At 41.5% G+C, this 144,179-nt stretch overlaps 1 long non-coding RNA gene across 11 annotated transcripts; it reads right to left on the bottom strand.

Annotated features, from left to right (window-relative positions):
• Positions 1–52,243: 52,243 nt before the first annotated feature.
• On the bottom strand, positions 52,244–132,644 carry LOC106019940 (uncharacterized). 11 transcript variants are annotated; one of them, XR_011810857.1, is made up of 7 exons: positions 132,192–132,441; positions 126,978–127,326; positions 121,331–126,900; positions 118,323–120,814; positions 116,570–116,656; positions 100,175–100,348; positions 94,239–96,943 (listed from the first exon to the last, which is right to left on the bottom strand). It is a non-coding gene; the product is annotated as an uncharacterized lncRNA (long non-coding RNA). The 11 variants fall into 11 exon arrangements; XR_011810854.1 differs by lacking the exons at positions 121,331–126,900; positions 126,978–127,326 and adding an exon at positions 80,602–93,125 and having other exon boundaries at positions 94,120–96,943; XR_011810860.1 differs by lacking the exon at positions 121,331–126,900 and having other exon boundaries at positions 132,192–132,644.
• Between the last annotated feature and the right edge of the window lie 11,535 nt (positions 132,645–144,179).

The following is a 144,179-nucleotide window of genomic DNA, read 5'->3' as shown; positions in this document are numbered from 1 at the left end:
GAAGAAAATCAGACAAATTTCCCTGCCTTTTTATGTTCATGAGATTAAAGAGTTTTTGTTCTTATGAAAAGTTCTGTATAATATATCACAGAATCACAGAATCGTCTGGGTTGGAAGAGAACTCCAAGACCACCTAGTCCAACCTCTGGCCTAACACTAACAAGTCCTCCATTAAACTGTATCACTAAACTCTACATCTAAATGTCTTTTAAAGACCTCCAGGGATGGTGACTCAACCACATCCCTGGGCAGCCTATTCCAATGCCTAACAGCCCTTTCAGTAAAGAAGTTTTTTCTAACATCCAACCTAAACCTCCCCTGGCACAACTTTAGCCCATTCCCCCTCGGCCTATCACCAGGCATGTAGGAGAATAGACCAACCCCCACCTTGCAACAGCCTCCTTTAAGGTATCTGTAGAGAGCAGTAAGGTCGCCCCTGAGCCTCCTCTTCTCCAGTCTAAACAACCCCAGCTCCCTCAGCCACTCCTCATAAGACTTGTTCTCCAGACCCCTCACCGGCTTCGTTGCCCTTCTTTGGACTCGCTTGAGCACCTCAATGTCCTTCCTGTAGTGAGGGGCCCAAAACTCAACACAGTACTTGAAGTACAACCTCACCAGAGCCAAGTACAGGTGGACAATCACTTCCCTAGACCTGCTGACCACACTGTTTCTTATGCAAGCCAGGATGCTGTTGGCCTTCCTGGCCACCTGAGCACACTGCTGGCTCATATTTAACCAACTATCAACCAGTACTCCCAGGTCCTTCTCTTCGAGGCAGCTTTCTAACCAGTCATCTCCCTGCCTGTAGCTCTGCTTGGGGTTATTGCGCCCCAGGTGCAGGACCCGGCACTTGGCCTTATACAGTTGACCTTCATACAGTTGGCCTCAGCCCATCAGTCCAGCCTATCCAGATCCTCCTGCAGAGCCTTCCAACCCTCGTGCAGATCAACACACGCACCTAACTTGGTGCCATCTGCAAACTAACTGAGGGTGCACTCCATCCCTCATCCAGATCATCAATAAAGATATTAAAGAGGACTGGACCTAGTACTGAGCCCTGGGGGACGCCACTAGTGACCGGCCTCCAACTGGATTTAGCTCCATTCCCCACGACTCTTTGGGCTGGCTATCCAGCCAGTTTTTAACCCAACAAAGCGTACACCAGTCCAAGCCGTGAGCAGCCAGTTTCTTGAAGATAATGCTGTGGAAAACGGTGTCCAAAGCCTTACTGAAATCAAGGTAGACCATATCCACAGCCTTTCCCTCATCCAGTAAGCCCATCACTTTGTCATAGAAGGAGATCAGGTTCATCAAGCAGGATCTGCCTTTCATAAACCCATGCTGACTGGGCCTGATCGCCTGGTTGCCCTGCAAGTGTCGCGTGATGACACTCAAGATAATCTGCTCCATGAGCTTCCCTGGCACTGAGGTCAAACTAACAGGCCTATAGTTTCCCGGGTCTACCCTCTGGCCCTTCTTGTAGATGGGCATCACGTTTGCTAGCCGCCAGTCGACTGGGACCTCCCCTGATAGCCAGGATTGCTGATAAATGATGGATAGGGGCTTGGCCAGCTCCTCCGCCAGTTCTCTCTGTACCCTCGGGTGGATCCCATCTGACCCCATCGATTAGCTGTAGTAGGTTGCCAACCATTTCCTCGTGGATTATGAGGGCCACATTCTGCACCCCATCCCCTTCCACCAGTTCAGGGTACTGGGTATCCAGAGAGCAACTGGTTTTGCTGCTGGAGACAGAGGCAAAGAAGGCATTAAGCATCTCCGCCTTTTCCTCTTCTTTTGTAACTGTTTCCCCCCACATCCAGTAAAGGATGGAGATTCTCCTTAGTCCTCCTTTTTGTGATGATATATTTATAAAGACTTTTTTTGTTATCTTTAACAGCAGTAGCCAGTTCGAGTTCCAGATAAGCTTTGGCCTTTCTAATTTTGTCCCTGCACATCCTCGCAACATCCTTATTGTACTCCTAACCTCTTTTCCCAAGGTCATTAACCCTCTTTTTCTTCCTGAGCTCTAGCCACAACTCTCTGTTCAGCCAGGCCGGCCTTCTTCCCCACCGGCTCGTCTTTGGGCACATGGGGACAGACTGCTCCTGAGCCATTAAGATTTCCTTCCTGAAGAGTGCCCAGCCTTCCGGTCTCCTCTGCACTTCAGAACCACCTCCCAAGGGACTCTACCAGCCAGTGTCCTGAACAGCTCAAAGTCAGCCCTCCGGAAGTCTGAGACTGCGGTTTTACTGATCCCCTTCCTAACTTCATCAAGAATAGAGAACTTTACCATTTTGTGATCACTCTGCCCAAGACAGCTCCCAACCACCACATCTCCCACCAGTCCTTCTCTGTTTGTGAGCAGAAGGTCAAGCGGGACACCTCCCCCTGTAGGCTCACTAACCAGCTGCGTCAGGAAGCTATCTTCCAGGCTCTCCAGAAACCTCCTAGACTGCTTTCTCTGGGCTGTGTTGTGATTCCAGGATATGTCTGGGAAGTTGAAGTCCCCCACGAGAACAAGTGCTGATGATTTTGCAACTTCTGCCAGCTGCCTGTGGAACTCCTCATCCATCTCCTCATCCTGGTTTGGCGGTCTATAACAGACCCCCACTTAATGTTCAATAAAGATTTCCTACATGGCTAAAGATATGCAGGACAGTTTATTGGAAAGATTACTAGTTTATTTCATCCACATGCAAAAACGATAGGCTAACGCTAACATCTACACAGATACGGAAAATCTCTTCGAAAGCCTCAAATCATAAGCAACTGCTCTCAAATCATAAGTAACTCTTCCCTCCCCCCTTAGAGCTGACTTGCACATCTCAGATATTTACAGCTGCATTAAACAGGTGACTCCTACTGACCTTTCTTGGATTCCTCAGCAGAACCTTGGGGAGCACTACAGGGACTCATCCCTCCCCAGTGCAGCCACACACCCTGGTGCTGGCCAGCCCTGTCTGCCACTGACTCACAAGATGAGCAGGAGGAAAAACACTGTCAAAGCTGGCACAATTCAGTGCACTCAGCTGATATGGCAGAAAGCCGTGGAGAAGGGAATTGGTTTTGCTGGTGTCATTGTGATATTTCAACAAGCTTATTTGAACTGTTTAAGCATGTTACCTACTGAGAACAAGCACTAGAAGATTTTACTTTGCTTATCTAAAGAGGAAAGACACCTGCTGTTGAGGTGTTGAACTGTGACTGACTCAGAAGTTGTGGTTTACTGACTCTACAAGCTGCTTCAACAGCATTCTTTCTTACAGACCTCCAAGACGTCTAGGACAAGCAAGAGTTTCAGTTCCTCAGCTCTGCTACCTTCTCTCTACCTTTTCAGAAAGGTCTCCTAACCACTAACATACTTCAACCTTACCTCATGCCTTGCAATAAAACACCAACTAAAGGAGGAAATAATGTCTTTGTAGGAGGCAATATGGCATGCAGGTTTCATATTGAGCTGCTCCTTTACAGCTCATGGGGGCCACATGATTAATGCACCCCACATTTTGAACTGGCAGGAGACCAGATTCTAAAGATATTTTCATGGCTATACCCTAATTTTATACTCTGAAGTACTGAAAGCATAAATTCATGCTGTGAGCTGGTTTGCTAATGTACCTGTCAGAATGATTTTGTTCATTCATCTTAAGAGCTAGACAGTTCAAATCTAAGCTAAAAGAATCCACTTGCAATTGGTTCCAGGCATCATCAATTTAGGAAGAAGTCCAAAGAAAAAGGGTATCACATTTGCATCCTGGGAATAGAAACAACCCTGGATGTCCCAATAGTTTAACAATCTGGTCTTTCACAAAGGAATTTGGATCAAAATTAATCCTTTTGCTTTAAGTGTCCTTTATACAGATGAGGCAAAGAATCCGTTTAGAAATTTGCATTTGATTACATCCAACTATCATAGCATCAAGCCAGCTCCCAAAGCATTAAAGCAAATCTTTTCAGTCAAACAAGACAAAAATATAATTTATTAGAGTTACCACTTTACACAGTTCATCCAGAATATCTTTGGTATCTGTAAAGAGAACCCCCTTCAGAAACTGGGAAGCCTGAAGTGTCATTGATGGGATTTCAATGAAACACTGACATGGCTATTTCCCACTGCCCACGACTTGCCCACTCCCTTTTCAGCATGCTGACAGGAGGACAAGTCACCTTTTCCTGCCTGATACAACAGTATAAGTATCTAGAGACCGGAAGCATAAATCAAATTTGTCTAGGCAGTATTCACTTTGTTTTCATCCTAAATAATACTGTTTTACCAGGAGTTAGAGCTTCAGCAGCTCATATTTGGTATGATGAATATTCTTTTTATAAACTCTAACCTTCTAACAGCCAGTTTTTTCAGCTTGCAGATTTCTCACTTCACATATCATAATTTCAGTTGCTTTCTAAATAACACTTTTAAAAACAAGCTAGCAGTAGTTTCTTAATACATGTAGTATCATTGTGGATTAGAATGACATTACAGTAGAAATCCTAGGGAAACAGCACTTGCTGTTTTCAGAAAAAAAATCTGTCATTTGGGACCATGCAGATGGTTTCCTGACAGAGAAATCTAGATTAATTTGCTAGTCTGATTATAAAAATTAAATCTAACTTACACCAACAACTTCTCTGCATGTGTCTTACAAGTTTGATCTTTGGCATACATTTCAGCTTTCAGGAAAAGCTAGTAGGACTCAAAACCTATTTTGTTTTAATGCAGAATTCTGTCAAAAGGCTTCACTTTGGCAGTGAACATTAACTTGATCATTACACTTCAAGGAACTGCTGACAAATTGCAAGGGAAAAAGTGATGCCAATTTTTAAGAATTAGCATTATTAGTATCCCTAGACCCCTATTAATTATAGCCTCTTTTTTTTTTTTTTTTTTTTTATAGCTACAAGAAGGACTATAAATAACATTACCTGTTAGCAAGTCAGTTGTCACCACTGATGTGCCTGAGAAACAAATAATGGATTTCAAACTGGCTGCCTACTGATCAACTTATTCCAAGCTTCATGTACATTCAGATGAACTGCAGGTCTAAATGAAAAATCACTTCAAAGAGCAGATCCCCTTGGTAGCCAGTTCTGTAATATTTCAAAATAGAAGATGTCCTTCTCCGTCCTCCCCCTGCCAAAAGGGCAATGTCAGATGTCCTCTAAAGCCACCTGTCTCCAAGTTATCTAACGCATCACTCCAATTCACAAATAGATCAAGTCTTAAATGCAGGACAAATTGATATAAAGCATTTGGTAATGTGCCATCGGAATCGGTTCGTAGATTTCCTTTTTCTAACCATAAGCTCCCTGACTGTTTCTCTTCATACGTTGTCTGAAAAAGTTTATATTTAGCGCACAACCCCTCTCAACACAGGAATTACAGGAGAGATTTATGAAGATTTTAAAATTCAGAACATCAGCCTGTCAGTTTTTCTTCACACAGCTCTGAGCCCAGTTATGAATTCATGGAGGTGGATGTGTGGGGGAGTTGCAGGCTCTTTTCCTTCTTGCTGATGTGAAAAAATAGGCAGGAGAAAAGAAGTACCAGGTTCACAACATTAGGACAGAAAAGGCAACCCTAGCATGCATCTTACCACAGAGCACAGCAAGTAGAGGGTGGTTTCTAAGGGAGAGCATGTACGTCAGTGACATCACTCAACAACCCAAGGGTTGCCTAAAACTACATGCACTTTTGAACACCAGAGTTGATGAGTGTGAGATGTGCTTATTTTTTTAAACAAGAAATGTGCTCATCAGCTCATGGACATCATAATCCATCCAGTGAGGAATTCAGAGAACAGAAGAGCCTCTCCTGAGCGTACAGAGGAGCACTTTATGCTGCATAAACTCTAAAAATACTTTATGAAAAGCTGCACATAATGAATACAAGTATGTCAGAGACTAAAGAGAAAAAAGAGGTCTACTTTTTAAAAGCCCAAATAGGTTGTTCTGGTGTATGCTAGATTTGCATCCTACCTTCATATTGCAAGTTCACTCTGTACCTAGTTCACTCTGGTATTTTCAAGAGGACTACACCTAGTGTTTCACTGGATCAGAAAAGCTGCATCTGAGCTTTCAAGTAGAGAATCTCCCCTGTGCTTCTTTAACCTAGCAGACAAAGCTTTCCTCAGATTCAGTGAAAAAAGCTTAAGTTAGACATATTCAGATAATATAGTGTAGTTTAGCTTTAGCTACAGCAAGGAAAACTAACTACTGAACAATCTTACCAAGTATGTTCTTCATTACCCAACATCTTGAAGGCCAGAATGTCTTTCCACAGCATATGTTAAAGCTTTAAGTGCAAGAGAGAAAAGCCTGTTGGCCAAGTGCTGCTCTCCTTAAACATCAGCAGAATTTTGGCTTCTAAGACTAGACAGTGCTCTTTGGGTAACAAGGCTGGCTGGGGAGAGATGAGATCTACCTGATAAAGTAGAAAAGCATTTTCAACAGGTTTGCTAACTATGTGGAAGGTTTGAAACTAGGTTCACTGGTTCCAAGTCCGAAAAGAAGGGAAGGAGTAAGAAATGGAGACAGTGGTATATGCACCTAACAGCAAAACAGTAGAGGCATTCACTTTTCTTGAGAAAACACAATCAGGTACCCCAATGAAGTGCCTACACAGGAAAAGGATAATCAAAACTGCATAAGCCTGCAGAGCTGTGACAACCAGAATGGCATGACACATGGTGGGATGTTCACGCAGACCCCTATAATTGGTGGATACATGCTTTTTAGGAAAAAGCAGATTGGGAGGGCAAGATGGGGCTCTGCTCAGCACTGCATGCTGAGATCTCTACTATAGGATTACCAGCAGACGGTTGTGAGCTAACAGACCAGAATCAGAGAACACCAAAGCACAGGTAGCCACAGTGGAGGTCTCCTATAGACCCCCAGTCAAAACCTCATCTGAACAAAAGGAAGAAGACTTATGAGAATAGGCTTTTGTTTCTCACAAGAAATTTCAGCTACCCTAGTGTACAATGAAAGGGCAATATAGTGATATGCAAGCAATTCAGAGGATTTATGGAGCTTGTTTGAGGGTATTTTGATAAAAGTCCTGGACAGATGGCTAGAGGTGGTACTCTGCTGGACCTGTTACTCATGACTAAGGAAGAAGTTGCTGAGGATGTGATTGGTTTAGCCTTTACTACAGTGATCACAGCTTGCAGTTTAAGATCTTAAAGGAGTGAGGAAGACAAGGAGCAGAGCAAAGACCCTGGGCTTCACCTGAATTTTGTTTGTACAGGGGGGTGAGACCCTGTGAAACATTGTCTTGACAGGCAAAGAGGCCAGAAGAGCTGACTAAAAACTGACAACTCCCACAGCACAGAAGCAATCAAATCCAGCATGCCAGAAACTTAACAACTATACCAGGAGTCCAGCTTGACTTTGAGAGCTCCTGAGTAACTCAAACATAAAAGGGGAGTATATGGAAGTTGGAAGCTGAGGCAGGTATACAGAAACATTGCCTGGGCAACCAAAGAGACAGCTAGGGAAGAAAGCTGGACTGAAAATGAAATCCAGCAAGGGATGCAAAGTACAAAGGCTAGTGTTTGATAGTGAAGAGATCTACCTCATAGAAGAGAGGAGCCAAGTTAGACCATTTAAATCAGCTGGATGAACCCAGATCAATGGGACCAGAAGTGAAGTATCCAAAGCTGGCTAACATTCTTGTGAAACAGCTGTTGTTCTTATCTTGGAGCCCTTTTATATATATGTATATATGTACACACACACACACACACACACACACACACACACACACACACTTTCTTTTGGCAAGGCTAGCAATACCTGCATTTTTCTCCTGATTTAACAGGTTTTGCTTCATGAGAATTACCTGGCTTCCTGCGCAGGATCCTGCAGATTCAGAGGGGCATGTCTCCAAAAAATTATCCTTCACATTAAGAGATTGTTTGTTAGTATCTGTCAGAAAAAATATTGTTTCAAATGACATTTCCAAGCTTGAAGTCATATGACTGTACCTTACTTAAATTTAAGGCCATTGCCTTACCTATGTCTATATTCCATTATTCCCACTCTTATCTTTTCCTCACAACTCTAGCCCAGAGAGGAATTCCTACAGTCATGTCATTATTGGTAGTCTTCCATTTCCCATATCTTACCATGCATAGAAATCTGTCATTTTCAAGCCATTTAACTGTGTTACAGGGATTCAAAATACTGCATTAAAATCCTGCTAAAAGGATTATGCAAAAGGCTTTTGGCAGTGATATAAGGACAATACATTAGGCTGCAACATGAATGTCTATATATGCTGGCTGGGGGGGAGGAAGAGCAAAATGGGTGGTGGGGTAAGATTTTCTGAAGCTGGGATAAACTTGGAAGAGCAAAAGCTATGATTCTCAAAGCCAAAACAGAGTGTCAGTGTAAAATGAACACAAGTGCTCTCAACTGAAAGCAGAGGATTCCAGATGATCTTACGGATATGGGTGGTCCCATTAATTTCAGTAGTTCCTCCCACCTGCAAGCTGTATCACTTGCTGAGAAGTGATAGCCTTATTTTATCCTGGCAATGCTAGAATTGTTGAAGGTTGTTAAAATCTGATAAGAGATGCATTGACTGTTTTCAGCCCCACCACTCCACAGCTTACAGGTGGCCAAGGCATTTGAAGTAAACTACATGAGCTAAAGGGGCTTATGTTGGGGACAGAATTTGACAGAAAATTACTTTTAAGTGTAGGACTTTAAGGGAAAGTATCCATATAGCTCAGATCTAGTGAGTGAAACTTTGCTTGGAAGGTTGAACATTTATATCAAAACAGCATTACGACCTTCATCATCAAGAATATATTTTTCATGTTTTGGTTAGCAGAAGTTGCATGTTTGGGCATGATCTTTTACAGCCATAGCAAGGGCATACCTCAGTGCATTCTTCCTCTAGTATTTTCAACTGAGAAAATACTAACTAAGAAATACTGAAGAAACAGTTGTAAGCTATACCTCCAATCAACATTTTTACTATACAGGAAAATACATAATAGATCAATATCAAACTTTCTGCACATCTTTAGCTCTTTATAACCTACAAAGAACATGGCTCTTTTTCCCTTGCTATAAGATTTGAGCCAACTATTGCTTTTAGCTAAGTTTTTCCTATGAACCAGTAGTATGAATATCCAAGATAATGGAGCAGCAATTTTTGCTCCACCAACCATTTGGCTGCCGAGGAGGAGATGGGAACTCCAGCTCATGGGGAATGGCAGCCATGTCTGCTTGTGGGCAGCTGTCCTGCCTGCCCCAGCACACCAGGGCCAAGGCAGCCCAGGACCAGGCAGCTGTCGCCCAAGAGACACAGATGGCACCTGCATCAGGCTCCCTTGCCAGCTGTGCCGGGAAGGAGGGGGGTAGGTCCTGGTCTCCATGGAGCACATTCTGATCTCCAAAGACACCCACTAACAGTTGGGACTCCTCAGCTGGCTCCCACTTCCAGGCAGCACTGCAATGCCAGAGCTCCCTCAGGACCTTCTGGTCATTGCTGACATGCCTCCGTGCCCTCTTCTCCTCCTTCCGCTGCTCGGCTTGATTCACCAAGCAGCCACCACCTGCAGCCACCACCCCTGCTGCTCACCTTCCTGGACACTCCTGGAAATGTCTCACAACAGCACAATATCCAGGGCTGTGTCACATGCCGGGGGAGCGGCACCAGGATGATACACTACCAGCTGGGCCCAGGAGCAAGACTAGAGGCTGAGAGGAAAGAGATGCAGCCACCAGCTGCACCACTCTGCACCTGGTACCTGAACTCGGCCTGGGTGAGGAGCACCTCTCGCTGGGTAGGGCAGGGCATGCTGGCATGCTGCAGACAGTCCTCTCACCAACAAGCACTCCTCTGCCCCAGAGAACTAGTCTGGTGGCAAATATCGCCAGAGACGTCTGCAGGTTTGTCTCTCCAAGAGACTGGCAAAGGGAACAGTGCATCTGCAAGATGACAGAGAGTTGTGGAAGCCCATCAGTCCATGTGGCCTCAAATAAATCCACATTTGACATCAGGTTCCTGGCAGCCAAAGCAATAGTTATCCCCAACACGGTGGACCTGGAGAAAGCGCTGATAGCAGACATCCCTAAAAACCCTGTGACACTTTTAACGGTGCTCTTCATTCTTGCAGCCTACCTGCTCTTGTCCCTCTGGGCCATGCAAAAAGACAGGGCTGACAGGGCCAGCAAAGACATGATTATAGTTCTGCCTGACAACGACCCCTTGGACAAAGAGAGCTTTTTGGTTACCTTATACACAGGCAGTCGATGGGGAGCTGGAACCAAAGCTGACGTTTTTCTCCAGCTCATCGGTCAGAACGGCACAAGCGATGTCCACTGCTTACGACACCCCCAGGTTTCTTCTTTCCATCAAGGAAGCACTGACCGCTTTCTCTTGACTACTAGGGAAGAATTAGGAGACATCTGCACCTTCAGGGTCTGGCACAGTAACAGAGGCCCATCTCCTGGCTGGTTCTTAAGCAGAGACAAAGTTGAAAACATGTCCACTCAGAAGACCTGGATATTTATGTGCAGGAAGTGGCTTTCTCTCAACAGGGGAGATGGCTTACTGGAAAGGACATTTTCCATCACAAAATCCAAAGTTCCCTTACCCAGAAAGGACTACTTTTTGATCCACCTCTCCAGTCATCTGAGAGAGAGCCATCTGTGGACCTCGATTTTTGCTTGCTTTCCCACTGGCACTTTCACCGGGCTCCAAAGGTTATCTTGTTGGGTAGCAATGTTATTACTGAAGTTGCTCTTTAACATCATGTTCTTTAAAGTGGCTAACAATGAACAATATCCAATCCACTTGAGGTACCTGAGATCAATTATAAAAGGAACTGCCTGTTTTTTGGTGACCTGCCATCTTGAAAAGATTATAATTGCCTTACTTTAGTATTCCCAGAGGGAACCTCCTTGTGCCTTGGCTCAGAAGGACTCTGCAAAAGAAGGGGGCAACTTTCTGAAAGCAAGCAAGCCAGTAGGCCTCTCCTCCAGTCTCTTTCACAAGAGACCTCACATATATCTTTGTTGGTGGTGCGTCTACTTCTCGTGGGCATTACTTCTACCTGTAACTGGGGTATCATCATTTTTCATTGTCCTATATGGTCTGTTTTACGGACACCAGACTTCAGTTGAGTGACTGTCTGGATCGGCAACCTCCTTTTTTAAGAGAATGTTCTTCTTTCCAGTCCTAAAATCCCTTTCTGTCTCAGCTATGAGATCAACTTGTCCAAAGTGCTGTGTGAACATTACATGGTTAACTCAGGAATATTATTCCACAATTAAGCTGGATAAGGAATAGCCAAATGAAGACAAGATGAGGCAGAAGCACTCTAAACTTTCCCAAGTCAGAGACACCAAGCAGGGTAAGCCTTCAGAAGCTGTCAAGATTAGAAAGATGTTGGGAAGGGCAAAAAAGAAAACCAGGGCTTTTATTTTCAAAAGAAATTTCATTAGCCACCTCACCTTTTTTTGCTCTGCTATTAAATTTTGCCTATTCCGTTCAGAACACCAACAGTTTTCACTACAACCCACGTATTCTGAACCAGTTCCCTCCCAGACTCTCCCCTCTGAACAAGCTACTGGAACATCCTCACCCATGGGCAAATCTTGTCTTCTTGCCTTTCATCCACGACACTCACCCAGCCTTTCTTACCAAGACACACACACAGACACACAGAATTTCTAGGTTGGAAGAGACCTCAAGATCATCGAGTCCAACCTCTGACCTAACGCTAACAGTCCCCACTAAACCATATCCCTAAGCTCTACATCTAAACGTCTTTTAAAGACTTCCAGGGATGGTGACTCCACCACCTCCCTGGGCAGCCCGTTCCAGTGTCTAACAACCCTTTCAGTAAAGAAGTTCTTCATAACATCTAACCTGAAACTTCCCTGGCGCAACTTAAGCCCATTCCCCCTCGTCCTGTCACCAGTCACGTGGGAGAACAGGCCAACCCCCACCTCACTACAGCCTCCTTTAAGGTACCTGTAGAGAGCAATAAGGTCACCCCTGAGCCTCCTCTTCTCCAGGCTGAACAAGCCCAGCTCCTTCAGCCGCTCCTCATAAGACATGTTCTCCAGGCCCCTCACCAGCTTCGTCGCCCTTCTTTGGACCCGCTCAAGCACCTCGATGTCCTTCTTGTAGCGAGGGGCCCAAAACTGAACACAGTACTCGAGGTGCGGCCTCACCAGAGCCGAGTACAGGGGGACGATCACCTCCCTAGCCCTGCTGGTCACAGTGTTTCTGATACAAGCCAGGATGCCGTTGGCCTTCTTGGCCACCTGAGCACACTGCTGGCTCATATTCAGCCGACTGTCCACCATCACTCCCAGGTCCTTCTCTGCCTGGCAGCTCTCCAACCACTCATCTTCCAGCCTGTAGCTCTGCTTGGGGTTATTGCGCCCCAGGTGCAGGACCCGGCACTTGGCCTTGTTGAACTTCATGCAGTTGACCTCAGCCCATCGGTGTAGCCTATCCAGATCCTCCTGCAGAGCTTTCCTACCCTCAAGCAGATCGACACACGCACCTAACTTGGTGTCATCTGCAAACTTACTGAGGGTGCACTCAATGCCCTCGTCCAGATCATCGATGAAGATATTAAAGAGGACCGGCCCCAGCACCGAGCCCTGGGGGACGCCACTAGTGACCGGCCTCCAACTGGACTTGACTCCATTTACCACGACTCTTTGGGCCCGGCTATCCAGCCAGTTTCTAACCCAACAAAGCATGAGCCAGTCCAAGTCAAGAGCAGCCAGTTTCTTGAGGAGAATGCTGTGGGAGAAGGTGTCAAAAGCCTTGCTGAAGTCAAGGTAGACCACATCCACAGCCTTTCCCTCATCCACCCAGCGCATCACTTTGTCATAGAAGGAGATCAGGTTCGTCAAGCAGGATCTGCCTTCCATAAACCCATGCTGACTGGGCCTGATCGCCTGCTTGTCCTGCAAGTGCCGCATGATGACTCTCAAGAGGATCTGCTCCATGAGCTTCCCTGGTACTGAGGTCAAACTGAGAGGCCTGTAGTTTCCCGGGTCTGCCCTCCGGCCCTTCTTGTAGATGGGCGTCACGTTTGCTAGCCGCCAGTCAGCTGGGACCTCCCCCGATAGCCAGGACTGCTGATAAATGATGGATAGGGGCTTGGCCAGCTCCTCTGCCCGTTCTCTCAGTACCCTTGGGTGGATCCCATCCGGCCCCATCGATTTGTACACATCCAAGCGCTGTAGCAGGTCACCAACCAGTTCTTCGTGGATGGTGAGGGCCAAATCCTGCTCCCCATCCCCTTCCACCAGCTCAGGGTACTGGGTATCCAGAGAACAACCGGTATTGCCGCTAAAGACTGAGGCAAAGAAGGCATTGAGCACCTCCACCTTTTCCTCATCTCTTGTAACTAAGTTTCCCCCCGCATCCAGTAAAGGATGGAGATTCTCCTTAGTCCTCCTTTTTGTGTTGATGTATTTATAAAAACGTTTTTTGTTATCTTTAACGGCAGTAGCCAGATTGAGCTCCAGATGAGCTTTGGCCTTCCTAATTTTGTCCCTGCACAGCCTCGCTACATCCTTATAGTCCTCCCTAGTGGCCTGCCCACTTTTCCAAAGAATATAAACCCTCTTTTTTCTCCTAAGCTCAAGCCACAAGTCTCTGTTGAGCCAGGCTGGTCTTCTTCCCTCTTGATTTCCCTCTTGAAGAGGGCCCAGCCTTCCTGGACCCCTCTGCCCTTCAGAACCGCCTCCCAAGGAACTCCACCAACTAGTGTCCTGAGCAGCCCAAAGTCAGCCCTCCAAAAGTCCAATACAGCGGTTTTACTGGTCCCCTTCCTGGCCTTGCCAAGAATAGTGAACTCCACCATTTCGTGGTCACTCTGCCCTAGACAGCTCCCGACAATCACATCCTCCACCAGTCCTTCTCTGTTTGTGAAGAGAAGGTCTAGCGGGGCACCACCCCTGGTAGGTTCACTAATCAGCTGCGTCAGGAAGCTATCTTCCACGCTCTCCAGAAACCTCCTAGACTGCTTTCTCTGGGCTGTGTTGTGCTTCCAGGATATGTCAGGGAAGTTGAAGTCCCCCACGAGTACAAGCGCTGAAGATTTTGCAACTTCTGTCAGCTGCCTGTAGAACTCCTCATCCGTCTCCTCATCCTGTTTCGGTGGTCTATAACAGACCCCGACCAGGACACTAGCCTTGTTGTCCCTGCCGATCCTAACCCAAAGGGACTCGACCTTGTCATTCCTAGCCTCGAGTTCTACAACATCGAAAGACAATCTAATATAGAGAGCCACACCACCACCCCTTCTGTGCTGCCTGTCCCTTCTGAAGAGCTTATAGCCAGGCATTGCAGCACTCCAGTCATGAGACTGGTCCCACCACGTCTCCGTGATGGCAACCAAGTCGTAGCCTGCCTGCTGCACGATGGCTTCCAGCTCCTCCTGTTTGTTACCCATGCTGCGTGCATTGGTGTAGATGCTTATGCTTATCCCCCGGCCTTGCCATTGTTCCCCCTGGCACAGCTCCAACAATCCTTGCTTCAGCCCCATCCCCCTTCTTACCTAGTTTAAAGCCCTCTCAATGAGCCCTGCCAGCTCCTGGCCCAGGATCCTTTTTCCCCTAAAAGATAGGGACCTGTCTGCGGCCATCAGGCCAGGTGCTGAGTAAAGTGCCCCATGGTCAAAAAACCCAAGATTTCTGCATTGGCACCAGCCCCGCAGCCACGTGTTTAACAGGTGGGCTTTCCGTGTCCTCTCTGTACCCCTCCCTGCCACCGTAGGGATGGATGAAAACACCACCTGCACTCCCACTCCATCCACTAACCGTCCCAGCCCCCTCTTTTGATAGCCTTCAGGCTTCTCTCTTCAATGTCGTCACTGCCCAGGTGGACTATCAAAAGAGGATAATAATCAGAGGGGCGTACCAGGTTGGGAAGCTTCCTGGCAACGTCCCTGACCCTGGCCCCAGGGAGGCAGCAGACTTCCCTACGGGTAGGGTCAGGCCGACAAATAGGGCCCTCTGTTCCCCTAAGAATAGAGTCTCCCACAACAATAACCCTCCTGTCTTTCTTGATGGAGGCATTCCTGACGCGTGGAGTTGACCTCCTCGCCCTAGGCATCCTCCTGGGAATACTTGCTACCTCTTCCTCAGCTACTGGTCTGTCAAGCTCCAGGGCCTCAAACCTGTTGCGTAAATCACTGGTTGGCCTAGAATGGCAAGTATGGGTTGAAGGCACAGAGGAAACTTGTTTCCAACCTCATGGCTTTGTAAGCAGCCCTGTGGCCATTGGCTTCACAAGCACAGCAGCGGCATCCAAGCTGCTATCACGGCTACCTATAGAGACAGGAGAGAACCTGTTGGTGAAGAACCATCTGAGGAAGCTCAATACTAGAAAAATAAATACTTATAGTTTGATAGAAGAGTGAATTTTAAAATGTTATCTCCCTACTGGTTAACATGTTCCTTTCTTTAAGTGAAACCAATCCTAGGTCAAATAAATAATGTTTTCTTGGGAAAACATTGGTATGCTTCTCTTTCTGTCCACACAATCCATTTGCTTTACAAAACGCATCTACAACAAAGCACTTCACTCACTGGATAGTAACACACACATGGATAGTGACACACACATGATCCTTGCCCATACATTCTACTCTTATTATTAAAAAAAAAAAAAAGTCAGGCTTCTCTTTTGATAGAAAAAGTGAGGGCCGTATTGTAAAATAACACTGACATCACTACATACTCATGTAACTGATTGGGTTATGTGGCCAGGACTTGGGAGCAACAGGGTACAGGAATGGCCTCTTTGAGCAAAGCCCAGCAGCTGCCCCATGTCAGATCAGAGCCAGTTCCACACAGCTCCAAAGGGACTGCCACTGGCCAGAACCCAGCCAGTGAGCGATGCTGGCTGGGCCTCTGGGAGAGCAGATGGAAGAAAGGGAAAAAACTGCTGCAAAACAGCAGCTGGGAGAGAGGAATGAGACCCTCAGGCCCTGCAGAGCCCAAAGTCAGAGCACAAGGAGGGCAGGAGGTGCTCCAGGCATGCAGCAGCAGTCCCCCTGCGGCCTGTGGAGAGCCCCCTGGTGGAACAGGCTGTCCCCCTGCAGCCCATGGGTCCCACATGGAGCAGATCTCCATGCTGCAGCCCATGGAGGAGCCCTCAGTGGAGCAGGTGGATGTGGTCTGGAGGAGGCTGCGGCCTGTGGAGGGCCCCCACACAAGCAGGCCGCGGGCTGAAGCTGCAGCCCGTGGAGAGGAGCCCACGCAGGAGCCACCCATGGGGTACCCATGCTGGAGCAGTTTGCTCCTGACTTTGTGGTACGGAGCCATGTGGGAGCAGTTCTTGAAGAGCTGCTGCCTGTGGGAAGTCCCTACAGGACCAGTTTGGGAAGGACTGTATCCCATGCAAGGGACCTAACATGGAGCAGGGACAGAGAGTTACCACGAAGGAGCAGCAGAGATGAAGCACTGGGGACTGACCACAGCCCCCACTCCATGTTCCTCTGCACCACTCAGGGGGAGGAGGTAGAAGATGATAGATCAGGGGTAAGGTGCTTTTGGGTTGCTTTTAGTTTAGAGTTTAGTAATAGATAATAAGTTACAATAATAGATAATATATTAATCTCCCTATACTGAGTTTGTTTCACCTGTGACAGTAACTGGTGAGTGATCTCCCTGTCCTTATCTCAACCCTTGAACCTTTTCTATCATACTTTCTTCCCACTTTCCCTCTGAGTCAGGGGGGGAGAGTGGCTGTGGTGGAGCTCAGCTGCTCAGCTAGGTTAAACCACCACAAAGATACAAATCCAGCATCAGTGAATATCTCCAGGCAGTATTGAAAAGTGCAAGCCTGTTTTAGTTCATAAGGGACACTTACAGGGAAAGTATTTGTTGTATATACAACAAATTATTATTTTGTGCCACAAAAAAAGAGCAGAGTCCTGGTGATTGGGGACTCCTTGCTGAGGGGCACTGAGGTTCCTATCTGCCGCCCAAATAACCTAGCCAGAGAAGTGTGCTGTCTTCCTGGAGCATGTGTCAAAGACGTTAGGAAGGCTCTGCCACGACTCATTAAACCGGAGGACTACTATCCTCTTGTAGTCATTCAGGTTGGATCCCAGGAAGCCGCTATTAGAAAAATGAAGAATATTAAAAAGTACTTTGCATTCCTGGGGAGGTTGTTGAGGGGATCAGGGGTGCAGGTAGTGTTCTTCTCTGTCCTCCCACTGGGTGACTGGGATGCAGATAGAATGAGCAGAACAGGACAGGTAAATGAGTGGCTGAGGGGGTGGTGTCTGGACCAGGGATTTGGGTATTTTGATCTTGGGCCATCCTTTGAAAGACTGGGTACGTGGGCTACGGACAGACACCAACTGAGCAAGTGGGGCACAAGTGTGTTGGGGAGCAAGCTCTCTGGGCTGATTACCAGGGCTTTAAACTAGGTTTGATGGGGGAAGGGAGGGAGCTAAAGGTGACAGAGAAGGGCTAGGGGAAGTCATCACTACCGTCACTGTTGAAGACAGGGAAAAACTTCTGAGCTCTCCCATAGGATTGTCTGAGGGCTCCTCAGAGAAGGTAGCATTCCCGATCCCCCGTCCAGTAGCTTCTTCTTGCATCCCCCCAGGGGTAACTGCACCTGCTGCTTCCATAAAGTGCCTGTACACCAATGCATGGAGCATGGGAAATAAACAGGATGAGCTCGAGATCTGTGTTCAGTCGTGGGGCCATGATCTCATTGCGGTCACTGAGATGTGATGGGACAGCTCGCATGACTGGAATGTAGTCATGGAGGGCTATGTCCTCTTTAGCAAAGACAGGCTGGGGAAGTGAGGGGGTGGGTTTGTCCTTTATGTGAGGGAGCAATTAGAGTGTACCCAGCTCCAGCTGGGGGAGGGTGAAAGACAAGTGGAGAGCTTGTGGGTAAGAATTAAGGGGTGGGCTGGTATGGGAGACACAGTGGTGGGGGTCTACTACAGGTCTCCAGACTGGGAGGAGGAAGTTGATAAGGCCTTCTACGAGCAGCGCTAGTAGCCTCACAATAACAAGCGCTGGTCCTCATGGGGGACTTCAATTACCCAGACATCTGCTGGGTAAGCAACTCGGCCAGGCACGAGCAGTCCAAACAGTTCCTACAATGTGTTGAGGACAATTTTCTGGTGCAGGTGATGGAGGAGCCAACGAGGCTCCTGGATCTCATTCTTACCAACAGGAATGGCCTTGTTAGGGATGTGAAGGTTGGAGGCAGCTTGGGATGCAGCAACCATGAGATGGTGGAGTTCCAGATGGAACTAGGCAAAGAAAGTAAGGCTACAAGCAGGATTGCTACCCTGGACTTCTGAAGAGCCAATTTTGACCTGTTCTGGGACCTGCTTGGGAGTATGTCATGGGCTAGGTTGCTAGAAGGCAAGGGTGCTTGTGAGAGCTGGGCTACATTTAAGCAGCACTTCCTCCGTGCTCAGGATCGGTGCATCCTGAGGAATAGGAAATCAGGGAAGGGGGAAAGGAAACCTGCGTGGATGAGCAAGGAGCTCATCAATAAGATCAAAAGGAAAAGGATGGTCTATGAAATGTAGAAAAAAGAGCCTGTCCTCTTGGGAGGAGTATAGATATGTTGTCAGGGCCTGCAGGGACGCGACAAGAAAGGCTAAAGCCCACCTAGAGATGAGGCTTGTGAAAGAGATAAAGGATAATAAGAAGGTTTTTTTCAAGTATGTAAACAGCAAGAGGAAGACTAGGGATAATGTGGGTCCCTTGCTGAATGAGGGGGGGTGTCCTGGTCACAGGAGATGCTGAGAAGGCAGAGATACTGAATGCTTTCTTTGCTTCAGTCTTTGCTTCAAGGACACTCCCCCAGGACTCCTCGCCCCTGGCAATAGGACAAAAGGTCTGGGAAATGGAGGGCTTCCCCCTGGTGGACATGGGAGTGGTTCGGGAGAGTCTGAGTGGGCTCAACGCACACAAATCCATGGGTCCTGATGGGATGCATCTGCATGTGCTAAGGGAGCCAGCAGATGTGATCACCGAACTGCTCTCTATCATCTTTGAAAGGTCCTGGAGAACGGGTGAGGTGCCTGAAGACTGGAGGATAGCCAATGTCACTCCGGTCTTCAAGAAGGGCAGGAAGGAGGATCTGAGAAACTACAGGCCAGTCAGTCTCACCTCTGTCCCTGGAAAGGTATTGGAGCAGCTTGTTTTGGATGCCATCTGCAAGCAATTGGAAGAGAAGAAGGTTATGAGGAGTAGTCAGCATGGATTCACCAAGGGCAAGTCGTGCTTGACCAACCTCATTGCCTTCTATGATGGCATCACCAGCTGGGTAGATGGGGGAAGCGCGGTGGATGTCATCTACCTTGACTTTAGCAAGGGTTTCGATACTGTCTCCCATGACATCCTACTAGCAAAGCTGAGAAAGTGTGGGATAGAGGAGTGGACAGTAAGGTAGGTTGAGAACTGGCTGACTGGCCGAGCTCAGAGGGTGGTGATCAGAGGAGCAGAGTCTGGCTGGAGGCCTGTGACTAGCGGTGTTCCCTAGGCGCCAGTGCTGGGTCCGGTCTTGTTCAACATCTTCATTGACAACCTTGATGAGGGAATAGTGTCTGCCCTCAGCAAGTACACCGATGACACAAAGATGGGAGGAGTGGCTGACACGCCAGAAGGCTGTGCTGCCATTCAGCGAGACCTGGACCAGCTGGAGAGATGGGTAGGAAGAAGCCAAATGAGATTTAATAAGAGCAAGTGTAGAGTCCTGCACCTGGGAAGGAACAACCCGAAGTATCAGTACAGGCTGGGGGACAACCTGCTGGAGAGGAGCTCTGAGGAGAAGGACCTGGGGATCCTGGTGGACAACAGGTTGACCATGATTTAGCATTGTGCCCTTGTGGCCAAGAGGGCTAATGGGATCCTGGCGTTCATTAAAAGGAGCGTGGCCAGCAGGTCAAGGGAGGTGATTCTCCCTCTCCACTCTGCCCTGGTCAGGCCTCACCTGGAGTACTGTGTCCAGTTCTGGGCTCCCCAGTACAAGAAAGACAGGGATCTCCTGTAAAGAGTCCAGCGGAGGGCCACAAAGATGATACAGGGCCTGGAGCATCTTCCTTATGAGAGACCTGGGTCTGTTCAGCCTGGAGAAGAGAAGACTTAGAGGGGATCTTCTCAGTGTATATAAATATCTGAGGGGTGGGGGACAGAAGGATGTAGCCAACCTCTTCTCAGTGGTTTGTGGGGATAGGACAAGGGGCAATGGCTGCAAGTTAGAGCACAGAAAGTTCTGCACTGACATGTGAAAGAACTTCTTCACGGTGAGGGTGACAAAGCATTGGAACAGGCTGCCTAGGGAGGTTGTGGAGTCTCCTTCTCTGGAGATATTCAAGGCCTGTCTGGACACCTACCTGGGCAGCCTGCTCTGAGGAACCTGCTTTGGCAGGGGGGTTGGACCCAATGGTCTTTTGAGGTCCCTTCCAACCCCTGCAGTTCTATGATTCTGTGTGTGATTCTGTATTTGCAAAACAAGTTGTGATTATAATCATTATCAGCTATAGTCACAAGACACTAGAAAGTGTTCTCAGAGCAAGAAGTTCCATCACATTATGTACATATGTACATACCCACTTCAGTTCATTTTCCATTTAATTGTGGCTTAAAACTTGAGCTCAGAGCTAACACAGGTATGTCTGCAACTCATCTCTGCATTGGTATCTGCGATACACTGCCAGCTTAAAATAAACAGCAAACCAGGTGGCAAACTGAATATAGCCCCTTTTTTCCTATTCTGTACAGGATCACTTAGGAATGACATCATTCCTGCCACTCATCACCATGAGTTACACTTCACCCCTCACAAAACTGAGGTAACCAAAAAAAAGTATCAGTCTCATTCTGGCTGCTCTGCCACATATGCATACATGAACTGTTTTTATATCCTCCACACCAAACCCTCTTTGCTCTAATGAAGAGAAGAACCTGGCTAGATATAGCTGCTAGCTAGCCAGAAGAACAGATGAACCAGGAAACTTGGCTCTAATACTCAGAACTCTTTAAACCAGATCTGAACTTCTAAGCAGTGTTTTCTAGCATGGAGAATTTTTACAGCCGTGAGAGAATCAGGGATCCTTTAAAAAGTTCCATAGCCAGCGTGCTACACAGGAATTCAGAGAATGCCCCCCCCATGTAAAGAAAATCCAGACAAATTAATCACATTGGTTATTTTACTCATTTCATTTAGTAAACTCAGACCTTGTACTCAGTACTAGGTAAAACAAGATTCAAATGCCACTGATTGCCTTTTGCTTGGCCTAAAGACCAAGGAGGTATTAGCCCTGCCCTTTCTTTAAAAACGTAAACCTCATTGTTGGCCCCAAAATCTAAATGACATTACAATGCTTAAGGTGTTGCCTGGTGACAAGATTGAAATAGATAGCTGAAAGTAAACCTATCCTCTTAGAAACAGGTAAGGCATACAGCAGCTAACTTGTCACACACAGGTCATCTTCTAACACAAAATAATTCTTTACCAATAACCATGAATTTTGACACATCCTGTAAAAACAGGAAAACTGGCTTAGGTAGTTTTCACTGGGACACATTTAAGTTGGATATGATTTTTTCCCTCCATCTTAGACCAATTCAAAATGGTTAGAAGGGTCATAAGGAAAAGATATTTTTTTTTTAAATAGAAAACACAATTGCAGAAAGCCATCTTTTAAAAGATTTTCATGAAAAAAATGAGTATCACAAGGTGGCTTCACAGCTTCCAGTAAAGAACAACAATTTAGATTTAGAAGGCACTACTCCTACTTGAAATGAAGTTATATGCTGTTTATTTCCAATTGTAAGGTAAAACCTGTAACTTCAGGGTTCTTTCATTTTGTCTTTCAAGAAAAGAACTTCCAGTCATGTTCAGAACAAGGTGAACCAGACAGGAAGTCACTTTCTTTCCTACTCAAAGCATGTTTCAAAACCATACTCAGTCTGAAGCCTTGTGTCTACCTTACCATATATGAAGGGTCTGGTCATTTCATACTATTTTGAGAATACCTTGTCTCCCCTGGTATAAACTGTATAAACTTGGAGGAAATATATTAAATGGTAGCTAATAATGGCCTGATAAAGGTACTGTACTGGGTTTTGGAAATCAAGATTCATTTTTAAAAACTTAACAGAATCACAGCTAGACTGTGAGCAAGTTCTTTCACAGATCTCCTTTTACAGGAAGGAATATAAAACCTACCCTATCCTGCCTTCTCGTCCTGTCCACTCGTCCGGTCCACTTCTAGACCTCTGAGAGTGTTCTGGTACTACTGTAATACAAGCAAGCAGCAAAATGTGGGGGAACTGGTGTTTCTGGGCTAAAGTGCAGCAACAGAAGATGAAGCTTCAGCTCATTTAAAGGTAAGAATTCCAAGTTTGGCTTTGTATTCTCAGAGCAGCATCAGGGTCTTTGTGCAGACTTAATGTTAGTACTGTCATTGCCTTCGAATGATTTCCACACTGAGTAGAACCATGCGCAGTAAATTCAGACCCAAAAAATCTTCCAAATAACTTCAGAGTTCAGTGCTTTGATGGCATACAAGAGGAAGGAAAAAAACACAAGTTTGTCTCCACACAGTGTCACTTGTGATGTTTTCATTAGAATCTAGAACCATGAAACTGAACATCCGCCTTCCTTTATGTAAACAACCAGCATTCACTTTAAGATTCACTGTCCTTCAAGTTAAATACAGTCCTAGCTGTCATTTCCAGCTATTTAATCAGTAACAGGTCTTCTAGGAACATAAAACAGGAGGTGATTAACTTAAAGTAGCACCTATATTTATAGGCATCCCTTCCACAAGTAGATTTTCTGCAGCATATATATTCCTAAGGGTTGTTCGGTCTTTGTATCTGAGGTAACTGAGACTGCTAATGGATGAAGTGCACATTATTAATCCCACTTCTGGATACCCTGCTACCTCTTCAGCAAACACATTTGTTACAGGTCGATCAGTACCATAATGAAAATTCCCAGGGGCAGCTGAGCTAGTGCTTTCCTTTCTTTTCTCTCATCCTCTTCCATCCAATTCTAGCTATAAAACTGTTTTTGAACACAGTGCCTGCTTCCTCCTGCATCCACCAGCCTTGTCATGACAGCCACTCCAGGCTGCCTTACTGCCTCCTCAGAAAAGTGGACATGAAGCGTAATACCTGTGGCTGGCTCCTTTTCCCAGGGAAGCAGTTCTACCACAAACAGCAAGAGGATTAACAGCAGCAGAACTAAGGACCTACAGACCTAAGTGAGTCCCATCATTGTTTCCCATCTCCCAACAAATCTGATTAATAACATACCTGCTTTCCAGTCTTTCTAGTGTGCATTGATGGCACTGAAGAGTTTGAAGACCCTCTAAAACAATTGGCTGTAAAGGACCAGTTTTACAGATAAGTTGGATATTTCCAAACTTCTTATGAAAATCTTGTCAAAAAGGATAACAAAATTCCAAGTCTCACCTCATGAATCATCTTCACAAGATTCTGTTATACTGGATGAAACAGCTTCCTTTAAAACCAGAGACTTGCACAGTAACTTTTTTCAGGTTGTTATAGTCTACATATATTACTGAATATATAAGTAGAAATATCTATTTAAACAAAATGCCTTTCATACTATGATTCTCCTAAATGGGAAACCCTCATCATAAAATAGAGGGCCAACATGCTCAGCTAGATGGTATGGAAACTTTAATTTGGTACAGGTGAAAGTAATACTGTTCTTTATCTGCCCATTAAGGTATCCTACCTATATTTATTTATATTTCATCACCTGAGGCAAAGATGGTGAAGGAAGAAGTACAGCAGGAAGAGTCTAGGAAGAGATCTAGTTCCATTTTAATAGCAAAGCAGTAAATAAAACTCTGCCTTGTGATGAATATGTATATATCATACTGACTGTGGGTGAACTGAGGGAAAAAGGGGGTGCTGAGATACCTTCTCTGCCAAGACATCCCTTTTCTTCCCCAGAATATGCCAGCATACTCCATGCCAAACCTTGGTGTTCCAGAAATCTCTCTTTTCTTTCATTGCTTTACAGTTTAACAAATTGCAGTGTTGAACACATTCATTTTCATGACATTAAATATATAGTTCTGGATCACATGAGAATGAAACCGAACAGTTGATTTCAGGGGAGAGGGGCTGTTCTTGAATTAGCAGGGAAATATATATAATTGCAAGAGTCCAGGGTCAGTTTTTCGGTATTTATGAACACTGTAATACACAGCCTGGGAATGATTTCAGAACCCAAATCCCCACTTTGCCTGTTGTATTTGGTAGCTGCATGACATATACAAGGGAAGATGTCCAGTTAACAGCGTGGCCTGACACCCTTGAGATTCCTCACTGATAGGGGACTACAAAGCACTGCAGGTGAGACCTGAGCTGGCAGCACAGCAGCATGAAGATGCCAGCCCTGCTGAGAAGGAGCTAGCCTGTGGTTAAGTCCACTAGCAACACGCCATACTTGACTGAACCAAAGTCACTTTTTGCACTTTTTGTAGCAAACAAATTAAGAGCTCGGCAGTTCCTGTGTTCGTATAATAGAAAACCTTTAGTATGACCTTTGCTTATGTTCACCCCTGGTTAACACTCCCAGAATACAGCCCATAGCCCTGTGTCCCTAGCTGCTGGAAAATAATTCCCCAAGCTTCTTGCATGTTACAACAGGAGCTGTTTCTTATAACATCAGCTTGTTCAGGAGAATTGAGGACAGCCATTACTTCCATATTCTCTCAGGATGAGACACTGACTTACACATTAGGATAAGGTATTGGGATGTGTGACTTAGTCCTCAAAAGCACAAGAAAATTCCAGAAGGCTGAATTGTTCAAGTCTGGAGTTTTGCACCTGATTGGCAGTTGTACATTTTTTAGGCATATGTGTGAGGAGAAGCAAACTTAAGCCCAGTCTAGGAGAAACAGTTTGCTTACGTTTACCATTCCTAATATGTTCCAGAAATTCCTAATATGGACAGATTTATATACTTAATTTTGCCCATCAACATTTTTTCTTTTCTTTATATCTCTGGCATTTATACAAGCAGTGGAATTCCTAGTAAAATCTCTTACTAGGTTATGCTGTATACTTCTACCCACTAGAAAATAACTTTGCTTACCTATATGCTGCCTTCAGTTCTTGACTAGGATTAATCCAGTCATGGCTGTACTCTCACTGTATTTTTGCCTATATCAAGACTGATGGTAGCTTCAGTAACCAGGCATACAGTACAGTAGAAGTTACAGAATTTCTGAAAACAGATGAAATGGTATACATTGCAAGTATTGCTATCTCCTATCAAATGCTCAAGACCAGTAAAGAGATGTTCTTTCTATCCCTGTGTCCACATGTGACGGTGTGCCTTTTACATTTACTGTCTTCCCACTAATGGTACCTATCCACATGAAATATATTGCTTTATTCTGAAAGGTTGCTTCACAAGTTGGTAGTAAGAATAAAGTACCTTTAACTGGTCAGCACAAAGTATCAGTTAAATCAGGATGAAAGAGGTTTAACATGCCTGATGCAGAGTTCTGCTTCTGCTTCCTTGTTTTTGAAGCAATTTGGTATTAGCAAGAGAAATGTGGTGGCACTGCCAGCATTTAGAGGTGATGGCAGGCCTTAGGAATGAACCAACTGAAATTAATATTTGCTGTGGTTTGAAATAACTCATGGGACAGCTGAAACTTGCTGTTGAGCTTTGATATTTTAAATAGCAAGGAGAAAACAAGGATACTCTAAAAGCTCAGAATAAAACACAAGCCCTCAAATAGGTTTCCTGTAGGGCAGAGCTGGCAAAGATCTTATGAAATTTTCCCAAGAGAAACTATAACTATCCAACTGTAGTTCAAAAATTGGAAATGACAAAGCAACATGACTTCGCCCCTAGCCAACTCTGAGGACTGAGCAGCTATTCCTTCAGTACAGTGAGAAAAATAATCAGTTTGTATACAAAGGCTATTCACCAAAGGCAAACATCAAAAGCAATGTATACGCAAGTGATGTCCATCCCCTTGCATCTTACCATAACACATACACAGTGAAAGAATTGTGACATTAGTCTGTAGAAGACAATCTTTATGCATGGAAATAACACTACACAGCAGGCAATGTTGCTTGCCTATTTTTGCAAGCACATCTGCAAGAGAGTAGTCTTGCTTTTTCAAGGGTACTTCTGAATGCAGGACAAACTCATGCGTAAAGTTGAGCGTGCAAGTGTGTGCAGTCTATTAACAGACTAAGTACAAACAGGGAGGTTATTCCTTCAAGAGGTTGTCTCCATTTTTGCATTAGAGGATTCCCAGGAAATCCTGGAAAATTGAACATAATATTCAATCAATATAGCAAAGACATACGATGAGAAGGAGTGCTACTTTAGAAGCTGCTTAACAAGACAAGTATGGCAGCTGCTTTAAAATATTCACAGAGTTTAAAATGCTGGAAGCAGTCTTCAGATTGTGATATATGGAGTAATAATTCATGTCAAGAAGATGGTTGATGTTAATAAAGAAGGGGGAGGTGTATGAATGTAGTCATAGGGGTCGGCAAGCCCCATGGTTGGTGATAACATCAGACTCTTAAAGCTGAGGCCATCAGGAATGTAAAGAGTTTAGAGGGAACAAAGAAGTGTGATTCAGGAGACTCCACGCAGTCTCAAGTTGCTTGTTCTCCAGCCATCAAGGCATGGAAGTTGCTGGGTGTTTGCTGTTGCCAGGCAAAGCTGTTTGACCAATGAAAAGTTGTTTGAAAAGGACTGCTGTGGGAAGAAGAGTATAAGAGGGGAGCCTGTCCTCGAGATGAAAAAGGCAACACGATACAATGAAGTTATGTCATCAATAAAGAAGCAGAAAGAAGGAATGAAAATGAACAGGCTAGCAGAACAGAGACCAGGATGGGAATAGGCACATTGATTGCTTCATGAAGATGGATTCAGCCAAACTCAGCAAACTGCTCAGAGAAGCTCGTACAGAAAGTCACTGGAAATAGGTGCACTGGAGCTGGAGAGAAGCTCAAGCTGAGAGAAGCGGACCCGTGCACACAACTGCCTCTCGCTGGTAAGCAGTTGCGCATTATGGGGAATCATACGTCCTTAGGAACAAAGACTGTCCTGGTAACTTAACTTACTCTCCTTATTAACAATCAGACAGTTTATGATCCTGAAATATGGGACCAAACTGAGGTCAAGATGTGGGACTCTGCAACTAAAAATGACAAGGTTGCAGTGGGATTGCTCGGCACCTGGCGAGCAGTCTCTGAGGCCTTAAAGAGCCATGTGGAGCCACAGTCACAAATGTGTGGCTTGCCAGATAGTGAGGGAGCTGCGGGCTCCTTTACTGATCCGACTGCTGCACCATCGCCATGGGCTACTCTGCTGCTACAGCCATCGAAGGCCTTTGCTGTTCTGTCCCCTGCTGACCTGGACGTGCCTTTTGATCCAGGCCTATTGGCGTTGAAAAGGAGATGGATATGCTTTTCTTCGATCTGGGAAGAACGGGATACATAAGGCCCGAAGACCGAGTTGCTTGACAACTTAAAGCGAGACATATTGTTCAAAAGGAATGGAAAATGGAGACTTGTATGTAATACAAGTTTCCACAAGTTTTATCTGAGAAACAGGTAATTAGAATATATAGAAGCACTGATATTGGAGGTCCAACCTCAGATGGACAGTACTTTTCTAGTACCAGCCACTTGGGGAAAAAAAAAGAGCTTGCATGGTCTCCTACAAGGAGTAGCTGGTTCTGCTTGGCTTCAAATCTTGTTCTTGTTCAAGTTACCCCTTGCACCTTCTCTCCCTTCCCCTACAAGGGGCACTTGATCTTCTGCTCCCATCTGTTCTTGAGACTTTTCTCTTTTGCAGTCCCAATTTTGCCCTTCCATACTTATCTATACTTTATCTATTTTCTCTTTAAACACACCACAGATAAGCAATTTCAGAGTTTAAAAGAGTAAGAGAAACTGAGCTACTACATGTTTTTTTATTGACTTTTTATTTTATACCCTTCTGGTAGCACAGACAGGTATATTCTCATTGGAATTAGATGTGCACTGTGCTAATGAAAAGAGCACTCTCTGGTTCTGCTGCAACCAATTTCACTCCCACAATCTTACACGGAAGAGTGAAACATGGGCAGAACTTTGAGGTTTTTATGCCATTAATAAACAGTATTTCTCCAGAATACCACGGTTTTGTCTATATTACTGGGTCTATATTACTATCAATCAGTCAATATGTAATTGTCTTTCTTGGTGCTAACAGGACACTTATGACCACATCTGAAAAATGTATGCATTTTAAATGTAAATATAAATGTTTATCTTGTTTAATCTGTACCTCATGATGGCATGTAGTCAGAAGTAGCTACTCTTTCTGGCATGTTGTCTGCTGCTGCATGAATAGCTAAATTCTTCTTAATTTATCTTTTTATTATTATTATTATTTTATTTTTTTAATTTCACATTTATCTGTGAGGCTGTTCTTTAGGAGGTTTCGAACCCCTTAAAGTATTACTGTTTGGTACACATGGAACACCAGGGGTGAAGGGCTAAGCTGGTGGCACCGCTGTCTCCAGCCTGCAGCCCACTCACAGGAGTCCACTGCCTGCCTCCTGCAGACTACTGGAAAACCTGTTGAGACAAAACAGAAACCATGCAAAACCATTGACAGCTGCATTAGCAAAGTACCTCGTGGTTCTCTGGATAGACACTGTGGTAGCATTAAATGCTGCTGATGGCCTCCTTCCCAGAGGAAGGTATTTTCAGCATGTGAGACAGTTTTATTATGCCCTTCTTTTAAATAATTTTGAAATACTGATGTTATTTTTGTAAGTTATTCAAGCCTTGGGAGCATAATCCTGTTAAAAAACAAAGGGTAGCTCTGGCACATGGGCTACAGATATTTTAAAAGGTGACTGAAGAACTGAGATGGCTCAGTAAATAAAAACGATGAACAGAACATCCCGAGGTACAGGACAGCTCTTATTTCCTAACATTCCTTGAAAAAAAAACCAAAACACTTAATATCATAAAATATGAATCCGTTCCTCCTTAAGAGCCATATCTGTGACCATTTATTACCAGAAGAGATTTTAGAGACACCTGCTACACTGCTACATTTCCCAGAGTCCTGGGGAACCTGACTGACAGACCCTTATGAAAATCAAATGGAGAAAATAAAGCACAAACATCCTTCTCAGCAGGGCTGGGGGTACATTGCAGATCTCATGCATGCAGTCACGTACCCATGAATCAGGCCCTGTAGGCTGACTGCAAAACAAATAATAAAAAATGACTTACCATTTCTGACCTCTATTGCCAATTTCTTTTTCTGAAAAGTGTACTGAGTGAGGAAAAGCTAAATCTCTATGGGTTAACTTTTTTGTTTTCTTTCTCCTGTACAAATAGGAAGGTTAAAAAAAGACTGATTGTCCCTCCTTTCCACCCCCCCCCCCCCCCCCCCCCCAAACCTGCAAAACAAAATACAACAGTTCTTTTTGAGAGGGAGAAACACTTTTGATTTTATTCAGGAGAGCCAGAAAATACCCTACAAGGCCTATATTACAGTTAATGACCCACATGCTTCTCTAGCATTAGGCTAAAATCCAATATTTGTATGAGTTTACAGAATTGATCTAGACTAAAGATCTAGACTGAATCAGAGTAGCTGAAAATGATCAGGAATGTAAATAGCTGATGTTCTGGGAAATTACATAAACATTTGTGGACATTTTTTGAGAAATACTAATTAAATTGCGGCATCTCTTGCTGGGAAAGGGATATATTTTTCCCAGTTTTCTCCTACCATACTTCTGAAGTTTACAACTGTCCATTTTTCTCCTTTGTTAGGAAATTTGTTACCCCACAATAAACAACTGCAAATTGGTGGTTTGGCTGCACTTAAGTGCATCGTAGATTTGTTACTGAGTATACTGGACATTGCAGAAGGAATTTTGATAAATTATTTTTAGCAGATGCACAGGAAGAGAAACCTGCAGAATTTATTTCTAACTTTCCTCTTAATCTTAGTCTGATCTACTCAAGTGGAACTAGCTAGCAGGAGTAATACCTAGCTTTTATACAGTAATTTTGTCCTTCAAATACAAAGCATTTTTAGATACATATATATATATATATATGAGATGAAACTGTTATATATGGAGTGGTAATTCGTGTCAGAAAAATGGTTGATATTAATAAAGAAGGGGGAGATTTGGGAATGTGGCCATGGGGGTTGTCAAGCCTCGTGGTTGGTGATAACATCAAACTCTTAACGATGAGGTCATCAGGAATGCAAAGAGTTTAGAGGAAATAAAGAAGGGTGATTGAGGTGACGCCCTGCCATCCGGGGTTGCTTGTTTTCTCCTCTGTTAAGGCATGGAATTTTGCGGGGGGGGGGTTGCTGGTTAGAACTGTTAACATTTATTGTGTAATGTTATATGATAATAATATTATTAGTGTGGTTTCAAGGGTTAACGAAACGGGTGAAAAGCAATCACGTTTTGTTGCTTTCGGGAACCTTGTGGTGGGCAGAGCATGTGCAGAAGAAGAGGGAGACAGTCGAAGCTGCTCCTGCAGTCTGGAACAAAAGGTTGCTAATGGTGATGGGGAAACCGTGAGCCTCTCACCCACACCGACCACCACAAAGAGAATTATAATATGAAGCGGGGGATAGGATATACATATGTATAGGCGTACTCGGGTTTCTTGTAAATATGTAACAGCAATGTCCTCTATATATTTGGAAAGTTCGACAGTTGAGCGTGCATGGTGGTAGAGCATAGACTCCCTGTGCACGCAGCACTGTTTACTTGCCTTTTATAAATATTCTTTTATGTTATTAAATGCAGAGTTGAGACTTCATTTATTACAAAACTATTTGACCAGGGTCGCAGTACATATCACTGGCAGGCTAAGGAGAATGATTTCCAAGTCTCAGAGCATCATTCACTTTGGAGCAGAGATGGAAATCATCAGTTCAAAAGGAAATATCAACTATTTAGTGTTGAATTAAGTTAAAGGGGAACTTCGATCCCTTTCTCACATAGATCTGTTAAACCACCCAGTCTTTGCAACAATACATATTTTGATTTATTTTGAACTTTGTCCGTTCTATTAATATATGTGTAGTCACAAAGACAAGAACAATGGGCAAAAGTGCATGCCTGGGAAGCTCCTAAAAGGTCACCAAGCCCTTCAGAGTTTCTAGGCATTAGCACTAGTGCGGAAGTAATATTTAGCAAACAAAGCGAGGAGAAGTAGAATTCCTTGTAGATTCACTTTCAAATGTTAACTGGATGAACTCTTCAACCCCTCTGCCACCTCCTCAGGAAATTTTCTCACATATTTCAGACTTAATTGAAAGCCTTTACCTGGAACATTTTGGGGGCATAATCCATGTAAACGTGAGTCTGGCATCCATAAAAATGTCTAATACAGTTTAGGAGCAAGGAATTCAATAGAAGTAGGTTTTTCAGCAGTTTGCGAGCCTGGTCTGAAAATTAAGACAGAAATCACATTGTGGCTCTGTTACTGACTTCTCTGTAGCATTCCGAATTAGTCACCTGATTTTAATTCTTTCTCCCTTTTCTCTGTTTCTTTCTCTAGCTCATCTCTTTAGCTTGAATACTACTCAGGGCAAAGACACTCTTTCCTGTACAACACCCAGCCCAATAGGACCTTGGACTACTTTGGGATACTAGGCTTCACAAAAGAAAATGACAAGTTCAGTCATGTATTTTTTGACATCTGCCCTTTGTTTGTTCTGTTAACACTGTTATATATCGAGTGGTAATTCGTGTCAAGAAAATGGTTGATATTAATAAAGAAAGGGGAGAAGCTCAAGCTGAGAGAAGCAGACCCGTGCACACAACTGCCTCTCGCTGGTAAGCAGTTGCGCATTATGGGGAATCATACGTCCTTAGGAACAAAGACTGTCCTGGTAACTTAACAACTTACTCTCCTTATTAACAATCAGACAGTTTATGATCCTGAAATATGGGACCAAACTGAGGTCAAGGTGTGGGACTCTGCAACTAAAAATGACAAGGTTGCAGTGGGATTGCTCGACACCTGGCGAGCAGTCTCTGAGGCCTTAAAGAGCCATGTGGAGCCACAGTCACAAATGTGTGGCTTGCCAGATAGTGAGGGAGCTGCGGGCTCCTTTACTGATCTGACTGCTGCACCATCGCCATGGGCTACTCTGCTGCTACAGCCATCGAAGGCCTTTGCTGTTCTGTCCCCTGCTGACCTGGACGTGCCTTTTGATCCAGGCCTATTGGCGTTGAAAAGGAGATGGATATGCTTTTCTTCGATCTGGGAAGAACGGGATACATAAGGCCCGAAGACCGAGTTGCTTGACAACTTAAAGCGAGACATATTGTTCAAAAGGAATGGAAAATGGAGACTTGTATGTAATCAAGAAAAGGAATGGAAAATGGAGACTGTTAAGTCATGGAACTTAAAGGATTGTTCGTTACCTGTTCTGATCATGAATATGTATAGGCGTACTCAATTTTAGTAAGTTATGGAACTTAAAGGATTGTTTGTTACCTTTCCTGATTGTACGTATGTATAGGCATACTCGGGTTTAGTATGTAAAGCAATGTTCTGTATATTTGGAATGTTTGATGTTCGTGTGTGCATGTTGGTGGAGCGTAGACTCCCTGCACACCCAGCACTGTTTACTTGCCTTTTATACCTTTTAGAAATATTTGTTTTATAAATATTACAAAATTCAGATTGAGTTGAGACCTCATTTATAACATGCTCTTCCTGAACCCAGCTTTTAAAATGCATTCAGAAGAACCGTCAAAATTAACCTCATATGTTCTGCCTGTTAACTTAAGTCATGGTCATTAGCATTCAGCTAAGAGGTTTTAAACACTGCACTAGGCAAAGACAGTATTGCAAATGACAGTGGGAGGCTAGCCATGCAGTTGGAAACTGTAACTGCTGTTAATTCCCAACAGAAAGACTTTCATGTTTCATTTTTTCATCCATGTCAAGAGTCCTGCAATGCTATTCAACAACAATTCATTGCAATTTTGTCTTACAAAGGACTCCTTTTTTTCAAGCTTGCTTAGTCTTGCAAAAATGTTGCTGGAGCCAATAAATGCCAGCTTGCTATAAGTAAATACGACTGCTCTTATGGGTGCCCCATGAAGGTGTACCAATGTATATTGAATTTCACACCTTTGACATGACTAATCCTTGGGAGTGCTTTACAATGCCTGATGTATTTACAGAAGAGGCACTTGTAGACAATTAACTTAAGCTGTGCAATATTTCCAGATAACCTGACTGCTTTAAAAGGTTCCAGAATAATGCTGAGCATCTGAAGCATGGATAGGCAGTACTTGTAGTACTTCATTCCGTCAGCAATTGCTTTTTCTGTTAGGTTTGTGCCTTGATGTCAGTATTCAAGGAAAAACAAATATATCTGGGTAATACACTAAAAGACAAGATGACATTTCAACATGTTTATATTTCATAGACATATCTGTATTTGTAAGTTTGATTTTGCTCAGGTGCTGTCTTGGTAGTAGTTGAAACATCTGGTTTAGCAGAATGTATGTTTTGCCTTTATTTTAGTGCTGTGTTTCATATCAGACTCAGCTAATCCTTCGGAAAAATGAGGTTGTATAATAGGAGAATTACCAGGGCTTATTCTCCTCTAGTATCAATGTATACATTAGCATGCACCAACAAAATACAGTTTACATCAGGAGACTTAATTCTCATATGGAAGACTCAAGTTCCCTATGCAGAAGTAGGAAGTTAGAACCCCAGACCCATGACGATGTGGGAGGCAACTTAGAGTGGTAGTTCTTATGTCATGAAGTTCTCAGGCTGCGAGAACAAGCGCTCTAGATTGAGTAGCTGCCTCTGAGTTACTCGAAGCTCATTCTTATTTGCATTTAAAACCAGTGCCAGTACCAAAGTGGTTTAAACCCAATCTTTCCATCCCCCTACCTGTCCAGTTCTACTCTCAACATCCTCTTTCACCCCTTAAAAATTGCAGTGAGGGTGATACAAGAAAGAGGTGCATAAGGCAAACAAAAACTGTGATAAATTAGTGGGGGTTTGTTCATTGTCTTTGAGGAATTTGGAGAATCTACTGAGGAGATAAGGTTTCACAACTCACTGCATTGTGACATGGGGACAAATGGGGAAGGGGTGTTGGGTAAACATCCTTGTTAAAACAAAGATTCTGTAAGATACCACCCACCCACCCACCGCAAGACATCCTGTTTTGCCCCCACCTGAACACAAGCACAACCTGTGATCACCAGAGGAAGAATAACAAACCCCAACAACAGACTGCACAGCCTCAGAACAAGTCTCGACAAGTCAACAGGTCTCGACAAGTCGACAAGTCTTGACAAGCCGGAACTTGAATGCTATAAAACAGCAACACTGGAAAGGGAAGTTGCGTGCCGTGGCGGAGCGGAGACTCCCCAGCCGCCCAGCGCTGTTTTGCTTGTGTCTGCTTACTTGATTAATAAAATAATTTCAATAGACCAGTAAATTGTGTGGTCTAACTTATAACAAAAACTTAAAGCAATAAATGTGTACACAGAAAAGACAGCTGTATGGCATCAGTCTGAAGAACTCCCAAGGACAGTAGCAGTAAGAGATTCTCAGCAGTGGAGGATGCAGATGTGAAGGAATAACAAGATACTTATTTTTAGTTACATCTGCTAGTTGCTTATGTAAGTGATCTTGTTAGAAACAATAAATGTGCTTTGAAGTAGAATTCCACATAAAAGGGATTGTTAAAGTTGGCAGAATAATGGCATACCTAGTTATTGCTCTCCTTTTTGTCTTTGTTAATTGGTGTACTTTACAGGGCTGAGGCTAATTTGGGTTATGGTAGTACTAGCATTGACCTAATAGCATTGTTTTTTTATTATAATTCTTTAAGTGGAGGGAATAAAAACTTTGCAAGTCTAGTGTGTCTTTCTCTAATTTTGGAAAATGATAGAAAAACAATATTGAAGCCAGGGGGCATCTTGGACCAAGTTGAAGATTCAAGACATTCAGGATAGTAAAGCACACCAGAAATGGGCAATAATGGGGAATTTCTAAACACACAGGGTAATGGGCAGCTATAGTTTTGAGATGAATTTATCCCTAATTTGTGCCAATGTTGCCAAGATTTTTCTTATCCTATAAATCTGAAGACCTGTAGTCAAAACATGAATGTCATGTAAACAGAGTTTTCATTCTTGATTGAAATTTGTCTGAGCTTCTTTTAGTGAAGCAGTCTCAGTTTTCTGTGTTGATACTTAATCACCCATTGACTTCTGTAGGTAACAGATGTAAATGGGACCAAAATTTCTGGACTTTTTTTTTTTTTTTTTTTTTTTTTGTCTTTGTCACAGACTGTCTACTTGTGAATGTGGTATGCATTCAGCAATCCAGACATCACAGTATGAGGGTCCCATAAACACAGCAGTTTCATTTGGAAAATCATTAGGAGCAGCTGAGAGTACTAGAAACTGAAAAAGCCAGAGGAAAAAAGTTTGCTCTGGCTATCTAGAAATTGATCTTCAACATTTTGTATATGCATATCTTCCCACTATGTTCATTGTAAAATATATGTACATACACAGTCTCTCTCTCACACACACACTTCCCATCTATATAAAGCCTTGCTAGAAGCATTTTTGTGTAATTATGCCTGAACATGTCTTTCTTCAATTATTTTAATGTGTTCTGCAATGCAGTAGAGAAATACATAAATTGACTGAGAGAGATCCAGTAGCAGTTATCAACAACTGGACCACAGTCCTATCTTTGAGTACGAATTAAAATATTCTGTGAGGTGTTTTGAAGATCAAAGCCGAATATCCTTAAGTAGTATATTCTTTATTGCAGCGCTGGATGCACGGGGGATCTTTCCACCTATCGTGCATGTTTGAAGTGACAAACTATCTCGTATTTATACAGCGAAACAATGAATATTCTATTAATGCCTATACATATTCATTACCTAACCCCGCCTACTCTCGCTTCGTATGCTAATTAGCTTATCAGTCCTTGCGCTTGCGCAAAGCCTTCCAAGAATTGTGGGCCGGGGTCTTCAGGATGTGGGCAGTGGTCTTTGGGAGGAAGGCTGTAGGTCTTCCTTGTGATGCACTTTTCACCTTTGCTTAATCAGTTGTTTTCCAAGCTGTAAAAATGCTGAGTTGTCTTTCGGTTTAACTGAGGGTCGGCAGATAACAGGATGTCTCAGTTAACAAGACATAACGGACAGTTGACTCAAGTTATCTCAAGTCTCAGTCTGACTGAGGGTTAACAGATAACGGGATGTTTTCAAATAACAAGATGCTTCAACATAACAGAAGGTCTACAGATAACAAGATGTCGTTTACTTCGTCCTTGCTAACTTTTAACCACAAGTTTTATTCTATCCTAAAGTGAGTTTATTCAATATCATTCCACAAGTTTTATTCTATCCTAAAGTGAGTTTATACAATATCAGAGGGAAGTTGTGAGGATTAGTTAAAGTTCACAGAATACCTTGAAGATGAGCTTCTATATGAAATAGTAGTGATAATTTTAAAAACCTTCAGGCTGGGAATTAGTCACGTGGCCTGTTTGATTTAAAAACATTTATAATGGGATAGCAGTCTTTTTTTTTTTTTTTATATATATATCCTCCTGTCTCAAGATAAGAGAGAGAGAAATTCAAGAGTTTCTTAGTCTCTGCTTTTGTAATGCTAAAAACACCTAACCAGGAATGATTTCTAATACTAGAAAACCTAAAATAAAATACCGAGGTGTGGGAATATAAATGTTGTTTTTGCAGTTACATTGTTTAGAGGGAAGGAATGTGGTATTGAGATATGCTTACAATGATAAAGAAAGCTTAGCAGGCGACCTTGTAAAATGCAGACAACCAGACTCCTTAGGACAAGTAGGTTAAAATCACAGTGTTAAGTCAAGTCAGATAAGTGAAGAAACATTACCACTTCAAACAGTAAAAATGTCAAAAGAAAATTGAAATTTAACAGGCCGGCAACTGAAGGCCATGCATTGTTTGTGAAGCATCAGATAGATTGTGAACCTGGATTACCCACTCAGTGGGGAAACAGGAGAGGGTCCTGTCATCAAAAAGTATATAACTGTGTTTTGGAACTAGTAGATGCGCTCTCTCCTGCTTGTGGGGTGTCTGTCATTGTAATCACGAATAAATTACTACTTCACTGAGATCCTTGCCTGAGCCTAAGTTATTGGCTACGGAGTGTTTCTCACAGAGGCAAAGTCAAAAACGCTCAGAGAATAAATGGAGGGAAGGAGGGAGACTGCTAAAAAAGTCTGTATGGGCAAGGAAACAGCTTCATGTTTTTTTCAGAGCTAACATCTTCCTGATTATTAAGTCTCTTACCTTGCTTTTATAGCTCTTTTCTCCTTCAAGGTAGAATTGTCGTTATTGTTCTTTAAGTACTAACAATATACTTGGCATCAGATGAGACATGCTGTCCTATACAGCTAGGAATTTGAAGGTAGACTACATAAATTAAGTACATAGTACAATGAAATACCTGCCCTGGGGGATGCCAGAATAATGAGGTAAAGTGACCTTAGCCAGAATCAACACCAGAATTAGATTTGGAGCACTGCAAGCACTGTATGTCAAATAATGCCTTTTTTTTTTTTTTTTTTTTACTAGAAACCAGTAACCCTGCATAAAAATGCAAGATTACAACTGGATAATCAAACATTTTTAAGGAAGTAAATGTAATATCTGGCATCAGCTAGTCTTACCTCCTACATAATTCACAATCACTGATTTTCACAAAAGGACTCTTAAGCATAAATCAACCTTATATCTTCTACAAGAAGCTTGATATTGTATAGACTTACTTTAGGATAGAATAAAACTTGTGGTTAAAAATTAATGAGAACAAAATAGATGACATCTTGTTATCTGTTGACCTTTTGTTATGTTGAAGCATCTCGTTAATTGAAACATTCCGCTATCTGTCGACCCTCAGTTAGGCCGAAAGCCAACTCAGCTTGGAAAACAACTGATTCATCCTACCTGGCATTTTTTAAGCAAAAGGTGAAAAGTGCATCACAAGGAAGACCTACGGTCTTCCTCCCAAAGACCACTGCCCATGTCCCGTAGACCCCGGCCCACAATTCTTGAAAGGCTTTGCACAAGCGCAAGGACTGATAAGCTAATTAGCATACGAAGCGAGAGTAGGTGGGGTTAGGTAATGAATATGTATAGGAATTAATAGAATATTCATTGTTTTGCTGTATAAATATGAGATAGTTTGTCACTCCGACCATGCACGATAGGCAGAGAGATCCCCCGTGCATCCAGCGCTGCAATAAAGAATATACCACCTAAAGAAATTTCAGCTTCGATCTTTGAATTGAAGTTTACTGTTTGATCCTAGTTCACCGTTGCAATTAAGGAACAAATAAAGGAATAGAGACAAATGAGACAAAAGAAGCCTTCTGATTCAAGGATATGCCTATATGCTACCCCAGCAGAGCAGACTGTTTAGCAAGTAAGTATATAGGTGAGCTAAGAAACTCGCCATCCTGATCAGAAGGTGTATAATGCTTTTCTGTGAGCACAGTTTGCAGCACAGTAAGGCTCATTCCCTGCTGGCACTGTTCAAGAAATACGATTTTTTTGTGTGTGTGCAAAAGTTGCCATGTACATGCAAAAGCGAAGCATTGCATAACATCATGGGAGAGGAGGGAAGAAAAAATCTCCAAAATGTGTTAAAAAAATCCTTTGGAAACAGACCCCCTGTTACAACAGTTTGTTACAACAAACTGAAGACAACCAATCAAAATTCATAAATAAAGCTGGTAAACTTATTGGACTAATGGAAGCAGACTTCTAGTGATAGGCCGATACACACATCTAGAGACTCAGGTACAAACTGCCACCAGCCATTTTACCCATGTACAGTGCAGAACTATGGGATATTTCACAATTAAATTTTCCTCATATGAAACAGACCTGCCCACAATCCTGGGATTTTCCACCCCCACGCCTCACCTACTCTTTCCTCTGCCTTTGCCTTATGCAAACCTCCCTGTTAGGTCCTCATTGTTTTCATTTCATCTTGAGCATTGTTCATAGGTTTTATGGAATGTACAAAGTTTTATCACATGTCCTATCTCAAAGCAAGCACATTCATTTTGAATTAGACATAATTTATATAAAAATCACCCCACCAGCTCTACTCCAAAGTAACCAGAAGAAGGAAAAACAGCTGACAAAATGGAAACCACATTATGTTCCATGGAATGAGTAGATGGGGAACAGATGTCATTGCTGAAAGTGAAAGGTTAACCTGACATAAATAACTAAAGGACACCAGTAGGGAATCCAATCAAGGCTGAATCAATGCTCTGATCTTGCAGAGATCTTTCTTGCTATTTATGGCTTCATTCCTCTTCTGATCTCTGGGATTGCAGGTGGCAATTATGCAAGAAAGGGTCAGACATTTTTTCACTTTTTGTCACTGTCCAGCTTTTGAAACCTGTCAGAGATTGCCACTGAATGAGGAAATGGAGTTAGTCAGCTGGGATTTGAACATCATGTCCAGAACTGCACAACTCAGGTTTTGCATTGTCTTTGGCATGTGTATTCCTTACTAGCTCCTATAAAGCACAAAAGACACCTATATGCTTCTTAGACAAAAAGCCTAGCATCACCCAGGAATTTTATTTTTGTTACTTAATAACTCACTTCTTTGTGCCATAGGAACAAGGCTGTGAACACTACCGTGTAAATAAGAAAACTGAATGCAGGCAATGCTTTTATCAATCTGTAGATAAGTATTTTTTTCCATAAAATCCTAAATATGGTAGTCACAACAGAAACCAAACCAAGCTAAAAAAATATCTTAGGATATCATCTAGTTCATCTCCCCACTAATGGAGATTGCAGAATGTCCTATCTGACACTATAAATCAGAAAAGCAGACCAAAGCATGAATGACAAATTTTACTCAGAGTTAAAAACCCTTTTGGCTTAAGCATTTTTTTTTTTTTTTGTCTGTATCAGGCCAGAGAACAAACTGTTTCCTAGACCCTGTTTGGAGACACTGGATTCAAACTTCATCCTTTAGGCACATTTTTTTTCTCTTCTTGGAAGACATCTGCATGTCATTTCCCAGTTCAGCCTCACTGTCCCACAGGGAAAATTGCTGTGACCTTATTCATGACTTCAAGGCCTGCCAACAGTTTTCCCAAACACAAAGCTATAGTCTTTGGAGCCTTCAGGAAGGGCATCAACACATCATCTCCTGCTGGAAAAATACCTCCAGGGAGGGGAGGAATGGGGGGGTTGGAGGGGGAACGGACGGACTGTTAGTAAATTACTAACAACTCAACATCTTCCCCAAGATGTTGAACCCTTACCAGAAATACAGCTTTTAACTGGTGAGCATTTGGACACACTTCAGTGAGCAGAAGTGAGAAGCATAAAGATAAAACCATAAGGCAGAATGCTGAACATTTTTACAGATGGCAGAATTGCTTTACTTTTACTTCTGTGTGATGGCTGTGTCCAGCATAAATGAGAGAGAGCCTGGAAGAGACAGACAAAGTAAATATGTGCATGTGCACATGTGCATGTGTGTGTGAGGGAGAGAGAAGGTTGTGAAACCACTGAGACTTCTCTGTCAGAAACAGAAACTGAATTCCATATTCAGGATCTGCGTAAGGGTCCAGGTGCTACAACACCATAGCTTTTACACTTGTAATGGCTCAGAGCAAAAAGCATTTTCTAAGTCCTTTTATCAACTGCTGAACTATTGCCTCCTCCAAGAGTACATACCCTCCCCCATTTTTATTATTATTTTTGTCTAAAAATAGAAGCGTGATCATCTGGGATGTAGATGCAAAGCATAAATTAATGTATTTCCATAGCATCAAAGGAGCCATAGCAAGACGCACATGACAGAAGGACGATCTGTGTGGACTCGCAGGAAGCAGCTGCTTCCCCAGCTTCTTCTGATGGCTGGGCTGGCACAGGCATCAGGGACCACTGTGGACACATCTGTAAGGTGTATTTTTTTGCCAGGTGAAGGATGCACAGGTTAAAAGGGAGGTCAGACCAACACAGAAAACAAGAGTAAATTTTCTTCTGGAAGCAAGCAGCCAAAGGAAGTCCCATCTTTGGACACTCCTCCCATGATAAATGCCACTTCTTTGGTTACAGAGCCTGCGGTACTGCTCTGCACAATGGTGCAATCATATTCTGCATTATAGATGCTATTACAAATTCGGTATTGAATTTTTCATATTGATTACACACACGTTTCTCAATGTTTTTTTTTTCCCCTTCTACTTAGGTAATATGATTACAAGGCTGCCATACTGTGAAGGTCAAGGCTATTTACACAGCTCTTTCATCTCCATAATATTCAAATTTCTGATCATAATTTCTGACCTCCATTCACCACCTTTATTGTCAGTGAATCCTGTATCATTACTTCTATGACTTTATTCAGTTTTACTCATGCCTTCTGCCTTTCTGAGCCCTACCTCCTGACCCCAACACAACAGATATTCTCCAGTATTTTAAATAGTTATTTCTGCATAGTCCACAAATACTGTCCTACTTCAATAAAATGCTCCTTCCTCTTCCCCATCAGGAATCTCTTAATGACCACTAGTCCATTGATCTCCCAGTGTGCACACTGCAGTTGTGAAATTGTTTTTGTGTAGAACTGCAAGCATGTAGGAATAAAAGGTACAATGTACACCTCCTCAGGTACATAGATCCCCACATTTTTTCTCTTTTCTCCAGATCTCCTTTGAAATAACCTCCCATTATATAATTTTGTTCTGCTGTTTTCAGGAATTTCCCATCCACTTTCTTTCTGATTTTCTATATGCTAGACCACTTATGTAACACTCTCTTCTTCTGAAGTTAAAAAACAACAACCAAAAAAAAGGGGGGGAAAAGAAAAAAAAGGCAGGAAAAAAAAACCACAACAACAACAGAAAAACAAACCAGCAAAGAAGCATCTTTAAACTCCTCTGATGTTAATGATCATACTAACTGCGGGATGTTGCTGGAGTGAAAAAAAAAAAAGAAAAGAACAAATTGCAGTATAAGGGTATAAGGTTAGTAAGGGCAAAAGGCAAATCAAGGAAAAATGAGGGGAAGAAATGACAGAACCAAAGAAAATAAAAATGAGTGGATTAGGCTGGAAGGGAAGTGGGGATGGAACCTAACTTCTAAACCCACTGACTTAAGTTTTCTAATACAAGACATATTCTCTGCATAATTGCAAGTGATGTGAAGAAAATGTGACTTTCAAAGTAATAGCTCTCGTAAACCATTTAATCTTCACTTTATTAAAGACAAAATGGGGGGAAAGTAAAATGATTGTCAGAGAAAAAGCACTGTTGTAGATGGCATTTAAACATGAGCCTCATGGATGAATAATGCTTATATTCAAGAACTGCTGCTGAATACACTACAAAGGCTATTTCACACTTCTATGACCTTTTTGCCAAGGGAGTTGCTATTTCACTTCTCAATAATAAGATTCCTTTAGTGCTTAGAAATTCAGATTAAATTCGGAAAGCCATAGGAGCCCTGATGCAAGGTGTTTTTACTAAAAGAATTATCCTTGCATTTTATAAGTGAAAAATCAATATTAAATTATCCTTTGCATTGAAAGAATGCTGCTGTTCCCTTGCAGCAGGCTATCACTTCATGTCACACAAATCAATAGCTAACCATCAAGAAAGGCCCTGATAGCTGTAAAAGCAGCTTGAAAAAAATTCCCAAATGACCCTTGGTTGTTTTATCTTTCCAACAAGTAAGTGAAAGAAATGTACTTTATCCAAGAAATATACTAGAGTCAGATGGGAACTCTGTCTTGATTTCTGGCTCTGCAACTTCAGCCTTCAAACACAAATAAAAATATCTGTAACTATGATATGATGTTGGTGGATCCCATTGAACATGCGCTGATGTCAGGAAATGGCAGTACGTACCCACTACTGTCACCTCCTCAGGAGGAGCAATCTCTTCTGTCTCTCTGCTGCCAGTTGAGGTACACAGGCAAAGGTACATACAAAAATCTGTGTTGTGTCTGCAAATAAATTATTTCCCTAGTAGCTCTGTTGCATGCTGGGCTTGAAAATAAGTTGTAATTAAAGATATTAGTGAAAATAACACCTATTACTGCATGACTTTTGATGCCATTCGCTGTAGGGAATTTACAATTAATCGACCATGTTTCCCACCTGTATAATAGGAATTATGTTTTCTTAATTCCTGTAGGTTTTGTTAAGATTTGGCTCAGGAGAGGGTGGGAAGCACTTGGGTATTTCTATGATAAGAACCACTTAAGTTCCTAAACAGGCTGCAATTGACTCATTTCTGATTCTTGCTGTTTACAAAAAGAATGTTTGTTCTGCCTGTTTCTCTGAAGAACTTACTGCTTAAATATATTGTTAAGCATAAATTTCTTTTAAACTACCTTCTGTGAGTTTGTACTATAGGCTTCAGGAACTGATGCAGCTGCCAACTGCTGTACCATCCCTGGTGCACTTGCCCACCTTTGCTCACCAAATGCTGCATGCATTTGTAGGGACGAGGGTGTCGCCATAACATGAGGAAACCAGACAGTTCAGCAGCTGCACTGGCAGAAGGTCTGGCATTAATGCAGACCTGCTGTTTCCATTCCACAAGGCAGTATTTCTTACAAACTGATCTGTGAGAGTTTTGAAGAAGGGTTCTTTCATCCACAGTGGAAAAACGCTCAGACCGAGGTGCAGCAGCCAGTTGCCAGATCAGCCCCAGGGGTACCGTCACACCAGTGACACAGTCAGCCACGACGTAGGTGGTCACTGATAAATTTTTTTGAAGGTATGTGCTAATTTAAATCTCTGTTAGGCTCTCCTGAATATTTTATAAAGGAAGCTGAAGTTTTTGTTTGCTCTCAGAAGCAGAGTTCACTTTCTGACTTTCTTTCTAGCAGCCACTGTTAAAAGGAACTCCTGAAACACATGGAAGCTCCTGACAGCTTCAATTTCCTGACAGGTTTGTAAAATCATAAGCCTGACCAGTCAACAAATACTATAGAAAGTCTCTGGATGTGTATCTAAAGGTTATGCTTAATATGGGATTTGTCTTGGTAGTCCTCATCAGGAGTAGATTTAAACCAGAGCTTAATTCTTATAAAATTCAAGCCTCTTGGATGATGCTTTGCATGATGAACTAATGGCCATGTGCAGGGCTGGAATCTGATCTCACAGCTAGAATGCAGGGCTGATTCGGGAATGAGAAATTAATGCCCTAAGTCAGAACATGAGCCTACGTGGTTTGGGCCAAGATCCTTGTGAACGGTGCGTATTCATTCCCCTGATGTAAGCAAGCAGCTTTTGAGGAACTAGTCTTGGGTACTCCAATGGTAACATCTCTGTTGGAGACAAAATTCAGGTAACCCTATCCTGAGAAACCTTATGTACACCCCAGAGGGGAGAAACTCCTGAATACACAGAATGGGGCTAACTCCACCTGCACAGGACAGGGCAGCATGGTGCTGTACTCGTTGAAGGAACTGCTGATGTATCAGGCCAACACCTCCACATGGTATGACACAGGGCCACACATCTGTATGGTGAAGTACCACAATCTGCCATGAAGATCCGACTGGCTACATTTAGCATTCAGCATTGAGAAAAACATGAACTCAAAAGGAAACACAGGGAGGTAACACTTATTAAGTTTAAGCTACAGATCATGTGCTTTGTGCTCGGCTTCCTGTTAAATGATCCTTATCGACTTCAAAATATCTCTGTCAAGGGAAACCTTAAAAGCTGACACCTTCACAAATTTCAGAGGAGAAGATTTGAAAACAATGAGTCTTGTGCCAGATTTGAAAACAGTGAGTCTTGCGCCACTTCCTCCCTGTTCACTGCTCTAGTACTGAGCTTGAATAGTCTCATTCTCTCTAATCTTCTTACATGTCATCCTTACATTGGTGTAAGCCCTTGTTTTTAAGGTACTGATTAAAGCAATGTAAATGAGCATTCAGCAGGATCCAACAGCTTTTTCACAGACGGTGTACTACTAAAATAATATGCATTAAGTGTTGAAGAATTCCTTCCAAGAGGGGCTTGGTAGGAAGTGGAGAGGAAAAGGAGGCTCAGTGGTAATCCCTTATACTGCTTCTTCATTACTGCTGGCATACATGAATAAACTACACAGTGTGCTTAGCAGATCTCCAGACACCTAGTGAAGAAATGCCACAATAAATCATATGCAGGACACCTAAAATTATCTGCTCCTGCAAAGGAGATTCAGGGACAAAGACACATGCAGAGATCAGACAGATTGGCACAGTGGATTCCAGCTTTCTAACTGAACTGAAGTTTCTAAGTAAAAGCAGCCCAAGAAACACTGCAAGGATTCATTCAGAAGCCAGCATTGTCCAGCTCCTGCCTGGGAGAGCACAGCACTGCTGCTTCTGCACCTCATATCTAAACTTTGAAGCCTGTTTGTGTGTATCAAGGTGAAACACCACCAGCAACAAAGAGCTAACAGAATGAACTTTAATGCAATTTTGATTAGCAGAAAGCACTGCCTGTCAACTTGAATAATTTTAAAAATCATTTCCTACTTACAAGCATTATAAAAGACACAGAGGTAGACAAGCCACTGACAGCAGAAACTAGCCTCCACCTGGTTTACGCCCTAGAATGACAAAAACATATCAGACATGAGTGCAGAAAATGAAGTAGAAACCCTCAGAGCCAGCCATTCATTACCCAGGCATTGGCACATCTCCAGTGACTGGACTGGGAGGTGCTATTGTTTACTAATACAAGTTTAACAGGGATATGCCTTGCTCATCAATCCTATTCCTACCACATACTTATTCAAATATCAAGGGAAGATTCACCTCGTTGGTCATGCACTATGCCTTTCTCCTGTGCATTAGAGGCACTATGGCCCTTTTCCTGTGAGTTAAGAGGCAGAGAAACACCCATCCCTCTGGATTTGATTACACCAATTCCAAAGAAAGCCCAAGCCAACTAAACACCCCAGGTGAGTACCCCAACTAGGTAAAGAACCTCAGGCCTACTTCCAAGCTCAGGTGAAATTCATCCAAGCAGTGATGTGCACAGCACAAATGGAAATGATGCAGAGTGGCAGTGGACCTGGCAAGCACCTCCAGGCTTATGGGATAGTAATTTACTTGAGTTTGTATATGCTGTGTAAGAGAAGAGTGCAGAGGGGATGCTGAGAACAGAGGTCCTAGCCAAAGCTACAGTTCTTATATCTTCAGAGGCTGCAGTGATGCTGGGAAAGCACTCTTTACCAGCTGGGATTCTCTCTTGGCCATGGGAATGTCCAGAGGGAGAACCCAAAAGGAGCTGATGCCACCCTGGTGTTAATGTTTCAAGGAGAGCTGGCTGGAATGGCTCTGGGAAGGACTATTCCCCTTCCATGAGAGCACACGCTGTACCCCAGGAGTGCTAATGGCACTGTAGCATACTTACTTTCACCCTGAACACAAGCTTATTCCAGTCAGGCCAAATTCCAATAGTAAGATGGTATACTCATTCAGGACATGATCCATTATTCCATGCTCCTGTAGATCTCACAGAAACTCCCTGGGACTCCTGAGGGGAGACCTCATCACAGTCTACAACTTCCTCGTAAGGGGGTGTCGAGAGGCAGGAGACCTTTTCTCCATTAACACCAGTGACAGGACCCGCGGGAACGGGGTTAAGCTGAGGCAGGGGAAATTTAGGCTTGACATCAGGAGGGGGTTCTTCACAGAGAGGGTGGTTGCACACTGGAACAGGCTCCCCAGGGAAGTGGTCACTGCACCGAGCCTGTCTGAATTTAAGAAGAGATTGGACTGTGCACTTAGTCACATGGTCTGAACTTTTGGGTAGACCTGTGCGGTGTCAAGAGTTGGACTTGATGATCCTTAAGGGTCCCTTCCAACTCAGGATATTCTATGATTCTATGATTCTATGATCTATTTTACCATAGTTTGCCTGGATGTCTCCATGACTGCCTGTTAGTCAGTATATGAGTAACTTTACTACTAATAATAAATAAAGCAGACTGTTCTTTTTTCATCTAGAAGAAAAAAAGCAAAAACAAAAACAAACAAACAAAACGCACACACACACACAAAAGCACGTTTGTATGCCCTAAGCACAAATCTGTATACTCTCTCAATTACAAATGCTTAATGATCTGGGAATCCAGCAACAGTAGAAAAGCATACCAGTAAACATTAATGAGCTGGCAGTAATGGCATGCTGGAAACTATGTATAAAAAGCAAAACACCTAAAATATAGACTATGAATCATGTAACAGGGTTCATTTCAGGGACCTTCTGGATGCCATGTGAAGAGTTACTGATTTTTAATTCTGTCTGGTACAGTATTCCCTTTCTAAATTTCTGCTGTGAAGTTCTAAAAAAACAGCTGGGGACATAGGTGTGATTAGAGAAATGATCTATAGTAAAAAAATAACTATTAATCATCAAATAAAACTCAGCTGTTTCAGAAAATACATTAAAAAGCAAATAAACAGAAGAAGGAAACCTAAATTATATCAATCAGGTATAGGCTAAATGGAAAAGCTAATGCCATGAGATTTTGTTTCTTTCCAAAACATTTACATGTGAGGAGCTGTGAATTACCATTCCATTCTATCTCTGCATTTTACAACTTTTTAAAAACTCTGCTGCTACAGCATTGTCACCAAAGCAAAGAAGGGCATGTTTGAAAGTGCTAAGTGCTATGTTCTGTCCCAAGTGAAACACTGAGTCTCATCACCCCTTGCTCACATGACTCTTCTTAGCCCCATAAAATATTTACCAGTCACACAAAAATGTTGCTTTGCTTGCCCAGTCCACATTCTTTCTACACTTCATTGTACTGATATAGTCCTTTTGAGAAATATGGGCAACACCCATATTTCACTCACACCATGGATACATCAAAGGAACATGGTTTATGTTGCAGAGTCATTTATTTCTTTGGTGTTCATGTCCTACAATACTGTTTTTAATTCCATGACCAGAGAGTATGTCTTAAAGGATGTGTTTGCTTTATTTACTACAACAGTGAGCAGTGCTCAGTGAGCAGCTGTTCCATTTTTAATTTTATTCTCATGATGCAATGTTTGTTCCATGCCTTTTTTCACTGAAGAAGAATTCAGACTGTTTTTAAGACAGAACAATTCATTTCTTCCTGGGTATATTGATGCCCTTTGTTACATTTATTGCCCTTTATTTTAGTATGCTGGGATTCACAAATGTTAACTGACCTTTACAAAATACCCATGACATCAAAAATATGATTATTTTTGATTTCTAAATGAAGGAAAAAAAGCATAGATAATAAAGGCAAAAATACTCATGCATCACAGGTGCCCAAAGCACAACTGTGAGCAGAAAAGTTCCCTTAATTGTGATATGTGATGTTCTCTCAATGGTACAAGTAAATAACTGACCTTGACAGTTTGCGGGATGATCAAAACTCTGTGAGTAAAAGTCTTGCTGTTATGGATTTGATATTACACAGAGGGAAGATGCCCAAATGCCAAGAAAGATCCTTTGTCATGATTGTGGTGGTGGAGAAAAGCAGCATTGTTTTAAGTCCCCCAATCAGTACTCTGAGAGCAAATTTGACACAGTGACCCCCGGCCATAACAAGGTGAGAAAAGACAGTCTTTTGAAAAGGCCATAGAGGACAACTGTGCAGGCCAAAGGTAAAGGTGCCACAGCAGCATACAGGCTCAGATGTAAAATTTTGGTATGTTCAGTAGGATAAAAGACGCTGCTTTTCACAAACAGGCTTGTGCAGTCATCTAGTCACTTCCACCTGAGCACTAGCACTGCAGGATGCTGGAGATTCATAGAGACATCTAATAACAACTCAATTTTCCTTTAGTCATGCCCTACTTCACCTTTTTTTCCCCCCATTTTCAGAAATCTTACTGTTTTGCATATCAAATTCAAACCTATAGCCAGATATGATTTTCCTGTAACATGAAGGTATTCAGAACAAAGAGTGAAATCACAGCACTGGTAAAGTCAGTGGAAATACTTGAATTTCACTTCAGTCAGGATTTTATGTCATCATCTGGGGTTGGCCTTGGCAAACTCCACATGTGAGTAGCTAATTAATGGAAAACCCTTCCCTGAACAACACAGAAATGAAATGCAGATTGTAAAAGGAAGTTCTGTTAAATCTTGGAGAATAAAAAGATTTTCATTAAACAACCTCATTTGAAAACAAATGTAAATATAATGATGTTTATGATCCTTTTGTATTAATTTTCCAGTTATTTGAATAGTTTTGTTTTAACTCAAAATATATTAAGTTCAAATATTCAAATATTTGCCATCTTTTGTTCCACCACTATAATATTTTCATTTCTGATAATTTAAATCCACAGTGTTTTGTCTGGACTTGCAAATAATCTAATTAGGAAAACACAAACAATCCCAGTGACTTACATAACTTAGCAACCATCATCAGTGCTAAAGTTCAGCTACTCACAATGAATTACTCACAAGATATTCACATAGAAAACTTGTTTTGAAGAAATACACAAATCATTTCAGACATCCAACCTCAGGACCTCATAATCAGCTCATAATGGAAGCAGACACAATTAGACTAATTGTTCATTATAAATTATTCACTCAGCTCTACATTTACTAATCTAATGTCAATTGACGTTGATGTTTGTGTGTGAAACGAGGAAGAAATTGCACTCTGTAGACTGACTACCTTCAGACATCATACACTGTATGTTGTGATTTATGAGGGCTTCACATCGTTGTCTGAACTACAAATCGAGCCATATCCCCATTCACAGCCCCTGATGCCTGGAGGTGACACAGCTATGACATGCTGATAGAAACTCAAGATTCCAAACACATTATAGCTAAATAAAATGTGTGTCACGCTGTAACTTAAAGGATAAGGTTGCTTCTGTTATAAATGAGGTCTCAACTCAATCTGAATTTTAAAACAAATATTTCTAAAAGGTATAAAAGCTATAAAAGGTATAAAAGGCAAGTAAACTTTGCTGGGTGTGCGGGGAGTCTATGCTCCACCAACACACACATACAAAAATCAAACATTCTAAAGATACAGAACATTGCTTTGCATACTAAACCCAAGTATGCCTATACATATGTACAATCAGAAAAGGTAATAAACAACCCTTTAAGATCCACGACTTAACATCTCCATTTTCCATTCCTTTTCTTGATTACATACAAGTCTCCAGTTTCCATTCCTTTTGAACAATATGTCTCGCTTTAAGTTGTCAAGCAACTCGGTCTTCGGGCCTTATGTATCCCGTTCTTCCCAGATCGAAGAAAAGCATATCCATCTCCTTTTCAATGCCAATAGGCCTGGATCAAAAGGCACGTTCAGGTCAACAGGGGGAGGAACAGCACAGGCCTTCGATGGCTGTAGCAGCAGAGGAGCCCGTGGCGAAGCAGTCGGATCAGTAAAGGAGCCCGCAGCTCCCTCACTATCTGGCAAGCCACACATTTCTGACTGTGGCCCCACAGGGCTCTTTAAGGCCTCAGAGACTGCTCGCCAGGTGCCCAGCAATCCCACTGCAACCTTGTCATTTTTAGTGGCAGAGTCCCACACCTTGACATCAATTTGGTCCCATATTTCAGGATCACAAACTGTCTGATTGTTAATAAGGAGAATAAGCTGTAAGGTTACCAGGACAGTCTTTGTTCCTAAGGACGTATGATTCCCCATAATGCGCAACTGCTTACCAGCGAGAGGCAGTTGTGTGCACGGGTCTGCTTCTCTCAGCTCAAGCTTCTCTCCAGCTCCAGTGCAGTGCGCCTGTTTCCAGTGACTTTCTGTATGAGCTTCTCTGAGCAGTTTGCTGAGTTTGGCCGAACTTATCTTCATGAGACAATCAAAGTGCCTGTTCCCGTCCTGGTCTGCATTCTGCCAGCCTGTTCCTCTTCACTTCTTTTTCCTGCTTCTTTATTGATGTAACTTCATCGTGTTGCCCCCCCCCCCCCCCCTTTTTTTTTTTTATCTTGAGGGCAGGCTCCCCTCTTATACCCTTCTCTCCACAGCAGTTCTTTTCAAAACAACTTTCCATTGGCCAAACAACTTTGAATATAACAACAGCAGCAAACACCCAGAAACTTCCATGCCTTAACAGCTGGAGAACAAGAAACCTCAGGCTGCATGGAGTCTCCTGAATCACCCTTTTTTGTTCCCTCTAAACTCTTCTATATTCCTGATGGCCTCATCGTTAAGAATCTAATGTTATCTCAACCACGGGGCTTTCCAACCCCCATGGCCACATTCCCAGATCTCCCCCTTCTTTATTAATTTTCGCGACACGAATTACCACTCCATATATAACAAGTCTATGCTAAAAGGGGTGGCAGTGGTGATACAAACAGTATCTTTACTCTGGCCACACAGTTTGTATTCAGGCCACATCTTCCACAAATGCACCTCAATTCTCTTCTCTACTCTTTCTGAAAAATAAGAGTATTCAAGCATTCCCCCTTTAAATCGCCTCAATAGAAATAGCTTATCTGCACAATGAATTGCTTATTCTGAGTGACAAGTTTTAAAGGCTGGGTACAGCACCTTTCCATTCATTTGTCTAGCACAATCCTTTTTATCAGCACCCTCCAGGCTCCCTTCACTCTCTGTGCGGGGGAGATAAGGAATAGAGCAAATTTTTATAAAGAATATATTCTGTTTAACAGACCATGGTATCTATCTGTTGTTAACCTTCTGAGCAATGAGACAAGATTACTCTATAGGTGGGGAAATAGCCATTAAGCTGATAAAGGAAACTTCACTAGGATGTTTCGAACTTTCTTTTGTCACTTACCCAGGTCAGAGGAGAGGGAGGTTATTTTGAACTTGGAGGTGAATTCTCTCATGTGCTTCCATCACCCCCTGCTCCAGCCATAGGTAATACCAGATGTACTAGGTGGGTGTGGGTATTTCCTAAAGCCCACTCTAAAGATGTTCTTTCCTAATAGATTTTTGTGTGTTCTAAGAAAACTTCAGAGTTCAGTGTGTCAGCATAATAATTATGATCTTGAACATCTTGAAAGAAAGCGAGGAAGCCCTGTGACTAGAAACCATATTCACAGAGCCTCTTCTTTCAAGTTTCTTTGCAAAAAGGTTCTGTGAAAGATTGGCTAGATATCGTGTCACAGATGGATCCAGCCACTACAGACGTTTTCATTTGCATATGCATATGCATTTATTTATATGTATAGATAAAATGAATAGTCTACTCAATCTTTTTATGCACAGCACTTTCCAGCTGGTCTGTTGCTTTCTCTACTGCTTTGAATGCCTGCAGGACTTGTTACTTGAACTCTGACAACCATCTTCCCAGAGAAGACAGCTTTGCTCTTCATTCCCTCTGTCGGAAAATAGTTCTTAATTCAAATTAGATTTCAAATAATAGTGGCAACTTCCTGAAAAAAAAAAAAAAAGTAGTTATTAATCACTGGCAGGAACAAAATGTCCCTTGAAGTGTTATATATGGAGTGGTAATTCGTGTCGAGAAAATGGTTGATATTAATAAAGAAGGGGGAGATCTGGGAATGTGGCCATGGGGGTTGGAAAGCCCCGTGGTTGAGATAACATTAGATTCTTAACGATGAGGCCATCAGGAATATAGAAGAGTTTAGAGGGAACAAAAAAGGGTGATTCAGGAGACTCCATGCAGCCTGAGGTTTCTTGTTCTCCAGCTGTTAAGGCATGGAAGTTTCTGGGTGTTTGCTGTTGTTGTTATATTCAAAGTTGTTTGGCCAATGGAAAGTTGTTTTGAAAAGAACTGCTGTGGAGAGAAGGGTATAAGAGGGGAGCCTGCCCTCAAGATAAAAAAAAAAGGAAGGCAACATGATGTGATGAAGTTATGTCATCAATAAAGAAGCAGAAAGAAGGAATGAAAATGAACAGGCTAGCAGAACGGAGACCAGGACGGGAACAGGCACATTGATCGCCTCATGAAGATATGTTCGGCCAAACTCAGCAAACTGCTCAGAGAAGCTCATAGAGAAAGTTGCTGGAAATGGATGCACCGGAGCTGGAGAGAAGCTCAAGCTGAGAGAAGCGGACCCGCGCACACAACTGCCTCTCATTGGTAAGCAGTTGCGCATTATGGGGAATCATACGTCCTTAGAGACAAAAACTGTCCTGGTAACCTTACAGCTTATTCTCCTTATTAACAATCAGACAGTTTATGATCCTGAAACATGGAACCAAATTGATGTCAAGGTGTGGGACTCTGCAACTAAAAATGACAAGGTTGCAGTGGGATTGCTGGGCACCTGGTGAGCAATCTCTTAGGCCATGTGGGGGCACAGTTTGACATCCAAGCTGTTTGACATCCGCTGTTTGACATCCAAGCCACTATCTTTCCAGATTGGTAGGAAAGGAATATTGAAATCATCTGGCATGCTGGTGAAGCTAGGAGCCACTTTACATTATGCTACATGTGAGTGACAGTGCAATACTGAAACATGGAAACATTTTGGATGCCAAACTAGAACCATCCAAACCAAGATATTTTTTGTTGGTAGTATTTTTTTTTTTTAATGTTTTCCGAGGAGTCATGAACTGAGCCAAATTGACCCTAAATTATGCCCAGTTTCTGTGAGCAGCCCAAGAAGGGTAAAGGTGAGAAGCCTCCCTTGCATCTGGCAAGATGCCAAGGATTTGACAGAACAAGAAAGCTGAGAGATGCACTGTGCGTTCTTCTGCCTCTCTTTGAAGGGCTCAGCACTTCTGCCAGCCCCAGCTAGGATGGCTGATCTCTGTTTCTGAACCAGATGGTTCAGTAGTGCCAGCGCTTCCTACATTCCCATCCTTATGAGTACACTTGAAGGAAATAACAAATGTGAAGGCGTAGCTAAGCAGCCCTTTAACAACCATCACAGATGTGAAACAGCATCCTGAGTGCTTAATTCTTTCTCATGTCCTTCATTGCCAGACTAGAGTCAGGCATCATTCAACCCTGTGATAATTTCTGCATGTGTTTCACTCCCCTATATAAGATGTTTTTTTTTTTTTTTTTTTTTTTTTTTTTTTAGCATCCAAGTATCTTGCTTATACTACTCTACATATATTTGTTCCTGGTTTTGCTGGCCCAACTCCTTGCTTTTGCTTGCTAAAAAACACAATTGAAACCTGGCAGGAAATGGTTTTCTGAATAAAACAAACCTGATCTGAAATCACTTACGCTCTGACCTTTTTGTCTGGTTACAAAAGAGAAGACTGACAGAAAACACCCAAGCTGATTCTTTTATTTGGTGCCAATTAAATTAAATGAAACGTACAATTCCAATAATTGGGCAGGGAGTATGTTAAAGGGTCTTGAAAAATAAAAAGCCTTGTGGGAAGTCCATGAGCTTCTAGGCCCTAGCTGTGCTTAAAATGGACACATTATGATATTGTTAGGAATGTTTTAACAATTCGTGTCAATAAAGAACAGTCCTGTCTGCCTCTGGGTCCTGCACTGGCAATTTAATTCTTGAACCACAGATGCAGTGTGTCCCAGTCTCCCCCTTATTCTAGTCAATTTATCAAGTCTTCAGAAAATACTCCTCAAATTTATGAACCTGTTTTATTTTGTTATTCCAGACTTCTATTTCTAGCAGTTACAGCCTTTTTTTTGTCTTATTCGAGATTAACTTAACACTGCTATAGGTGTGACTGTCCCTGTGAATGGCTGGTGAGGAATGTTTTAATTACTGGTGAAGTGTCAATAAGAAGGCTATTTGTGTTTGTATGAAGTCTTTGATGTCTGGGGGTTTCAGAACAACTGACAACACCTAGTGACTGTTATGGGATACTATGCAGGCCTCTGATATCTGGCCAGGTGGCCAAGAGATTAAGAAGAAGAAAAAAAAGAAGCTGAAGGACAGCTAGGAGACAAGACCTGCAGGGAATGCTGTATAAACTTGACATGGTGCCAAGGAGTACAAAGGGGAAGGACGAGAAAAAAACTTGGAGAGGAAGACTACAAGTCTTCAGCATGAAAGACCCCTAGAGACCCCCAGAGGGACCACTGGAGACTGATGCGCATGCTCCAGTAGGAGGGACTGGACCCCGGAAGCTAATTATAATAACCTATTTTTTTTAGAAGTAGTAATGAATATGTGTTAGTCTAGGAGTATAAAAATCAGCTACTTGATGTGGCTGGTGTGTGTCCTGGTAGAGCGGAGACTCCCGGTGCACCCAGCGCTGTTTGCTTACCTCTATTCTTTTAATAAATCCTATTTTTCTATTTAATCCTATTTTGAAAACAGAGCCATTTCTAACAATATGGACAAGAAACACATGTTCCAAGCAGTTGACTTTCAGATGAAAGTCAATCAGTAGGGTGGGGGTCCAAACTTCTTCATTATCTGCCCAGCACTCAGTGCTACTGCATAATTCGTTTTGCATTCAAAGCACTACGTGGAATAGAAAGGGCATATTTTATAACACACTTCAGTAGTCAATGAATGTGATCGAGAGAAATTTCTTCAGAGTGGCTTTCTGCCTTATCATACATGTTCTACTTTTTCAGCATGTATCATGGGAATGTTTTTTGGCATTTATAAGCATAATTTCAAGAATCTCTTTCTTAGAGTTCTGTATCAGAGGACATGACTCTATTTCTTCATTATAATAAATATCCATCTAACTGAAGAGCCTGTCAGGAATACATGGCACTTCTTTGCTCTAAACAAAGTGAGTGAATTCACCTGTCCTCATGAGCATCTTATTACTATTCATCTATACTATCTAGAGGAGAAAGCTTTCCGTAAAGCCATTTCAAGTTCTTAAGATGCTTCACTCACAGAAAGAATTGGATCCAGCTGCAAAGAGTCATTCAGGATTTCTGGTACTTCAGGTTCCTGACTGATTCAATTTGAAAGTCAATCACTTGTTATTTTTACCTCATTGTGCTTTCCTAGTGTATTAGCACAGAATGTACACCAGGATTAAACAATGCTGGTTATTTAAAACTGACATACCCGTACCTTCCTCCTCCTCACTGACTCAACTGATATTTTACTACCAGTAAAATACTGAGCACTGGTGAGTGCTCAGTAAAAGCCATTAGCTACTGAACTTGTCCCAGAAATTTAGTGGTTTTCCATCTGTCCCGATCTTCATTTTCATTAGAATTTCTGTAATGTGCTAGGTTTTGTACACATAAACTGAATTAGAGAGAATGACTCCTTTTCGCCTATCAACTGCATCAGATAGGAAAAAAATACACAAAATGGAAGAATTCAGCAGAGTTTGATTCTGACTCTCAGTAAAATCGAATAGTGACTCTCAGCAAAAGATCAAGAAGTTGCTACAAAATTTATCAGTGATTGTGGGGTAATTTATTGTTGACTGATCTGTCTTTTTTGTGTATCTATCTTCCATAGCTCCCACCACTATCTAGTACCTTAAGGTCTGTAACATTTTTTGAATTGTAAAATTTGTAGGAAGTAGAGATGTGCTACAAGGAGATGACTGAGGCACAGAGTGACTAAAGGCCAGTGATTGGATTGAGAACCTGTGCAAACTGGGTATATTGCAATGCTTGCAGAGTTGTTAACTGGCTGCAGATCAGTGCCTTGCTTAGATAGATGCAAGATTTGTCTACCAGGGAGGGATAAACGTCCACCCTGGGTATAGCTGCTGCTGAGAGCACATCCACTCATTTAAAAGGCAGCCAGGAATACCTCCACAGCCTCTTACACAATAGCTAGCAGATAGGACACAAACTAGGCAGTGGCTCTCAGAGATGTTAAGCTTAAATGAAGCGGATGTAAGCTCTCCTTTTAAATCTAATGCAAGAGTATGCATAATTCTGAGATTATGGAATAGGTGGGGGAAGTAAAACCTTCATGCTGGAACTACTTTCTCCTCCAGGATTATTTATACATTTTGTTCTAAGAAAGCAATTCTTTTCTTGTAAAATAAACAGTGATGATTTTTCTTTTGAATAGGTAATTCCATGTATTCACATAAATGACACAAGATTCCTTCATTTTTTAGTGAAACAGACATATTTTCTGTCTGGTCAGAAGTTTCTTAGCTCCATTCTTCTGAGATAATGGTTCAAATTATTCCTTTTTTTTTTTTTTTTTTTTTTTTTTTTTTTTTTTTCATATGACTTTTCTGTGGATAAATCTTCAGTTAACCCTTATTTCCTCATGAGTACATATGGTCCTTCTCCTCTTCACTCCTCCCTCTTCTTCCACTGATTACATAGTCATTGGTGAAGAAGCTTTCTTTCATATTCATTTCTGGAAGCTGTTTAAAACACAAGCTGCATGATCACCTAATAACCATGCAGGTTATTACCTAATAACTATCCAGCTTCTTATCTTGGCTATAACATAATAAAGGGTTAGAGAAAATACGCACTGCATTTATATATGAACTCTAGAAAAGCTGTAGTGGGGAAAAGCGTGACTCTAAAAGCAAATCACAAGAAACCAAGTCCTGTTCTGGCTTTTCAAAGTCCCCGTTCCAGATCCTTTGCTTACTGTGGTTTGTTTCAACATTGATTTTAGTTCCCAGGGCACCAAAAACCTGTGTGCACACTCAGTCTAAGACCAAAGCAAAGGAGCAGCCTAATATTGATACTACATTCAGGCATACTCTTGCAAGAAGTAAGGCCTTATCACATAGGAAACTATTAGATTTTTGTGATAATTATAAACAGCTTGTCATGAATGTATTAAGTTTATTAAAAGCCAGTTCTTGATGTCTGTTAGTAATGTGTTAAGGAAATCTGTTGCTCATACCACACAGGTTACAGCAAAGGAGTTCATCATCCTAAGGCTGGGATAAACTATTTCAGGAAATGAGAAATTGACACTATTTCAGTTTTTAGTTACAGGTGGCTGAATGATGAATTTAATAAAAGTCCCTTCTTTTTGTGTTTGCTATTTGGCCATAGGAATAATTTGATTTCATTTCTGCAAAATATTCTGGCTAACATTATTTAGAAATGATGTTATGTGATCATATTCTTGCCTACAGCTTGCTCATTAACTGTCTCAGGCCAGCCTTGCTTTTGGCATTCTTTACTTGCAATGTGTTGTTTGTACAGTGTTGCTAACTTCTTAAATCCCAAGGTATTCATTTGGTTGTCTCTGTCATCCAACCACACATAAGAAAAAGGAAAAGGACTTGAGTAGGTTTTGTCACAAGTGAAAATTCATGCAAACACAGTCATCTGAGAATTCACAGGACTTTCAGGGCAAACATATATTGGCATGATTAATTTTAAATTTTTAAGGAATGTTATTGCTAAAAAAAATGCAGTTTGCATGAATATTCATGAGAGCAAACAAACTTTCAAATACCAGACTGAACTAATTTCATTAGAATGCATTTTCATAATGGCATTTTGAAGTAGTCTCACAGCTCTTGTTTTAATTATTTATTTTTTTTAACCACTATTAGTTCTCTCCCAATCTGCTAGTACAGCAAAACATTACTGGTATTCTGAATAATACTGAATAAAGTACAGTTAACCTAGTAACTCTTAAAGATATACAAGTAAGAAATCTGCATGTATTCTGTAAGGCTAGGTCTAGATTTGTATAGTAAATTTGCGAATGATAAAAAAAATTATATATTTCTGCACGTTAGTAGCCAAGTTGCATACTTGAAAAGAAGAGGTGGATCATTGAATCCTCAAGATAAAATCTGAGTTACCAAGGGCCTATTGTCAGAGAACCTTTTCCTTAACAGTGAGATTTTATTTGTGAAGTCTGAACTCGGTGACTGAAGCAAGCCAGCTGACTCTGCTTTAAGTATTTCAGTGTGCAGTCACAGTCTGCTCTGCCAACAGATTCATGGGATGTCAGCTCTTCAAAGAGCAAGATGAAAACTAGCATCTGGGAGCTCCCACATCCACCAGCACATCTGAATCTAGAGGAAGGTATTTGTTAAGAAACCAAGATGCTGAGAGGACTCTCCTTATACTATCACATAAAGAAGCAGAGTTAAGATGGCAAAGCTTTTTAGTGGAGATCTGCATTAAGAGTGAAATGAACATTTTTGCTGGAGCTTTGCAACATCAAGTCAGAAACTCCTGAATGAAGGCACATGGTAGTGAGTTTGCTGGCACCCTTCTGCTGTTCAAAAGAGTGCTAGTGTCTATGCTCAGTCCTGTCTTTCAAAGATAACAAGACTGGTTAATAGGATTCCTCTAAAGTGACCACAGTGATGCCTGTGTGATTTCCTAAGGCTGAAATCTCTCACATGCACAGCCCAGCTCTGCTGCTGGAGCCAGCAGAGTGAGTGGTCATAACAGCAGTTGTTGCCTTCATGCAGCCTGTCTGCAGGAGGGTGATGGTTCCGACCCTTCCCACTGCCTCTGCAGTAGAGGTCTGCAGGCAGCAGCAGGGCTGGGTGGCGGTCAAGCCTCAGGAAGAAGGTTCTGACACCCTCACAGGGTTATTCCTGTTTTTTTTGTTTGTTTGTTTGTTTGTTTTTGTTTTGTTTTGTTTTTGTGTGTGTGAGTTACAATCATTCATTTTCTATGCTCCTCTTACACCTTGTTTTACTACCTGTACATAAGCCAGTTCCTTGCCAACCATGACGGCTCCTTCAGTGAATGGGTCCATTTAATATATCTAATTATACATTGTGTTTTGTTCATCATTTCCCTTATTGATTAGGAAATAAATCTATTTCCTTGTTAGAAGACTGCTTAGAATGTGTTTCATAAAAAGCATGTGCATTACTTCAACAAACAGCTTGCAACTTCCCTGCCTGTTTCATCTTTCCTTACTACTGCAACAGGTTTTTCGGTGAGCCAATCCTGGTTGCAAACAGCAACAGAAAGTCAATAGCTTTGCAGATATAACTGTTCTAAAATTTTGAGGAAGGGTTGGCTGTGCTAGACCTGTGGAACAGAGTTTGTAACATCTTTGTGGTAAAGCCTTGTGATATTTCTGTTGACAAAGGCAAGGTCAAGATAGTCTCCTCATAGACACTGGCTGTTACTGTAAGATTTTAGAAGATTTAGATCATGGATTAGGTCAGCAAGATGAGTATTTACTTGCATCCTGCCTAGCTCTCCAGCTTCAGTAATTCCTCACTCTCAATCCTATGGCTATTGACATCCGGCTATTTATTTCTAGGCTGCCAACAGAGAGAGGACTGTTCTGCATTTTCAGGTCTTGTTGTGAGTATAGGTTATAAAGAGGAACTTTAGGCATGCTGACTTGCTCAGAGAGATTCAATAGGAGGCAGGTAAAAAACTGAGTAAAATAATATTTCTAGATCTGTTTGATTAAATTATAGTGAGGTGACCCAATAATGTCAAGTAAACTTTTCTGATAATTGACTAGCTTTACTAAGAGGCATGTCAAGATGGTAACAGTGGAAATGAAATTAGAGAAGATAAAAAAGCCAATGGAAAAAAATTAAAAAGATAGTGAATCAGAGAGAATGCCAATATAGAAACTAAATACATACAGAAATTAGAAATGAGAGCTGAGGACTTCAGAAAGATGATGCATATAAACATGGCATAAATTAGAGCATCTTGGTATTTAATAATTTGCTGGCTTTGATATGCTAAAAATAATTGAAACTACTCCTCTAACAAGACTTACAGATCTTTATTATTGCAAAATTGTACCATGATTAGTATGATGTTGGATCCTTAGGATATAGCATCTGGCAAATTAGTGTGCCAGATGTTTTTGGTTTTCATTTTGGTAATAGCAGTGAAGCTAATTTCTGAACAAAGCAGTGCAGAAAGCACCATATTTGCATAGAAATAGATAACAAAGATGAGAGAAATGACAGACCTGGATCTGCTTTTAGTACATATTGATATGTGCTATTAGTGATTTGTTTTGTTTTGTTTTGTTTTGCTGTATAGCATATTGTGTTCACACAAATTGGGAATATGTTGGAAAAGAAACAGTCAGGATAGCTCATAATGACCATTTTGCCATCCTTCTTTAGTCAGGATGATATGAAGGATTCTAGGACAGGATAAGGTTTAAGACAATAAGAAAATGAAGGGAATCCAATTTGCCTAAAAAGTCACACGCCTTCAGAGAGGGAATGAACTTGTTTAGGTCAACCAAAATGAAACTACATCACACGTGAACAGAAGTTTTTCAGAAGAAATTCCATACATCTTTGGAGAGATAACTCCTCAGGGAAGACAAAGAAAAAATGTAAGAGTAGTTATATGAAAATAAGCCTTTCTAACAGTATTATTTCTAACTTGCAGTAAGCAGTACCTTGGTTTGAGAAGGATCTTTAGCCATGATATAATTCACCAGCCAGAGTTTCTTAAAACCATTGCAAAGACCAGATTTCAGTTGGCTGTCCAGAGTAAGTCTGGTAGAGGCATAAATCATTGCAGGTCTCTGCCTCAGCTGGTAGCTGGGACAACTGTCAAATACCATGTAGGAAAAGTGCCTGACATTAAGGACAAAAACTCAGAGAGCTCAGAAGAGGTATGGCAAGAGGTATGGCAACATGCGCTCATGACATGCATATCTGGAAATGTAACACACTGAGTTTATGTTTTCTTTGATGCTACAGGTTAAGCTTTTCAGAAATCACTAATGATTTGATATGTTTCTGTTATTAGATGCCCAAATGCAATTCAGTAAAGGGATGTGATGTTCAGAAAGTGGTCAGAACCTACCCATTGAAGAGAATGGGCTCATGCACTGTCTTGGCACCGGACACACAGAAATTTTACTGTAACAGCCAGACCTGAAAAGCTTGACTAGCATGGATGGGTGGTTACCTTAGAACAAAGTTTTACTAGGAATTTCCATGCATCTTCCCAGAAAATGTCCCCAAGGAAAAAGCTTTCCAAGTCAGACAAGGCAGTCTTCTCTATCCAGTCCTGGTCAACCTTAAAAATAAAAATCTCAGTGGATTTATACAAGAGTTATTTTGACTTAATTTCAAAGATTTTTGAACTACTATAAATGCATTTCCCTAGCCACCTGTATGAGACAGCAAGTATCAGACTTGCACCCTTTCTCTACTTAATCTGAAACCGACACCCTTTTGATTCTTCCCTTTACTTCACCCTTGTTGTCTTGTCAGCTTTCCTCAGCAATATCTGTACTGTTCTGTTACAGACTCCAGCCTAGCATTTTGTCTGAAATTTTGTTACTCTTTCATGTTTATTTATTCCCTACCATCTGAAAAATATATTTCTGACTCTATTGAGTCCTGTTATCACTAAACCCTTACTGAAGTGAATAGAGTCCATGTAAAATAGTAAAAGAAAAAACATATGAAAGATACTATAGAAAATAAAGTGAGATGGTTTTTCTTTTCAGTTTCCATTCAGCACTTTCACAGTGTCTAAGAACAAGTATCTGACTGAAATTTGTCTTTGATGTCAGTTCAGTGTGAAAAGTTGTATTATTTAATCAGGTGCAAATGCAGTTCTGTTCTGACAGTGAACTTGATAAAAATGGCATCCTGGGTTTCCATTTTTGTGGTGACTCTGGCTCCAGCTCATGTGTGCTATCTAGAACAGAAATATCCTTTTACTGACTACCACCTGCCTTGTAAAATCCAGTGTGAATCTGAAAGCCTAGCTGTCCCCTTTCCTCATTTATCTTAATCAGTTAACTCTTTAAAGCTCTGCAAGCCACCTTTGCAATTTCTTTGTTGTCTTCTCCTGCTGATATTTCTATTAGCATCAAATGCATAGTCAGCCCCTATGCATTCATCAGATTTAGCTCCCACTTGTATATGTGACTGACTGACTTTGCCAATTTACCCACCAACAGCAATCTATGCCTACTCTTCCCAAACTGACATCATGCAGAGACAGATTCACAGCTGTGCTTTGCTATGGTGATGCACAAGAGATAGCAGGAGCCAGGTCCTTCTCTCACTGCTCACTTCCCCTGCTGCTCTGAAACAGGCAAACAATGGGTTACATGAGGGTGGCAGATGGCTCTGCACTGGCCCATTGGACACTGCTGGGTAGCAAGCAAGCCTGTGTAATGACTTAGGAGAGGGAAGCCCCTCTTAGTTCAACTGGAATGAATTCGTACACAAACATGCTAGTCGAATGTGCCAGCAGATATTAAGAGGGAGTTCTTCTGGAGGTGGAAATAAAAATATTACAACTCTGAAAAAAGTTGTCTGACTCCTCCTTCAGGTTATGAAAAAAAGTTTATGGCAGGTCCCTCTCCACAGACACATAGATCAAGTAACAAGCTGAGTGTCTGCTTATTATTCAAGTTACAGGTTAAGTATTTGTGATGTAACAGCAACATTTCCAGCCATGTCAGTTGGACAGTTTCATTCCAGTTTCTGCATAGATTAGATTAATATACATCACAGTCATTCCATACTTCTCCTCTGTCATTAATCTAATGTATTTTTATCTCTCTAAAAATGATATTCCAGTTAACAGATTAAGACTTCTCCCTGAAATGCTCATCACTTCTTGACATAGTTTAGACAAAACTGATTTAAGTTTTGAGGACCAGTCATCTAACTTTAACTGCCAAGCAAGTGTAGAAGATAGTCCTGCTCAAGAAACAAATCTAAAGAGATATTTGAAAAGCTGTTAAAATCTTTTTTTTTTTTTTTTTTTTTTTTTTTTTGTGAAAGCCAGCACATTAATAAAACTAAAACTTTGGCTCTTTCAAATCTCACTATCGTTAACTCTATGACTGCAAATATAATTTTTGAAATATTTCCATTTATCTTGTAGTAGTTGCTCTGGAGACATATGGAAAGCAGTAGAGGGAATTCTCTACCCAATATGTTCAATTGAAAATACACAGATGCAAAACTAATGGGCTAAATTATACAATCCCCTCCCAATGAGGAGTCTCATCCTAAATACGGCAAATGTCCTTTACTTCCTGTGACTGCAATAAAAACTGAGAATGTGCCGTGTCCTTCATTAGCTACCTCATGCTCTTTTTCTGAGTTAAAGAATATGCTCTGAAATTTACTTAAATTTAGATAAAATGTCAAATCAAACACCTTCCTGGGCACACTGCTCCAGCTGACCCTGTCTGAGCAGGGCGAGTGGACCAGAAGGTCTCAGAGGTTCCCTCGTTGCCCAGCTACTTTGTGACTGTGTGACACAACTTGCTGCTCACTTCCTGGGAAGAGATCACAGAGCATTTGGTGTTCCTTTAATGAACACTCTAGTCCTTGTGATTCAGATTGTGTGTGAAAAGCACAACAGAGTGTGTCTTCCTGACGATTTAATTCTTGAATCAGTTGGTTACTTGCTTTCCTAAGACAACTGAAAGCCCAACATGCTGCTTACTTTATAGCTGCCCTATAGTACACACATGTGCAATGGCCTATGCATGGTTATAGTCTGAGGGCTCCACTTTCCTTGGGCTAATGCAGACTGGACTAAGTGCTGTGGGGAAGTTAATACGAGTTTAGACTTCGGATAAGAAAATGCAGTTTTCTCTTTATTATATACCCCAGTTGGCTAAATAAGGTGCTATACTTGGAAAGTATTTACTGACACTTAAAAAAAAAAAAAAAAGGAAATCAAGGAGAATCATAGAATCATTAAGGTTGGAAAAGACCTCCAAGATCAACTGATCCAACCATCACCCTACTACCAATGTCACTCACTAAAGCATGTCCCTAAGCACCACATCCAACCTTTCCTTGAGCACCCCCAGGGACGGTGACTCCATCACTTCCCTGGGTAACCTGTTCCAATTATTCAGGTATGATGAAATGTGTTCATCTGTTTTGTGTCAGGAAGATAGCTTCCTGACGCAGCTGATTAGTGAACCTACCAGGGGTGGTGCCCCGCTAGACCTTCTCTTCACAGAGAAGGACTGGTGGAGGATGTGATTGTCGGGAGCTGTCTTGGGCAGAGTGACCACGAAATGGTGGAGTTCACTATTCTTGGCGAGGCCAGGAAGGGAACCAGTAAAACCACTGTATTGGACTTTCGGAGAGCTGACTTTGGGCTGCTCAGGACACTAGTTGGTGGAATCCCTTGGGAGGCGGTTCTGAAGGGCAGAGGGGTCCAGGAAGGCTGGGCGCTCTTCAAGAGGGAAATCCTAATGGCGCAGGAGCGGTCCTTCCCCATGTGCCCAAAGATGAGCCAGCGGGGAAGAAGACCAGCCTGGCTGAACAGAGAACTGTGGCTTGAGCTTAGGAGAAAAAAGAGGGTTTATAATCTTTGGAAAAGTGGACAGGCCACTAGGGAGGACTATAAGGATGTAGCGAGGCTGTGCAGGGACAAAATTAGGAAGGCCAAAGCTCATCTGGAGCTCAATCTGGCTACTGCCGTTAAAGATAACAAAAAACGCTTTTATAAATACATCAACACAAAAAGGAGGACAAAGGAGAATCTCCATCCTTTACTGGATGCGGAGGGAAACTTAGTTACAAGAGATGAGGAAAAGGTGGAGGTACTCAATGCCTTCTTTGCCTCAGTCTTTAGCGGCAATACCGGTTGTTCTCTGGATACCCAGTACCCTGAGCTGGTGGAAGGGGATGGGGAGCAGGATTTGGCCCTCACCATCCACGAAGAACTGGTTGGTGACCTGCTACGGCACTTGGATATGCACAAGTCGATGGGGCCGGATGGGATCCACCCAAGGGTACTGAGAGAACTGGCAGAGGTGCTGGCCAAACCACTATCCATCATTTATCAGCAGTCCTGGCTATCGGGTGAGGTCCCAGCTGACTGGTGGCTAGCGAATGTGACGCCCATCTACAAGAAGGGCCAGAGGGCTGACCCGGGGAACTACAGGCCTGTCAGTTTGACCTCAGTGCCAGGGAAGCTCATGGAGCAGATCCTCTTGGGAGTCATCACGCGGCACTTGAAGGGCAAGCAGGCGATCAAGCCCAGTCAGCATGGGTTTATGGTAGGGAGATCCTGCTTGACGAACCTGATCTCCTTCTATGACAAAATGACGCGCTGGGTGGACGAGGGAAAGGCTGTGGATGTGGTCTACCTTGACTTCAGCAAGGCTTTTGACACCGTCTCCGACAGCATTCTCCTCAAGACACTGGCTGCTCTTGGCTTAGACTGGCGCACGCTTCGTTGGGTTAAAAACTGGCTGGATAGCCGGGCCCAAAGAGTCGTGGTAAATGGAGTCAAGTCCAGTTGGAGGCCAGTCACTAGTGGCGTCCCCCAGGGCTCGGTGCTGGGGCCAGTCCTCTTCAACATCTTCATCAATGATCTGGACGAGGGCATTGAGTGCACCCTCAGTAAGTTTGCAGATGACACCAAGTTAGGTGCGTGTGTCGATCTGCTCGAGGGTAGGAAGGCTCTGCAGGAGGATCTGGATAGGCTACACCGATGGGCTGAGGTCAACTGCATGAAGTTTAACAAGGCCAAGTGCCGGGTCCTGCACCTGGGGCGCAATAACCCCAAGCAGAGCTACAGGCTGGGAGAGGAATGGTTGGAGAGCTGCCAGGCAGAGAAGGACCTGGGAGTGATGGTGGACAGTCGGCTGAATATGAGCCAGCAGTGTGCTCAGGTGGCCAAGAAGGCCAACGGCATCCTGGCTTGTATCAGAAACAGCGTGACCAGCAGGGCTAGGGAGGTGATCGTCCCCCTGTACTCGGCTCTGGTGAGGCCGCACCTCGAGTACTGTGTTCAGTTTTCGGCCTCTCGCTACAAGAAGGACATCGAGGTGCTTGAGCGGGTCCAAAGAAGGGTGACGAAGCTGGTGAGGGGCCTGGAGAACAAGTCCTACGAGGAGCGGCTGAGGGAGCTGGGCTTGTTCAGCCTGGAGAAAAGGAGGCTCAGGGGCGACCTTATCCCTCTCTACAGATACCTTAAAGGAGGCTGTAGTGAGGTGGGGGTTGGCCTGTTCTCCCATGTGACTGGTGTCAGGACGAGGGGGAATGGGCTTAAGTTGCGCCAGGGGAGTTTTAGGTTAGATGTTATGAAGAACTTTTTTACTGAAAGGGTTGTTAGACACTGGAACGGGCTGCCCAGGGAGGTGGTGGAGTCACCATCCCTGGAAGTCTTCAAAAGACGTTTAGATGTAGAGCTTAGGGATATGGTTTAGTGGGGACTGTTAGCGTTAGGTTAGAGGTTGGACTCGATGATCTTGAGGTCTCTTCCAACCTAGAAATTCTGTGATTCTGTGATTCTGTGATTCTGTGTCAGTATGGAACATTGCTAGGGCCACATGGTATGATGAATGTGACCTTCTGTCTTACATACCCTTGTATAACCACAAGTCTAAGAAAAACAGAGTGGTTAATGTATATAGTTCTTGTATCTTGCAAAGGAATGTTTTAGCAATTCGTGTCAATAGAGAGCTTGAAGGGAAATGTATTTGTAGGTTTTTCCTTGAAGTCTCTGATATCTGGGGGGTTTCAGAATAACTGCTAACTATTATCACTATTGCATGGGACACTATGCAAGTCTCTGATATCTGCCCAGGAGATTAAGAAGACGGGGAGAGCTGAAGAACAACTAAAAGACAAAGCTTGCAGGGGATGTTGCACAAGTCTCTGACATACAGCCAAGTTGGACAAAGGAGAAGGACAAGTAAAAAGCCTGGGAGAAAGACTATGAGCCTTCAGCACGAGAGACCCCCAGAGGGACCACCGCAGACTGATACGCATGCTCCAGTAGGAGGGTTTGGATTACGGAAACTGATCATAATAACCCTGGTTTTTTTAGAAGTAGTAATGAATATGTATCAGCCTAGGAGCATAAAAATCAGCGGCTTGATGTAACTGGTGTGTGTCTTGGTGGAGCAGAGACTTCCGGCACACCCAGTGCTGTTTGCTTACCTCTATTCGTTTAATAAATTGTAAACTTTGATTGTAACCCTATTTGGGATTTAAACATTTATTACACAGGTATCATACCCATGCAGAAGCTAAGAATACCTAAACTTTTTGCAATACCAATGTATTTGAATACTGAGTCTAAATCAGCTCATTGAGTCTACGTCAGTTTTTCAATTCAATCCAACTACTTCTGCCTACCCTAGTGCAAACGCTGAAAACTATTATTCTCTTTCCTTTAAAATAGCCTCTTAGATAAAGCTTTTGACACCGTCTCCCACAGCATTCTCCTCAAGAAACTGGCTGCTCTTGGCTTGGAGTGGTGCACGCTTCGTTGGGTTAGAAACTGGATGGATAGCCGGGCCCAAAGAGTCGTGGTAAATGGAGTCAAGTCCAGTTGGAGGCCAGTCACTAGTGGCGTCCCCCAGGGCTCGGTGCTGGGGCCGGTCCTCTTTAATATCTTCATCAATGATCTGGACGAGGGCATTGAGTGCACCCTCAGTAAGTTTGCAGATGACACCAAGTTAGGTGCGTGTGTCGATCTGCTCGAGGGTAGGAAAGCTCTGCAGGAGGATCTGGATAGGCTACACCGATGGGCTGAGGTCAACTGCATGAAGTTCAACAAGGCCAAGTGCCGGGTCCTGCACCTGGGGCGCAATAATCCCAAGCAGAGCTACAGGCTGGGAGAGGAATGGTTGGAGAGCTGCCAGGCAGAGAAGGACCTGGGAGTGATGGTGGACAGTCGGCTGAATATGAGCCAGCAGTGTGCTCAGGTGGCCAAGAAGGCCAACGGCATCCTGGCTTGTATCAGAAACAGCGTGACCAGCAGGGCTAGGGAGGTGATCGTCCCCCTGTACTCGGCTCTGGTGAGGCCGCACCTCGAGTACTGTGTTCAGTTTTGGGCCCCTCACTACAAGAAGGACATCGAGGTGCTTGAGCGGGTCTAGAGAAGGGCGACGAAGCTGGTGAGGGGCCTGGAGAACAAGTCTTATGAGGAGCGGCTGAGGGAGCTGGGCTTGTTCAGCCTGGAGAAGAGGAGGCTCAGGGGCGACCTTATCGCTCTCTACAGATACCTTAAAGGAGGCTGTAGTGAGGTGGGGGTTGGCCTGTTCTCCCACGTGACTGGTGACTGGACGAGGGGGAATGGGCTTAAGTTGCGCCAGGGGAGTTTTAGGTTAGATGTTATGAAGAACTTCTTTACTGAAAGGATTGTTAGACACTGGAACGGGCTGCCCAGGGAGGTGGTGAGTCACCATCCCTGGAAGTCTTTAAAAGACATTTAGATGTAGAGCTTAGGGATATGGTTTAGTGGGGACTGTTAGTGTTAGGTTAGAGGTTGGACTCGATGATCTTGAGGTCTCTTCCAACCTAGAAATTCTGTGATTCTGTGATTCTGTGATATTAGACTCTGTCTTACCCTTCTTCAGGCTAACTCATCTCTATTCCCTGACAGTTTCTCTGTAACTCAACCTTTCCAGATGTCTGACAGATCACATTGCTGTTTGCTAGACTGTTCTCAGTCAAACCACATCTTTCTTTAAGTGTCGTGTACCAGACTAGTCACTGCCCCATGTGAAACTTCCCAAGCAGTGAACACAAGTCAGTATTTCACCTATTTTGCCTGACACATTTCTCTTTCTGCAACACCAATTCAACTTGCCCTGCTGAACAGCATCTATTTTTTTCTGATCACACTTAACTAGGTCTTGGTTTTAACATTGTCTGTAAGCAGTCTCTTGCCTTCTGGGGATGTAGCCACAAAACTAAAAAGAATTTCATAGGAAATGAGTGATGATTTAAGTTGTGATACTGTTCTATAAAGAATTACTCTTTAAAATGAACTGGGCAATTCAATTCAGGCTGGAATAGCACTGAAAGCTTTAAAGCAGTATATTCCTTGTTAAAAAATAAAAAATATAAATAAAAAGCATGATAAGATAGATAGATAAGATAGATAAGATGAAACAAAACAAAACAAAACAAAACAACCCTCCAACCATGGCTTTGCAGTGACGATGCTATTCCAGAGCTTATTGATAGTATTTCTAGATGTGACAAATTGTTCTGAACAAGCCAAGTTCTCAACAAGCCAAGCCACTGTGAATGCAAAGGTCCCTGGAGAGGAAGAAGCGAAACTATTCTATATGCAGTGCTTTTCAAATCTTCTACTTTGGGGAAGATCTCCTACGTTATTGGCATTTCCCTCTTCAAAATTATGAGCATACGTATTTGTTATTCTGTTTTCATTATCATTTCCTTTCTGAAACCCACCTTGCTGGCTTGCCTCATTTTCCTGTTATACTTTGCCTTATAGACAGATCAAGGGATGATAATTACTTTCCCTCATACAGAACCTATCATAATAGGGCTTGTCTGCCTGACATTTAGGCACTACAGAAGTTAAATAAAGCTAAAGGGCTGAAACCTTCCTCAGGCTCATAAGCAATTTAAATGAAAGACTATTTAAAAATGTGGCTGCTGTAAATATCTAACATGGGCAAAATTAACAGATTTATCAGTAAAAGTATTGCAAAGTAGCAGGGGAAATCAAAGAGTGATGAGAAAGCTATTTTTAAGAGGAAAATAAATTTTGCTTCATAAAAATGCCAAGTGATGCAAACATGCCAAAAGCAAGGAGGAATCTAGTGAAATACATTCAGGCCACGGGAGAAGTTTATCAAGGAGGAAGGAAGCCTGAATAAGAATTGTTTCTCTGCTTCATTTCAGCATTTATTTGACACAACATTTACAAGTTATTGTTTCAAAGTAAAATAATTAATTTCAAAGCATGCCTATAAATCATCATACAAGCAGGTCTCTTTCAGATGTGCAAGAAACCAGAGATGAACTCAATTGTTTCTTAAACAGAGATTGTCTCCTTTTATGATATTCAGTATTTTTCATCTCAGGGCTCCAAGAGAGATCTGACTGATACTGCTAGCTTGTCTGGTAGTAACATTGAGGAGCAGCAAAGACATCTCTGGGGCATTTTAAAAATTCTAAAAGATCTTTGGTGCTCTTATAAAAGCAGAATTCCTGATTCTGAGGACACTAACCTGTTTGTGAAAATACAACCTCCCACATCAGAGGACAGACATTCAGGAATAACCCATTATCATCAGTGGGAACCAAAATAGAAAAGAGAAATGAAATAATAAAAAAAACTCATTTGGTTTAGGTAGAGATGAGATTATTAAATATGGTTGCCTGAACTTGAGAGAATGGGAAGACCCTTCCAGCCTTTTGTTTCCATGATATTATCTGTTCTTGAGCAGACACCAAGAGTTCCATTGTTTATTAGCTAGCAACTACTCATACATAACCATACAGGATCAGATCTTAATTTTCTTGGTGCTTTCACAGAATCACAGAATTTCTAGGTTGGAAGAGACCTCAAGATCATCGAGTCCAACCTCTAACCTAACGCTAACAGTCCCCACTAAACCATATCCCTAAGCTCTACATCTAAACGTCTTTTGAAGACTTCCAGGGATGGTGACTCCACCACCTCCCTGGGCAGCCCGTTCCAGTGCCTCACAACCCTTTCAGTAAAGAAATTCTTCCTAACATCTAACCTAAAACTCCCCTGGCGTAACTTTAGCCCATTCCCCCTCGTCCTGTCACCAGGCACATGGGAGAACAGGCCAACCCCCACCTCTCTACAGCCTCCTTTAATGTACTTATACAGAGCAATAAGGTCACCCCTGAGCCTCCTCTTCTCCAGGCTGAACAAGCCCAGCTCCTTCAGCCGCTCCTCATAGGACTTGCTCTCCAGGCCCCTCACCAGCTTCGTCGCCCTTCTTTGGACCCGCTCAAGCACCTCGATGTCCTTCTTGTAGCGAGGGGCCCAAAACTGAACACAGTACTCGAGGTGCGGCCTCACCAGAGCCGAGTACAGGGGGACGATCACCTCCCTAGCCCTGCTGGTCACAGTGTTTCTGATACAAGCCAGGATGCCGTTGGCCTTCTTGGCCACCTGAGCACACTGCTGGCTCATATTCAGCCGACTGTCCACCATCACTCCCAGGTCCTTCTCTGCCTGGCAGCTCTCCAACCATTCCTCTCCCAGCCTGTAGTTCTGCTTGGGGTTATTGCGCCCCATGTGCAGGACCCGGCACTTGGCCTTGTTGAACTTCATGCAGTTGACCTCAGCCCATCGGTGCAGCCTATCCAGATCCTCCTGCAGAGCCTTCCTACCCTCGAGCAGATCGACACACGCACCTAACTTGGTGTCATCTGCAAACTTACTGAGGGTGCACTCAATGCCATCATCCAGATCATTGATGAAGATGTTAAAGAGGACCGGCCCCAGCACCGAGCCCTGGGGGACGCCACTAGTGACTGGAATTTTTTTTTTTTTTTTTTTTTTTTTTTTTTTGGCAGGGAGGGGTACAATGTAAATTTGAACAATGAAGGGAGAGGTGCTAAGCCTAAAGTCAATGCAACATTTATTCTGACTTTCACAAATACTCTATTTACACCATGCATTTCAACTATGCAGCTCTGCCAGCTGTTGGAGGGACTCCCTAGCCACATTTCCTACAACTGTTCCCTGTCCCCACACCCACTTAAATCTGCCTAAGCTTTGAGAAGACTTTCTTTAGAATTAAAAACTAGGACAAAGTGCAGTTTCTTGTGTCCATAAGAAATTAAAATTAGAAGAGATGCTAATGATATCATGTATTCTAGTAAGAATTAGTTTAATTGTGTGGCTGGACAAAACAGTTCAAAATACACTTAGGAGTTTACTCTCTATTGGCCATTAATCTCCCAGTACTGTAATTCTATATAAAAGATAAAATGTATTTAAAGTAACTAATTTGCATACAAACGAGGTCATCTGTCAAGCTTAGGCCTGTGAACTACAGAGAAGCAGTAGGCCTCATACTTCAAGAGAAGTTGTAACTCAGTTATCTTTACTGCAGAAGTATTTCCAATCAGACAAATTAGCTGTGTATCTCAGAAATGCACAGGCATGCCTACATTTTATGCACAGTGCCTTGCATAAACACATCTGCAACAACACATTTAAACAGCAAGGAAAAGAAAAGAAAACTTGGACACCCCTTCCAAATTGCTACTGTTCCATTTGTAGAGCAGACATTTCCTTCTGAATGTTATTTATTGCTATAAAGAAGCAAACATCAAGGAAGATAGTGAGGAACATTAATCGTGCTGCTACTTCACATCAATCGTATTTGTTGTGAACTAATGTTTGAGGAACTAAAATTGCAACTGAGTATTGTACAGCATACAGCGGGACTCTTCTAACTGTGACAAGATGGGAAAAGAGGCTAGAACAGGTTACTGTTTAAGTCAATGTATTCAACTCTAACAAAATAAAGTTCATTACTCACTGATTCTGAAGGAAAAATACATTTGTGTTCAGGTTCAAGTTTGCGGAGATCAAACATCACTAAAGATACCTGGGGAACCTGTTCTTTGTAGAAAAGAAATAGCCTTGATAATACTTAAAATAAAAATAAATACAATAAAATACAACAAAATAGATTTGAATATTTCAAGAAATCTTTAACAAAAATATATTTCACATGCAATATCTGAAGAAACCTGTAACACAAATGCAACCCACCACCACAAGCCTGCCAGGCAGAGCTTGCATCCTCTGGTGGGCTCTGCTGTGTTCCCAGTTGTCTCTGCTCCAAGACTGCTGACAATCTCAGTGAAGCAGACGTAGGAGTTATTACCAAGGGCTGTGATCAGTACTATTTGCAGCAACTTCTATCGTACCAAAACATGAGTCTCTGTGTGTCTGGTTTACAGTAATAGAAGCCACAGACAGGAGAGCAGAGCCAAGTGCTGTGCACAGTGGTACCATGCTGCCTAAGGGCCTTGCGGTAGGTGAAAATAACTTAAATTGTGAATGCTGACAGGCAGCTGATAGTTGTGTGTATGTGAGTGGGTGTGGGTGAATGCCTAAAACTGAACTTTTGGACTTTCAGGAACAAGCCTGCTAGCTACAACCGGTAAGGACTGGTTGCAAATTTTCATAGCACCTGGACAAAACAAAGGTGACACGTCCCCAATCCTCCAGCTAATATAAGCATAATAATATAGGGCTAGCTTTAGTCTGGGGACTCAAGGAAAAAAAAAAAAAAAAAAAAAAAAAGTCACATTTACCCTTTCTAAGGCTGAAAAATCATCAAAATTACTCAACATCTTTCACAGAAGGCTTGCTGAGATGTCAAAGTCTACTACTGACTGAAAAGGGGAAAGAAAGATGATGAGATTCCAGTTTAACAGTCTGAATAGCTGATCCTCAGCTAACGAGTCATAAGTATAGTTTATATTGTCTCATGATGTTTAAAGGAACTAACTCACTAGAAACAACATCTTATTACTGGCTCTAAATTATTCTACCTTTTGTTCCTTTTGGACACTTTCTTAAGGCTCAATGTGGTCTGCTTTTCCAGATTAGACATTTCTTTGATAGCTACCTTCTGTTTGTTTAAACAGCAGATGCATACTTGTTACTTCCATTGGGCTTTAGACTACCACTTTTAACCAATAGTTCAGTTGTAAGGCACAAGAATGCAAGCAGATATTGCCTTAGTGGTAGGTACTAATACTATTCTTCCTCATTACCTTGCTCAGGTAATCTCGCTGTCATTCCCTAAATGCTCAAAGACAGTCAAAGGATGAGGAAAACTAACAGCACCTTCCCAGTTTTTATTATACTGACAAAAGTACAAGATTTGTTGCACTTTTTGCTAATTACTCTTCATCTGTGGCATTTCATCAATTGCAATATTAAATACACTATAAGCCTCATAGTGTATTTAATATAATGCCTCATAAATACACTATGAGGTGCAAGAGCGAAAGGACAATCTGTCAGTATGCTACAAGAAATCTCACAGATCTTTTAATCTACATGGACAGCATAATCCGATAAGCAGTACAAAATTCTGGCCTTCAGGAGCCTGTGCCCTGGTCTTGATTCATTTCCATTTGCTGTGTTGTGCACTTTGCTTTCCTACTTGTAAAGTATGGATAAGGGCACTGATATAATTTATGATCAGCTTAAAGATCCAAGGCTGAAATGTTCTAGATGATACCTAGGAATTATTATTCACTTCTGAAAGAAGGAAAATCTAAAAAATATGTACATCTCTGATCCACTTGGGATTTGGGCTCCACATCTTTGTTGAATTCTCCTTCTCCAAGCTTCCTACTTAACCAATTACTAGTGTCACTGCATGGCCTGTTATAGCTCTCTCATTTTATTAGAAACCCTTAAGAGGTAGCAAACTCTGTGAGAAGATTCAAGTGGCCTACCAGAAGTATTGAGGCAGCATCTCCTCCATTCAGATCATAATGTAACAACTTTAGGGTTACAGACATAGGCACAAGAAAGATTTGGGTAATCTCACTGTTTGGAGTATTTAAATCAGAATTACATCCCTTTGCAAGAATCTCTTCTGCCAATAGGTCTAGTTAGATTAAATCAATTAATTTAAAATAAAAAATAATTGATTTTAAGGATCACAGGTTGGGTCACCTCAACATGATAAAGACTTATTTGGAAAGAACAAGTTTTGCTAAAGATTTATTTTATAAACTTATTAATGAATTCTGGACAGTTGTGTAGGTTAACAAATATAATAGATTACAGAACAAGAGTGTTTAGAAAACTTGGCCTGAGGATGATCTAGGGCAGGGCAATGACAGCATAATATACTTACTGTCACTGAAAACATCTGACTAGGATGTCATTTACTTGAAACATTGTATACTTAATTAGTCCCCTGTGTCTTCAGGCACTGGCTTTTGTCCCTAAATCTACAAACTAATGCATGAACGAAGTGAACTGAATGAACTGAATTAGTTCATTACAGATCTAATTAATAGATTCTATACATAAACCAAGATTATGTCCCTGACAGATGACAAATAAGCACAGACCCATCCTGTCATTTCCCAGGCTGTTGTCTTTTCCTTGGAGTTTTCCAACCAGCACATTCTCACTTCTGCATATTTTCAGCCTCCACAACAGCTGTGCCAAGTTTCCTTGACATCTCAGCAATGTCAAACCAAATAACTTCGCAAAATATTTGTTGGCTATTCTTTAAGACGTCTGATGTTGAGGCAGCTCTGGTATGCCAGGTAAACACAGGGCAAAAGAGCTTCTGAGCAGGTAAGCAAACAGATGTCAAACTACCTTACTCAGCTGTCATGTTGCTACAGATTTACTATGCAGCTGTACATTTCACTTCTGTTCTGCCAATGTCACATATATGCTTTAAACACTAAAGTGGGTAAAAGTAGGCCAAAAATAAGCATCCAGCTTTATATGCAGACAGATCAATAAAAATACTGAGAACTAATATTATTGTTTAACCTATTTTCAGAGTCCTGACCAGGGCACCATGTTTGACTTCCTTCTGCTCATATTTTTACAAGCCATGAAAGAATACAGATTTTCAACTTGTTTATAAAATCCAAAGGCTTGCATAGCTCTCTCTGGACTTCCTGTACAAATGCTGCTTTCTGATAAACTTCCCACAAATGGCTTGAAAAGTATACCTGTGAAAATGGCATCACAGTACTGACTTTGTAGAACTTCTCTGATTTCTGTTAAAATTACGTTGTGGTTGCCAACAAAGAAAGGAATACATAACAATAACTGCCATAACTGCTAGTTACACATGCACTCCACCTGCTCTCCACAAAAACTTCTGTATATCATGTACAACACAAGAGCATGAGAAGTCCTGCAGGTCTATGCAAGGTTTTAGGTGACCTGTTTGAGCTCAGTGAGCTTTCACATATGAAAACAACTACATAACATCAACCGTTTTTGTAGATATATAATCCAAATTACATATTTATATAGATGAGGCCGTGTAAGTTAGGAATTGCAGTCACTATTAGCTGTGTTAGCTCTGAAAGGCCAGCAGGCACAGACAATGCAAAAGTCAAATGATAAATCTGAAGAAAAAAATTGAATTGTTCTAAGGAGGTAGAAGATACCAGTTTAATAATCCATTATCAGAAAAAGCCCCACACTTCCAGGATGAACTATATATTGTTATGGTGCCACTACTAAGATCCTGATTTTGAATTATTGGAAGATGAAAGTACTCTTCAGAGACTGCCTGATATGAAAAGCAATGAGACAAGTCATAACACAAAGGAGAGCAGTGTTTAGGAAAAGAAAAATCAATTAAAACAATGTTCTTTCTAAGCATTTGCCTAGTCTTTTAAAAGATTAAACCTTTCTTTGTTTCGAATTCATACTTGTGTCTGCATGTGATTAATAGAGCTGAAGAAAGCAGAAGACATTCACAAAGTCCTGTAATCTTGCATCAAATACCAAAGCCTATTGCTTTAAGACAGAATCACAGAATCACAGAATTTCTAGGTTGGAAGAGACCTCAAGATCATCGAGTCCAACCTCTAACCTAACACTAACAGTCCCCACTAAACCATATCCCTAAGCTCTACATCTAAACGTCTTTTGAAGACTTCCAGGGATGGTGACTCCACCACCTCCCTGGGCAGCCCGTTCCAGTGCCTAACAACCCTTTCAGTAAAGAAATTCTTCCTAACATCCAACCTAAAACTCCCCTGGCGTAACTTTAGCCCATTCCCCCTCGTCCTGTCACCAGGCACATGGGAGAACAGGCCAACCCCCACCTCGCTACAGCCTCCCTTAATGTACAGAATGTTACATTAACATAACAGCAGGGCTTGTTACAGAATGTCAGCTCTGATAGTCTGAGGCATCTAAGTATCTATAATATTTATATATTCTTTGTGATAAATTAGTAAGGGGTTTGTTCATTGTTCTTGAGAATTTAAAGAATCTACTGGGGAGAAAAGGTTTCACAACTCACTGCATTGTGACATGGGGACAAATGGGGAAGGGGGGTTGGGTAAACATCCTTGTTAAAACAAAGATTCTGTAAGATACCACCCACCCACCGCAAGACATCCTGTTTTGCCCCCACCTGAACACAAGCACAACGTGTGATCACCAGAGGAAGAATAACAACCCCAAACAACAGACTGCACAGCCTCAGAACAAGTCTCGACAAGTCGACAAGTCAACAGGTCTCGACAAGTCGACAAGTCTCGACAAGCTGGAACTTGAATGCTATAAAACAGCGACACTGGAAAGGGAAGTTGCGTGCCGTGGCGGAGCGGAGACTCCCCAGCCGCCCAGCGCTGTTTTGCTTGTGTCTGCTTACTTGATTAATAAAATAATTTCAATTGACCAGTAAATTGTGTGGTCTAACTTACAACATTCTTATAGCTATCCTCTTTTGGTGTTCTACTTGGTGCTTGGTAGGTAAGCCCCTGATACTCTTTTCTCAGGCTAGCTAAAAGTAAAGTTTTAAAATACAAATTTGTTTTCCTCTCAGAAAAAAAAAAAAAGTTAATGGAGAATATTTTCAAATGGAAAATTTAAATCATTTCCCTTGATAGGTGCTAAATACAACTTTTACTAGGTGTTCCCATCTTCTCTGAAAATCCATTCAATCAGCCTTTCATTCTAGGACAGGGTTCTGCATAAGAACATCTCGGTTCTGCATAAGAACATCTCAGATCTTAAAAAGGCTGACTACAAATCACTTGTGGCCAAGCTTCTTGCCACTGTGGGTTTTAAACACACCAAACATACTACCTCACTCTCCAGAGTACCATCAGGCAACAACAGAGTTGTGAGTCACCGTACCTGGTGACATTTAGATTTAGAGCTTAGTGATATGGTTTAGTGGAGGACTTGTTAGTGTTAGGTTAGAGGTTGGACTAGATGATCTTGGAGGTCTCTTCCAACCTAGATTATTCTGTGATTCTGTGTGTTATTGGATCATTTTCTCACTTTTTGAGAGCACTGAAGCCCAACTGTTTCTGAAGAGGGCTCAGCCTCTTACGGATCTTAAGATCTGTAGCAAAGTCAGCCTGAGGTGTCTTTATCCTGAATCACTTGCACACCCAGATTTCCAGTGGGTTCCCCAAAGCCTCAAGGTGTTTCAAATTCCACCATGGATCTTCAGCCATGGAGTGGCAGGGGGACGCACTCCTGGGAGCCAGGCTTGGCAGATATGGACTCCTCCATCTTTCTGCACCTGTGCCACGGGGTAAAGCTTAACCTCCTCCCTATAAAATATTTTCCAATATTGTGCTGCTTTCAAAAGGGCTTTATTTGGGATTAGGGGTTTAGAAGGACGAAAGAATGTTACCAGCATCTCTAAAGGATAATTCATCTTTTATAACCTCAAAAAAGATCAGGAAATGTTTATCCTTCTTTCTTTTTATGAGGGGGAAGGATGGCAGCAGGATTACTGTTGCTGCTATTATTATATTCCACCATTCATCCCAGAGGAGAACAAAGGCAATTCCGTTCATTGTTTTCCTTCCTAATTTTGTCTTTTCCCTTAAAGCAAAGTGCAAACTAACGTATTCAAAGGCTGAATATAATGAGATTCTATTCTCTGCTACCTGCAGGACATAAGCATCACTTCTTGGAAACAGTCTTTCACTGACCAAGGTTTTGTTGCTATGGCGACTTCTGTTACCATTTGCTTTGGTGTTTACAGTCTGACAATGTGTCAAAAGCTTTAAATAACTAAAAAATCCTTTCTCTCACATTCCTAAAGGATGGTGGTTCCGCTCTTCTACCCCCTGCCTCTGTTTTGTGGGCAGCTTTTACAGGGGGATGCAGCATTCTGTGTTCCATAATAAGCCTTTTAGGGCAGAAAAAGTAACTCAAGATGGGCAAAACCTGATCATCTTCACCTGTGCTGCAGTCATTTAGCTCAGGTAGTTGCTGCTGGGCATCCAAGACCCCTCCAGGCTGCAAGAGCACCGTGTGTGCCACTACACACCAAGACATCTGATCTACCACAGAAAGGAGGCATTTTTACATCTTAAAATAAAAGGAAAAGAAGAACATGAAAAGATCTTCATTAGGGAGAGGATATTTGAATAGTCTGGACATGGGCTCTGTGATTCCAGGTGTTTTCTGAATATATGTTTGTGTATATCCACACAGAGACTTGGAATTTGTTTCCGCAGGTCAGCTGATGCCAGCTTGGCAGCGCGGGTCCAGAGAAGGGCGACGAAGCTGGTGAAGGGCCTGGAGAACAAGTCCTACGAGGAGCGGCTGAGGGAGCTGGGCTTGTTCAGCCTGGAGAAGAGGAGGCTTAGGGGCGACCTTATCGCTCTCTACAGATACCTTAAAGGAGGCTGTAGTGAGGTGGGGGTTGGCCTGTTCTCCCACGTGACTGGTGACAGAACGAGGGGGAATGGGCTTAAGTTGTGCCAGGGGAGTTTTAGGTTAGATGTTATGAAGAACTTCTTTACTGAAAGGATTGTTAGACACTGGAACGGGCTGCCCAGGGAGGTGGTGGAGTCACCATCCCTGGAAGTCTTTAAAAGACATTTAGATGTAGAGCTTAGGGATATGGTTTAGTGGGGACTGTTAGCGTTAGGTCAGAGGTTGGACTCGATGATCTTGAGGTCTCTTCCAACCTAGAAATTCTGTGATTCTGTGTGATTCTGTGGTGTGACAGGTCAAGGCCATCCTTTAGCTTTGTTTGGCCTATAGCAAATGCTGCGACAACTCTCTGTATAAGGAGTTTGATAAGGACAGTGGGATTTTTCCCTGTAAAGCAGCCATACTAATGTAATGCACAGCCTAGAAGCAGTTATATCGGTATACTACAAACAGCTATCAGAAAAGCTGTTTTTTCTTTTTCATCTACATAAATTAGGGTAGATAAATATATATGTACACTGAGACGTAGGAAGAGCAGTAGATATGTTTTATGGCAGAAAATAACGGGGAACAAGCACATACTGTAAGAAACACTCTGTAGCCAATAATTTAGGATTTCAGTGAAGTAGTAATTTATTTGCGATTGCAGTGGCGGGTGCCCCACAAGCAGAAGAGCACACCTGCTTCCAAAACACAGTTTATATACTTTTTGATGACAGGACCCTCCCCTGCTTCCCCACTGAGTGGATAATCCAGGCTCACAATCTATCTGATGCTTCACAGACAATGCATGGCCTTCAGTTGCTGGCCTGTTAAATTTCAAATTGATTTTTTTACTACTTGAAGTGGTAATGTTTCTTCACTTACCTGACTTGAATTAACACTGTGATTTTCACCTAATTGTTCTAAGGAGTCTGGTTGTCTGCATTTTACAAGGTTTCCTGCTAAGCTTTCTTATCACTGTAAGCATATCTCAATACCACATTCCTTTCCTCTAAACAATGTAACTGCAAAAACAACATTTATATTCCCACAATACCACCAAGCTTGCAGGATATTTTCCATGTCTTCTTGCATGTGCCGCACACCAGACAATGCTAACAGCTTCCCCCCAGACCCAGCTTCAGACTGGTGCCCAGAGAGCCAGCCCTGGCAGTCCCAGCTCAGCTGCTGGAACCACTGTCTCCAGCTCCAGCAACCCCAGGGTGCTGCTGCCTCAAGTCGATGACAGCTCTCGAGTCACTTCTGCACTCTCACCATAGTCCTCGCTGGTCCCTGACATCCTGACCCTGTCCCCATCTCTGTTCCTGTCTCCACCCTCATTCCCATCCCTGTTCCCAGGGAGGTGCGGGATGGCCAGGGCTCGGGCTGCCCCTGCTGCCCTGCTGCTGGATGTGGGGAACCCCTGGCCCTGCTGTGCCCTAGTGCTGTGTACCAGATAAAGTCACAGCAGCAGTAGCACATGGGTTTGGGAGAAGGAAGCTGTCAGACCTATTTTGGTGGTGCCTCTGAAGAGATTTAAGAGAGGAAAGCAATTGGGGTCGCTGGTTGTAATAAGCAGCAATGTGTGATTGCAGAACCAAGGGCTGGGGCAGAAGGGCAGGCAGGATTTGCACTACTCCCCATGTTAGGCTGCAGGGAATCCCCACAGCTCTCAAAGGTCACTGTTCTAGGTGTTTACCCCGCCCCCCCCCCCCCCAAATCACTTCTGATGGCTCAGTGTGAAATTTAGTGCTGTGCAAAGCTTATTCCCCCTCTAAACTCCTGTAGCTACTCTGCCAATTACCCTAAAAGCAGCTCTTCAGAAAAGTATACCCTTTTCTCTCTCTCTTTTTTCCTTCCCTTCAACCTTTTTTTTTTTTTTTCTGGTGACCTCTCAAAAATCTGTAGCCACTTTAGAGACAGGGTGAGAGAAAAAAAAATCCAAGCTATCATGGACAAGATTCAGACTGTCTCCAGACATTTTGCTGAACTCATCAGAGTCACTGCTAGGTCACCTCCACTTTACGTACTACCTATGGATGGGGCTCATGCCCTGGATATACAGATAGGTAAAAGTGCCAGGTCAAAACAAGTGCTCTCACAAGCCAACCTCAATTCTTGGGCATAAAACCCAGCACACCTCATAGAGGCTGGTGATTTTTCCGCTTCTTTAAAGACACTGATCATGTTACTGGGAAGTTATTTATGTGCTGAAGGGAATTTTTAGGATGATCCAACTAAGTAACTCTAAGAAGAGGGGATCATCTCAACTACTCTTACTGAAGACAGGAAAATCACCATGCAGTGCCTGTTCTTACAGATTTTACTAGAGAAAGTCCAACCTGATCCTTGTACTTTTTACAATGAAAGAAAACCCATTTTCATCCTAGAAAATCTGATGGAAATTTAGATGTTTTCATAGATTAAATCTACAAAGGATTTGAGAACAAATTATTCTCTGAGGGGAGAGAGGTTAATGGAGAGTTCAGACTCCATGGCACCTAGTATTAGAATATGTATTAATAATTGGTGGAGAAAATGGGAAGCAAGTTGGCAAACTGCACAGAAAAGTAAGGCTGTTTTATTTGATAGGCCACAGTGGCAAGTCAAAAAAAAAATCATAGTGATTTAATATTGTTGAGGAATATGATGGAAATTGATGAATTCCACCCTTTGATCTAACAAATCCCATTGAGCTCTGAGGTTTTGCTCTTTTGGAAATTACTCCTGTCTTATTGCAGTACTGAAGCGCTCAAAAGACATGGCCAAACATCTTCCAAGTTTAATAATGTTATATATTATTACCTCCTGCTGCTGCTCCCCACTGCCCACTGACCTGGCAGTCAGGTTTGCCCCAATCATCTTCATAGACTACCTTAGCTCCCTCAGTGAATTCATTAGAAATCAATGTCTGGACACTTCTGGTAGCTATACTGTTTGTGTAGGGGCAGTAATTTCTGCCAGGTGAGTGGCAGCAAGAAGCTGAGGGGAAATAACATATTTTTTTTTGACAGAACAGCTATATGTGAAGAGGGTGAGCTATTCACACGCTAGCTAGCAAATGCCGCTTCAATGGGCTGTGGCAGGGAGGTGACTGTGGGGATCTCCGTCTAAGACCCATGAATAGTGCTGGGCTGGCAGAAGCAGGGAGCTACTCCTCTGGTCACACATAGCTGCTGCTCTTGCTTTCATCACTGCATCGAGGCTGTCAGCTCTTCTGAACTAGTAGAGTTTTTAACACATTTTATGCTGGGTGAAACAAATACAGATGAGGAGAAGTCCAATCATTTGTCAGATATTAGTAAACGCCAAAGACCTGTACACTAATATAGGTCCCAAATACTTATCTGAAAGATTGGAGGCATAAGTGGGGTATTGAGTGTTGGTTACAACTCCTAATTTACATGGATTCTCATAACAGATGAAGCAGATCTAATTCAGAACAAAACCAAATTATAAGCAAAGTCAAAACAACATCTTCCAGAAGCTATGCTTCTCAGCCAGCCTTACCAAGATATAAAAATACCGAACTGGTACTCTAAGATACTTAAACATCTTTCCTGAAACACTGGACTGCTTTAGTTCATGCCAAAGCAGTCTGATGTCACTGAAATGCTAGCAGTCACTGAAATGGAGTTTGGAGTACTGTATATTTATTTTTTATGATGAATCTTCATTTAAAGCTGCTAAAAAACTATTTATTTATTTATTCTATTTATTTAAGGTTTGTCAGGGGAATACTCCTAAAAGTCAAAATTTATGAGGTTTCAGGTTGAGTATTAGAGCTCTAAAGAGTAATCCGAGGTATTTTGTGGATAATTTGTTATAAGTGATTATGCAACTGAGCTCCGATGTTGAAACGAAGATTAAATGCTTGCAGGATTTCAGCTAAGTACCTGGCTCCTAAAGTTAATATTCTACAAGACTACACAGACAGTAAGGAGGGCAATAATGTGCCTTCTGATGAAAGCACTGTATTTAAACTATATACCATCAAAAGAAGCTGTATTCTCTTTGCCATTGTGACTTTCAAATTATGATCCACAGATCAATCTGAAAATCCACAGAGATTTATAAGGGAGTTGCAAAGGGTAAGTAAGAAATCAGTTTAATCCTAGTGGTAAATCTGTCCTGCTGAGTCTGCTACTGCATTTTTTACAATTTGATTGGTCAAAAAAGACTGAAAAATACTGGTTCAGCAAAATTAAACAAATAAAAAGATAGAAAACTTGAAAAAAATCAGTTACACACATAACCTCTTCTCCCCAAAAATGTATTTACATGAAGCATTCAATTATCCCTGAATTCTGTCAAAAATGTTTTCTAGGAACAGGCTCAGTAAATAAAATAGCGGCTATAGTAATTAGTTGACCTTCATTTACCATCTTACAGCAACTGCCAACAGAGAAGTGTTATTAACATTGAAGCAAAAGGCCATCCTGACAAATCAGGAGACAGTTTTCAGATAAATTACTTCAGTATGTCTGCACTTCAAGCTGCTACAGCTCTATTCTTTCCTCCTGGGCTGTTCTTCCCCAAAAGATTTCAGTGAGACATCAAAAACAAAAAGCAGGGGGAACATGTCTGATGAAATAAACTCTCTGAGTTTCAAATGGAAATCATTGAACTACATGCTATGGCAAACAGAAATTTCTAGACGCATTAAAGCATGGGGCAGAAACAACATCATTTTTAAGCCTCTAATTAATACTAACTAACTGATTCCTTTTATTTTTTCAAATCGAAAGCTGCTTACATTCATCCCATCGTGAAGGAATACTAGGAAAAACTTCACGTGCTTTATGAGGAATGAGCTATATCACTAAAAAAGTAGCCAAAGTGGCTTTGAAAAATCGGAAACAGAAGGACAGAAGAAAAGTTACCTGGCCCATGCAGCAAACCAGTTTCTCTGGCTTAGTCCCTCATGGTCTCATCTAATAACACCATTAAAATCTGCAGTATTATAATTGGTTATGCTTTCTGAGGCATGTAGTGCTTTTTGACAAGTCTCTTTGTGCTGTGCCTCATTTCACATCACTCCAACACTTCCTACTGGTTCCTTCTTTCCCCTTCTTTATTCCTTCCCTTGCACTCCAGCATATTCCTGAACAAGCTCACTGCCTGGGGCTGCATGATATTTGTTGGCAACAGCAGACCCGCTTGGGAAGTCACCACCTCCCACTGTCCTGCAGAGGTTGTCTCACCCAGTACCCCACCAGTCTGATAGTTTGTGTGGCTGTGCTTTTAACAGGATTTACGTATTGACCCAGCTTAAAACCTTTCCTCTCCACCATGTATAACAAGTGTGTTCCTTTTCAAAAATGCATTTGAGGATGAGGCAAAGCAAACACTGGTGATATTAATAGTGGTGATAGCTTTTAACAAAAGAGTATGAGTGTGTAGCTTGTGAGATGATGGTGTGTGTCCAGCAACAGGATAGAAATGTGGAAACATAGCTCAAGACGTACTCTCAATTCCTGCTTGACAAGCTAAGCCTAAGAGAGACAGGCAAGATGGAGGAACAAACAAGATTTTACCAGTTGGGTTGGGGCAGTGGACAGGGAAGGGAAAGAACATCAAACAACAGCCTACTGCAAAGCAGTGACTTTGGAGCTGGGAGGTACATGGGGAGGAAGGATGGCAAATGGCTGGTGGCATAAATAGGAGTCGTCAAGCACAATGTTTACATTTGTACCATTGCTATCTCCAGTGTTATGAAACTTTAAATTACCAGGATTTTTTTTTATTTTTTCATTTTTTATTCTTAAAGGAGGCATGTAGACATCTGCTTCATCAAGATCTTGATGTCTGTTTTTTACTGGAGTGCCTCACCCCTGTTCACACTAATTCAGGCCCAGAGTTATGTCCTTCTTTCAGTGTGGTACACTAACTACCTCTGCATCTCCTGAAAAGTCTTTGTTAGCTGCCCAAATTATCCTGATCATCAGTCTCCTTGTTTTTCCTCATTTCATAATTGATTGAGTTCACCCATATGACAAAAATAAACATTTTAAATAGTTGCAGCAAATGAAAGGGAAATTCAGTGAAAATGTCTCACAAAGTAACTAGGTAGAAGAAGAAATACAAACCAACAGATGCCTTTTTGGTCAAATGCATTAAATGATGGAAAGAAATGGAGAAATAGGAAAAAAAATCAAAACTTTAAGTTTTAGTGTTTCAGAAATGAAAACAAAACCTCCATTCAATGAGATGAAGATGCCTGCTCTGCTCTGAGAAGAAAGTATTTAGAAGAAAAAAAGTATTTCATGGAGCCACTTCTTTTTCACGTAAACTGAAGTTTACTAGTGCTTTTATTTGAATGGTTGTGATGTTCACTTCAAGTGCCAAAATCCCAGTATTAAAAGTGGAACAAGTTGCAGGCAAGTAAGGTGGCAACCTTGGCACCTTAGAGAAACTAAGCAACCAAGGCAGGAATAGGACCAATGTCCTACTGACAGGTGAAATGTTCCCATCTGACAGAGCAGCTTTGTCCAGTTACCCTGCCTTCACTGTCTTTCTACTTCACACAAAAACAAGTGAAAAAGACTCCATCTCCAGTGTTGCCTATCTTAGTATGTGCTTATGCTCTGCTTAGCAGGTGGGCTGAAGGGGTTACTGTCTTCAGATACAAGGGAGTGATATGAAGGAGATGTGAATTAGCACAGTCTTTCCCTGTGAAACGATGAAAAGCACAAAGTGACATATTGACAGTAGTAATGCAACAGATGCTTAACACAAATTGCATGAACTGAACATCCAGAAGAAATAGTCTGCACATCAAACAGATAGTACATATTCAATATGAAAAATATATAAGTAAGTAGAACAAGGAAATATTTTTCCAGAATGAATAAAATAATATTTGCAAATATCCACGTTCTGCAAAGGATAACTTTCTTCTGGAAGACAGATTTTAGAATTTAAGAAGCACTAAGCACACTAAGCACACTAAGTTTACAATCAGATTGTCATAGAAAAACTATTCTAGAAGAAAATACAATTATCACAAAGACACACATAAAAAAATTTGTTTGATCTAAAATGTCACTGAATGCTTCACTAATTTTCTTCTTGAGCATTTTCAGCATCTTTAAGTATCTCAACAGTCAGGTTGTTTTCTAGGGGCATGTTGCCTTAATACATTATGTTTTGGAATTAAATAAAAAGCATTTGACACTTATGTGTCAAATACCAGGAACATTAAAATCTTGCCATGTAGTTTAAAATTATGTGTTTCAGTGCCAGCTAAAGACATTCCAAATTTATAAACAGGATCTGAGAACATAGAAATGAAAACCGTAATTAAGATTTGTCACTGGCAGACAGAGAGGAGACTCCAGTGTACATGTATTTCCCAGGCCCACGTAGATGAGGAGGATCCCAGAATCACAGAAAGTTTGGGGTTGGAAGGCATTTCTGGAGATCATCTTTCTCCAACCCCTCCTTGCTTGAAGCCAGATCAGCTGGAGCATGTTGCTCAGGACCATGTCCAGTTAGGTTCTGAGTACACACGGTGGGAGACTTCACAACCTCTCCGGTTGACCTGTGTCAGGGCTCGGTCATCCTCACATTGAAAGCTTTTTTTCTTATGTTTGGATGGACTCTCCTGTGTTTCACTTTTCACCCATTACCTCTTGTCCTGTTGGTCATGATCTTCCTAAAGTAGCTGAGGAGTTGGTTGGCTTTTTTTTGTTCCTGGTAAACTTGTCCACCAGAGAGGAGCTGCTTTCCAGCTGGTCAGCTCCTAGTGTGCACTAGTGCATGGAATTACTTCTCCCCGAGCGCAGGACTTTGCATTTCCCTTTGTTGAATTTCTTGTGAGTCCTGTCATCCCACTTCTTCAGCCTGCTGTACAGCAGCACAACTGTCTGGTGTGTCAACAATTCTTCTGAGTTTTGTATCATCCGCTAATTTACTGTGGGTGCAGTCTGTCCTATTGTCCAGCTAATTAACAAAAACATTAAAAAGAACCAGCCAAATTATCAAGCCGTGGGGCACACCACAATCAACTTGCCTGCAACTGGACTCTGCCACTGACCATAATCCTATCAGCCTGGCATTTCAGCAAGTTTTCAGTCCACCTCACTGTTCTTTTATCTAGTTTCTGTTTCATCAGTTTGTCTATGAGAATTTTACAGAAGAGACAGTTGAAAGCATTGAAGTCAAGATAAACTACATTCACTGCTGTTCACCCATCCAACACACCAGTCACCAGGTGTCATCAGGTTGTCCAGGCATCATTCCTCCTTCATAAACCGATGATGATTACTCCCAGTCCCTTTTTTTTTGTCCTTCACATTTCTTGAAATGTATTCCAAGGCTATTTGCTATATCACCTTTCCAGTGATTGAGATGAGGTTGTCCTTACCTTGCCCTTCTATCTAAAGTGAATATCATTAAACTTGGAACTAGAAAGCACTTATTCAAGTAGAGATCTTGCATTTTATGACCTTAGTAGCTGTAAGAAAGAATAAGGGCATTTCCACAGAACGCTTTGCCCATATTTACTAACCTATATCTCTCATTACCCAGATCTTTCTATTTTCAAATACTTTCCCTCTCTCTGCAAAACAGTGCCTGTTCCTCAGCAGCAGCACACACCAGCAACTGAGGGTCTCCCTGCACCTCGTTCTCTTAATTCTTTCAAAATGCATTTTCTTCATCTCAGCTCAAACTTCCCTACCACCTTCTACTATCATACTCCTCTACTCTTTTCCTCTCTTACTCCTTCCCAGTCCAAGACTATATCCAAAAGGTCTTCAGCATCATTTCTACCATCCATTCTAGCAATAGAATCAATTAGATTAAGTGGCGTATTTCTGAACAAAGTAGTCTGACATATTTGGGAATAAGCATAAAATACCAGGATGAGATTCACTCTCAGAAATGGCTTTAGGAATTTATTCATGCACGGGGTATGTCCTATGTCCCACTGAGACTTGCATGCCAAACCAGGCCATCAGAATGGCCTGCTGCTGGATCCTAATCTTCTCTATAACACAATAGGACATTATTACCTGAAAGTAGGAGGACAGTACCGTGTAAGACATGGAAACGATTCCAATACAACATTCAGGCATTTGCTCTCAGACTTCATATTTCTCCATAATCCTTCCAGCCACAATGAATTTCTCTTCTGCTACTGCCAAATTATATACAGCTCTGTGTCAGTTTTCTGGAAAACTGTTCACCGCGACCACCTGGTTTTTGACCAACCAATTTGCTATGTTCTGCCACTGCCTCAGTCTCATTTTGTTGTCTTAGTTCTCTGAAAATAAGCCCCCAGGCTTGTTTTCACTAATTATTAGTGTATTTATGAGAGTACTGACCTGAGGATCCTTAATGAAGACACTTTATTAGTAAGTACAGCAAGTAATATATACATTAACTAATGAATACTTTTAATGTCTTCCAAGGACTAGGTATCACATTTTCTTTATTCTAGGATTTATGATTTTCAGAAAACTAATGTTACTATCTCAGACTAACCATGCCTTAACTTCCAAAGTATAATCACTAAGCAGATGGCATGAAGCCCTTATGAAGACATCCTAATCTGAATCAAAGTTGTTAACTCATGCACACATAACAATAATTTTTTTGTGTTTGGCTGTCCTGAAAAATCCATCTTTCTCCTCAAAGCATTTGCAGCCACAGGCCAACCATACACATTTCAACAAAGGGAATGCTACTTCTGAAAGTACTACTGGAGAAACCTGGGTTTTAGGAGTCTGACAAACATATTTGTTCTTTGTTTAAAATTTTAGTTTTAAAATTTGCTTTTTTAGTTTAAGGCATGTATGAGAGTTTGGTCTTAAAACATTTTTTAATTTCTTCATCCTGTAAAAACAAAGGTAAGCCACTCTTTTTGTATTCAGCTGGGAGACAGATTAAGACTTTCTTTCTTAAATGGCATGAAGACATAGATCAACTTTAAATTTTGCACTGACATTTGACTCTTTCAGACCATCTTTAACAGATGAGTGTCTGAGGTGAAATCCAAGAAACTCATGTATAAATGTGCAGCCACTAGTACACTTGTCTCACAGGCACTCATCTGACAGGGGCTTTTTTGGGCACACAATTACTTCACCTTGTATTGCAGTAGAACTGAATGTTAAAACGTATTTCTATTTCCCTATACAATTTATAGCAAACAATACTATGAGTCTTGGAAATTAATCTACAGTTTCAGTGGAAAGAGATTGTGAATAACCTCATTTTAGTTTTATAATAGGATGAGTGATGCATCAGTGACACTTCTATCCAAACCTGAAGAGTTGAAGTACTGCAGATTTTACTGTGGACTTACTTTAGAATAGATAACCAGCCTGTGCCCAATGTTCTTTGCTATTCTACAGAAACTTACAGCATCTTTTCTCACTAATCCCTTGTAATGACATAGATGCACCATATTACTTTGCCTGCAACAAAATCACAGGGTTGGAGGGAATGTGTTTTTTTTTTGAAGCAGGTAGGCCAAAATCTGAATGATTAAAAAGTTTGGAGGCTCATTTGGAGGCTTTTTAATATACTTTTATATTCTATATTTTATCTAGTATATACTGATAATTTTATGGAATTATACATATATATGAAACATAGTAATATGCATTATATCTACAGGGTGCACAATACACCCTGAGTAAAGTAAAATTCATATACTAAATTAAGAAGTAAAACTACCAGAGAACAGATAATGAAGATAATCTCAATAATACTTCATGACCCAATGAACAGTTTCACAGATTCTGTCAATCAGTTCAGAATTCAGTAAAACACTGCAGTCTCCATCAAGTTGTGGTACAAATCGTTGGACTTGAAATATTTTTCATAAGAGATATTCATCAGATTTCTTTATGCTTTCTACAGAATGCTATGAATAATAACTTCTGAGATAGCATTTTGACAGTGGTATATGTTAAATACTCCTATTAATAACAGTATTTAAAAACAAACAGATGGTAACAAAAGTCCATATATGACTCTCACATGCGTCATCTCACATAGATGACTCTCATTGATAAGCTCTCGCATTAATTTCAGTTTCAGCACTGCTGCTCCAGCCTCCCTTTTCCTCTTGCAGTTTCCCTGGTTAGGACACGGCTAGTTTCAATACTTAAACCCTATCAGTTACATGGGAAACAGCTTAATTTAAAACTTCTTCATCCTGCTGGTGTCAGAGTTAAAGACCTAAAGAATAGATTTTCTTTGCTTTTTTCTAAAACCCTTCTGAACTGTGTATGATGATTTCCCTCAAAATGTCTGCTTCGCACCTGTACTTTCTTCTGTTGGAGTCAAAGCACTTTAGAGTCTTTCAAGAGGCTACAAATCTTAACAATAACACAGCTTTCAATAACTCCAGTAAATTCTCTTTTTTCCTTGTCTTTTATTCAATTGCACAAAAGAACAGTAGGGGAAAAAAGGTAATTTAATTAGCTCAGAGTTATGCATATGGGAATTAAAGAGCAGTTGTACTCTGAAGTGTATCTCTGTGAAATGATACTTCACAGTGTCACATTACAGTACCTCAGTGATTTCAACCCTGAAAAGTGATCATAAGTCCTGTACCCTATTGCTTTCTTGATATTACTGGCAATGACCAGTAATAGAGACGGTCATTAAAACTTGTTAACTACTTTGCTGATGAGGCTCAATTCATATTGCTAGCTGTACAGGGTTTGCTGATGTGAGTGGAAATAAGCAGGAGACAAAATATTTGGTAGGACATAAAAACAGGCATGGTTTTGAGTACCAAAATTGTACCCCCAAATCAAAACCCACAAAAGCTGAACTCTTCAAGAAGTCCATTGGGAACCAACTTTCCCAGGTAAAAGCACTACCTGGCTCTGGTGGGTAAGTGAGCAGAAATTTCCCTTTCTTACTGCATGGACTTTGGTAAAATACTGAGGGTAAAATGCCAGCTCTATTCACTTTTCCCTTAAAACTAGAAAAGGGCCAAATGATCAACAACATTTACACTTGCTCTTCATACCCCTCTGTGCAGTGAAATACAGTGGAGTTAAGGGAATAGGTCCCTTTCTCCCTGCTTTTGCTTAGTTTTAGATATACGTATGACATGAAGCTAGCAGGGATAGCTGGTTTGAAATGAAAAAGCCTAGGTTTTTAGATGGTAGGAACTTCACTCCTTTCCCGACTTAACTTTTCTGTTTAGAAATCTCATTGTAAAATTCCTGAATACCAGCTGGATCCTTGTACATCTCATAAAATGGTCTCCTGTGGTGCAAGAAAACTTCCTTGTTTGGCTAGTAAACAAAAAATACTATCTTTATTCAAACAGATATTTAAATATTCACCTTCATCCATAATTTCAGTAGAGAGAGTTTATTATTAAGTTCATAATGACTTCTTCAGGGTCTAAAACCTTTCCAATGGAATTCTGTTGTTGATGAAAGGCACAGTGTCTCATCATACTGCTCAAATTGCTATAACATAACTGATACCACCGCTAGACTCTCTGAATCTCAGAAGGAAATTTAATGTAATATTTACAACAGTGGAAAAAAGAAGCAATAGTCAACTGTATAAACTTGATCCATGCTCATTGAAGGACTTTACAAGGTTCCAACAGCTTTGCTCTGCCCTAACAGAGACATGATTTCATTTCCAATCCTGCTAAACGAAAAACTTCTACAATTACTTTGGTCTTCAAAATGGGGTGAAAAATTGTTGCAACCACTCAAGACTGGAATCTTGTTCGATACAAAAACACTTTTAAAATTGACCTAGATGCTGATATCAATAAGAAAAAGTTGTATAGAAATCCTCATCTTTTAGTTTGCCTCTTTATACATGCATATCACTCATACCATAGGTCATTTTTTATCTTGCAGGAGAAGTTGATTCAGTACACTATGAAATCTATCTTGTCATAGCATGTGTGATCTGCTCTGGAGACAGCTTGCAAATTGTCAAGTTGAGTCAGAAAAAAATCTTTTTCTCAGCAAAGTACTAATCATAAAATAATAAAAACAGTGTTAAAAAAAAAAAAAGAGTCCCTAGTGTTGGAAATCCTGAGATTGTTGTGTTTCCCCAGAAACATTCCTGCTTTCTGAAGCATCCACCTTTCAGCCTTTCCTTTGAGCACATTTCCTGGAAGAGAGAAAATCTGAGCTAGACTTTTTCCTTTATGCCCCAGAGACTCCTGGCTTGTTCCAAGCATTTTGAAGTCAGAAGACTACGTGTGTCCCTGCACTATGTATATAAGAAGCATTCCCTTAAGGACAGAAATCAAGAGCCTGCAGCATTTACGCTACAACTGTTGCCCAAGTTGTTCAGCATAAATGTAAAGACAATCCACTGTGTGTTGAAAAACAGATGCCTTATGAATGCAAGTGCCAAGAAATAATTCAGGATGAACCACGGTTGTCTCCTATGTGTAACAGACTGAGCAAGCAGCATGAAAGAAGCAGAGAGAAATAAAAAGATACATCTTTTGAAGAGAAAAGATTCTCAGATTTTTACTCTGCCACTCAGGCAAAAATAAGAAGGAAAACAGTACTTCCTACGTTTTTAACATATATCCTGACCATAGGTAGTCTTACTGAGAAAGAAAGCATTTTCTGAGGACCAGAAGGTTACAAACAGATTCCTAGCAAGAATCTGAGTATATAAGAAAATATAAGAAACTGCTCTTTGCAGTTTAGGAGGTCTCTTTAATTGATTTTTTTTTGTTTGTTTGTTTGCAGGTCTGAAAATATTAACAATAAAACCTTGAGCTTGCTATCTGTTTTCTCATACTGAAATATAAAATCAGCTGTTGTAAAGATATTTTCTTATATCCTTTGAGCCTTGTTAGCATAATGTGTAGCTGCAATGCACAATAAACACTCAGCAAGCAACTTGGTTGTTTTCTTCCCTCTCTTTTTTGGAAGTAAGATAAATACCATGACAGAAGGTGAGCATATAGAAAAAGAGGATCAAATGCTCCTAAAAAGGCATTCACCATCCTCTATTTTCACATATTTTAAGCAACAAGGCAGCCATTTCAGCAACTTATTCATATTTTTTTGCTTTGTAGGTCTTCAGTGTTTTTTATCCAACCTTTCAACGGCTAGTACTGCTTTCCCCTTTCCTTGCAACTTACGTGGTTGATCCTTGTAGTTCCAACAGGCTTTTCTGTACATTAATCTGTTTGCACACAGCTCACTGCAAATGAGGTCAGAGGAAATAGCAGAACAGTGTCACTGTGAGTGCTGTCAGAAAGACTGTGCAAAGCCTAAAACATTTATTTCAAATATTCCATCTTAAGTTATTAACGGTGAAATCATGTTAAATAGCTAAGACATAAGTGAAGTAAATTAGCTGATTTTGTTTGATGAACTATTCATGTGTGTACATGTTATTAAGATAATAGCCTTAATTGCTTTTTATCATTTGTACAATTTTACTATTTGCACTAGCTGTGACAATGAAAGGAAAATGTTTAGGTTCAAATTCTGGCTATTAGCACATTAGCACAATGCTGAAATGTTTATATTGCAAGAACAGCAGAGAACTTGTGCCTAGTGAAAAGACCTTTAAGAGACTTATGAATACATTTCTATTAGAAAATCCAATTCAGATCCTAAACTGTGACAAAAACTTCCTTCCATCAGATTCAAAGCAAAGGAACAAGACAAGACTTATATAAACCATGTATTTTCTGTGTTCTATAAAAAGGAAACCCAAGTAAAAGCAAGAATCTTTTCTTACCCTAACATTAGGAAATGTTGTAAAACCAGACTTTGAATGCATCACTGCATAGAAAACAAGAAAATTGTCATATATTTTGTAGTAGTCTATTTCTACATCACAAAAATCACTGCAATGCTAATTCAGGTGTATTTTTGATGAAACTGACAATATGTCAGCAAACTTACTGCATAGATCCAGAACAAGAGGCAATAAACACTACGGCCCTTACTAGCAGCTTCACTTTACCTATGCCATATGCAGTTCTCATCACTCACATTCATATTTTCTCAGGGCACCAATAAAAACTTCACTCCACTTTAACTCATCAGAAATAGGACTCACGTATTTAAAAGCATTTCATACTGCTTAGTGGCAGAGATTCATATATAACAGTTTATTTCCACTGCCTTATGCTTTGGGAGTTACATTTATAAGAAATATTTGGTAAAATAATGAGCATTTCTCACTAAAAGGTAATTAAAATAGGATCAAAAGTTTGTTGTTTACATGCCTAAGCAGTTCTTGAAGGAAATAAGGTAGAAATTTAAATGAAACTTTGTTCAAAAGGATTCTGTGAGTTTGTTAAATACAACAAGGCTTAGAAAACAATTTTACCATTAGCAAGTCAAAGGCAGAGAGATGGCTTTTGAATCTCAGTATCTGTTCTTTCCAACAAGACACATCTGAATTTTGAAATGTCTTTAATACAGGGCTGTATTAAAGATGATGGTTGCTATACATCAGGCCAACATAATTTCATTACAGTTCACTCGTTCGTAAGTTCCAGATTTAATTTTACCATTCTTCATATAATCAAATCATTAACTAGAACTTCAGTCCTGATATGAGTTGTTATGATTGAAAGGTCATACTTATATTAAAAATACTGCATAAAGTATTGCAAAGTCCAAAAAAAAAACCACAGTTAATATTGCTATCAACTTCAGCTGGACTACTCCAGGAAAACAGTTGGGATTTGGCCTGTATCCCTGACAGTCAAAGCTGACAAACCATTAGTTCTTGATTGTCACTTTCTCAGTTCTCAAAGCTATGAATAAGACGACTGCAAAGTCATCCTCGCCATCCTACCTCTCCTTTACCCAGGATGTCTCAGTATTGTTATTTACTGTAAGACATTGTTATAAATGAAGTCTCAACTAATCTGAATTTAGTAATATTTATAAAAGGAATATTTATAAAAGTTATAAAAGGCAAGTAAACAGCGCCAGGTGTGCGGGGAGTCTACGTTCCACCAATACGCACACACGAACATCAAACTTTCTAAATATACAGAACATTGCTTTTACATACTAAACCCGAGTATGCGTGTACAATCAGAAAAGGTAACAAGCAATCCTTTAAGTTCCATGACTGTGAGATATGTTTATCTGATTCGTGTCAGTATGGAACAGTGCTAGGGCCGCATGGTATGATGAATGTGACCTTCTGTCTTACATACCCTTGTATAACCACAAGTCTAAGAAAAACAGAGTGGTTAATGTATATAGTTCTTGTATCTTGCAAAGGAATGTTTTAGCAATTCGTGTCAATAGAGAGCTTGAAGGGAAATGTATTTGTAGGTTTTTCCTTGAAGTCTCTGATATCTGGGGGGTTTCAGAATAACTGCTAACTATTATCACTATTGCATGGGACACTATGCAAGTCTCTGATATCTGCCCAGGAGATTAAGGAGACGGGGAGAGCTGAAGAACAACTAAAAGACAAAGTTTGCAGGGGATGTTGCACAAGTCTCTGACATACAGCCAAGTTGGACAAAGGAGAAGGACAAGAGGGATGAAGACTATGAGCCTTCAGCACGAGAGACCCTCAGAGACCCCCAGAGGGACCACTGGAGACTGATATGCATGCTCCAGTAGGAGGGTTTGGATTCCAGAAAGTAATTATAATAACCCTGGTTTTTTTAGAAGTAGTAATGAATATGTATCAGCCTAGGAGCATAAAAATCAGCGGCTTGATGTAACTGGTGTGTGTCTTGGTGGAGCAGAGACTCCCGGCACACCCAGTGCTGTTTGCTTACCTCTGTTCCTTTAATGAATTGTTAACTTTGATTATAGTCCTATTTTGAAGACTGAGCCATTTATTACAATGACTTAACAGTTTCCGTTTTCCATTCCTTTTCTTGATTACAAACAAGTCTCCATTTTCCATTCCTTTTGAACAATATGTCTCGCTTTAAGTTGTCTTCATCCACAAGAAAGGATTTAACACTACAACTAGAACAAGAATAAAATTGGAAAACAGCAATAACTATAGTTCTTTTTATGAGTCCCAGCCAAGCATTGAAAAGTACTTCTGTGTAATTTCTGATTTTTAGTAGCACCACCACATCACACTCACTGTCTCTTTATGGTTGGTATGTTTCTAGTCAGAAGGCCAAAACTTTGACTATGTTTTGAAGGTTTTTTTTTTTTCCTTCTCCGTCTCCTTTTTCTGGTAATTTTATGTACTGTAAGTGTTACATGGATGAAGGCAGGATATGGAGTCTGGAGTGATGATCTCAGTTTTGGCACTGGGGTTGGTTTTGTGTTGTTTTGTTCTGTGAGTCATTGTAGCTAAATTCATTTATAGAATATGAGAATATGGATTATTATCTCCTACATAGTTTTTACAGCCTAAGAATTTTTAGGATTTCAAGCCAAGTTTTTCACTTAAGGTGAAAAACAAAAAGAAACTGTGTGGAAATATTTTTAAGTGCGAGACTCCATTGTTGTTTATTTTAAATGGGGGTTTAGAATTTTTCAGTTTTGTTTAATGCAAATCCTTGTCTTTCTCCTGTGTAACAACTGGTGCAGAAAAATAAAAATCAAGGCTTCTTCTGAACATAAAAGTGTTCAAAACAAAACAAAAACAGAACAAAAAAAACAAAAACAAACAAACAAAAAAAACCACACACACACACACACAAAAAAAAAAAAAAAAAAAAAAAAACAGAACAAAACTTTACAGGCCATGATACAGCACAATGTGCCTGCTCTAAAATAAAAACAAAAAATGTCTTGGCACTCCCCATTGCTTTTATTTCTAGTTTTTCTGTTTCTTCTATACAGAGCAGAACGTCAGACTTCCTGTCATCTGTTTTCCAATAAATGAAGGCTTGGAAGTTTGTTTTATTCCATTAAATCTACTCATTAAGATATACAGAATTTGCACTCCACAGAGACATCTGTTCAGCTATTGAGTGAATTATTTATAACCCATTTAAAGGCAGTATTGCTGTAAAATATTTAAATGTAGTTTAGCCTCTGTATCAAAGTCAATATAAAACAGACTGGGTTTTCCAAAGGGAATTCCATAATACACAGATTTCCTTTCTATTCTAAAATTATTCCTTAAAGGTAATTTTTAGCAGGATAATGTCTGTCTCCGAATTTTTTTTTTTTTTTTTTTTCAGAATTAAATGCACGTGCATTTTATTAGGGGAAAAAACCTACAGCTGTATTGATAAAAAAAAAAGCAAACACAAATCCCAATCAAACCAGAAATGTTTAGTGCCAATGAAGCATTTCATAACTCTGGACAAACAAGTTTCACAAAGAATGATAAATTCTTTAGGTTTACTCTAAATTGCACATCTCCCATAGCAAATCATAGTTCATATTTTCAAGGGAGATCTTTGTTTTAAAGATTACTTAACTTTTATGAGGATTATTTGGAACAACTGTATATGTTATTGAGCTCATGAAAGAAAAATGTCCTGCATCATAATCACACCTAACATTTTATATGGAAAAACATGTTCCTACTCTTACCACTTTATCCACTTAGCTCATCAAATTGCTTATGCAAATAATGACAACAAATTATTAGTACAGACACTTTCTAGAAATGTTCATTTTTTTAAAGGTAGCTATGAATATTTGTAGGCTGAAAACCAAGAGTCCTAAGTAACTGAGCAAGCAGCAAAATTACATCCAATTTATTTCAAACATTTGGAAAGTTTACTGTTCCTTTCCTTGGTGAGTTTAGAAACTCCACTAAGATGACAAGGCTCTAGGTTTATTTCATTTGTAGGTGATTTTTCTAAATGCATCATATGTGTACACACAGTCACAAAGAATTTCCTCTGTGCTTTTTACTGGTATACTGAAAAAAAAAAAAAGCCCAAAGACTTAAGTAAGCAATCCTTTCTCATTAAAAACAAATAATTCAGTTCTAACAAACACTTCCAACAGCTGTACCATTGGCATAGGCAAGAACGCAGCAAAGCAACAGAAGACCATCAATTTTCAAGTTTATATAACCCACCACTGCCAGCATTATACAAAACATCACAGTATGGATTTATTTGCATTGCTGGCACTGAACAAAAACAATATAGTTCTAAGGTGATGACAGCAACTTACAATAAAATAAATATTTTTTTTTCCATCTGATTAAAAACAGCCTTATTTTTCAAATGATTACAACCCTAAATTTTGACAATGTTTATATTATTCTTACTATTAAACCAAATTCAGTCTTTGGCATATTGCAGTAGGAATCTGTTTACTTCTAAAACAGAATTCATTCTTCCAATGACTTTCCCATTATATTTGGACCCAAACAGCACAATCTCAGTTTATTACCAGGGAGACTTTTTTCCTTCATTTACTGCTACATCAAAAGGAGGCTATCTTAAGGTTCAGTATCAACATTTGCTGCACAGCTTCCTGTATCAGAAGGACACAAATAGGTAAGCAGAGAGGTAAGGATAGAAAGTGAGGACGAAAGAGAGGAAGAGCAAGGAGAGTACATGATTAACATACTCTCACATGCATGGCTGACTTAAAGAGCAAAAGGAAGGCGAGCAGGATTGTAGCAATGACCACACATTTTGATATTCCCTTTCCTGCCTACTGCTGGAAACACTTCTGCATCTCTGCTCTGCTCACTGCACAGCCAAGCTTCATAGTCTTTCCTTTGGAGAAAGGCAATTTGTATTACTTCCCATTTTGCAGAGAAACTGAGAGATGAGAAAAGGTTACTGTGGGCAGACTCCAACAGACATCTGGCCCCTCGCTTCTGAGCCTTTCCCCAGTGCTCAGTGTGCACATTTTAAGCTAAATTGGACAGTTGTATGCAAATTATTAGCAAATGTACAAAATAACTGAGTCGATAATTTGCATAAATGTTATCCAGAGGTGCACAAGGCTTGGCTGCGGCGTCACTGATGATAAAAATGTAAGGAAGAAGGAATAATGAAATACTGCCAAGTTCATTGTGAATGGCATATCATTTTGGCATAACCAGAGGGGCTCTGGATGCAGGGAGGGGAGGTTGTGTGGGGACCACCAACTCCTCTTTGCCAGGCAGAAGCTAAATGGAAAGTGAGAGCTGAGCAAAAAGAACTTCTGGGTTGAGCTCAGTTTTAATTATAGATGGAACAAAATCATCGTGTGAACAAATTCAGTTCCAGTACATAACACATACAGTCCCTCCTTCCCAATTTTCCACTGTCAACATACCTGACAGCTGTTTGATGTTTTCCAGCGTTTATCACAGTTCAAATCCTCTGTGCTTGGAGAAACATGGTGAGAAACTGCCAGAAGCTATCATCCTGCACTGTTAACCAGCCAGATGAACTTCAGACTTGCATCATTTGCAGTGATAATGTCCCAAACTATTTCCACTTGAAGCACCTGTGACAAGCAAAGATGCAAGAAGTTACTGTTTGGGAATGAATTTAGTTCAAGAATGATTTTCATCCAACCAAACTCAGTTATATTAACATACTTGCATTATTAAGGCTTACTGTGTACTTTCTTTTGTTTGGTAGCTCTCATTCCAGATATTTACGGGGTGAATGTGCCCTGCTGCAATGAGTGCCCCTTATAAAAGCCTGGAATAACAAAGCCATGAACATGAGAAGAAAAATCATGCCTTTCTGAAGGACTTTACTGATGAAAATAGTCCTTCACAGAACCAATGAGATCGCTCTACCCTGAGAAGGAAGGTCTTATAGCAGTGGGTCCACAGCACACGAAGTTTGAAGCCCACTGCAACAAGATAGAACACATTTCAGTGCCTTGCTGCTGCAAGCTCCTCCATTGCTTAAAATTCCCAGCCAGTGGGAATTGTACAAAACCTTACTGAAGACATTATTTGACCCTTGGCTGACTGGTGCTTGTTAAGTCTTTAGGAGTGTGTTTTACTTGTGTGTTTTACTTGAGAGGAGCAGAGCCGTGCATTCTCGGAGCACTAAAGTTACAAAAGCAAGATTTATTCCCCAAAATGAAAATGCTAAGCTAAAACTCTACATTCTTGGTTCCAGCAAAACCCTGCAATAGGGTTTTGTAACACAGATAAACTCATTATTGCATAGGTCAACAGACTTTGCTGGAGATTACGCTACCTATGCCAATATTAGGTAATGTCCAATGAAAATTTTATCTGAGGATTCTGTTGGACAAAAACTCATTATATTTGCATTTTTTTAAAGAAGTAAATCTCACAAAATAAAACTGTTTGGACTTGCTGAACTAGAGGGCTTTGACTTCACTGTTCCATGGAAGGAATAAGTAAGGTTATTAATTTGGTTATAAATTTCATGTTTCCTGGCATATGAACATTTAACTATAAAACTTTTTTTAGCATTAACAGAGGTGGTCTCTGCATGCATGTTTATTCTCTGAGTACTCACAATGTGTTTAGTGGCATATGAGCAAAGAGAAGTAACAGCTCTGCCCCAGGGATCTTACAAAATGGTTTAATGCCAAGCAGAGCAATGAAAAGAACACACTTGTACATTAGTTGCACAAGTATGTCCTCTGCATATGAGACATCTTACAATGGCAGCTAGAGAAAACATGAGACAGATCAAAGCAGGCCTCACCTCGAGTACTGAGTACTGTGTACTCGAGGTGAGGCCTCACCTCGAGTACTGTGTGCAGTTCTGGGCACCACAGTATAAAAAGGACATGAAACTGTTGGAGAGTGTCCAGAGGAGGGCTACGAAGATGGTGAAAGGCCTGGAGGGGAAGACGTATGAGGAACGGCTGAGGGCACTGGGCCTGTTCAGCCTGGAGAAGAGGAGGCTGAGGGGAGACCTCATCGCAGTCTACAACTTCCTCGTAAGGGGGTGTCGAGAGGCAGGAGACCTTTTCTCCATTAACACCAGCGACAGGACCCGCGGGAACGGGGTTAAGCTGAGGCAGGGGAAATTTAGGCTTGACATCAGGAGGGGGTTCTTCACAGAGAGGGTGGTTGCACACTGGAACAGGCTCCCCAGGGAAGTGGTCACTGCACCGAGCCTGTCTGAATTTAAGAAGAGATTGGACTGTGCACTTAGTCACATGGTCTGAACTTTTGAGTAGACCTGTGTGGTGTCAAGAGTTGGACTTGATGATCCTTAAGGGTCCCTTCCAACTCAGGATATTCTATGATTCTATGATTCTATTAAAGCAGCACACCAAATTAAACTAGTAAGGTAGAAAGGCAAGCAGAAAATGGAGGGAGATGTCAGGATCCATTACAGTGAAAGGAAACTAGGTAGAACACACAAAGTCCTTTTCTTGTGCAAGAGGAAGCTTTTTCTGTTGCAGAAAACCTACATGTTCTGCATTTACAGAGAACATTGAGAAGCTGAAGTCATTTTAAATATCCAGCACGAAAAGATAGTATACTTACAGAACACATTTTATGATATATATGTAATAAATATGCTTCTGATCAATCAAAACAGATCTAATAGCCAACACTATTTTTTAGCAACAGTATTATACTGATGCAAAATATAATAAACACATTGTATTTAGTAAGGTTAAACTGCAGCCAGAAGTCATATCAATTTGTAAATTAAGTTCAACGTAGAAAACTGTAGCGTGCACAGTAATGGCCAAAGCCAACTGCGTAGGGTTTAATTGCATAAAATTCTTAACGCATAAGGCTTGTGCAGTAGAAGACACTAGTGAGACTGGAAACACAAGAAAAAGTAAAAGAAAGAGTTAAAACAATATTCATGTTAGACAGAATTATTCATTTCTAGTTCAGAAAGTAACAAGCTATGTTCCTGAACAAGTCAATTGATTAAGTAAAATGATTAAGTCAATTTAAGGGCAGAGTAATTAGGACTAAGCAGCTATATGTGACAGAGGGGAATCTCAGCAGCAGAAAAAATTAAAGAACTCAAGAGGCTGGTTTACTGTCAGAAACAGACTTGTCACCAGTTAACATTCGTCTCTGTAGGGAATGTTGTAATAATAACAAATTATGATTAAAAGCAAAGTAAAGATGGCTGATAGAGCCCTGGAGAGACAGCAAGACAAAAACCACTGTACGTGAAGGCTAACAGCCTGTATACAGAGATCACCTTCTTCAACCACACAGTGCTACTGTCTTTTGTACTCTAAAAACTCAACTGTATTATATACTGAAGTCCACTGACAGTTCATAAATGCATATTATTCTTTCTCCAACAAATACATTAGAAAGATATCTATAATTCATATGGAAATTGATGTGCCAGGGTGTTAAGCAGCAGCACTCTCATAAGATTAACAAGATTAGGAGGTTACTTATGTGAAAAACAAACAAACAAACAAAAAAAACACAAACATTTATAGATAGAAGATCAAAGATGAATGTCACAGAGGTATCAGAGAAACAATCCAAGGAAATCATTTCTTGCAGAGAAAAATCACACAAGTGGGCAGCTGCATTATGGGAATGTTCAGGCTATGATGAAAGTAATACTCCATCACAGCCTAGATATTCAAACACAATAAAAACAAAATAGTTGTTTTAAATTCTTATTTTAGACACATCTCTTGTTTCCTAATCTCACCTTCAAGTTAAAATTGAAGGAGCAGTTTGTGAAGTGCATATTCTGTGTTTTAGAAACCATCTTTTTGTAAAAGTATCTGGCTTAGGCTCCTAACAGAGAAACTTAACTCCACTTCTAACCTTCTTGATTCAGGAATATGTCAAAGATTTTATTAAGCAAAGCATCAGCTCAAAAATACTTGCATGTTTAAGATACCTAAAGAATGCTATATTAAAATCTTAGAGTGCTAATAGGTAGCGTCAAAGCCTATGCCTTGCAGTATGAGAAGCCCTGGAAAATCAGACCTTCAGCAGACAAGGAAGCTTGCTGCTGCAAGCTCCTCCATTGCGTCTAAATCAGAAAGCTTCTAAAACAGAAAAGTAGAGTTTCTTTTCATACAAAAGAGAAATTCAGCATGGGCTTGAAATTCTTGATGTACTGACTGACTTGATTTGCTTTAATCTCCTAAACAATTGACTAATGTAATATGCTTATTTATCTTCCTAAACAAGATGGAGCAGATGTGGAGCATCAAACATTTTGAAGAAATAGAGTGGCATTTAAATTGGATAACACAAAACAAAATAAATCACCCAAACCCTAGGGCATTCAATGGATTTATCTTCCAGATGCTGGCAATTTATCCTGATTAAATCTCATTGTTTTCCATTTCACTTTCCTGGAGGAAAGAAAAAACTAGGAATTGGTTGCTATATGGCCACACGGTGTTTCACTAGCTCAGAAATAAAATGCAACAGAGACATACATGAGATGAGCACCTTTTTCAAAAGTTAGTCTGATCCAGTCATATATTGTGAATATTCTTCATTTTCTTCTCAGATAACAGTAACTGCTTACAGATAGACTGAACTTTCCATTTGGAAAGCAGAGACTTTATAGGATTTAATATCATCACTCTTTGTCTATTCTGTAGACTTCCCTTATTCAAACATTTTTGCCCCATGTTAGGTAAGGGCCCAACCAGAACTGAGCCAGTAAGCAATGCTGTTCACGCCTCTGTGAGAGCATATTTAAGACAGAGAGGAAAAAAATATGCTGGGCCACACAGCAGCTGGGAGAGTGAGTGGAGTGAGAAACAGCCTTGCAGGCACCAAGGTTAGTGAAGATGGAGGGGGAGAGGTGCTCCAGGTCCCGGAGCAGAAGTCCCCTGCAGCCTGTGGTGAGGACCATGATGAAGCAGGCTGTCCCCCTGCAACCCATGGAGTACCACAGTGGAGCAGGGTTCCATGCTGCAGCCCGTGGAGGAGACCATGGTGGAGCAGGTGGATGTGGCCTGGAGGAGGCTGTGGCCTGTGGAGGACCCCCACAGGAGCAGACCCCATGCCAGAGCTGCAGCCTGTAGAGAGGAGCCCACACAGGAGCAAGTGACCTGGCAGGAGGTGCTGCCTGTGGGGGACCCAGGTTGGAGCAGTTTGCTCCTGAGGAATGGACCCTGTGGTATGGACTCATATCTGGAGCAGTTTAAAAAAGAACCACAGCAGTCCCCCACAGCACAGGGGACAAGAGTGATTGAGAAGAAGTGGTGGAGACAAAGTGCCATAGACTGACCACAACCCTCATTCCACTGTTCCCCTGCATTGCTCAGGAGGATGAGGTGGAAGAGGGCGGATGGAGGGAAGGCGTTTTTTTTTTTTTTTTTCCTTTCTTTCTCATTTCTTCAACTTGTTAGTAATAGGCAATAAATCTTACTATCTCCCTTGAGATTGTTTTGCCTGTCACAGTAATTGCTGAGTGATCTCTCTGTTCTTATCTCAACCCTTGAGCCCTTTTCATCATATTTTCTCCCTGTTCCTCTTTGAGGAGAGGGAGTGAGAGAGCGGTTGTGGTGGAGCTTGGCCACCCACCTGATTAAAACTACCACACACAGCTATCGTCATTCTCCAAGCAGTTAGTTACAAACATGCTTTAGGGGAGCACTTCCAGTTCTTTCCAACACTGCTTAAGGAACACTGTGATCTGGAGCCCTACAGATCATTTAATTACACTCTTAGCAATATCAGCACTTATTCTAGAACTACCTTTGAAAGTTAATAGAAGTATTACAAACATTACAATTACGGTGATGTGCTGCTGTGCCCTTTGTGATATATATGAAGTCTGAGAAAAACACTCAACAGAGACAAATGAGCTGAATTTTGGACTCCTGTGGACTTCCTTGGTAATTTGAGTAAATGACAAAAACATCCATCTTAATGTCCTCCCTCTGAGCAACACAAACCCAGGTTCAACGCTGGAAATGAAAATTCAAAGTGTCTCCTGGGCTCATATGCTGGGCAGCTGTGGTGATTTGATGGGTGATTTCTCTCAAATGCAAGCACTTTTTTTGCTGTGTAGTTTCTGCTTTATTGTGGAATGCACTGCACTAATATGTTACAACACTTTAAATTGGTTGCTGTATTATTTGGGATTTTTTTATGTTACTTATCCTGTAATGAAAGAACCTCTGATCTTTATAAGGTATACCGCACCTAAATAATTTTATGGATGACATTGGTGCTGACTGATTTCCTAACCATATAAAATCTCACTGGAAATAGTGACTGCTAGTTTATGTTCTTGGAGTGCCATCTAACTGACCTACGTAGACTGCTTACAGTTTTCTGATATATTAATAAAACCTCTTGGCAAGGTAGTGGTAATTTATGTCTTTACAACTAACAATATATGCTAAACACAGAGACAATGAGCAAATGCCAAACAAAACTTTGTTAAAGTCACAGTTATGTTTTGGGAAGAAAAATGAATGTGTAGAAAACTATGCTGGCTGCTTATTCTTATTTAACAGCCAAAAAATCATGTAGTGTCACACAGAGTGCAACAAATAAAATTAAAATGCAAATCAGGTACAATTAAACAATTCCCAAGTTTTGCATGTAATATCAAACTACATGCAGATGTATACAGGGTTTCTGCCTCTCCCAACTTCTTTCTGTGTGCCAAGCCATCCTGAGATTGCATGGGGACCAGGACCACAAGAGCTGGTCTCCCTTTTGAAAGCTTTTGAGCCTTCTGTCTCCTGAGAAACACTTATAATTTCAGCTGCTGGACAGCATGCAGGTTCCAAAAGTGCTCTGCAGAGTGTTGAAGAAGGGGCTTGTGCATTCCTATGTGTTTGACCAAGTATTAGCAGAGGAGCTTGTGTTGCCAGGACTTTGTCTTATTAGGTGATTCACTGCACACGTGCCAGACGATGCAGGATCTGTTACTAGGGTCCATGCATAGCAGCATCTCAGGTCACTCTTCTTTTCACCTCTTGTTGCATTGCAACCTGTCTTACATCTTCTCCTCTTGTTTCTCTTGTGTTTGCATCGTTAGAAAGCACCTTGTAATCTATACTCTTCTTTAGGATTTTCAGAACAATGGAATCATGCATCCCTGCTCTATTTCCTTTCTTGGTGACAGAGATATGCTTTCTTGGTGACAGAGATGTGCTTAAGCCCCAAAATGGCCCCACAGACACCCTTCAGACCCTCAAGTGCCTGCGAAAACATTCTGCTCATCACCTTTCTTCACTAAAGAAAGGAAAAGCAAGCAACAATTTTCTCTCATTTCACTTCTGCATTACAAGTCCACAGCTGGCACACTATCATTTTTATATTCTTCCTTTTTTTTTTGTGAACTCAGCTGCCTTGGAACCGCAGGTGCCAGCCCAATAAGACAAACAGTGGAGCATATCAGAGCAAGATCATTGCCAAAAGAGTTATTTTATTAAAACTTTCAAGAAAGTCTAAAGTAAATATGACATTTCTTCTCCCTGAAAAAGTGGTGGAAGGATAAGATTTACAAACAGAGCTTCCATTGCTGACCTCAGTTCCATACTCTGCTTCAGCGTGGACAACCCACTAAGGGCACAGCTGGGGGCATTAAAGAAGACAGACAGAAATTAACAAGGAGTTGTGGAGGAAAGATGCTGTAGGAAAGGAGAAAAGCAAAATGCTGTATAAATCCTTGGGCAGCCCAGCACACCTCAAAGAATTCTGAAATACCTGTAGAATTGATCAGTCATCTGTCAGCACAAGAGCATCTCACCTTTGGACATAATTACCTGTCAAAGCAATAACAATATGGTGCAGATCACGTACAGTGTTGAAACTCCCACTCCTCTGTTCCCACTGATTATAGGTGTCTGAGAACCTACATGTGAAACAGTTCTGGAAGGTTCCTCCTAGGATGCATGGTGGGACAGCATGCTGATGAGCCACCTCCATTTTCCTGATGAAAATTTCACTACTCAGGGCCTCCTGTGCTCTGTCCTCTCTCTGTGTTATAAAAGAGCAGAATAATGGGGGACGATCGGTGAGTTCAGCTCTTGGGACACTGGCACATTGTCAGACTCCACATGACAGAAATACAGAAGCAGGAACTCTGCTACTTGTGGTCAGTATCCTTTGTCTCCCAGCACAGTTGTTTCAGTCAATTGTTTTCTGGGTACTACCAGGAATGTGACTTGCCCTCTTTCCGAGGAGCTGCACATTGGCAGCACATTCCTGGTACAGCAGACCATGTGATGGCTGGCAATATGGAGACCCAAAGTGCTACACTGGCAGTCTGATGGTACCATCCATCTCCCACAGACTAGAGGGAAAAGGAGTAGTTTGGAAAAAAAAAAAAAAAAAAAGGCTGTTAGGATAATATCTCTAAAGAAATACATGTTTTCATGCCCAGTTGCTTCCAGATGTGCTATAACCACACTATGAGGAGTTTAGGTGGAAAGGGTAAGGACAGCTCAATTGACTGCATACTTGAAACCTGAACAGCACTTGCAAGCTCCAAGCATATTCAGCCAGAAAAGAAGGATAAGTGTTTTCAGTGTACGTGGGCATGAGCAACCATATAAAACCCATAAATGCATATAGGATTCAGTTTCAGCTACTGAACAAAAGTGTCTGTCCCAGCACTTATAAATACAAACCATTTCTCTGTGCTTTACATCTCATATAAAAGAGTTTCTGATCTAATTACATAAGAGCTAAGAAATATTTGTTATTAAGGTAGGGTATATATGCTCTGTTTTACAATCAAAACAGGTGAATTAATGGTTATAAGGCATGAGTCAGCAAAAATTTAACAGCTTGTATCTATTACGGTTATAGTAGTCTCAGAGTATCCAAAACTGTTCAGATTTGTATCTACAAGGAGCCATTCTTTAGGTACTATCATCAAAAAAATACAGCATTTGTTATTCAAGTTTTACTGTTATAATTATAGGACAAACAGAAAGGAAGGATTGTGTACCGGTTAGGGTGTCTTCCCTTAGCTTGACTAATTTTTTGTCTTTTCAGTTCCAGAATACCATATTTACACCTTAACAACTTAAAGGTCTTCTGAGCATGGAGAGGTCCCTGCTGACTGGAAGCTTGTCATTGTTGTACCCATCTACAGATGGGTACATGGGAAGACCCGGGAAACTATATACCTGTTAAAGTAATCTCAGCTCCTGGAAAAATTACGGAGAAGATTATCCTGGGTGCCACTGAAAGGCAGCTAAAGAATAAAGCTAATATCAGGCATAGTCAGCATGGTTCATCAAGAGAAAGTCCTGCCTTACTAAATTCATCTCCTCTGATGAGGACACCTACTTGGCAGATGAAGCGAAGGCAGTGGATGTAATCCTTCTGGATTTTGCTGTGGCCTTTGATACCATCCTTCACAGTATCCTTCTGGACAAATTGCCCAACTGTGAGATGAACATGTCCCTACTACGCTGGGTGATGAACTAGCTCAGTGACAGGGCTTGAAGGGACATAGTGACTGGGGCTACATCTGGCTAGCAACTAGTTACCAGCAGCAATCCCCAGGGCTCAATTTTGGGGCCAGTCCAGACATTTTTATCAACAAGGCAGGAGTTGAATGCTTCCTCAGCAAGTTCAATGATACTAAACTGGGAGATATGTTGCTGTTGAATCCATGGAGGGACAAGAGGCCTCTAGAGCCTCAGAGGACTCTAGATAGACCAGAGCACTGGGCAATCACTGGCATGAAGTTCACCAAGGGTAAATGCTAGGTGCTACACCTGGGATGGAGCAATACCAGACACAGGCACAGACTGGGAGGTAAGTGGCTGGGGAGCAGCTCCATAGAAAGGGAGCTGGGGGTGCTGGTCAGCAGCAGGCTCAGCATGAGGTAGCAGTGTGCCCTGGCAGCCAAGAGGGCAAACTGCATTTTAGGGTGCGTTAAACACAGCACTAGACTGTCGAAAAGAGGTGGTTCTCCTGCTATGTTTTGCACTGGTGTGGCCTCACCTGGTATGCAGTTCTGGTCTCCACAATATAAAAGGGATGCTAAGGTCCCTGAAAGCATCCAGAAGAGGGCAACAAAGCTGGCACAAGGGCTGGCAGGCATATCCTGTGAGGAGAAGCTGACAAAGTGTCCCCAGGGTTGCCCAGTATGGAGAAAAGGATCCAAGAGGTGACTTTCCTGTTCCCTGCAGCTCTCTGAGGGAGTGCAGAGGGAGGCGCCAGTCTCTGCTCCCTGTCACCAATGACTGGATGCAAGGGAACAACACAAAGCTGTGCCAGGGGAGGGTCAGACTAGGAAAAATTTCTTTACTGTGAGGGTGGTCAGATCATGTCAAAGGCTTCCCAGAGAGGTGGTTGATGCCCCAGGCTTGTCAGTGCTCAAGAGTCATTTGGACAATGCCCTCAGTAATAGGCTTTAACTTCTGGTTAGCCCTGACGTGGTCAGGCAGCTGGACTCAATGATCTTTGAAGGTCCCTTCCAACTGAATCATTGTGTTCTATTCTATTAAAAGGCAACCAATTACAAGTCATTTGCAGAGAAGTCTTGTACCAAGTACAATTAAAAAAGACACTCAGAAAAAACTTGTGTTGAATATTGTGGATAGGTCTGATCATCTGGACCAATGAAAAATTAACTCAAACAGGAAAAGGCAAGAAGTCTCTTAAGGTGAACACAGGCTGGGCAGCTCTCCCACAACCAAACATGTTTTTAGTGCCCCGAACAGAGAAGCCAAAGACAGGAATGTCATCACTGCCTACAGTTCACTACTCAATGCCCTCATGTTAGCATTATGCAGGGAGAAAATGCTTTAAGCTGGTGGATAATGTTGGCACAGAATGAAAATATAAATCGACCGTAAAAAAATCTAGCCAGGAAACCTGGAGAGATCTGTAACAAAAGAAAAGTATGGTTCTGAAACACTGTCCCAGTAGATGCTGAGAAAAACTAAGCTGGGCTGAAAATGTATGATGGATTTTCATTGCAGAGAATGTATTACTGCATGTCATGCCTGTGAGAACAAGTAAATTGGACTCAGCACCAGAAGGTCATTCAATACTAAATTCCCCAAAACAGATAGACAGGAAATACATCTTTTTCAGTTTTTATCTTTATTTATTTGTAAAGTCCTAAGTCAACGCCAAGACCCATCTTAGCCTTCTTAAGTGATTAAGACCAAAACAGTTGTGGTCTGTTTGACTGACCAACTCTTCTGAGACTTTCAAACATATTGATCTTCGACCCTAATCAGAAAGCACAAATCTCCAGGTCAGTTTGTTTCAGTCTTAGCTATGGGCCATTAGTGAACAAACAGCTATTTCAGGATTTCAGAGAGTGGACTTCTTTCTCTGTGCAGCCTCCATAAGTGACAGAATCTGGAAGGGCACTAATTACCCAACCTGTCATTCTCCAGGTGACTCACTTATGCAGGGAGGAACTACAGAAGATTGGCTGCAATTCATTTATGTAGTCTATGTGCGGTGCCAATGGCTCTCCCAAGAAGACTGTCCAGGCTCACGGACAGTTTGGAAAGGGTAGGGAGGCCCTGCTGCTCCTGCCGACGTACAGGCTCTGCTCTGTGACCAGTAGCAGCAAGTTGCCAGCCAGGTCCTGGCATGTGAACTCCATCTGGTATTGCTCATAGTGTAAGTGTATGCTATCAGAGCTGGACACTTCTCAGCTTGTTTAGAGGTTTAAAATTGCACCAGAGGAGCCTATGTTTGCTTTTGCTTTCTGGAAGCTTAAAGAAGTCACCATTTAGTTACTAGTCCTGCCCTAGACCCTTTTTCTTGTCATTAAAAAAAAAACTGTTAGAGAGATTTAGAGAGGCAACCAATATCTAAAAGCATATGGTGGTAAAGCTGAACTAACTAAAATCAATAGCAAAAATTCAGGTGACACTAGCAGAGTAGGATCAGTGGTTCTATTACATAAGGCTTCTCCATATATCACAATTATTTAGCTTGGATTTGACAAGACATATTCCTGTACACTATCAAAATCCCAGCTCAGATGAGCACACATGCTTAACTTTAAACTATAGAGAAGGCCCGTATTTTTTTTTTTCTGAAAGAAATCTGTGACAGCTAAGCTAAAATAACCTCCTTTCTCCCCAGCTTACATGGAAACCTTAGTTTTGGTATATCAGCACTTCCCAGGGTATTCTATTTTTTTGAACGTGCTTTTGAAAGTGCTTTTCAAAAAAAATAAAAAATAGAATACCCTGGGAGGTGCTGATATACCAAAATTTAAATTGTCATTCCTAAACAGTTTTCAGTTTTTATGAAGACCATGTTTTTACAGTATAAATAAGATAACAGTAACTAGTTGTCAGTAAATGTTTTGGTTCACTCACATTCAAAAGCTGGTTAGGTTCAACAAGTTCAAATGCACCACTCTTTGCCTTGCTACATGCCAGAAGGCTTTGCTGCGTGTTATTATTGGCAGCCATGGCTTTTGACGAGCTGGGTATGTGTCCATGTGGTCACACAATCTCCAGCATTGAGACAGGCAACAAGAAGGCATTCTTCACTGCAAAGGGCAATTAGTTGGTAAGGTAAAGAAATGGGCACTACACTTTCTCAGTAAGTTTTCCAGAAGAATTTAAAGGGTAACAGAATGTGTTCATATTAGCAGCTGAATAGGCATAGAGGAAAGCCATCCCCAGCTTACCAATTTTCACAATTTTTACTAGTTTATCAGGCTAAATTATGTTCCAAAATAATTTTGCACTAAGGTTAGGCATGATGGAGTTTTCAGCTTTACTTCAACCTCCTAACAAGAGTATCTTTTTTCCAAGAACAGGTCAGAACCTCTTCTTCCTTAATAAGAATCAAATATAAATTCAGCAGAACCATGGAAGAAAAGCATGACATGATTAAATGCTTTTTTTACTAAGCACTAAGACAGCACCTCTAGAGTAGCTATGAGCTTAAATAATGAGAATCACAGAAGAAAAGAGCCATATTTGTTCCTCCCATCTTTGAATTGTTCCCAAGTTCTTGTCTTCTGTTTTCTACTCTCCTTTCCCTGAAACTTTCTGTCTGCCCCTTCAGCAGAGTGTACTCTTTATACAGAGACCCAAGGGCCCACTCTTCCATTGCTGGAGGACAAGGATGTCTCAAAGACCTCATGTATGCAAATCCCAACAAGAAGTAAAGATGAGATGTGCTTCAGTTCCATCAAAATGGAGCTGAGGAACACATGGCACTGATTCTGTTCATATATCCCTTATCTTAACCAAGTCTATATTTTTCTATTAACAGTACTTCATCAGACTTGAGTTTTATTTTATAGAATGTTGATTGTAGAGATCCATGAGAAAAGCAATCTTTACATTAGCATCTGTGAAATAATGACTCATGCCCACAGAGTCGTTGCCTTACACTAACAATATGCAAAGCCTAGAGAAGGCTTGTTAATGATCTCTATTGAGGGATTGATAGTCACACAAACGGCTGGCATCTGCTGTTCCAGAAATGAACAAAACAAATTTAATTTCATCACTTGAAAGAAAACAACGTCTACTGAAGTATCAGACAGAGTTTCTCTGTGATTCTCTCTTATTTTGTAGACATTCACATTCATCACAGTGACAAGTTGGGTATGCAAATATGAGGCTGTCAGGAAACTGGACAGTCTTTAAAATGGAGGCACACAAAACAAATGGAGGAAGGACTGCCATAAAAGTGACGTGTTAGGAAAAGCGAAAAAGGGAAGTGCAGGTAAAACTCACGGTATGAATGGTGGATTCATTCCTTGGATTTTCACTGTACACCAGAGGGCTGTTCAGAAAATCATCCAACAGTCAGAAGGTGGCTTTGCTTAGTAAGTGGTGCTTGTTACCCTGCCAATTAATGCATTAAAAATTGTATCTTATCACCTCAGTTGCTCCCTGAAAAGGCATCTGTGAAATCACCAAGCAAGCTCAACGCCCGCAGTGGAGATTCTCATTCTGACAGAAAGCAAAGCACAGCTATGCTAAAAACAACCACCACACACTCACTTTTACTTGCTTCTCTTTGCTGATTATGAAAGGAAACACTGAGGCTGAGATCTTGCAACCTCTGTGTGTTTTGAAAATGTTTTTCTGCTTTAATATAAAGAATACAGCACACAAGGAGGAGAGTGGAAAGTAGTCATTGTTAGCCAGTACACAGATAGCTTAGTGATAGGAACCGTATCTCTCTTGTCCCCTATTCAGATAAACAGATATGTCCTTATGTACACTGGAAGTGTTTGATAACTTCCACAGGTTAATATAAAAATATTTTAAATGACACATGCACTTTTCTGTATCCTACCTTTACACCAAAGGTAATTAAAAGCAGCACATTAGATTAAATGACTTGTACAATTAAACCTCAGCTCCTTGAAAACTGACTTTCTATCCTGAAGCATCCACTCGTATTTCAAAAGGAAATGAAGGACACAAGTAAATTCTAATATACCGCTAGAAACAAACTTGGCTGAAATAAATGAACAAAGTTTTCACTGATGTGAACAAAGCTGAAGTGATGCATGCCAAGGGTATGATCCCTAATCATTATCTTTACTGCTATTTATTTCTAACAACGTCTTCTTTTCCTTGAGATAGGAATTCTTTATGGATTTTTCTCATAAACCTCATCTATGCCACCCCAAGGGCTTTCCAAAAAACAGAACAAAACAAAACAAAAACACCGCACAAGAGTTACATCTATTTTGCCAGCATTATCAGGTATGCTAGAACCATGTTCTAAATTTTAGCTTGATGGTGACTCAGTCTGATATCACACTGACTTCCAAAGCAGACAGACTTTTTTAGTCAAATGGTGACAGATGTGGATCTGAGGCAGGAAAACAGCCTTTAGTATTTAATGTGGTAATGAGAAATTAAATTGCCTGAGGCATGAAATATAATTGTTCATTTACACTGAAAACATATTGATGAAAAAAAAAAATCATTACAGTCATGGATAGGCAGAGCAGTAAAATAATAGACCCAAATCTACTAACCACAGTGCTGAAACTTCAATACCTTCTGTAAGTAGCTTCTGGGGAGAGCACATGCTTTAACAACAGCATTGGTACACGTCTCTTGGTGCCAGAAATGGTGGAAAAGTCAGTGTATACACAGAGCTTTTTGTTATTGAGTTATTCTCAGCTCACATGAAAGAGCTGACTGAGCCCTGCAGTGCTAGACAATGTAAGGCTAGACTATCACTGCGACTAGCGGTGGTAGATGTTATAAACTGCCCCCTTAATTAATTTTCAGAGAGCATTGAATTAATAATAGAAAGGAATTTATTGAGTAAGCAACAGCAAGCAAAACAGCGCTGGGTGGCCAGGGAGTCTTGGCTCCACCAACGGTGCGCACCTCACCCCCACCAGGGTCCCTTTTTATATCTTGGTAATTCCGGGATTACGCAGCACATCCTGGTATATTCTGCGACTGCGCACACTGTTGCTAGGGGGTCGTCTCTGTCCCTCTGATGGTTGTGAAGATGAAGGCCATAGTCTTCCTCAGCATTGTGGTTCAACTTCTTTTTTTATTTGGTCATGTTAGCCCAGCATGAGACAGGAAGGCAGGATGTTGATACACTAGTTTAGCAACTTATCAGGAGATGGTTACATGAGCTTTGCAGCAGTGTCTTTGAACAAAAGAGGCAACTGAGATGCAGAAGGCGAGAAGGGGAGGGCATTCTCTTTTTTGTTACATTAAGCAAAAGAATTTTCATAGTGTCTAGCCAAGCATTATACAGCTCCTTACTTCAGCAGGAAGCTTTTGCAACTCCCGCTCCTCAACCAGAACTCCTTGTTTTTATAATACAAAAGACAATGAACAAACATTTATTGTGTATTACAGTAGATAGTTCACGTGTAGTGATTAGGGAGGAGTTCCTGAAGAAGTCTTAGAAATATACCCTTCAGAAAAGGGACAGCTTACCTAAGTTGGATTTTGCCTGTTTCTTATGTGGCAGTGGATGTGTGTTGTTTTGTTGTTGTTGTTGTTGTTATTAAAAAAAAAAAACAAACTACCACACAGGCACACAGCCTTTAACTTCTCCCTATGTAGCTTATGCACCCCCTTCAACCAAGAGACTTTAAAGATGCCATTTTCCTCCCTTGCTCTTCTGAAATGTCTTCAGGGCCTGTTCGTAGTGCACACTGAAGTCAGCAACATAGTTCTTGCAAGCTCCAATTCCCTGATAGTTGCCAATTTCCAAAGCAGATAAATACCAAAAAATGCAGCACCTTAAACTCAAACGTCTATGTAAAATCACACTACAATTCCAAAGCAATCATGGGAATAACATTGTCATTATTAATTGTATTCAGAGCTTCCACTTCGGAATGAATCATTCTGATCCAATCTTTTACCAGACATTTGCATGTAATTTTTTTTTTTTTTTTTTTTTGCAATTTATGTAACAAATGTCACCTAGAAAGAACTGATGGAGTTTGGGGAGTTTAATTGCTTTGAGTTTTTATATTAAGCAGGGTTTATCTGCGATTATGCGTGACATAGAGCTGAACCTATTCATTAGATACAAAGGAAGCTGTTTGTTTGATTGTGGAGCAATAAAGCTTCCACTTTCTTACCAGGGAGTCAACAACATTATCGTTTGTCACTATAATTCTCTTCCTCTCTATACCAGGCAACAATAGATCTTGCTTGCAAAATGATGGGCAGCAGCTTTACACCCCATCAGCGTCACTAGCAGGGAGCTGTAGGTAGTAGCACTGCACTGTTGACTATTTCCTCCCTCCCATTTCTGGAGCCTTCCATAAATAATGAAATGACAATTCTATAATGCTGGCTGGTACAGTAAACAATAAAATAATGATGCCACCATACCTCTCTGTCAGCAAGCCATTGCAGCTGAGGATTCAGAGAGAACACCTTAAGGCTTGAAATTAGGAGCTGTCACTTCCAGGTCAGCAACTGCAAATGGACACGTCAGCAAAAATAAAGAGTATTTAGTAGTTTACAGAGGAATTTGGAACAGTTTATTCCTTCCCCAAACCCAGTCCATTCTATGAAAATGTCTTTCTAAAATAGTTTTCCACGGATTTTTTTTCCCTCTAAAAGGGAAGATGGCAAAAGCAACTGACATTTCTTTCTAAGCTTTTGGGAAAGCAAAGTTACATAGTAGTGTAACACTGGAATGTGAGAGAGGGAGCACTAATGGAGGAGAGCTGATGTCTGAAAGGCAAACACTGAGTAACGAGCAAGAAAGAGAAGGAAAATACCACAAAATTAAAACATAGATTAGTGATATAAAGAAATGGTCTGAAATAGAACTGCATTTCATTAACTGTCTGAATCACTCACTAAAATTAGTAAGTATTTGGGATTTATATAAAACAATATTTTTCTCCATTGGGGAAATCACAAATTCAGTGTGTATCACACAAAACAAACCAGTCTAATAACACTGGCCATTCTCTCCCGAAATCATCCTTCAGTTCAAGAAAAACATACTGAGTAAAACATTGCAAAGAAGAAATGTTTTGATTGAACCTTAAGTAAAATGTTTTGTTCTAGAAGACAAAATAAAACATGGACAAAATCTGGTATAGGTAAGGTTAAATTTCCAAAGTTAAAACTGTAACTAGAAGGCATTGCCTTCTTCATTTTTCCCTTAAGCTATTCTGGGTTAAGCAAAACTCAGAAAATCACTTGAATCTGAAGTGAAAAATTTCAGCACATAATTTATTGAAGATATTCAGACCATTTATGTTCATGACACCTACAACCTCTCCTGATTTAACCCTTGTACCACTATGTTAGTGCTTTATGCATTCTGGCCTCTAATGTGCCTCATTGGGGTTCCACTTATTTCCTAGGGAGATATTTCTCTGTCTGTATACTTGTTTTTATCAAGGAGTTTTCTTATTTCTTTAATCTATACTCTGTGTTTTTTATTAGATGCATTTGACTACTTCCTAATTTATTTATACCCTTGAGTTATATAAAAAATACCATTTTAATGACTGAAAAAAGCTATCACATTCCTTATTTCATATCTGTGTTTTAATCATTTATCTTCAAAGAAAATGTTTGTGGTGTCAGTAACTCTGTAGTGCTTTTTACTCTGTGAAGTTATATCTAGAGAAGATGTGTTATCTTTCTGCTGTATCAGAGTACCTCACAAATGAAGAACCCAAAACAGACTTTTCTTGGCTGTGTGGTATATAGAGAGTTACCAGCTCACCTTTCTTTCATTGTTCACTGTTGTCTCATGATAACCATTGAATGCAATCTTTTTCTCACACAGTGCACTGCTATCATTTTATACCACAACCTACAATCTCAGTGGGGATGCTCCAAGCACACAACAGTTTTGGTACATAATTCCCCATCTCTACAGTGGAAAGACAGGACAGGATGTGCGACGATATTAAAGTGTTAATCAATGACATCAGCTGTAGTCCTTCCTTGTTAAAGCTAGGAATTTCTTCACCTGTAAAGGTGATTTAATAGGCTGCGGCTTGGCTTCAGTAGACAAATACAAATATATAAATATAAATAGACAAATATAAAAAGACAAATATAAAGCAAACCAAAAAAAACCACCACATTTATAAACTCTAAAATCAGCAGTTACCCTTTGCGCAGAGGATATGTCTGATGAATTCTTCACTCCATCAATAAAATAAATGATGTCAAAAGGAGATGCATGTGAGCTTGCAGTCACTCTCACATCTTTAAAGATGTTAGTGGTGAAGAACACAGTCTTACATATTCACATCCAGCTGGCTAACTTCGATTACAGGTAGCCATTTAAGTGACTTCATGGCTCCTGTCCATCACATCAATAGTTCTGCTGCTATACAGATCTTCCATTCCATTCCTTCTCCTCCAGAGATTAATATGCTGATGGGGTGGCAAAGGCAAATTAAGCTACTTTAAAATATAATTAGAATTTTTAGGTGGCTTTGTTCATTTGACAGAATGAGCACCTCTCTTCTGCACTGCTTTCATTTTATGTACAGTTCTGACAAGGGCTATAAAATTACTTAACATTTTGTGATATGTGCATCATTGTTGACATAACACAATGTAACTAGAGAAGCAATCCGTCTGCAGCACACACCTACCTTTGAGAGTAGTTTGGGAGAGCTTCTCTGTCCTCACATCACCTTCTGCATGCCGTCATGAGAGCAATAACAGAGAAACAAGGAATAGAATGGCTCTCTCAGCTAAAATTATTCAGGTTCTACATCAGATGGAGAGTTTTGCTTTCAACTTCAAAGAAGGGGCAAAGATGAAACATGAGTCTTTCGTAAGCATTCAGTGACGTAAAAGAAAATGTATTTAAATAGGTACATTTTGAGATGACAGACCCACAATTTCAAGGGCAGACTTTTCATGTGCTTCATTATCAGTGTACCTCTGTAGGAAACTACCCTTTCAATCAATCACTTTTTTTTTTTTAGACATCTGTGAATGACAAAGTTTACATCAATACAATTCAAATGCAGTTCTATTAGAGTATGCAAAGTACCAGGCAGGCTATGCATTTCCAATTAATGCTGATTTTTGCTAGAGGATGAGCACTGAAGTCCAATATCTGCCTTATAAAGTCTCATTCCTACCATACAAACTTGTATCTTTGTGGCTTAGAAAAAGAATAGGAGAAAAGATGTTTTGAAAGTAGGATGCACTGTCAGAGAGACCCTTATTTTTCATTGTAAACAAGAGTCTGCAGGGATAGTTAAGGATTTATGAACTTGTTTCCATCTAAGTAAAAAAAAAACTAACAAACATATTGCCTAAGTAGTTGTCTCTGTCTCCTAGTTTTGCTTTGGAGGTTTTGAATGTGACTTTGCCTTTAGTGTAAGACAATGAAAAGAGATAAAAATACATACTTTCAGAAATTTCCTATAACCTACATCAAAAGCAGTTGCAAGAAAAGCAACTTCATTTCTTATTTATAAAAGGTAGCTACATGTAAGAGGAAGGAAAAGAGAAAATGAAAGGGAAAAAGACAACAGAGAGGCATCTTCCTCTCAGAGCAAGCTGCCAGAGATGGATATCATGGCAAGAATGATGCTTATCAGTTTTTCCTGAATCAGCCACTTTTCAACCTTATATATCACCTGCAGATAAATTACACAGAAGAAAACAGGAGCTGTTTATTTCTTTAATATAATATAACACTGTTATTGGGATGAAAACTTTTCAGTTAAGTTTCTTTTCCAACAAAATAGTTGTTTATTTTGAATGGAAATTCCACTTGTATCTAAATAGTGCAAACTTAGATTTTCAGCATTTCTAAATGGAAAACTGAGGCTGTGCAAAACCATTATGCAACCCAAATTCCCGGTACTTGGATGTTGTGAAATTATTTTTATTGGTTCAGACAAATTTATTTCCAGTGATGACTTCTATAGAAATGGCGACACCAATATAAGCTGGTAATATGGACATTTATTCAAGCATAAAGGTATGCTGGCTTTGACATTTGCTAGAATTTGCAAAATTTGCTAGAATTTGCAAAATTTCCTCACTAGAAATAATGATAATTCCTGTACTGAATAGTAGTGTAACAGCTGCCCACATACAAAAGGAAGATGATGAAGAAAGGTCTACTTGTACAAGTCTTTAAGTGAATTAAAAAAAAATAAATCCATACAAATATTTCAAGAATGTATTCACAAACCTTCTAAATGCTTAACTGCTGGTAAGACATGCTTCAAGGACTTTTGGGCTGCTTTTATGTTTAGGATTAAAATAAGGAGTGGCCAACCTGGCTAATGCTACAAGCTTCATGTCAAAATCACTGTGCCACTACAAGCCACAAGACATCAGACACAAACATGGCCACGAAACCAAGAGAAAGGAACAACTCTGAAAGGGTTCACTTTCTAGCTGATGCTACATCCTCAACAGTCTCACCTCCCCAGTGTGGGATAACTCCTCAGGAGCAATGAAGTTGGGCAGCAGCTCTGCATCCACACATCTCTGAGACACAGTGCCAGTCAGTGAGGTGCACATGAGCCACAAAAGGCGCATGAGCCACAGGCTAGTCAGCCCTCCTTTAAATAGAAGGACAGACTTCACAAGACCAAGACGACCATCAAAATGCCAGAGGAGCTGTGAATAGACAAAAAACAGAGAAAAAGGTGAGGGGGGCAATAGTTTCATTGTCAATATGAAACTATTCCTGTAATTGTGCAAAAGATTGGATTTGCATTAAAAATAAAAACATGCTTTTTCCTTGTAATTATTACTGAACTTTTTCAGGTCATACAGGCTGGAGACAGAAAATGAGTTCTCATGGATGAAAAAGGGTAAATACCATGACTGGCTGAGGGAAAAGAAATCAGTGGGAAATATTAGGCAGGAAAATAATTGTTTGAAGAGAGAACTGGGAACCAGAAACAGGATGGCATACAGCTGAAAGAAAAAAAAAAGTGGACATTATGTTTTATCATTTTGTGGGCCTTGTTTTTTTGTTATTTAATTATTCATTTATTATTTGCAGCCTGACAATTCAGGTGATATTACCTCAGCTGTTTGGCTTCAGTATTAGCTAACACATTTGCCATGAGTTTTTCTTGCAGTGGCTTGAACAATTCTATTTTGAGATCACAATGCCCCATGCAGTACCTGAGCAGTCTTCAATAATTTGCCTTCTTCTGCAACCCAGCCATCTCTCTTTCTTCTTTGAAGCAAATATGCTCCAACCCTCCTTGTGCTGAATGTTGGCCTCCTCATGTGCTTCATGAGCTACGAATTGCATTTCTTCTAATCTGTTGAGCTCCTCCTAATCCTAACTGTGAATCAAAAGATGTTTGCCAGCAATATGATACATTCTTTTGAACTGGCTTTACCAAATGCAAAATTCTACTGTCTGTGGGTCCAAATATGCTAAACTTCCTTTCATGAGTCAGAGCTATGACTAAATTAGATGAGCAGAACTGAAGAGGTTAGGCTTGAGGCAAAGCATTTACAACCCCAAATCTTTGGAGAGAAGGATAAAAGGGAAAAGGGTGAGTGCTGGAGGGAGTCATTTAAAATAAATGCTTTAAATTGGTATGGAAAACAAGAGAAAACACAGAAGCAAAAAGTGTCAGAATAAGTTTTAATATTCTGCAAGGAGTACTAGACAGTAGAAGTTGATTTAGGAAAACGTTGAATTTAATTTGATTTTCTGCCCAGTACATTTCCATATGTCATTTAAGTTAAGTTCTCATATGGCTGATAAATGAACTGATAAATGACACTTGAATTGTCAGGCTGGATCAGATTAGTAGCCCATCTCATTCAGTGTCCTGTCTCCAAGCAAATTTTAAGCATGCTGAAAAGCACAAAAAGGAGAGAGACTTTCAGATTACTCATGCTACAAATAACCTAAGTGGAACAACTGTGTGAGCATTGATATTCTTTCATCAAAAAGAATAGTATGGAGCAGAGCTGCCCAACCTTAAATCCACTGATAAATATACACAAGCTCATGGCAGGGAATTCATTACATTCAGCCTGGGACCCAGGCACTAATTCCCTCAATTCTTCATTTTCCCATGGTCAATAAGTACTGCTGCCAAGCACCCAACACGAATTTTTGTTTATTCATGGAAGCTACCCTTTTTGCCCTGACTTGTAAATATTCTTTACAGGAGTGAACAATAAGTGAAGCATGTTCATTCTGAGAGGATCTCCAGATCTCTGCTTCCTTACAATGAAAAAATGCCCTACTGCCCTCAGACCAGAAATCTGCCCCCAGCAGTGCTGGAGCCATTTTGCAAAAGGCAATTAATTACACCCTCTAATCAACACCATCATGTTTCTCTTGTGATTGTAGGACAAAAGGAAAACCTAGTGCTAGCAAGCAAAAGCCATACCTGCTGTCTTTATGTGCCTGTCCTCAAAACATATATATTTCACGGTCCACCACACACTGCCTGGCAATTTGTTCTAACATCAAAAAAAAGGATCAAAGGTGGATCAAAAGGTTACAATTAGCTCAACAGATGGATGCTCTCATGACTGTTTTACAGGTGGAACTCAGCAGCTTCTGCTGACTTCCTCCTATTCAGTGTTAAATCTGCTGGAGAGGTAAGACAGGCTAAGGTAAGTGCTGCTGGGGATTGCGGATCTTCCTGTCAGGAGAATTGTATCATTTAATTCAGGTATCTTCTGGTGCAATTCTAAGAAGGAGATGCTGAAACACTGAAAGCAGAAGCTTCTAATGTAAGGAATTTGGACAAATAAATAAATTTAGGCAATGTGAACGATTCTCCATTGAGAATGTTTTTGCCTAGCCTTCCAACCAGAGCTAAGCAAAAAGTGTCCTTCTCAACTCATGAAAATGAGGTTTACATAAGAGTGTTATTCAACAGCAAGTTGAAACAAGGAACTTCTATCACGAGAAGGAAGGGAAGAAAGCCAGTAGAGCAAACAGTTACAGTTAGGTTGCTAACATACTTGTACATGTCTCATTCCCTTCCAAATGTGTAATTTAGACCAGGGATCCTTCATACCTCAGCTGAGCGCTCTAGACATCTAATTAATTGTTTTGACAGGAGACTGATGCTCTCAGTTTGGCCATAAACAGAAATTTTCCTTGATGTTAATCATAATTGTCTAAGTTTCCTCACTGTTCTGACACACTGTTCTGTTTTGACTTATTACAAATAAGCTTTTAAAATATCATCTCTTCTAAGTATCAAATTAGTGCCAAAAGTTATAAATTAAAGCTTTTCAATAGAGAAAAATAAGCAGAAAAGTGCTTCCTACAAACCCACTTATAGCTATTTTTGAAGAAAGGATCATGTACAAGAAGAGCTTCTTCTCTGACTAGCATAGCTGTTCCAGTGGAATGCTTCAAAAACTGATGAAAACTGTCCAGGGTCCTGCTTGAACAAGTATTTTTGTGACAAGTACATTTGTGACACATATACTTTATGGACAAGTATATTTGTGCAATAAATGCACTAACAAGTTTGTTTTCCTTATTAGTATTTTTTTTATATTTGTTAATATTATAATGTTATTATAATGTTAATATTTGTTATTTAGTAATTGCCATTACTAAATCATTTCCTAGTCCTTTAGACCAGATATAATAACACAGCCTCTCACTTAGGAAGATTGTTATTGGGCACATGCATTCAACATCACACACAGTTAGATGTGCTCAAATATCTTGCTAACTAGTATGCAGTGTCAGAGCCCATGCTATTTGTGAGGAGTTTCCTAACGTTCACATATGAAATTCTCTGAACATGCTTTAAAAACCCCCTAAGTGCTCTCTTTGACAGTTCATTGCCCCAGAAGGCAACATTAAGTTGTATATGCTGGGTCAGTTTTTATCACTGGTATACTCATCTCCAAAGCAGGCTGTCCAAAGAGCATCCTTATTGTTTTCAGCAGGAAAAACAAAAAAGCAAATCAAATGTAGATAGAGCTCACAGCCTGAAGAACAAAGCCTTTACCAGCCTGGAGAGATCTATCTGCCTAAGCCACAGTCACAGTTTTGGGAGTGTCAGAGTCATCTCTGTAAGCTACGAACAGCCCTGTAGCTGAAGATGATATTCTGGAAAATAACGATACAGAAATATCCACTGCTTTTAGTAAGAAAACATGAACACACAGACAGCCATAGTTCATTCCTGTGAAATTGAACAATGATGTGAGAGTCCTTGTCATTTGGAGAAATCAATTTTAGGAAACTTATCACCATTGATCAGGATAGGTGAATCCTGGAACACCCCCAATTCCACAAAATCAACCACAAAATCAACAGCTCGACAGAATTAAGCCTCTCTGAAGGATGCAGACAATTCGTAAAGCTACAATAGATGTTTGCGCAGGCAGGGTGAGCAGGGAGGGTCCCTTGCCACTCTTCCACAGCGGTCTTTCCCACCTGTACTTGTAACCTGCTTGCGAAGCGCCTGGCCATGGTATCAACCAGGCAGAAAACCATGGCCTCCGCATCTCTTGCGGCCTCTCCAGCCACAGTCACCAATGTGGCTACTTAGATGGAGAGCTTGGGGAAACACACTGCCGTCCAGGTCTTGGACTGCAGGATGTGCCCGAGTCTCCTGTCTATATCCGACAGCAGCAGCGAGGGGTATGCCTGTGGGAGGTGTGCCCAGGTTGAAGAGCTGCTCAAACAGGTAGTGGAGCTTCGGGAGGAGGTGAGCAGGCTCAGGAGCATCAGGGAGTCAGAGAGGGAGATTGACTGGTGGAGGTGTACTCTGCCCTCTCTGAGACAGACTCAGGAGCCTGCCGCAGCACAAGTGTCTCCTGCCACGCAGAAGACAAAAGTTCCCCCATCCCACCAGGCAGCAGGAGGAGACCTAGGCCAAGGCGGGGAATAGAGGCAGGTTCCTGTTCAGGGTGGTAGGCGAGCCCTGTTCCTGCCCACCTCACCTTCCCATCTACCCTTATGTAACAGGTACGAGGGTCTAGAACACGACAGTCAGAACAATGAAGTAGACGAAAGCCTGTCCCAGTTGGAGAGGGTGCCTAAGGCAAGGCAACCTACCCCCGCATTGCTACATCGTCTGTCAAGAAAGACAGAAGGGTTATTGTCATGGGGGACTCCCTTTTGAAAGGGACAGAGGGCCCGATATGCCGACTGGACCCAACCAACAGGGAAGTCTGTTGTCTCCCGGGGCTTGGATGAGAGACTTAGCTAAGAAAGTCAAGTGCCTGGTATGGCCCACTGACTACTACCCGCTACTGGTCTTTCAGGCTGGTAATGACGAGGTAGCAACGAGAAGTCCGAGAGCGATCAAAAGGGACTTTAGGGCTTTGGGGCAACTACTTAAAGGATCAGGGGCACAGGTTGTGTTTGCCTCTGTCGTTCCGATAGGGGGATTGATGCTGATAAGTGGGCTCACCACAGTAGGATGTGGCTTCGGGACTGGTGCGACCAACCTTCAGGTTTTTTGATCATGGGAAGGTCCACGTGACGCCAGGCCTGCTGTCACCAGATGAGATGCGCCTCTCTCAGATAGGGGTAAGGATTTTGGCTCAGGAGCTGGCAGGGCTGATAGACAGGGCTTTAAACTAGAGTGGAAGGGGGAAGGGGATAAAACCAGGCATGCCAGTGATGACCTAAGGGATGGTGCGCTAGAATCAGAGGGACTGTGTGCCAGTGAGGTCCTTTGGTCAGCTCCACGAGGTGCTGTGTGTAAGGAAGCCTATTTGAAGTGCTTCTACACAAACGCACACAGTATGAGGAATAAAATGGACGAGCTAGAAGTCTTGGCCCAGTCCCACAGCTACGACATCATCAGCATAAGCGAAACCTGGTGGGATGAGTCCTGTGGCTGGTGTGCTGCAATAGATGGTTACAGGCTCTTCAGGAGGGACAGGCAGGGTAGGTGAGGTGGCGGGGTGGCGATGTATGCAAAGTATGGGCTGGACTGCGTGGAACTTTAAGTTGGGGATGGCAAAATTGAGAGCCTCTGGGTAAAGATTAAGGAAAAAACAAATAAAGGGGTGTCACAGTGGGAATCTATTATAGACCACCTGGCCAGGACGACAACGCTGACGAATTGTTCTTTGCAGAACTATGAGATGCTTCAAGATCAACTCCCCTTGTCCTTACAGGGGATTTCAACTTGCCAGACATCAACTGGGATCACCACATGGCTGACATGAGGAAGTCCAGGAGGTTCATAAAGCACCTAGATGATAACTTCTTGGTGCAGGTGCTAAGGGAGCCAACTAGGAAAGGTGCCATCCTTGATCTGCTGCTGGAAAACATAGAGGGTCTTTTGGGAGACACGGCAATTGGCAGCAGTCTCGGTCATAGTGACCATGAAGTGGTTGAGTTTAGAATTTATGGTGACAGAAGGAAAACTGCCACCAAAACTTCAGCCCTGGATATGGGGAAAGCAGACTTCAGGCTGCTCAGGGAACTAGTCAGCAAGGTCCCCTGGGAAACTTCTTTTGAAGGCATTGGTGTCCATCAGTGCTGGTTTTTAAGCACTGCCTCCTAAAGGCACAAGATCAGGCGATTCCAAAATATCAGAAGTCAGGCAGGCAGGGCAGAAGGCCGGCCTGGCTGACCAGGGATCTTCTACTGGAGCCAAACATAAAGAAAATGTATGGCTGCTGGAAGGAGGGTCAGGCAACGAGGAAGGAATACAGGGATGCTGTTCATGTTTGTAGGGAGAAAATTCATGGGGCCAAAGCCCAACTAGAGTTGAAGCTGGTCCTGTCTGTGGGAGACAATAAAAAAGTTTTTTTTAGATAAGTGAACAGAAAAAGGAGGACCAAAGAAAACATAAGTCACTACCTGATGGGGAAGGTCTCCTCAGAGACAAGGACATAGGCAAAGCAGAGACGTTTAATGCCTTCTTCACCTCTGTCTTCAGTGCTAATGATGGGCTTTGGGACCCTGGGTGCCCTGAGCGGGAGGACCATGACGATGGGAATGACAAACTCCCAACTGTCCCTGAACGTGTGCGGGATTTGCTGCTCTGCCTGGATCCATACAAGTCCATGGGTCTGGATGGGATTCATCCTAGGGTGCTTAAAGAGCTGGCTGATGCCATCACAGGACCTCTCTCAATTATTTTTCAATGATCTTGGGAATCTGGAGAGGTCCCAGTAGACTGGAAGCTGGCAAATGTTGTCCCAATTTTCTAGAAGGGCAAGAAAGAAGACACCAGCAGTTACAGGCCTGTCAGTCTCATGTCAGTACCTGGTAAAATTATGGACAAGATGATTCTTGAAATTACTGAAGCACACCTGGGGGACAATGTGGTCATTCGTCCCAGCCAACATGCGTTCATGAGGGGCAGGTCCCGCCTAACAAATTTGATTTCCTTTTATGATAAGATCACCCATCAAGTTGATCAATTGATCGACCAGCTGATGTGATCTTTTTGGACTTCAGCAAAGCTTTTGACACAGTTTCCCATAGGATCCTACTGGACAAAATGTCCAGCATAGAACTTAACAAAAACATCACATGATGGGTGAGCAGTTGGCTTACAAGCAGGGCTCAAAGGGTTGTGGTAAATGGGGCCGCATCTGGCTGGTGGACGGTCACTAGTGGGGTCCCTCAAGGCTCCATTTTAGGGCCAGTCCTCTTCAATGTTTTTATAAATGATTTGGATGTAGGAGTAGAAGGTGTTCTGAGCAAATTTGCTGACAACACCGAACTTGGAGTAGTTGTGGGCTCTGATGAGGGTGGAAAGGCCTTGCAGAGAGATCTGGACAGATTGGAGAGCTGGGCAATCACCAACCACATGAAGTTTAACAAGAGCAAGTGCTGGTCCTGCACCTGGGATGGGGCAACCCTGGCTATAGGTACAGGCTGGGTGATGAGACGCTGGAGAGCAGCCTCAAAGAGAAGGATCTGGGGGTTGTGGTTGACAGCAAGTTGAATATGAGCCAGCAGTGTGCCCTGGCAGCCAGGAGGGCCAACCATATCCTGGGATGCATCAAGCATGGCATCGCTAGTTGGTCGAGGGAGGTGATTGTCCCGCTCTACTCTGCACTGGTGTGGCCTCACCTTGAGTACTGTGTGCAGTTCTGGGCACCACAGCACAAGAAGGACATTAAACTGTTGGAGAGTGTCCAGAGGAGGGTGACAAAGATGGTGAAAGGCCTAGAGTGGAAGATGTATGAGGAGCGGCTGAGGTCACTGGGCCTGTTCAGCCTGGAGAAGAGGAAGGTGAGGGGGGACCTCATCATGGTCTACAACTTCCTCACAAGGGGGAGTGGAGAGGCTGGTGACCTATTCTCTTTAGGCACCAGTGATAGGACCCTCTGGAATAGTGTTAAGATGAGGCAGGGGAGGTTTAGGTTGGACATCAGGAAAAGGTTCTTCATCAAGAGGTTAGCTGCACACTGGAACAGGCCCCCCAGGGAAGTAGTCACTGCACCAAGCCTGTCTGAATTTAAAAAGCGATTGGACTGTGCACTTAGTCACATGGTCTAAAATTTTGTGTAGACCTGTGTGTTGCCAGGAGTTGGACTCAATGATCCTTACGGGTCCCTTCCAACTCAGAATATTCTATGTTTCTATGATTCTATGAAGCTGTGTCAGGGAAAATAGAGAGAAACTGTTTATGTAAAATATATACTAGTTAAACGACATAAGATTAAGGCTGAATAACATCACTACATATTAGTTGTCCATAGATGCAAACATAGAGAAGTTTGTCCATCCACAGAACCACTGAGTCTGTTGAGCTTAAATCTGAAACTGAGTACCTAACATTCTGCAATTTGTTATCTAATCTTCAAAAGAAATGATTTTTACTTAAATACCTTTAGTACTTAAGCACTTGTACAGAACATTGGTGAAGAGGCTGCCAGCCTGCAATCCCAGCATATGGGCTTAAAAACTGTATGTTTTTGTCTCCTCAAATATGACAGCATACTAAGCAGCTTGCTTATTATTTCCATGTTGCGACTGAAACTATCAGACCAAAAACCTCACACCTCAACCTCTGCAGCATGGTTAAGAAATCTTGTCTCTGCTCTCCAATTTACAAAATGTATTGTCCAGCCTTTAATGAGAAAAAGATGTCTTTTCAGGTTCAGAAACCAAGTCTATGTCTTCACTGATAATTTAGTAAATAAGAAATTGGCAGAGTCTATGCAATTTTTAGACTGACATTCATAACTTTTGTATGCACCTTTCCTGAGGATGTGCAGCACCTGACCAGGTTGTTAACACCTCTAAAAAAAAAAAAGAGGGCTGCAAAGGAAGGACTTATTTGGCATAAAATAGCTCCTTTGTGCCTCCCCTCAGTTTAAGGTGAAGGAAAGACCATCTTCAGAACAGAGCATGCAGCAGACAGAAGAGCACAGAAAAGCAGAGCTCTGCTCTCTCTGTTACTTTGCAGGCAAAGGATGCCTCGCACTGCCATGAAGCCCCAATTTGCACTCGCCTTATTGCATCTTCCCAGCCTACTCCAGTGGAGCTCAGCATAGCATCAGACCAGTGGTTTGCCTGGGATCAGTCTGCACATCAAGCTGATAAGCCAAGAAAATAAGCATGACAAGAAATCTGGTAGATCAGAGGGATAGCAAAGAAAGCAGTTGAGGCCCTGGGGAAAAAAATAAGTAGAAAGAAAGGATCAGCAGTAAAAATAAAATTAAAAAAAAAAAGTAAGAAGGAAGCAAACATGCAAAGGAAAGAGAAGGTGGATAAAGAAAATGGAAGAAAAAGAGGAAAAAGTGAGCATATCTTCAGTATAGAAAAGGTGGAAAAACGAAGGAAAAGAAAGATGACTAAAGCAAGGGAAAGCAATGTAGAAGTGTGATGTGCTGGGGAAAGATGAGGGAGAAAAGAAGGGAGAATTAATGTATTTAAATATATCAGCAAGGAAGAAAATCTGCAAGACTTTCATAAGACATTCCCTATCCTATAAATAATACCTCATAAATATTTTAAGAGCCTTTCCAAATGTGAATAGAGATATAAATTAAAGATAAAATAAAGGAAAAGAAAATGGGTAAGATACAGAAAGAAAAAAAAAAAAGATTCAAGCATTACATGAGAGCATATTGGGGGGAGGGGGGGGAAAGAAGGTACTCTCCTTTCCTTATAGGTTAAAAATTATGTTTAGCACCACTTTGATTTTTGACTACTGGGAGTCTTTAGTTAGGACAGGAGCCAGCAGATGTAGACTACTACCATGCCATGACTGCAATGATAGCTGCCCTTGATCCACAGCATGTTGTATGCTGCAGGAAAAAGAAAGAAATATAGAAAAAAAAGAAAATGCTCATGTTGGAATGGTCAAATCTTGTTCCTTCATCCCCATACAAGATTTAGTTTTGTATTACTTAGTGATTAATGGTAAATTACATCCCTGTACACAAAACCACAATAGAACAGACTGTTCTGTAACTATTGCTGTGTTCTAACTTAATTCTGAACAAGTTGCACATGTTTAGGCAGACACAAGCCTCGCGTGGTCATAGTTCATAAAGGAATGCTGAACATAGCACAGACCAGCAACAGGGAGCAGATTCCTTCAGAAGTAATCCCTGTTTACATGCAACCATGAAGCTAAGAGAGATAAACAGCTTTATTTTAATCAGGAAACATTAAAAGTATAGACAGAGTAGACATACTTTATTAGACAGATAAATCCTTCTGATGAATCCCCGAGACTGAGAATCCCATTACTGAAAGAACAGTAAGAAAGAAAGAACTGAAATCACATTACTGAATAGGTCCTTGCTGCTAATGGTGCAGCATTTGTCCAAAATCTAGTCTCCATTTTGATGCTTACAGGAGATCTACTGCACAAACTTTTGGCACCAAAGAGATTGTGGGAACTATGCCAACATTTTAGTTGTCTAGAAGGCAGCTTTTTCAGACTGGTCAGAATTGGGCTCCAAGTGATATAAGTACACTTATTTTTTTCTGAATATTTTGATTCACTGGAATAGCAACTCATGGAAAACATTGGATTTGATGCATTTTCTGTGTTATTTTCTTTTTTTCTTTTTTTTTTTTTTTTAGGATTGGGAGATTGCAACATGCTGTCATTTTTAAGTGAAAAGGTTCCTGTTTTTCCATTTCAAGTGATGTGTTGGGTTTTTGTTTGAGATATAAGTTGATCTATAATAGAAAATACTAAAGAATCAAACTCTTAAGTTTTCTGCACAAGAGATTTCCATTAACATGGTTATTCTTTCCACGTCTTCCCAGTTAATTTTGGTTTCTGAAAATTTTACAGTCTGGGAGGAACTCTTCCACATAAAGGGGAAAATATTTCTGTGCTGGCTTTAGCAATCCTTCAGGAAGACAAGGGAATTCAGCACCCACTGTTACAGAATCAGTGGCCCACATATCCCACAGCTGAGCTTCCTATCGCTCATGTTTTAAAACTGTTTCACAATAGCCCGAAGGAAATCTTGCAGTGAAAGCAAACCCCCATGAACTAGAGGCACAGAAGCATTTGTGCAGAGCTCCCTGCGTCTCCCTACCCACCCAGCTGCGAGCAGGCAGGTCACTGCAAGATGCTGCCCTTGTATTTACATGGGTTTTGCTGCTCCTACAGGCTGAAATTCAGACCTCTCCTTTCCAATCTCGCAGTGTCTGCACTGAGCATGGCTTTTGTTGACCAGAGGGTTTTGGCCCATGGAAAAGAAATGAAAAACTGAAGCTGGCATTTGGATGGCAGACAAAAGGAACACTTGGTGCTGCTCTAAAAGCATGAGACCTTCGAAGTATTTCAGCGTTTTTTAATGGCTTTGTGAGTTTGAACTTCAAAACAAGCATTCAAACTAAGGATGAAGATAAGCAAGTAGGAAATCTCACCCTGGGCTTATTCTGGTGCACTTACTCCTACTTGCATGCCTCAAACACCTCATACGGGCCATTGCCAGGCCGGCTAACAGGGCTGCAGGACCTTCACTCTGACCCATTCTAGCATACCTTTCCCCAAACACTGCAGATTAAATACACAAAAATATTTACACCACCATCTACATAAGGTACCCTAAGGTAGGCTCTATGTATGTAACAAAAGCATACCAGCTCAGCGGCAGGTTGAACAGTCTGAGATCGGCACCGACGCAGTCCCATGCTGCAGCGGGGCTGGGGATGGTGGCAGACGGCGGTTCTCCTGCGTGGAGGTACTCGAGGTACCCGAGGGAGCCGCCAGGAGCCGGCAGCCCTCATGAGGGCGGCTGACTGGGCGCGAGCGGCGCCTGCAGCCCCCTGCCGTACAAAGGCAGCCCCTGGGGAGCGCAGCCAACAGGGCGGGCAGGGAGGGTTGAGTATCCCTCCCCACTCCACAGACTGGCTTACCTACCGGCTGCCACCCACCCAGCCAGCAAACCCAGCCATGATCACCACCAGGCGGCAAGCGCTCGCTAGGAAACCTGTGGCGATCCAGACCGCGCGCCTGCCCAAAGATGCAGCTGTTCAGGTCTCTGGCTGAAGGGAGTGCTTCAGCGTGTCGCTGCCAGTGGTGTGTCACAGAGATACTGCCTGCGTGAGGTACGAGTGGGGGGAGTATCTGATAAGCCTGGTGGCTGAGCTTGAGGAGGAGGTGGAGAGATTAACGACCATCAAGGAGTGTGAGCAGAAGTCAGACTGCCAGAGTCATTCCCTGCCATGCCTAAGAGAAAGGCACTGGGGTTACACACCCCAAATAGTGGTGGACCCCCTGCCCTGTCACTGTCGGGCAGAGGGAGGTGACCTGAGAGAGGAGAGGAATTGAAACAGGTCCCTGCTAAGCATCTCAGGTGAGCCCCCTCCCTAGCCACCTCACCTACCCACGTGCCCTTACGCAATAGGTTTGAGGCCCTGGAGCTTGAGGGACAGTGTGATGAGGATGTGGGGGAAAGGCTAGGGCAAGGAATTCGACTCCACACCTCAAGACTTCCTCCAACAAGAAGGAAAGAAGGATAATGGTTGTAGGCAACTCCCTTCTGAGGGGAACAGAGGGCCCCATATGTCAGCCAGAATATATATAGTGAATTCTTACTGCCTATCTGGCGCCTGGGTCAGGGACATTACCAGGAAACTGAGACTTGGTTCACCCCTCCGATTATTACCCCTTAGTGATAGGTCAGGCTGGCAGCAATGAAATTGCTGAGAGAAGCCTGCAGGCTATCAAAAGGGGCTTCAGGGGATTGTGGCAGTTACTGGAGTGAGTGGGTGCTCAGGTGGTGTTTTCCTCTGTCCCTTCTGTGTAAGGAGGGATATTGAGTGGACCTGGAAGACCCAGATGATTAACACATGCCTGGGAGGCTGGTGCTGTCACAGGAATTTTGTTTATTTGACCATGGGAAGGTTTACTTGGTGCCTTGGCATGATGGCTGCCGATGGGTCCCACCTGTCCCAAACTTTTGGGACCCTCAATACAAGAAAGACATGGAAACCCTGGAACATATCCAGGGCTACAAAGCTGGTGAACGGCATGAAACACAAGTCCTGTGGGGAGCAGCTGAGGGAACTGGGGTTGTTTAGTCTGGAGAAGAGGAGGCTCAGGAGAGACCTTATTTCTTTCTCACAGCTGCTTGAAAGGAAGGTGTGGGGAGCTGGGGGTCAGCCTCTTCTCACAGGTGATAGGACTAGAGGGAATGGCCTGAAGTTGTGCCAGGGGGAGGTTTAGGCTGGAAATTAAGAGACATTTCTTCTCAGAAAGAGTAATCAGGCATTGGAACAGGTTGCCCAGGGAAGTGGTGGAGTCACTGTCCCTGGGGGTGTTCAAGGAAAGGTTGGACCTGGCGCTTAGGGACATGCTTTAGTGGGTGATGTTGGTGGTAGGGGGATGGTTGGACCACGTGATCTTGGAGGTCTTTTCCAACCTTAATCATTCTATGATTCATTTGAATCCTGTTTACAGTGTCTAGCAAACTGCATACATGGCAGAAATGAAACAAAACAAAATAAAACAAAAGCAAACAATAAAACAGTCTGAGTACCTTTTCATAGTGTAACGACCAAGAAAGGCTACGAGTACAAACCTGGCAGTGGTGGGATTTTAGAAGGTAGGCATTCACCTGCTGCACTGGTAATCTTAAAGGAGCATTTATAAATCACCGTAGGAGAAATCTTTGAACTCAGAGGTCTATGCGTTCTTCAGTTTTCTTTCTTATTCCTGAGGTCCTAATTTAGACAGACATAAAGCAGCCAAAATATGGAAATTCCCAGATGGCATTAATTTGCCTTGAAGTTGGTGAACCAAGTCAAAGTCTTAAGACTGCAAGCACTGGAAAGCTACCTAATGTCATTTAACGGTTTGGCATTAAACCAGAGCTTTACAACAGTTTATTGACAAAAGGCGTCTTTATTACTTCATAAATGTTGAAACTAACAAAAAAAAAATCCTCAAACTTATCTTCCTTACAGGAGTATAAATGCAATAATATTAATATATTATTATATTTTATATTTATATATGTATTAAATGTATATATATATTTATATTAACAGTAAACATTTTCCCTGTTGATCTGAGAAGAGAGAAAGTTATCATCTGAAGCTCTTCATCATACTACTCTCAGCAGCTGCAGCATGTTAAGTCTCCAGAGCAAAGTCTCCACACACGATTCCCCTCCTTCTTAAAAGCAGTGTGATCTCTGAGTACCAAAGTGGAGCATGGATAGATAACCAAGTCTCCCAAAGAACAAATTAATCCTGCTGTGCTCAGAGGGGCATCCTAGCCTCAGAAAGAATGGGGGGAGAATAAACGTAAGACACACAGTCAGGATCACACTTTGAGGATCAGAGACCGATGACCCAAGGTGGAAACTTCATGTGAAGAAAGCTACTAGGAGCTACTAGGAGCTCTTTCCTTGGCACCAGCTTTGCACAGACTCATCCTATTGCACTTTTTATGCCAGTGCACATACCTGGATAAAATCCACTCACCTCAACAGTACTCAAAGTGCTCTACTAATTTGAACATATTGTAGAATCATAACCAGGTAATAACTAACTCCTATTACATTTTCTCTTCTTGTCAAGCTAGTCTTCTTTTTCAAGGAAAAAGGAGTTTTTAAACACCATTTTACTTACCACTATATAAGCAATTTGTAATAGAACAGTATGCTGTTTGCCTTATCCTTCTACTGCAGAAGACAACCATAGATACTGAGCAAGGAAAAGAAAAAAAAAATCTGTTATCTATCAGCAACTTAGGGCTAATAGGTGACCTTTTTTTTCCTTCAAGTTGTAATTTCATTAAGTGCTGATTAATAAATTTCATTGTAATAAATTTGTATATCCCTCTGCAATCTTACATGTAAACTCTGTTCCAGTTTATTTGTGGAACAAATATTTTCCTAACATAAAAAATACCAGAGCAATCGTTAGGAAAAATAATAAAAAAGAAAAAAGTTTTGTGAAACCATTAAACAGTACATTAAGAAAAAATATTACAACGATGGAGAAATGCATTGTTTCCAATAGCAGTACAATACAGCTTGTGGCACTATACAAAGTGGCAATAAAAGACTATCAGTATTGGCCAAATGCTTCTAGCTTGTAATCTTAGCTGTGTAAACAGACCAGAGACTGATCCAAAGCCAGCTCAAGAGGAATCTTAACAAATAAAGTCCTTGTTCAAAACACATAGCTCTAGGTAATATTTTATGGTCCGTGGAATGTCGTATCAATACTCATCTCAGTGACTCAAGGATTTTTCTGCATTTATATAATACAAACTGTGATGTGTTCAGGAAATGTTTAAGTAGGTTTTAAAATAATTATAATTCATCTAATTTAAAATCTTATTTGGTTAGTATCAAATTATATTTCCTCTTTCAAATTGCAAAATTAACTACAGATTAAGCATATTATCCAGGATTATATTTCCTGTGCAACAGTAATAAGACTTATTCTCAGTTCTCTTTTGGTAAAGTCATGTCATAATTAAGTTTCTCTGTAACATACAGCAGCAGCAGAATATAGCCTGAAGAAGCCCATTTTCCACCACCTGCATCTTAAAAAGAGCTTATTTATCCAGAATGTTCAAAAATAGAATTCCTAAATGCCAGAGCTTGTATGATGAATGAATGTTTCTCCCTTTGTGTACAGAAGGCATCTTCCAAAACTTTGTCTCTCACCTCAGAAATCCAAAAGACTGTTACTTTTTAAAAGGTGTTTAAGAACCGGGGATTTTTGGTCATAACTATTTTTCTTTGATCGTAGCACAAAGATTTTAACCATTTCAGGGTGTGTGACCCTGTTTTCAGTTATTGATATTGGTCTCAAAAGAAGCTGTGTACTTTCTCTTCAGACCTCGAGTTTCAAAGAATATGCAGCAGTTCACATTTACAACAATACCTTACTGACAATGCAAGGCATGATCATAGAATCATTAAGGTTGGAAAAAGACCTCCAAGATCACGTGGTCCAACCATCCCCCTACCACCAACATCACCCACTAAAGCATGTCCCTAAGCGCCAGGTCCAACCTTTCCTTGAACGCCCCCAGGGACAGTGACTCCACCACTTCCCTGGGCAACCTGTTCCAATGCCTGATTACTCTTTCTGAGAAGAAATGTCTCTTAATTTCCAGCCTAAACCTCCCCCTGGCACAACTTCAGGCCATTCCCTCTAGTCCTATCACCTGTGAGAAGAGGCTGACCCCCAGCTCCCCACAACTTCCTTTCAGGTAGTTGTTGAGAGCAATGGTAACACAGCTATGCTACTCATCCCTACAGTGTGCAGACAATTTATCATCCAAAGCACAGTGTGTGCATCTTGCAATCTGTGATACCACATGTTGCTGATTCTGCCCTATTAAAAAAAAAATAAAGTTTGATCATAGGTTTGAACATGTATTTCTGCAACAACAGGTCATTTCAAATGTAAGCTATTACAATTTTTGAGTAGGAATTGATAAGGAGTATAGTTACAGAGCAGAATGAGGGATTCATTTCCCGCACTTGTTTCCCTAGGAGTAATGTGAGGGAAGACTGAAACTACATATGGAACTACAGGATAAGATCAGCTGTAAAAATAAAATTTAAAATAAATTGCTATTTGCCTTCCTTTCATTTTACACTTACCTGAAATCCTACCAAGAGTAAGGAAAAATATGAAGTGGTTTCAGAAAACTCAGTTCCTTAGTCTGACAGGGCCTAGTTAAGGGAGGTTCAGTAGTACAGAAATACAATACCAATTCCTTCCAATGCTTTAGCTACTTAGAGATGAAATACATGTAAAAGGACTAAGGTAATCTGAACACCTCTAGAGAATTAAAAATAAAGTGCAGTGCAGAGGGACAAGACAAAAATGCGATGACTGTTAGGATTCCAAGCAACACCAGCAGTCATCTCACCAGCATCACTGGATCCTGTATTTTATGCAGAAATTCTCTCACCTTTCCATTTCTATTGCAGTCAGCTGTAGGTTTGCCTTTCACATGCAGTGAGGCTGCTGTTTCAATCCTGCCCCATTTTTTCTCTTTCTGTTAAAATTCACTCAATGCTCACAGGATGGCACAGTGTCACAGCTCTAATAGATGAGAAATGGCCTTGAAAATCTGTATTTGTGTGCTGAAAATGGGCATCAGCAGATACTTTGTATTAGAGAATGTAAATGAATGACATCAACACAAACCAGAATTTCTTTCTTGTTCTGCTTTAACAGGCTTCAGCCAAAGTCACCTTAAGATTCACTTGATGAAGTATGTGCTACAGACAACTTCTGGTTCAATGTCAGGACCTTCATTTTCATTCTGCTGGCTTATCATAAATCTTGAATACTCAAGTCATGGAAGCAGCCTTCAAAAAGGACTATATTACAACAGTCTGTATGAAGTGGAGTGTCTGTGTTATTCTCATCTCGTCTCTTACCCAGAGCACCCATAAGCTTCCTAACATTCACGAGTTGTGAGTTCTGCAAACAAGCCAAAACACTGTCAGCAGATACACACTCCAAACATTTATCTAACCAAAAAAAAAGTGTTTTCTAGCAGTAGTGCATTTATTAGTATCAGAGGTCTACACAAAACTTAAAAAGAATGACTACCTTGTGGTCAGGGTGGTTGCCCTATCTTCTTTGTCTCTTCTGTAGTTCACCACCTGAAAAAAAACACCTTCCCTTTAGTATGCTCAGCAGAGTGTCCCACAACATTTTTGTTTCCATCCTTTCAGGTGTATGTGGTTTGGGATTTCAAGGTAGTTTCTCCACTGATATTATTACTGGGAGCTACATTAACTATATATATTTAAAAAAAAATCAATTTCAAATCTATTCTGCAGGCAAACTCAGGAAAATTATGAAATTATTTGTGTCACTTGTTCATTCTATACCTTAGTAGGCTGTTTCAGAAGATGAAAGCCCCAAATATGTCTTTCACTGTCAAACATTACCACTGAATTTTATATGACTTTTGGTGGCAAAAATGTTCAGTACAGATTGTGGACTGCAAATATGAGAAGTTGCTATAGGTCACAATTTCAAAAAAATGCTGGAAGTAGGACCAACTTTAGAGGATTTAATTTTCTAGGAAAAAAAAAATCACCACTCTGCAGGCATCCCTTTTAAAGTTTTGCTCCTTTCAGCTATTCCAGTTTGAGCACTCGGAAACTGCATGACTGCAGAACAAAGAGTTTTCAAAAGCCAGTGGGATTTTGATATAGTGAATCTATCCAACCTAGGTAACAGATTACTAAGGCAGCTAGAGGGGGCAGCATCATTCTTTTATTTTTTTCTGTTTTTTGGACATTTTTCTGGAGAAACTGAAAAAAAAAAAAAGACATTTAATTCTTGTTTTCATTTCATGCCTTTTAAGTTATGAAAAGCAGAGACTACACAGAGGCTTTACCATTACCAGTAACAAACTTCAAACCTCCAGCACGGAATATCAATCACAGCTGTCTGCATATTGATCCATATTATATGTTGCAGGCCCCAGTGTTACCTCAGGCAACACACAATCTGGCAATTTTCTGGAGATGATCATAGGAAAGAGATTCAGCCCAGTGCTTGGCAGTAGCTTAACTGTCCCTGTTCCTAGCAATCTCATGTAAGCTTGGAAATCTGCAGCTAGTCAGCACAGCAAGCATTTTTCCCAGTCTTATGAAGTGACTTAAGGTGTACATTTTCCTATCAGGAAGGATGGGATGTACCCATTCAAGTAGAGTTGTTGTTCCTTTGATTTTTGCACCATGAATGTTTTAACTGGCTGCCCGTTATTAGCAATAAATATGAAAACCACTCTCATTAGAATGATAAGTTTTTTTTTTTCCAAACTTTCCTTGTTAGTTTGCATGAACACTTTATGGGTTTGCTAAAATGCAGTTTTGAGATCAGATTTGCAAAATTACTTAGGAGGCCATTAGAGTTTTAAGTTACAGATGTAGTTGAAACACTTAATTTACATAAAAAAGATGAAACACCTGATCTGTTTAGATATTTTCTCCCCAGATATCCTTCTGCTTCTTTAGGCAACTAAGTGAACCAATGTTGTTCCTTCTTTCCAAAATAGGTCCTAGCAGCAAGGCACAGGCTGCTAGGCAACATCAAATTGTCTTGATTTTTTTCCTGACTCTACAGCACGCAGTTTGTTCGTTTCATTTTACAGGAAGTTGAATGACAGAGACCAAATAACTCTTCCAAGTCACACACTGAAGCAGTGTTGGAGCTGAGTATGGACCTGGCCAAGTGCACGCGATGCCAGAGACAGCCACATGGAGTTTTCCCTGTTGTTTTCTGATAAGGAGTGAATCCAATAGAAAAATCCAGTTAAAATTGAAAATCATTCATGTGCAATATCCTGCTTCATTACTAAGGCGCTGTAATTACAAGTAGCACTGAATTCATTCGCTGGTTGAACATTAATTATAGTTTTACTCTACTGCAGTTCAGAAAAAAACATCAAACTTCATTACAGTGAAAATGGATACCAAATGGTCTGATTGCAATTCATTTTTTATTTATTACCCTTCCAGCTGCTTTTTAAAGGAGATTGGTTTAGTACAAATGGGAAGTTTCTCTATTCTCACACTTGACAGAGGGGTTGCTTGCTATATCATATATTTCTTTCTTTCTTTCAAGGTTTAAGACCACTTTCCACTGCAAGTTCCCAAAAATAAAAAGAATGCAAGTTCCCAAAAATAAAAACAACCTCCCCTCCAGCATCTGCATGGAACACACCAACAAAATTCAGGATCAGAGGAATGGCAGAAAATGAACGTCATACCTCCTTTTTCCTAAGTAAGCTGGGCTTTGCATCTGGATAGCATTGCTAATGACACACTGCCATTACAATGTTCCTAATAAAGTACTGTTGTAGCTGAAGATTTCTTAGAGATCAAAGTAGATGACATTTTTTCAAACTACAAACTGGTTGTGCATAAGGAAGTTGCTGCTGTCCTTGCCCTAAGCTGGCTTTGTACTAGGTTAGAATACCCTAAACATCACACAACTTTGTTTTCCATTTTGAAAAGACCCATGAATGGACAGATACCAGAAAGAGAGTGGGTTTTTAATACCAAAATTAAGACTACATAATCTGTCATGCAGATCCCAAATGGAGACAATCCAAAAAGGTATCAGTGGCTTCGCAAGATACCTTTCCGTGGGTTTAATTATGGATGTTTTAAAACCCTCAGAAAAACATGTTAAAACAAAGCAAAATAAAAGCCATTTGTATTATAAGAATTTTATACATGAAGTAAGCATTGACAATTCAAAACCAAGGAAATATCAGTGCTGTGTTCTCTTAGTACTTTGGCACCTGGGGAATCAATTCAAAGCTATGTGCTGTAAACAATTTTTTCATTCATTTATAACATGGGGCTGTAAAATGTTCACTGGATCAAACTGCAGCATAGCAGCAAACACTGAAAGCAGCATGTATTACTAGAAACAACAACAAAATGGACTTTGCTCTAAAATTCTCTTACTATTTCTAATGTGATAGCTTTCTGGTACAATTGATAGCATTACAAAATTATTCCATTTTAGTTAAACAGCAAAGAAGCAAAATTAGATTTTCTGGGTACATTCTGTTCATTTAAGGCATTCAGTTTATGCACAAACATAAAGAGCCCGATACAGAGATGATTTGTTGTCACTGAGGAAGTCTTTAAAAGACATTTAGATGTAGAGCTTAGGGATATGGTTTAGTGGGGACTGTTAGTGTTAGGTCAGAGGTTGGACTCGATGATCTTGAGGTCTCTTCCAACCTAGAAATTCTGTGATTCTGTGATTCTGTGTGATACTTTGGCCTTGTTCTTAACGCTTCGCTCAAAGGATTTGAGTTGCATCCTTTTTGTATTTTTAAGGGCCACCACAATGTGCTCTTCTCTTTCTTTTCAAAGGATTCTCAACAGAGCAGGAAATCCTCCAAATATACAGAGGATTTTACAGGAGGATTTTCCTGTATATTTGGAAGATTGAAAATCCTCCTGTATATCCTGTATATAAACCCTCCACTTTAGTTGGGATATTTGTTGCCATTATCCCTATCAAACACTGATTCAAACACTAGAAGTTGTCTTTTCCTTGTTTAAAAGAGTTGCTGTATAGGCTTCTGCAATCTTACTTCATTCTTCGGTTTGGAGGGAGGTTTTGAGGTGTTTTGTATACTTTTAAACCTCTTCAGTTTTTTTCCTGTATCTTTAATGGAGAGACAACAGACAGCTGTTATCACCTCTTGAAACACACTTGTGGCTTGCTCTTTAAAGGAACCTATGCTAAATTGCATTCAAACATAAGTTTGACATAAGTCAAAACCAGGCGATGAGCAACCCTGATGAAAATGCGTTTGAACCATGTGAGCAGATGATGAAGTAAGCTGGTTGTTGACCAGTTCTGCAAAGATTTCCAAACTTCATACGGTGAGCAGATACCTTCTTTAACAAACTGGCACAAACATGTTTTCTATGTGAAAGAGTGTACTTGAGTTGAGCAGCCTTATCTTCTGCCCAGTATCACATCCTACTCCAGAACCAAAGGACTAAGAAGAAAGCAATAGCCACCTTGGAACATGTCTTGTGGGGAAATCTACAGTCTGAGCAGTTCTTTGACACCATGTTGATTGTTCCAAAACAAAAACCCAAATATCTGAGAGGGAAGCAGATTCAGCTGTTTGAGATACTCCAAATTCAATTGCATTTTGAAAAAGGAATAGAAAGGGGATATATGGCCATGTTCTGTGCTGAATGTGCCTGAAAGCCAAGGACTCTTCAGCCATTTTTATTTGCAAAGATTAATTATTTGCTCAGGTGATAAAAGAATTTTGGTATGGCAGATGACACAGAGGCATATTTGCCATTTGCCGAGGCGATCGGCTCCGGGGCAGACACGTTCTGCAGCGGAGCGGGGAATCGGGCCAGGCAGGGCTAATTTTTCCAGCATCGAGCCCACTTGAGGGAGCCGCCAGGACCCGGCAGCCCTCCTGAGGGAGGCTGACGAGGCGAAGGCGGAGCCAGCAGCGCCCCCTCCCCAGCCGTTCAAAAGCTGCCCCTAGGGGGCGCGAGCGACTAGGAGTGCGGCGAACAGGGCGGGCAAACAGGGCGTGGCGCGTCAGAAGGGAGTGGCGCGGCAGTTAGCGCGGCAGTTCGCGCAGGCAGGGCGAACAGGAAGGGCGGAGCGCTCCCCCCGCCCATACGAACACCTCTTTAACGACAGCCGGTAGCTAGGCGATAATGGTCTCCACCAGGCACGGTGCGCTCTCCAGGAAGTCGGTACACACCCAGACCGACTACCCGTTAAAAAATGCAGCAGTTCAGGTCACCGGATGCAAGGAGTGTCTGAGCCTGTTACTGCCATCGGCGGGAGGCAGAGAAACTGCGTGCGTGAGGTGCAAGCAGGTGGATGACCTGATCCGCATGGTGGCGGAGCTCAAGGAGGAGGTGGAGAGGTTGAGGGATATCAGGGAGTGTGAGTGGGAGATAGACTGGTGGAGCAACTCCCTGCAGGGCCTCAAGGAGAGGTATCGAGGTGAGACACCCCAAATGGGGGTGGATCCCCTGCCCTGTTGCTGTCGGGCAGAGGGAGGGGACCTGGAAGTTGAGGAGGAATGGAAACAGGTCCCTGCTCGACATCGCAGGCGATGCCCTCCCCTTCCGGCCCCACCTTCCCAGGTGCCCTTACGCAACAGGTTTGAGGCCCTGGAGCTCGACAGACCGGTGGGTGAGGAAGAGGTAGCAAGTGTTCCCAGGAGGATGCATAGGGCGAGGAGGTCGACTCCACGCCTCAGGAATGCCTCCATCAAGAAAGACAGGAGGGTTATTGTTGTTGGAGACTCTATTCTTAGGGGAACAGAGGGCCCTATTTGTCGGCCTGACCCTACCCGTAGGGAAGTCTGCTGCCTCCCTGGGGCCAGGGTCAGGGACGTTGCCAGGAAGCTTCCCAACCTGGTACGCCCCTCTGATTATTATCCTCTTTTGATAGTCCAGCCGGGCAGTGACGACATTGAAGAGAGAAGCCTGAAGGCTATCAAAAGAGAGTTTAGGGGGCTGGGACGGTTAGTGGATGGAGTGGGAGTGCAGGTGGTGTTTTCATCCATCCCTACGGTGGAAGGGAGGGGTACAGAGAGGACACGGAAAGCCCACCTGTTAAACACGTGGCTCCGGGGCTGGTGCCAACGCAGAAATCTTGGGTTTTTCGACCATGGGGCACTTTACTCAGCACCTGGCCTGATGGCCGCAGACAGGTCCCTATCTTTTAGGGGAAAAAGGATCCTGGGCCAGGAGCTGGCAGGGCTCATTGAGAGGGCTTTAAACTAGGTAAGAAGGGGGATGGGGCTGAAGCAAGGATTGTTGGAGCTGTGCCAGGGGGAACAATGGCAAGGCCGGGGGATGAGGTAATGGCCCAGCTGAAGTGCATCTACACCAATGCACGCAGCATGGGTAACAAACAGGAGGAGCTGGAAGCCATCGTGCAGCAGGCAGGCTACGACTTGGTTGCCATCACGGAGACGTGGTGGGACCAGTCTCATGACTGGAGTGCTGCAATGCCTGGCTATAAGCTCTTCAGAAGGGACAGGCAGCACAGAAGGGGTGGCGGTGTGGCTCTCTATATTAGAGAGTCTTTCGATGTTGTAGA

Source organism: Anas platyrhynchos, chromosome 1 (assembly GCF_047663525.1).
Source record: "Anas platyrhynchos isolate ZD024472 breed Pekin duck chromosome 1, IASCAAS_PekinDuck_T2T, whole genome shotgun sequence".
Lineage (NCBI taxonomy): Eukaryota > Metazoa > Chordata > Aves > Anseriformes > Anatidae > Anas > Anas platyrhynchos.
Note: the sequence above shows the minus strand (reverse complement) of the source record. Positions and strands in the feature narration are given on the sequence as shown.